The 144,179-nt window shown below is 36.6% G+C and overlaps 2 protein-coding genes across 7 annotated transcripts; both read right to left on the minus strand.

The window, feature by feature from the left end:
• Nucleotides 1–8,614: 8,614 nt before the first annotated feature.
• On the minus strand, nucleotides 8,615–55,669 carry LOC149771338 (uncharacterized). 4 transcript variants are annotated; one of them, XM_089948601.1, is made up of 16 exons: nucleotides 55,592–55,669; nucleotides 49,720–49,883; nucleotides 32,127–32,207; nucleotides 29,159–29,254; nucleotides 28,805–28,900; nucleotides 27,661–27,753; nucleotides 26,541–26,836; nucleotides 24,905–25,126; nucleotides 23,415–23,574; nucleotides 22,375–22,631; nucleotides 21,679–22,072; nucleotides 20,823–21,106; nucleotides 19,879–20,100; nucleotides 14,434–14,575; nucleotides 13,787–14,043; nucleotides 8,615–13,404 (listed from the first exon to the last, which is right to left on the minus strand). In XM_089948601.1, exons 2-16 carry the CDS (start codon nucleotides 49,808–49,810, stop codon nucleotides 13,012–13,014), a joined length of 3,084 nt encoding a protein of 1,027 aa, XP_089804727.1. In that variant the 5' UTR covers nucleotides 49,811–49,883; nucleotides 55,592–55,669; the 3' UTR covers nucleotides 8,615–13,011. The 4 variants fall into 4 exon arrangements, with proteins under 4 accessions (XP_089804727.1, XP_089804728.1, XP_089804729.1 ...); XM_089948602.1 differs by lacking the exon at nucleotides 32,127–32,207; XM_089948603.1 differs by lacking the exon at nucleotides 28,805–28,900.
• Nucleotides 55,670–81,291: 25,622 nt separating this feature from the next.
• LOC149771339 (uncharacterized) lies at nucleotides 81,292–119,851 on the minus strand. Of its 3 annotated transcripts, none has more exons than XM_089948619.1 (7): nucleotides 119,742–119,851; nucleotides 106,819–106,988; nucleotides 100,439–100,535; nucleotides 96,941–97,663; nucleotides 91,540–91,626; nucleotides 90,468–90,509; nucleotides 81,292–88,841 (listed from the first exon to the last, which is right to left on the minus strand). In XM_089948619.1, the coding sequence occupies exons 4-7, from the start codon at nucleotides 97,632–97,634 to the stop codon at nucleotides 85,948–85,950; spliced, it is 3,717 nt and encodes a 1,238-aa protein (XP_089804745.1). In that variant the 5' UTR covers nucleotides 97,635–97,663; nucleotides 100,439–100,535; nucleotides 106,819–106,988; nucleotides 119,742–119,851; the 3' UTR covers nucleotides 81,292–85,947. The 3 variants fall into 3 exon arrangements, with proteins under 3 accessions (XP_089804745.1, XP_089804746.1, XP_089804744.1); XM_089948620.1 differs by lacking the exon at nucleotides 119,742–119,851 and adding an exon at nucleotides 113,768–113,904 and having other exon boundaries at nucleotides 100,439–100,531; XM_089948618.1 differs by lacking the exon at nucleotides 119,742–119,851 and adding an exon at nucleotides 113,768–113,904.
• Between the last annotated feature and the right edge of the window lie 24,328 nt (nucleotides 119,852–144,179).

Consider the following 144,179-nt stretch of genomic DNA (forward strand, 5'->3'; position numbering starts at 1 on the left):
AAATGTTGTTGTTGTTTAGTGTTAAGTGATTTTTGAATAAAAAATGTTGTGTTTAGAAAAAAATGCCTTTGTCTTTTGTTTAGCTATAAGAATGTTGGATTGATGCTCTTTCATTTCTTACTATCCCTCTCATGAACGTTGCGGCTCGAAAACCGTGTGGGGGATGTTTTCCTTCACGTCCGCGCTTTAACTTTAAGAACCGGGTTGTTCCCAGTCTAGCCATCCATTGTCGACTCATCCTCCTTAGAAGATGTGCTCCAAACTAGCTAAGCTCAACGAAGCCTACGTGAATTTGCATAGGGTCAGACACAGTCTGATACCGAAGCCAGAAGAAATAGAGAATGTGAGAATGTTAAAAATCACTGAAGACCTGATAGAAGAGCTCTTCAGAGAAGAAATGAACAGGGAGAAAGAAGAATGGACAGAGAAGTACAGACTTCAGAGACAGCAGCAACAGCAGCAACAACAGCAGCAACAGCAGCAACCTGAAGCTGACAGAGGCTTTGTCGATTGTCGTATCGACACCAAAGAATTCTTCTTCTCTTTCCGAAGAAGCAGACCTATCGCCAGAAAGTCTATCCTCAGAGGACATCGCATTCTTAGAAACTAAAAAAGAATGCCATAGCAAAAAAAAAACAAAAAACAGCCCTTTTCAGGGCTACCCAATACTCTAGAAAAGAAATAACAATCGATTTGCCAGTGTGTGTAGGTAGAGTAGTGTGAAAATAAACACTAACTCTTTCTTAAAAAATGTGAGGGTATGTGTTTGTGTGATTGTGTTTGTAAGTGATAAAGTAGGTTGGTGAGGATAGTAGATTAAAATGATGTTTGTTTTTTTGGCTGTTAGAGGTATATATTTTAGGTTAGATTGGATTGCTTTGCGTATGAGGATAGTCAATTGAAGTGATTAATAAAAATTTTACAATAGTGATGGGTAGCATAAAAAGTGAGTGAGTGTTTCTTTTAGGTCCGCGCGTTGTTGTTTTTGGTCATGATGTAGGTAACATCAATTTTATGTTTTTAGGGGATGTTTTCGTTCACGTCCGCGCATTCACTATAAATTGAAACTCGTTCGGCAGTCTAGCTACCCTTGTTGATTGATCAACACAGCCAGAAGAATGACTAGCAGAATAGTGAAACTGTTAGAACTCCAGATGCACCTGGAATATGCCAGGCGGATAGTAAACGAACTATCAGCAGAGGCTATAGTAGAAGAAGCAAGAGTAAAGAAGGAAGAGGAGGAGAAGAGAAGAGAGAGGGAAGAAGAGGAAAAGAAAAGAAAAGAGAGGATGTCGTTCAATATTCCCGAGACAGAGGATTGGGGTGTTGAAGCGAATCATCCTCCCTCTGCGCTCCCCAAAAGAAAGGTGAAAGAAGACTGGGGAAGAAGATGCGTGTGCGGCGCCAGGCCAGGAAGGTGCAACCATTAGATAGGTGCATCAGGAGTTCAAAAAACAGCCCTTTTCAGGGCTACCCAATACTCTAGAAAAGAAATAACTATTAATTTGCTAATGTGTGAAAATAAACACTAACTCTTTATTAATAGTGGAAGTGTATGTGTTTGTGTGTTTGTAAGAGCTCAGGTATGTTTGTGTGAATAGTAGATTATGGGTTTCTTAGCAAATGTGGAGAGTATAGTTAGGGTTATATTATATGAAATGAGAAAGTAGGGGGATGTTTTCCTTCACGTCCGCGCGATGTTCGGTCATCATCTAGGTAAGATCCATTTTATGTTTTAGGGGGATGTTTTCCTTCACGTACGCGCTTTTCGTATAAGAACCCACAGTATTCGTCGTTCAAACCATTCTGCAAAGAATAAAAAGAAGATGGCGTCAAACCAAATGGACAAATTACAAACCTTGCAAGACGTTTTAGACAACTTAGGAATAATGGAACATATGCTAATAAGACTCGTTGAAGACCATTATTCCTATAGTCCCCATCGTGTAAAGATGGAAATTAACAATTTAAGGAAAGCAAAGGACAAGATTAGTGGTGTCATGAAAGAGATCAAGGAGGAGAAGGAGGATGAAGAGGAAAAGATAAGAATAAGAACATGGAACGAAAAAATTGAAAAAGAAGAGGAAAATGAGAAGAGGAAGAAAGAAGAAGAGGAGGAAGAGAAGAAAGAAGAGAAGGAGAAAAAAAAGAAGAGAAAGAGTGTTGGAGATAAAATAAGAAGTTGGTGGAGGAAAAGAAGAAATTAGAAGAAGAAAACCCAAAGGCCCTTTTCAGGGCCAGCCATATTTCTCGAAAAGAGATAGCCTTTCCATTGCCTACCCCTTTTTTAAAAATTTAAAGAAAAAAATCCCATGTTCCATTCCCCTTGTCCCTAAACAAGCCCAAACTCTATTCCCATGTTAAATTCCCCTTGTCGGTAAAGTGCCCCACGATTTTTCGCCATGTTAATTCCCCTTGTCCGTAAAGTGCCCCACGATTTTTCTCCATGTTAATTTTCCATTGTCCGTAAAGTGCCCCAAGGGGTCTTGTAATGCTAATTCCCATTGTCCGTAAAGTGCCCCCCTTCACTACTCATATATTACTATTTTTATTGTCACATGCCCGTCTTAGCGTAGTCAAGATTTAATTTTTAGACGAGAAAAGGCACACGCACGTAGAAGATTTTCAGTCCTATTAATTGGACCACAAGCTTAATTGCAAAATTAGATGCTTCAAAACTCAAACAGAGAAAATGAAAACAAAAACAAATGTTTTGAAATATATGTCGTAGAGCCCTTTAACATACGACTTATTAAATCCATTTAGATATTAAAGATTGTAGGTATATATATATATACATTAGTACAACAAAAATAAAATCTATTTAGATTATAGTGATAGTAGGAATAAAGCTTAATTAGAGTGCGAATAGAAAAATTATTTGGAAATCGAACTTGATATGCATAATGTGTGACATAGTTCATAGTTCATTTACTATCACACGTTTGAGCGATCTGTTCTAAAGAGAGAACACAGACCAGAGTGAATATGGCGCGTTGGACGCACTGTATGCAAATTGGGCGCTTAAACCAGTCCCGCCCGAGCGCTTGACGAGTGGCAAGTCCCATCAATAAATATGCTAAACGCGGGTGCCCCAACCTGAGCCAGCAATGGACACGCGGTTATAATAGCAGCAGATGAGGTTAACCGATGATGTCTTAAACAGGACATGGGAAGAGTGTTCATTTTCAAAAAGTCGCAGAGGCCTTTTACAGCACTTCTCCAAATTGTTAGGCGATAGCAGAGGCCGGACATTTGTAATAAGGAATGGTAGCTTCAACGCGCTCATGCAAGACTATCACGCCATCGTGTCTGTAAAGCATGATCTGGAAGCCATCGCCATAACATTTCTTAATAAAAAGGGCACTTATGGTGCACGTTTACGATAAAGATGCTGAAATGGTTACCACACTGGTGATGACCTGTTTTAGTACCGACGCGGTTGTGATAATGCTAAGCGATGATATCGAGCAGGTGTTTGCCCAAGCTAATGATCATATACCTAGGAACATCGAAAATTACATACGCGAGGTTCGGACATTACCCCTGCAAAGCGCTTGCTTTAGATTGTCGCGGTCAAAGTTCCATTGACACCACCATGGGCTGTTATACACGTGAATAACACTGACAGTCGCTATTTCGAATGGCTTATTCTGTCTGCTCTGTACACATCAGCCAATATAAATTTTGACCGGCAAGGTAAGTATCACCAACACATGAGTGAGCTTGACTTAACAAACGTTGACTTTATTGTTAGTGGAAATTGCTATTTTTGAACGCATGAACAAAACTAACGTGGCCAATGTTTCTTGTTAGAAGAAAGGTCTCTACCCTTTGCGTATTGGCGATCACCTATTGTTCATGTGACTTGTCGACCCTGCAGACGCCGGCGAAGCCTAGACAGCAGTAAAGATCCACTACGTCTGGATAAAAGACCTAACCAGCATAGTGTACAAACAAATCAAATCAAGCAATAAAAAGCACATGTGTTGCCGGTACCTCCACATCTTCAGCATGTATCATTAAAGGAGAAAGACAACAACATCCTAGCCTTCCAGACCCAATATCGTCAGATGTGTGTTCCATAAATCATCTAACTGGACTCTTAAGCTCTTAATGGTCCGGTTGAAGGTCCTGCCAACAATTCCGATGACACCATCATGTGAACAATTGCTGATCAGGTCCCATTTAGTTTTCGCTATGTAATTGTCCCCTGTCATAGAGTATCCAAAGAGGCAGTGTTACATAGAGGCAACATCCATCTTTTATCTGTGTTTGGTAAACATTTATACTTTGTCAATAAAGCTTTCTTAGTACCACGTTATTTAATTACACGGTTATGTTCACTAAGAGGACTGTCGTTAACGTCTGGCATAAACCCTTATTTACAGCTTGAAAAATATACATTGTCGTTTGTAAATGTTTAATTGTTGTTTTTGTATGCTTTTTGCTGCTTTTGTTTTCGTATTTTAGTTACTATTGTAAATATATATTCATCGCGCTTTGTTAAATTATATATAAGGAGTAAAATAGTTTAGGCAAACTGCTTCAATTTCAAACCTAAAGCCATGCCATTCAGAACACATGGAACGAATACTAAAAAGTTATCTATAACATAGTACGAATATTCTGTTTCTATTTATGACATGAAATTTATTTACATTTAGCCATTTGGCCAGCTAGTATATACATGCAGATTTAAGTTTTTACAAACATTGATACGACACGTTTAATACATATAGTAAACAAAAGCATCGCATGCACAAACGTTGAAGAACTACTAAAGATATAAAGTTGCGTATAAATACACACATTTCCATGCACACTCACACATGCAAACATATATTTACTATACCTCACATTCACTCCACACGCACGAAAGCACACACACAGACACACACACACACACACACACACACAATACGCATATAGAGATACACACACGCACATAAACATAACTGCATTTATGTGTACATAGTGTATGTTAGGAATTAAGTTGACAGCACATTAATCTGTGGTCTGTAAAATACACCGTAATATGTGTTTTCAACCAAATGCGTGCACTTAAATACAAGCTCTTTCGGGAGAACACAAGAAACGTGTCATCAGTATATTAGCAGTATTGAAAATGCTTTTCTTAGTAGTATCATTAGAACAATATGCATGAAATATGCTATTAACAAACATATTAAACAATGAAATAGAGATGAGATGAAAGTAATTGTGGACTTGAAAAATAATAATAATAATAATAACAAGAATAATAAATGGATAAATAATGATATAATCAAAAAATGCACAAGCAAGGTACACGCATCAAGTTACGCAGTCAATGCATTTTGCTCAACAGCTATGGAAGTAGAGATAATAAGAGATGGGTCTCTGTCTGACCCCTACGTATCCCGTTAAATGTAAGACCCGTCAAAATTAAAAATTCGTGGTCCACTTAATATAACATTTGTCACATTGAAGTGCTGCATACTACTGTATAAAACAGGCCAGCTTGTAGGACAGCTGACTTGTTTCGAACTTGCATACAGCATCGTGACTTTTATGTAATCAACCCAGGTTTTGGGACATTATTTTGCGCTGAGAACTCAAGACAGACATTGAATTGATTTTTTTTTTTTAAAGACACACACACACACACAATTTATAAACAAGAGTTGCCCTTAAATATGACCATTTGCAAATTTCATGAAGGGACACATTTTCAATTTAGCTTTCATGTACCCGTTAAATGGAATCAATTAATCCTACATGATGTGACGATAACCTCGACACTCGCAAAAATTTTGATAAGCGTTCGTTTTATTGAAATCAATTTTATTGGAATGAATGTTACCTATATACTCATTCTGCATTCCAACATAATAAAAGAAAACTTAAAACTTCTGGTTTATTATCGGCTGACATGTAAGATAAACAAATTCGCAAGGCCGGAAAGTGGCGTTAAATCTCACCAGCTGGCAACGCAATACAGCTATGGTTATCTCCCTGAGTGCAATTTTACGCTCAGGTACAAACAAAAATTTGTGCAAAACTGTAAGGTAGACACAATATCTTTGAGTATCTCCAAATCAACATAAAATTTGTCATGATTCAGACAATATTTTTAAGCTCACTTAAAAACGAAGCAATAATTGTAAGGTATATTATACATTTTGCTTCTTTACTTATGTGGAACAGAGACGGACAAGGCTCATCGGTTAGGTCAGGCAAAGCCTCTTTTCCTAAAATATTTTCTTCATCGGTTTTGAAAGGTCAGAGTCACAGTATTTTCATCAAGATAATAATTATGTAAAGTCCTGATAGATTTAGTGTTTAATGCAGAACTGAAGTATACTTAAAGAAAATTGATTCCTGCAAAATGACGTACGTACGTTCGTCGTGTCATGTATCATCGTTCTTTCTATCCTTCCACGTGATCATATGGGCCCAGAGTGGCTTTGTGGTCTAAGGCGCTCGCCTTTACATTTTATTGACCTCTCACTTCTGACCGCGTGGAATCGAGTCTCGCCTCGACCAACGTATGTATGTGTGACAGCTTACAAGTAGTATAAAAGGAGGGAGTGAGATGACTGCATGGATGACTTCATCTGTGTTAAAAGGTTTGAGTCACATTATTTTCATCCAGATAATAATTATGTAAAGTCCTGATATATTTTCTTTTTAATGCAGAACTGAAGTATACTTAAAGGAAATTGATTCCTGCTTTATTTTCATTCTTAGGTACCTCGTCATGACTAAATGAAGAATTTGCGAATACCAAATTTTCTTCGACATGACGTTGGACGTGTCTTGTATCATCGTTCTTTCTATCCTTCTACATGCTCATATGGGGCCCAGGGTGGCTTTGTGGTCTAAGGCGCTCGCCTTTACAGTTTATTGACCTCTCACTTCTCGCCTCGACCAACGTATGTATGTGTGACAGCTTGCAAGTAATTTCCCGTGGTATGTGGTTCTTTACCGGTTCTTTCCCTACCAAACCAACCACATGATCATAAAATGAGGGAGAAGGATGACTGCATGGATGATGGATATATAGTTGAATACATAGATGTGGTATATGTATCTGAATTGATGATGAACGTAGGAATCGATATATGGATGGATGATGGAGTTGTGAATGATGTCTGGATGGATGATGGATGAGTTAATAGATAGATGTCTGGATGGAAGTTACATTCGTTTAAGATGTTTTGTAGATATATTGGTTCAAAACATATGTAAGTGACCTCGTTACGGTAGAGCATCAATCACCTAACAATTGTTGTATATTCGATAACCACTGTACCAATTGTCCCCTCCTACGAAAAGATTCATTCTTTCCGGAATAGTAAAACTGGATTAATTTTAATAAACATCAGTTCATTAAAAACCATTTCACTGTTTTGAAAATATATTTTTAATTCGTAAGAATTAAATAAAAATTCATTTCACGAATTCAAATCAAACAAAACTAATCGAAGAATTGGATATAAAGTGGTAAGAAAATGATTATGCAAAACAAGCACCTACACCTATACTTTTGTATTTGAGAGTAATTACTGCATTTGACAAAATGAAAAACATATTACTGTCCCTGGCAAGCAAAGCTAATAAATGTAAAACCATCATCAGCTTGTTTTGGAATTATGCCTGAACAATGTTAATGGAACTTGTCTTCACACACATCACAAAGAATTCATGTAAGGTTAGTCTTTGCATCCTCACTCGTGCTTGGATCGTTTGATTGTGGTTCTGCACATCGACAAGCAGCATAAAATATTTTGCCTGTGACCTATATGTGTTGCTTTGGTTCTATTTTCCTATCATGTGTCTTTCTCGTATCTCAGATTCATCTGTATTCCTTTCTTCCATTCGGCCTGTCTTTCTCTTCTTAGTCTTATCTTTTTCAGCGTCTCTTTTTCTCGTTCCTTTCTTCTTTTCTCGTCTCCATATGTCTTTTTCCTCTGAAGTTACAGTTTTATTTCATCTTCTGTTATACCCATAATTAAGTAGCAGTGTTTCTTTTTGCAGATAGTGTCTTCACTGGAGCAGGACAGAGGGCAGCTGCCAGTTGCTGTGATATTAACAATTTTAGCATCAGCGGATTTATTCCACAAGCTGTACAAAATTTATATGTTTATGTAATGGCTGTAGACAGAGGTTGTGTTCCCGTTTTGCGAATATTCCGCTGATTCTGCCAGTTGATGGCTCTTCACTTACTGACCTTTGTCAAAAGAATTAGTGTTGAAGCGAATAATGTCAATCATTCTGAATGCTTCTTTTGCAGGTGACCATAACTGGTCTATGACAACATTTAAGGATTTGAGCTTAATATTTTCATGAACTATAACTTCATATAAACCATTTCTGACAAGTCAAACCTAAATATACTCTCTTTTATCTTCACTCATTTCTTTTCAATTATTAGTAATAGTGTGTGCAGGGATTACTGCCACTGGGTAATTTGAAAACAATGACTACTCGCCATATCAAGGCCTTGACATTGCTTCATATTTGTTATAGACACTGCATAAAAACAATATTAAAACAATACAATACAGTGGTGCACTTAAAGGATCTATTTGGAAGCAAATGTATGGTACACATATCAGAAATACTCAAATCCATTTGAAGCAATTTATTCATATTAATATAATGTGATGAGGATAATAAGGTCTGTCGAAGGTTTACATTAAGTGACGTATCTAATCTTCACTGACATATGTAAATGATTGGCATCCCCCCCAAGTAAGCAGCTGGAAAATATACTCATACGGGCAACATTGTTTGAAACTTTGCTTATATGACTTACTTTTATCATGTTTTTGCACAAGACTGTCAAACTTTGCGTTCCTGTTCATGCTGCAAAATCAGAAACTGAAATTCCCTTGCGTTCAGGAAATAAACTATAACCATGGCGACAACTGGTTCGTGGCAACAATTGGTCTGCAACCAGTAGTTATGGTCAAACCAAACTATACAGAGGATCTCAAAAGTGTAATGATATATTATTGAATTTATGAAATGATTTGAACAATGTTCAGCTTTTGTGAGCCCTGCCGAGCAAACTCTGAACGTTGTTCAACGAATTTCATAACATTTAATATTACATCATTACCCATTTGAGATTCTTTTTATCACATAGTTTTTATTTTAATGGAAATTATTTACAGCGAAAGAAGAAGCAATAATTTCGTTCATTCTGACTGAGATAGGGCACCTTTTCATTTGTTGTGCGTAAAAATAGTCATAAACGAAGTTGAGCAAATATTAACATAGATTGTTTTTTTTTATACAAATTATAAATCAAAGATCAAGTGTCATCTGAATAAACAGAACATTTTCACAGACAATTTACAACAATGTATGTCCAATGTGATGTCAAATTATTTGATGCAGTATCATGTAGGGTACAGTAGACGATCCATGTTTGTACAAAAACACATAGCTGCGATATTCACGTGAAAGGAGGATTACTGAATAGAGAGGTTTCAATATTTACTTTAATGTTGTTTTTGTGGACATTTTTTGATTTGGAACAATAGACTACAGAAGATATACATAAATTTTATTTTGATTCGGAAGCGCATCACGTATTTACCGCGTAAATATGCTGCGGTTCGATAAAGTTCTGTCAGTTGGGAGACCGGCTTATGCCCACATTCTTCTGTGAACTGTGTTGAGTTTATTTACAGTTAACAGTTAAACTACGCTTGTTCATATGGTGGATTCCATGTTACAGGGATAAAGCTGACCTCCACCCCCTCACCCGCTATCAGTTGCGCAATATCCTTAGTTTTACTTGTTGTTCTTTTGTTGTGGTTTTACGCCATTTTTCATAGCATGATATGCTAAACATTATGAAAGGAGCGTTGGGCTATGTTGGCCGTATACCGATAGCCGTGATCATTTTTCCCAATTCCCTTTCAGGATTCAAGTTTTAAAAAAGCCGCCAAAATGTATATGGTAATAGTGAAAACAAAAAGCTCCAGTAGGCGGTGTAATGAAACATTTCCCACGGTCTCTGCCAATCAGTAAAAATGAATACTGTGGGCTTTTTGAGCCAATCAGAATAATATAAAATGATATTTTAATATGTTGTAATATAAAAAGTATGAAACTGCCCATGCTATAGTAAAAGTGTGATAAATATAGTAATGGACCAAGACATATTAATTATCAAAACAAGACCGGAATTACTATTCATATAAAACAGTACTGGGCAAACAAAACAAAAAGTAATGAGCAAAGAGGACATAGCGTAAAAAGCAAACAAGACAAGTAATAATAATCAAACAAAACATGTAATAATATTCAAACAAGAAATATTCATGAGCAAACAATACATAGAGACATTCAGGATCAGTGTAACGTCAAGACTGTTGACACATTATTAGATTCAAAGCTACTGGCATATTAACAAATTCAAGATTAGAACTCATTTAAAATACTCTATATTTTAGGACTTGTGATAGAATATTTAAAACTACTTGGCATTTACTTCATAATACTGTAAGTAGCTTTTCAATTTTCACCTTGTATTGTGCGGAAATAAATTATTTATTGAATCTTACAAAACTTGCTGTTTTTCATTTCTTCTTTATTACTTAGTTTAAGACCTAGCAGTAACAGAGGGAAATCACGCGAAGTTTTCCCAGAGTTAACAATGACATAACAATAGTGCGATGGGAAAAATATATAAATCAATTATTTACTGATTGCTGATTGATTCATTTATTATTATTTAATGGCACGACAAATCATGAAAGGATGTATCGTGCCTCGGAACTTGAAGTAAAGTTTTTTCTTAGCGGTAAACCACAGTGGCTAACCTGACCTGCTATGTGCAGGATTCAAGCCTGCATTTTTAAGGTTGCGAGTCTGACCGACAACTACCTGCTGTAGGAATCAACATTTAATGTGCGATTATTATATAATCATAAAGATGTTATGAGAAATCACTGCGGCTTTTAATTGAAAGACAACTCGGTAGTAGTCTTTACTAATCCGTCTTAAATTAAATTATTTTATAAAAAAAGTGGCCCGATGCCGCTCACCTAGCTTACGTTAATGAAAGGTATGTCATTTTGTTTTCTATTTTTGGTTTTCTAAGTGTTCATATATATGGAAACTAACCAGGTATTTTGAAATATCACCTGATCTGTTGATTCGGAATCAAATATGTCCAATAATGCTATAATACACAATGACTAAATTCATAATATAACTATTTTGCGAGAACCTTTTGTGGTACGTTTAGAAACTGTTTGTGATCAAATTACGTGTTCTGATATACACTGCAAGGGTTGCAGGAAGATCGATTACTCCGATGCCTATCTCCTCATTAAAATGCTACTAAACCGATCGAAATAGTTAATGCCTTAAATTATTGAACCCAATTGTTATCCAAATGTAGCACCAACAAGGGTTTAAGGACTTCCACTTTGAAAAGGTATGAGTTTGATTTTCCAGCATTCCGGTAGTTGCGAAAAATGTTGTGACAATACATTCGTCTCTTTAATGGTCTGAGCCAGTGAAATTTGATTGCGTGTATGTATGCAATAGCGCTTGTGTAAAAGACGTCAGCTCCAACGCTAGCTGAATCACAATCTCTTGGGGATCTTACATTCTTCATAAAAACAGTCTTTCTTTGGAAGCACAAATAAACAAAACATTGGTCAATATCGAGTGAATAATATATTTCCCTAAGCTGGTGAAAACGAGTGGGAAAATGCGCCTTAAAATACTAGAGTTTTTCACCCACGACAGGAAATATATCCGTTATTCACCCAGAACAAGCACATTTTATAAATTTTGTTTTATGTACTAATATGCTGGCTTCATAAACCGTTTAACAAAATGACGTACCCGGTTTCTATGGTAATATCAGCTGTTTATTGTTTATGTTCTGCTGTACATATTCACAATGAAAATGAGCTGTAACATACCTTTCTTTTCTAACTCAAGGTGAAAAGCATATAAAAAATTAAATATACTGTTAGATTCGAACCTGGTAATTATGCCTGAAAGTTTGCTATGTTTACCATTAAGCCAATCAGTTGACACCATCGCGGATGAAAATCTATAATCATAATGAATCATAAATATAAAAATAAAATCTCTTGGAAAATAGAGTTATTAACTTACTAGTGTACAATAACATGAGCTATTTTCTCTTTTTGTATTGGAAATTCTGACAAGTATTGAATCATTAGTATATATTTAGAGACAGTTGCCATCATATCTTTTGTTTTGAGAAAGAAAAAAAATAATGACAATTATCTCTAGAAAACTGAAACCTTTCACGTTACAAAATAAGGTTTAAAAACATAAAAGCCAGTTAATTGTATATTAGGGTGCCATTCACGTTTTTGCTATAGATCAATATGTATCTCAGTACTATATAAAAAGTGACAAATGCATACTCATTCACATTTATATGAGTTTCAATGCCTACACTCTACACATTATGAATCAAAACTACTAAATGTGAAACAATAAATGAAAGAAGTCTTTACATTCTCTTGGTTACTATGGTTGAAAATATAAAAACAGGATTCATGGAATACATGGGTATAAAGCAGAATATAAAGTACATGGATCCATGCACCTTCCCCGCAGGAAAAGAATCCTGATACAAATTCTTCTGTCAACATCCTCAAGTGCATTTTGGTAATTACAATCCAGGTCTTTACAAGTAAAGCAAACATTAAGATTGAGATATTTACGGATATGCTTTCATATGATGATGACATTGTTATTCATACGAGTCTCGGTGGAAAAATAAAATTGAAAAGGTTAACGTTTGATCTTTGTCTTACGATAGTGACCAATAACACGACTACTTTCTTCCATGTAATAAGTTTACTTATGGTTTACACATCTTAGAATTGTATTTTATATTAATAATAAGACGATAATCCTAAGACGGCAACTAAACAATACAATATTCTATGATAAGCATGGAGAACGGGCGCTTTCTAAGCTGCCAAAGATTACGAACGACGCTCCATATATCGATTAAGCGCCAGTTTCATATTGTTCACAAGTAAACCCATATGCTATGGCACCTTTCAAGACTGGACATTCATCAGAGTTTATCAAAGCTATCTTCACACCAAGACTTTCAAGTTTGGGCAAAATAAGGATTTTTAGCATATCATAATCAGAGAAGTCTCCAGTCAAAACAAGAAACGAATTCCTTTGTATTCCCCCAGACATCTGATGTTCCTTCACGTGACCGACAATGGCATTTGTTACACGGGAAAAAATTCCTTTGAACAGGCTTTCGTCTATATCAAGCTTAATACTTGCCACTTTTATCTTTGTATAATACTCAGAATCTTCCACACACTCTCTGAAGGATTTGAAAAAGCTCTTTCTGCAGAGTTCATCAAAGATCTTGACTGGAAACTTAAAAAAAACATATATGTTATCAGTGTATATTTATAAAATCAAAGAAAAAAGGTTAAAAAGAAACATTATTGCAAGACCAATGTATAAAGAAATATGAACGTTTTGCCTGGGATACTATTGCAACATTTCTACAATGGATAAAAGAACGAAGTCCAACAGCCATATAAAACAATGGCGGTTCATAGATGATGTATCGAATAAAATTCCCATCAGTAACATTCCAAACAATAAAATTTATATCATTTATTGCAATAAATAAGGTCAATGTCAAGAAAATTATTGATTGATTGAACTGATTTATAATGCAACAAGTGTGCTTGTAACCTTGGATATAATATAATTATCAGAAACCTTTTTTTACTAGAAAGAAACAAATTACTCTTAAATTCACGTTGTTCCCTTGGTCAGGTCTGATACTTTTTCCCCTCACTTCGATCGTTGTGCACAAGTCATTGTAGAAAGTTGGATATTCCCGCTTAAACTGCTCGACTAGGTCCATCCCGAGAATGATTGTAAGAGTCTGCATGAATCCATCGCTCAGAGACTTAGTACCCCAAGGACCACTGACTGTTTTATAGGCTCCAGTGACTGTACCTATGGACTTTTTCTCGTGAAATGTAAGTTCACCCTTTGCCTCTTGTGACGGAAAATAACATGAACGGGTAATACTACATGTTTTAATCAAATATGTGATCGCCATGCCAGGAAATGAATGGATCAGCATGACAACGAACACAATTTAAAAAAGAAATACAATGAATTATAAGGCAGATTATCATCCATCATTAATAGCTCTATCAAGCTTCCAATACATTTATCTTTTGTACAGTATTCAGAGCCTTTCACGCTTTCCCTGTAGGATATAAAAACTATTAATGTGTCAGACTATTAATTCTCTAAATACGTTCCGTCAAAAATCTATGTTCAATGAATTATTTTCCATAAAGATGGACTGAATCAAAAGTTATTTCAAATGATAGTAACTGACGTACATAATTACTGAAACAAAGAAAATCTATTCAGTACCTGTTAAATTTGCGATCACAACGATGCTTCCAACAGGTGCATCAGCAACGTTTAAATCTTTCCACAGTTTGTTGATTTTACAGTACTGGTTGATGGCCTCGGATTCAAGGACAATGGTTATCCGTTCTTCTTTAAGACCAGCCTGAAATATGCAGTATGTATGTATGTATGTATGTATGTATGATTGTCTGTCTGTCTGTATGTATGTATGTATGTATCCATTTATGTATGTATGTATATATGTACGTATATGTATATGTATATTTATGTGCTTTTAACGGCATCTCGGCACGAGAACGTCTATAAAGCGATAATCAGAAGTAAAGTTCTAGAAATGCAAAACCAGAAATGACGTAAATAACTTTATCAAGAAAAATCCTACAAGATAAATGTGAATATAAAGTGCTACTAGATTACAAACGGTAAAGATGTTAAAATAATGTTCTTTCTAGGTGTAACTAATGCTTTGGGTAAATATTCCAACAAGCGACATCAACTATCATTTGGTCTTGCAAAAGTTTCAAGGACTCGACGAAGAGAGTCTTGTTGTTCTTTGAGAGTGAAATGTTTATTGCAATCTTCAGGTTTAACAGATTAGACATTTATTGTAATCTTTTAAATTCAGGATTTTGTTTGCACGTCCAAAGTTTTAAGGATAATTATATTGGCAGTTTTTTCGAAAGTGTTCCTTTTGATGTATTTATCTCTGGTAGGGACATCATTATTGTATCAGAGTTGTAAGTGTATTTTATACACTTTTTATTTTTATTTGTTTCTATTTTGTGCAAATTATGTTTCCAATCATATACAATTTAACAGAGGACCCACATTTTCTTATGTCTCTCTCTTTCCCTGTACGAAGATCTTCACCTCGGTATAGGGAGTATACTTTCAGACCATTTCCGGATGACATCTTTGAGTGCATCAATCAACCAGATTGTCAAACTATCCAATCTAATTAGAAAAGGATCTGAAACATTTTTCAACCTGCATTGATAAATTCCCATCTCTGAGCCATTGAAGAGTCGAAATGTTACCTTAGATAGGTATTGTAAAGTCGTCATTGCCACATTGGTTGTCGCCAACGTTCCGAGGGAGGCTAAGTAAAATAGACGGATCGCAGATAGTCAGACTTAACGATGTGTTCAACATGTAGCAGGATGCAGGTTGGTATACGAGACGTATCATATAAAATGAATATATTTTGATTTGAAAGAAAGGTTTCTTTTTCTATTCATCGTTTATATCTTTGCAGAAGCAAAATGCACTGTGACCATTAAGGCTGCCAAGAAGAGAAAAAGGTACTAGGCTCTGTTCAATAAATTGACCAATATGAGAGTGACTGGAATATATTAATACACAAACTATAGCCTGAATGAGGCATTGAGATAAATTTGGCGAGAGTAGTTTTGTCATATATGAAGATACATATTCATCAAGCGTCCTTGTCAGCATTTATCGAAGGCTGTAGCTGGTTATGAATTTGCATGGATTAACTCGATCTCATTATTTTTAAGAAGGTCTCTTCCTGAAGGCAGACAGATGTTGTGTCACGTTCTTTAAGTAGAATTACTGCATCAGCATTTTGCTTTAAATCGCTTTACTATGGTGCTAAAATGTTTATAGAAATAGAATCACAGGGCGATTTGGAGTCTGCCTAGTTGTGCTGTTATAGGAGTCGTCCGTGTCCATACTCGCAAACATTACATCCTTGTTAAAGAGCTTGTGATGAACTTCGAATCCTTTCTGATGTTTTAAGCTCGTTTGGTCCCTCTTTATTTAGGTTTGCAACGAACATTTTCACTGGAGCCAGCAGCCTCGTGTTCGTTTGCTGTCCCAATCTAACTTATTTCCCGCCTATATATATGGGGTCCTTATGTATCACACTGGGTATATGACTACTGGAGATTCTTTGGTGAGCGGGACATAACTGACATAAATAAATATCATCACATTCTAGGAATTGGAGAAGAAAATAAATGAGATAGAGTGAAATATAGAGAGCAAGATATGTGAAAACAAATTGTAAAATTTATATACATTTTTGGGGTGAAAGATGTATGTACATTTTACAGACTGAATATACTTTTCTTCCACAGAAAGTTTTGAGAAAGGTCATTCTGTACATTGTGACAGAGTAGTTCATCCCTGACCGAAATATATCTGTGCAAGGCATCCCAATGAAAATAAATATTTTAGCTTTTGCCGTGTGCTTCCGTCATTTTTTGATTGTCAAATTAACTAATGTTAAATGACTTACGAAAACACTTATACATACAAAATAATGAAGTAGTATGTATTTGGTTTGTTTGTTAATTGTTAAAATATAGTAGTAGATTATACGAGGGAGTATTGTCACGACTCTAGGTCGTAAAATAACAGAATGGAAGTGAAAATAACAATTTAAGTAAAATTCAACAAACAATTCATGTCTCTTGAATACATAGTGAAATTTCAATAGACACAGGTTTGACAATTAAATTCCAAATTAATCTCAAATGTCCTATCACAAATCCAAAGCTACAGGATGTTCCGAAGGAATTCCAAAAGTCTTGAAAATCCTGATGTACCATTGATGTAATCCATAATGTTTTAGAATGAATTACCAAAAGTCCCAGAATAGTATGTTAATCCAGCATATGAAGGCGTAGTGATAATGAATGACATACGTAAAGAATTCATATAAATAATATTTAAACACAACTCGAAATGATTAAACAAACAAATAGTAGAATAGAAATGAATAATCTGTTTACCATACCTCTATGTATGCATCGTGCTCTTGACATACAATGCAATATTATGTGCTGGAAAACTCATGAAGAATTCACTACTTCATAAACATAGTTAGGCTTTGGACTCAAATTGTTGTAAACATGTAAACAATGATGACATAATCAGGTTGCAAAAACTCAATCCAAAACTCTTAGTCAAGCACACAATATAAAATAAATAAACCATCAACAAGAATCAAAATGTGAAGGCAGAACATACACTGGGGATAAATAGATATTAATAGATTTTTCAAATACGCAACAGTAGCATAGCCATTTGATGACAAATTTAAAATTTAATACTGATGCCATGAAATATTTGCTGTTGTTTACCAAGCCTCGTTCTATGAGAAACTGTACTTCTATGACACGAGAAAATCACTTCTCTGAGAGATGTGCATTCCGGATAGAGATGTACAACGATACGCATAACAGAATGAAGTGGAACAATCATCAAAATCGCTTTCAAGGAAGCCATGGAGAAAACTTAGGCTTTTTTAATGGTTTTAAATCAAGGCTGTTACCCCGTTCGGGGCACAGCAGGATTGAGGCTTAGCATGCAAGGATATCGCGAATGAACTAGGTCAGATTTTTTGTTCTATCCAGCAAGAAGTTAGTTAAGTATATTTCGCAATTATTCAGCAATATGTAAAATAAAAGCCATTAGATTAAATTAATTTCATTAATATGTACCGATGTAACTCACATCTAAAAAACCGAAATTCTCAAGAAAGCGGTAACAATTTAACTACAAACTTTTTCTTAACAGTTAGAAGAATTCTAATCACCTGTCACGTCGCATTAAGTTATGTTCCTTTGATTGTTATCTTTCACTAGTTGAAATAATATCACCAAAAATAAAGAGAAAAATATTTCAAAAAAGCAGATAATTATAGTAAGCTCAGTGCAAGCCCATACGTATCCATATTTATGACAAGGTTTCATGTCCTAATTTAATTAAGTACAACCTTCTAACCTTGCCGGATACCGCGGCGTTGTTCAAACACAAACTGCCTGCATAAAAGCTACGCTGTTTTGTACGTTGTAGGATCGATATCGAGGTTTCTTTTGTTCTTTCTATTTAGTATAAATATACAAAGTATCTCAATACATTAAAGTATCTTGTAATATAGAGAGTCTCTACATGCTGCTAACATTTAATTTAAGTTATCCGGATGCATATGCATTCAGTGTTGATATCACTGCTCCTTACCGCATGCCGTTAGTATTTCATTGTCTCTAGATGGGAGCGAGGTGACACACATTTGAGGGGGTAAGGCCCCGGAAAGTAATTGTTGGTTGTAAAATATAATGTTTGATATCTTAACAACAATCAATGCTGGTTTTGTATTTTTGTATAAATGACCTTATTCTTCATGCGCAGAGACTATGCTTCTTCTGAATCCTTCAACATTAACCGTGGATCACCTACTCAAGATACGTTTTGAGTACTTAAGTGGGGATTCGGACACAGGTAAAATAGTAATAGTCTTGTTTTAATGAAAGTCTTCCAGTTGCAAAAGTAGACAAACTCGTTTGTTATTGGAATTTGAGGTTGTTCAAAAAACGTGATTTTTTTAGACATTTAAAAAAATTTAAAACAAAGTATACAGTATAAAGATGCAGACTAAAAGACTGTAAGATTTATATTTGGTGTTATTGATGCTAGAGTTAATGCATATGAATTTGATCCAGTCACAGCAGCGATCTTGCATGAAACGATGAAATTACCCTGCGCGTTGTATGGTTGCGAAACCTGCATAATAATTAGGCTACAAAATATACTTATATTAAAGGGAGGCCTTTTCTTTGTGCAATACGCACATACACATATAAATATCAAGATATTCTGGAACTGACGTTTATAGGTGATTTACCTTTAAAGTTCAGCATATTTACAAAACAAGTAAATTTGATTTAAGTGAGTTTATAGAATCATTCACCCTTTAATATAAATAAACCTGACTGGTAACGTGTTGATACATACAAAGTGTGTACATCGTATGAAACTGATTTGAAATGTAGACCATTTAAAGACACTAGATTGACAATAGATTCCAAAAGCTATTGCATGATATTAGTTTAATTCCATCCGTAATATGGGAAGTAGCTAGAAAATTTCCACTCTCCATTAGGAATTATTGCCTCTATTTTGACATAACTTTAGCGGTGGACAAGGCTGTTTCTACTCATTGTCAAACCATTTGTATTTTTGTGTTTGATCCTTTAATAATGGTTTGAAGCTTTCTAACACGAAACCGTTATAGTTTTTGGTGCCATGTTGTTTACATACATTTAGTTGTGCCGTGAATATTCATTTAGAAATGATGACCCATGATTTCCTAGTTCTTTCTAGAATGTATCACATTATATATTTAATCTTTCATGTATTACCACGGCTGACTCCATGTGGAAAGGGTATCTCAGAAATGCTATGTTATTTATTTCAAATTCATACTCTGAGCGTACCGACTTTAACTTGCGTACTTTCATCTTCCAGCTCATCTTAGTCTTTAAGGTATATAACAATGAAGCGATTATTTATATTTACCTAACCGTATAAATGTACTCGATGTGACTCTTTCATTCAGCTTTGCTAATATGGGTACTTGGTGTTTGATATCTGATATTTTCTTTTCTCAGATTGATGCTAATTTTACTGAGTACCTACCATTACAGCCGCGTCTGACAGTAATCGGATACTGGCCCTCTCACCCCAATTTGCAGGTGCCGTGAAAACAAAGTGAGTCTCTCGCATCAGGTCATACACACCTCGTTGACGGTAGAGATTCTCTAAATGATTCAATTCGTGGGATATGTAAATCTTCAGGATATATATGGCTGTTATCGGAAGGTTATCTTGATCCCGTAGGATGAGCTCAATATTATCGTCCTGCAATTAATACATAATGGATATTGTCGATTAGAATACTGAAAAGAAAAAGGTCAAATGAAAAGAAGTTCTTCTCAAATGTGGAATTTGCGGACAGAGTAATTGGTACTCCACATATTAGAATCGCATAAATTTCTTTGCGATTGTATGCATTATTAGGATACAGAATTTTTTCTAAATGATGTGGCACAATAACATTTTTCTGCCTATAATATTTATGATATATATACCTAAATACCCTTCCTATGTCTCTCTCTCTCTCTCTCTCTCTCTCTCTCTCTCTCTATATATATATATATATATATATATATATATATATACCCTTCCTATGTCTCTCTCTCTCTCTCTCTCTCTCTCTCTCTCTCTCTCTCTATATATATATATATATATATATAATACTCACATGAAGTAGCATTCATTTTAGAGATTCTCGTTAGCTTGGCTTGTTGTTGGTAAAATATGTAGCCAAGTGTGTACGTGTGTGGTGGAGGGACGGGTAGGTAAATAGGGGAAGGGTTTTTAAGACGACGTCCCCATTTGTAACTTAAATTTAGTACACCACAGATCATTTATAATGTGCGATGGTGCTACAAGAATCTAAACAAATTTATAGTTGCTGCTCTCTCTCTCTCTCTATCACACACAGACACACACACACTATATATATATATATATATATATATATATATATATATATATATATATATATATATATATATTACCTGCTGTTCTAGTTGTAAATAAAAATCTCTAAAAAAATGCCATTCCTTTTCCATGGAATTATCGCAAAGTTGTTTATATTCTTCTTCTGCTTCGTTGCCAACATAGTTTAAGTTCATAGACTGATCAATCAATACACAAGCCGAGTCATGCATAGTCCGAACCCCATTTGGACCCTCAAACGTCACACCTAATACCTTATTAGGATCTTCTTCAAATTGGTTTCTGAACTGGATTGCCATGGATGTTTTGTTTCGCCCTATATGCAACGCAGCCACACAGGTAACTGCAATGTGATGGCTGAATGTTAGTTTCAAAGCGACGTTTTGGAAGTTTATTTTATTATTTTCAATATACTTCTGAAAATAGCCATTGCAAAAGTTTTAAATTTCGGATCCCCATAAGAATGAACACAAGAAGGTTTTATATAGATGATGCGCTTGCTATAGCTCTTAAACTGTATATTACGAAATATGAATTATATGTGAGAAGGCAATGGAGCACATCTCACACTCAAACTATTCTATTATTAAATGAGACTGGTTAGTTATAAATAACATCATAATTGAGGCCAATTAATTTCTGCGCTGAAGTTGCATAAATGTCGACAGGGCTAGACACTTCCTTTTTCTATTATGCATCATATACTTACTTTCCCTATTATATAAGGAAATACATTTTGCCAAAGACCTTTATCCACTAAATGTATCAAATTATTTTACTCTGTGAGCCAAAGTAGCGTAGTTTATAATGTCAGAAAAATGGATTGGAAAAGAAAGGCCTATACTTCATTAGTTTCATAAGTAAGTATACGTTAACTATTAATTGCTACTGACAAAATGCTTGAGATATGATTACCATCTCGGACTCTAAATGCTAACAGTTTTTCTTCTCTCGCAAAGACAATGGCTCCTTTGATGATTGAAACTCCAGGATCCTCTGGAATGAGTACGTCCATTTCGTGGCTCTGAAATTCGTCTTTCATTATCTTCTGCATAAATTTTGATTCAGAAAATCCACCGACCATTAGTAACAAAGCAACCTGCGATCCATGTCGGGTGTGAAGAATATTTTTCACATGCTTGACAATTTTCTCTGCTACTGGCTCAAAGAAGCCGTAGAATATTTCCGGATCAATCAAAGCCTTGTCCCCGACGAAGTGAATCTTGTCGCTATATTCAGTTTCTTTAACTGTTTCCAGGAGATCCTTTCCCGTTTCTTTCCGGCAAATATTTGACAGTGCTGCTGGCAACTGATAATAAATAATCGGCAAGCTAAGATCGGTAAAATGTATACTAGTTAGTTGGCATACTTGTTTTTAGAATCTGATATAATCATGTTTTATCTCTTTAATAAATGATGCCCGTTTTTCACTTTAGACATACCAGCCATATTTTATGCATCATAAGAGAGCTGTAGAGTTTGCATTACATATCTATATGACAAGCATATTTTGCGGTGCAGTAAAATTCTTAAAAATATTGTATACATTTTATTGAGAGGAAACTATTTATATAAATAATTGCAACTAGACATTGACTAATACATTCTCACCTTGAAGTGTATTTTCTTCCTCATATTTTGTTCCACGTTTCGTTTTTTCACTTCAAATTCTTGCATAAGCTCAGGATAATTCAGTGGACATCTCTGCTTGAATATCATAAACACTTTTGCTCCGACGATTTTGATTATAAACTTAACGAAATTCGAATCAACTTCTGTTCCACCCCATGGTCCGCCACTCGGTCTCGAAATTTCCTTTACTCTCCTCTGATCAATTTTCTTGTGGATTACTATATCGGCTGTTCCTCCTTTAAATTAAAAAATAGGATTTGAATGTATGCTCGAGTTTAGATGACGAAATAACTGAGGCTACATATTGTTTAAGCAAATAATAACATGGATTATACTACATGGCATATTAGAATAAACATACTCCACATACAGACATGACTAAAAATATTTGTCAATATATAAGTTCTCTCTTTAGAACACTACAAAAAAGCTGAATGCATGCGTTTGAAAAGGACACTTTTTTAAGAGGTATGTGATCTTTTTCGAGTAAGGTTTGGATCTCTATATATCTCTCGTACTACGGAATAAAACGTTGATTCTCAACTGAGAACAGCATTCGCATTTGGTGGCTTACATCTCTAGATGTACGATGTATTCAGAGCTTTGCAAAATAGTCTCAGGTACGCGATATGAGGTGAAAAAAGGGTAACTCGCGCCTTAATTACAAATGAAGCTATAAACCATTTGTAGTGATATCTCTAGCAATAACTACCTACCTACCTACATACATGCATACATAAATACACTGTGATGTTTTAGCAATTTGTTTTTATAATTACTTTTATAATTTTCAATTTGTTGGAAACAGAGTCTTGCAGTTTTAAAATACATCCGAAAAGTATGTGGTTGCAAATATGATTTCTCAAATATTGAATTAAGTGAATAATATTTATTCACCCAACTTTCGAATGGTTTGGCTAGATTAGAACCTACATATATGCTTATCCATAAATGAATTTGTTTCTTTTTTATGTGTCCTTATGAAAACTGTCTATCGATATACAACCCTTTGACATTACCTCCAAGATCGACAATCATGTACAAAGTCCCTATTGGTACATCACAGAAACAGGCCTCGTAGGTTATTTCGTTCAACGTATTGACAGGGAGGTATCTGCAAGCAAAGGATGCTGCCTCCGGCTCGAACACAATTTTAAGGTTCTCTCTTTTTATACCGGCCTAAAATGAACGGCAAAGGGTATAGTTAACTACGCATAACTAATTATGTATGAAAATTAACATTGGTGCTCATATCGTTGTAGTCACGCGTTATTCCTCATCCACCCCATGCAATCGTACTTGTCAATTATTCTTGCTTTATGGTGAGATTTGTGCATTTAGTTCACTATATGTACTATGTTCTAACCAAGGAGAAAGGGTAAAATACAAATACACACTTAAAGATCGATGATTTTAATCAGATAATCACACATTGATTGAGTAGTAAATGGATTCTAAATATATTTGATTTTATTATCGCATATATTGAACTACTCTACGGTCATAAACTAAGTAACATTAATATCTGCAATTTAGATTTATAGGTAATAACTATTTATATGTAAGCCATTGACAATGTATAAGCCGTACCTGGCTCAAATCGCAATTATTCCATTTATATTTAACTTTTCTTTATTGACAAAATTCAGTTAAAGGTCATCTCTTTATTGGTTATTTTAAATTTAGGCAAAGCGTTCCTATGAACGTTATGACTCTGTTTCGTACACATATGTACATGGTAAAAAATTGATAATGCATCTTGATGTCAAACCTGTAAATGCGTATACGAGACTGTTTTGGGATTTACATTGACTAAAACACTTCTGTGCCTAACAAACACTGAAATATGTTTTTTTATAAAGAAAAGAAACGGAAACAACGTGTTACTCATGAAATGCTATGTTATAAAACAAATTTTGCAAAGGTAAATACTGCTGTCGTACCCATCAGCTGAGACAACATCAGTTATATTCTAAGATTGTATAATGCACAGCATATCCATTTCTCACCGACATCTGCTTTTTATTAGCGACCCCATGTTTGGATTGAAAATCATCCATACTATATATATACTAAACAGAGATGTACAAATATATAATTTATTTGTAATGGATAGTTAATGCATCCTTGGCAAGCACGAGGATGTAACCGTTTACGGGCCTTAGACTACGTTAGCCATTTACACGCGTTCACATTGTAGCCCTAGTATCAGGTTAGGGGATTCAAATGATGTATATTCTCTTCTTCAGTAACATAAGATACAAACACCGTAATACATTTGGGCCATGACCAAACTTGTCCGGCTAAGACGACAGGCATTTGTGGAACTTTGTTTGAAATTTTAGATGGTTAAGAAATCCGTTGCAAAGTTTAGTATTTTGCATTTTAGTGGTTCGAGACATTTGCGATTTTGCTTTGCTAATTTGTTATTCAGTCTGCATACACTTACGATTTATGTTTCCAACAAGAAACATATATGTTGAAACAACAGGGAAACGGAAACACTTACCTTCACTGCTGCATCTTTCATAAATTGCGTCGCTGCTTCATTCCAGATTGCTGGAATTGTCAAGGCCCACAGTATACTAGATTCATCAATGTTTCGTCGTTTGCCTTTAATGGACTTCAACGCATGTTCCATAAGACACTTGATAGCTAGAGAAAACACAATAATAGCTGGTAATTCCTTGGCCCCGGTTTCATCAGCTAGGAGGAAATTGGCTTCAGTTCCCTTTGAAAAGATCAGACGGGTAAAAATCATTCAGAATCTGAATCATAGATAATAAAGCTGAATTGTTATAACATGATAAATGCAATATTAAAAATTGCAATTGTTACGAATAGAATTATTATGCAATGTTATTCGATATAAATATTAAGTGATATTGTCCTGGAATGTTGTTAAACATCGGTAAAATCTGGAGATTAATTTTGGTTCTTAATCAGTTTCCAGGCCTAAACGAACGCCTTACACCATAACAATAACAATAGCGAGCCCCACACCCACCCCAGTTATTTATAAATTAACATTTGCAACCCCCGGATTGAAATCGCTGATTAGAAGTTCAAACTATGTAATTGAAAAGTACGTCTTGTATTGCAGCACTCACCCCTTTAACATCAAAACGCATATGTGAGACTTTACAAACCGTTCTAAATTAATAAATTATTGTAAGTTTCTTCGACGCAATGTTCTCCCACCAGCTGTTAAAGATCAAAGCCATATGACGAGTAGGTATCTCATTTAAAATGGACATGAGTTTTCTGTATCTCATTTAAAATGGACATGAGTTTTCTTTAGAAAGATCGAAATGAGTAGACAGCAGGAACAACCAATGCTGAACAACACATGCCATACGGAAGCTTAACGTCGGAAAGAAAGCAATAATGGGGTTTAAAGGTCAAACATCCTACCAAGTGACAAAAATCATCAGATCAATGCCACGATCCTCCCTGACACCCTACCCATATTACCATGATCCTCTCTGACACTCTACCCATATTACCATGATCCTCCCTGACACCCTACCCATATAATAATATATAACAGTCGACGACTCTTAGCCAGAGAAGTATTCTGCCGCAGTGACAAAGCTTATAAAAGAAAACACGTGTTGCCTGACATCGGATGCTTTGTTCAAGAATCCTACTAATATGATGATAGAAATGAAACAAATTGGATATATAAGGATACAATGATCTGTTGTGGTATTTATCGAAATTCAAATCGTTATTTAATGGCTCACAAAGTTAACATAAATCCTGCGGGCTTAATGACGTTGTGAGTGATTAGGTAAACTTTACACACCAATAATACAAAACCACGATGATTACATTCTCTGTTGTAAACGTCACTGATAACTATGTCAGACCAAAGTTATTGCTGGAAATAAAAGGTTATCTTTATATTCTATAGTAACTTTCAATTTTACACAAATTGTTAACAAAAATAGAACATAAGCACGTACTCAGCAATATCCGAAAATTTGGTCCACAAACTAGTGTAGAGAACTTCAATCTGAAACGTACTTGAGAGAATTTTGCAATTATTCTACGTGGTGTACAAATATGGTATCCTTAATGTTATTATGTAAAGAGTACAAGTTTTAAATAGATTGCGTCTCGTTCAATTTCTCTTCACTTACCTTCAGTTCCTGCAACTTCATTTTGAAATGTTTGAAGAAGTAGAACTGTTCATGCTGCTTTAACAAACAAATTTCTTCGTATCGTTCCTCGGCCTCGTATCCAAAATCTTCAAATTCAAGGTTCTTATTTATGAGAATACATGTAGACGTCTTGAGTGATAATAGATTATTATTGCCACCGTTGAATGCCTGCGGAAACGATATCTTCATGGGATTTGTATGATATTCATCTAAGAATTGGTAACCATATCCCGAGTAGGTAGTCCCAAAGTCTATGGCAATAACCAAGGGAAAATCTAAATAATAATAATAATAATAATAATAATAATAATAATAATAATAGCGATGATAATTTTTTTCACATTAAATGTGTCTTCACTTTGTACACACACATACGATCTCAACTGAGCGATGTCTAACAATGGAAGGCCGAGACGGTTGGAAATAATTGACTGTAGAATTAGTTAATCAATTAAGGATTTTGTTTGAAAGGTCTGAAGCTAATCTCTGTGTTTAATGTATGGGAAGAATTATATTTTCTATGTACATAGTTACAAATTCTCTTGGCAATAATTACGCATTTGGTAGGCTAAGCCAAACGTGTTCTTAGAAGGCAGGGTACATAATTAGCTTTTTATCTAGAAACGTCCAAAAAGCATCGGTTTATTTAATGATTGTCGGTTAATATCGGACCAAATTTAATTCAGATTTTCAATATTTTGGAAATCCTAGTGTATGATGATGCCTAAACTGCAAAACGGCGATGTTCATGCAGCAATTTCACGAAGTGATACTTTATCAAATATTCTGGAATAGTTCGCTTTTGCTTGGATTTACATATATTATTTTCACAAACGTCTAACCAGTACTGTACAAACAACAAAATGGTATGCTTAATGAATACTAATTATTCAGTTTTGTATATCTCTTTTTGTTTAAGAAACAGTTGCCAATTTTATGATTTTGCTAATGGAAAATTTCACATTATCTGGAACGAGCGTTCGCTTTTCTCATTTCATGATCTAATGATTTTTGTCATGTTTCCTGAGTAAAGCAAATTCATGCCAATTTTATGTCATTGTTCCTTTCAATACATGTTGAATGATATATTCATAAATGCCTTCATTCGTAGTTTCTTCATTCCTCGTAGCTGACATGTCCACTTCAAACCGTGAAGAAACATCATCAGACAGCTGCAAACGATCTGCGTGTTCTACGATAAAAATGAATGTAATATTCATTCTTACTAAACGAAATAAAAGAAAGGAAGATAGAAACACCACATTAACAAATTTGTTCAAAACGTTGATACATATATACAGAAAATACAAAGTACAAAATGGTCTATCAACATCTGAATCATATTTGTATCATGCAAGCCTGCCCACAATTCCATTTTATATTCCCCCTGTTTTAAGTTTATATTAATCTTTTCTGTTACAATACATTTGTTTTTCGCTATTATTCCAATGCATGTTATTAAGCAAGTAATTACTTTGTACAGAATAATGTTTTGGCCTTAAATATAACTTAACTATTGCTTTTCAATATAATCAATTAAATTTTGCAAAATAGTTTTTAAATCGTAATAATTTATGCAATTTTTACCGTAATTCCAGGACTGAACTATTAACATATGTAAGAGATACCGAATGCATCTTATGATAACCTATAAACCGATGTAATCCAAGACAGTCTGAATGTTCGATTACTACCATTAATATTACCGAGTGTATATATATATATATATATATATATATATATATATATATATATATATATATATATATATATATATATATATGTGTGTGTGTGTGTGTGTGTGTGTGTGTGTGTGTGTGTGTGAATGTGTGTGTCTATTATGTCTGTGTATGTGGATGTGTGTTAAGCAAGATAAAAGTCGTGTAACTTGAAGGAAAACCTGAAACGGTGCAAAACTGGAGTTGAACCATTTCAAGCAAATTTGATTCAACCTATTTCTTTCTCAAGATCACAAAAATGCTTATGGCGATTACACCGACGAGACAAGAATAAAACGAAAATCTTCGGTCCGACTGTCCATGCCTGAGCCTACACATTGTCTTCATTGAAGAAGAAACAAAGCAAGGTTATACCATTACTTTCAACATACATCGAAAGTAATTCTTGAGGATAGGAACAGATACATACACTCTAGAAATATTCTTATTTGACAATGGGTTTCGTACCTGCGTAATTTAAAAATTGAGTATATAGAATATGAGAACATATATTTATATATTTACCAGCTATCGTAGCCGTTCTGCGTTGGATATTCATTTCGACCGTTCCATGTAATTCTTTTACTTTCACTGACTTGGGTTCTGAGAGGTTTTCGAAATCTAGTGAGAATCATTAATATTAGTATAAATAAATGATTCTACCCGAATGAACGAATTACCAAAAACAGCAATAAGCGTGTATATATATATATATATATATATATATATATATATATATATATATATATATATATATATATATATATATATATATATATATATATATATATATATATATATATATATATATTTTTTTTTTTTTTTACTAGTGTTTTAATTTAATAAACTAGCAATAGGAGGTTGAGAACATATTAATACCTGACTTCTTAGTCGTCGTACTCTGGATATTTTCATTCGCTCTTCTACTGTATTCTCGAACTCTCGATGTTTTGGGTTTCGAGAGCGTTTCAGAGCCTGACCAAGAAACATATATGTATTAGGGCAACTATAGTTAATGGAGCTGATATGCGTACAAGGGGAAATTAACATTAAAGATGTGTCTATATGGTTAAACGAAATGAATTGTAGTGCTAACATTTAACACTCGAATTACCTTTCCTATAAATTTATTTTGAATTTTTATATCACAGATCTATATGGATGAAAAGGGAAATGTAATGTTAAAATGTCCACACGGTTAAATAATATTAGTCAATATGAGTGGGAAAATGGAATGTTTAAAATGAATATGACAATTTCCTTTGTATCTATAAATTTTACCGTGTTAGGTACAACTGGCTATGTTTGGGTGAGAGGGCGAATGTAATAGTAAAAACATTCATAGGTTAAACATAAACTTTCACTGTCAAACACCCATATATACTAAGGTGAAAAAAGTAATCAGTATCCACCTAAGTTCTGATGAATACTCACACTTAATAACCAACGAAAAGGTGTAAGTATATATCCATATATACACACATTATATGATTAATTTGTTATTACCAGTACCCCAACAAACTAACCAGCGTAATGGGAATGGTATAAAACAAGGATGGGTGGGCAATGGGTAGGAGGCCTAGCTCATAGACGTGCTATACACACAGCGCCAGGAGTGTTCATGGATACAAAAACACTATCACACAAAATGCTGGAGTATTTACGCACAATATACATATAACTATATTTATATACTATCTTACAATATGCTCATTTTTTTCTCCATGAACTTTACATTATCAGAATCGTTCAATCTTTTACGATATTGCACACCTTCATATTGCACCCGCGTGCAGGACACTTGCGCCCAATAGTGTATTGGGAACTACTTTGCAAACAAATCATGTACATTCGCATAGTAGGCGCAATACGTTTTGGTTCATTAAATTTGTACTGAATGAACTGAAGCAGATGTTTCGTGGGCTGCAACATACCAACTGCTTTGCTACATTCCACGTTAACTTTTTGATACATTGTTTCAGATTTTGCAATAGACACCAGAATTCATAAAATTGCTCGGTACCTGCAAATAACATGCAAACTATAAAAAAGGCATAAACTGTCTCCTTTAGCTGGTAATAAGAATGGCAAAACAATATACTTACAGTTTTACATCCAGAATTTCCTCAAAATGTACTTTCTTAGTTCTGCAAATCTGAATTACATGATACATGTCATGGGTTCTCAAGCTTGATTACACATTTCGAAATTGTACTGTACTTTTGATTATATTCCAAGTGCAATTACATCTTCCTTACTGCACTCAAAATGAACTAAACATCAAATTCAATAGCGTCTTTTTGATAAATGCAATTGAACACTTCATATTTTTCCCACATTATGATTTCAAATAGTCAACTACAGAACAAACACACTTGCAGACGTAAACAGGCTTCTCCCACTCTGCTTCAATCCGACGTATTTCATGTACAATTGGCACAGATGAATACAGTCCAAAATCACGAACTTTCGTAGAATCGAAACAAAATACCAAAATCTATTTATTCCAGAAAAAATGGAAAAGTTGTTGCAACGCGCATTCATTCACAATATGACTGCAAATTTCAATTTTAACTAGACACGCCATTTTCGTTCGAAGGTTATGTCGAGCACGCAATTAAGTTCAAATTTATCTGGGCGGAGTTATGTGCGCCTTAATAATGTTGTTGTTTTGCAGTGATGAATCTGTGCTTGTGTATTTAATTTGGAATACGGCATACATTCATTTACGTTGTTACTTGCAGTGTATTTTGTTTATTTAATTAAGACTTAGGTAGAAAAAGAAAATGAGCATATAGTGAAAAGATTACAGCATTTGTATGGGAAAATATGAACTCGTTTTGCCCGATGGATTAACTGCACTCCCAAGGCCGTGCAGTTTTCTATCCCAAAAACTCGTTCTAATTTTCCCATACAAATGCAGTAACCTATACATATTATAGTGGGATTTACGTTTTAGTTGTACAATGCGTGGACAAAGAATACACATCCATACAACAAGGAAATTGGCAATGGTTGCTTAGAATAGCTCTTCATTGTTGCGCACAGCTGGTCCATAAACCTCTTTTGCGGCACCAATGACTTTCACTGCACGCATTTGTTCTTCCATATAGAGGTGCCTCTAATTCTGGTAATGGCCACGATGACTTCTTATATACCGAGAAGGCTCATTCAAAGAGCACCAATGAAATGATTGTCGGGTATTCTATTTTAGTCACCATCTTGACTTGTCTTGGGTATAGGTTACACTACAGGCGAACAAACGTCGAAAAATACATAGTATAGGAACGGATGGAAAATGATTGGCGGATTTCTTCCAGTCAATATACAGTGGAAAAAGATCACTGTGACCAGAGACTTCAATCGAGAATGATGAATTTCACACCTAAAGAGTGAGGTGGACCCATAACTGACTCCACGTTCAATGTTGTAGATTGCGTTACAGTGCCTTGCAACAGCAGAGATGCTGTTCCTTGTAACACGTGTGAGTTAGCCCGTTTTAACCGCCGTGCTGTCCAAAAGGGATGGTGTTTGTGTACCGATATATGCAAAGGAAAATTTGACATTGCAACCATGACCTATCCCAGGTCAAATATGCAGATTCGATTTATCGCTTATTGCAGCATGCAAGAGGTGCACGTGACGTAATTCACATACCAGAGCCTTCTCCGGGATGTCCTTAAATAGGAACGAAACCAAATTTTTTCCAATATTTAAAATATTATCCAAGGCAATTGTCAATGAAATGGAGAGAAACGTACACGCTACATATGCTATTATCTTATGAATTTTTTATTTTCATGTAATTAAAAGAGTTAGCAAGTGGAAGATGGTAACAAATACTTACTATATTGTTTAGTCATTTTTTTCATCACTGTATTGGACGCTTGCACCTTGATTGACTTGGCTTCAGGAAGGTTTGGGGAATCTAATCAAGACAAATGTTATTGCAGTAAACGATTCTGCCAGATTCCATTAGATGGCATAATAAAGGAGAAGGATCAGCGCTAGCACAAGCTGCACCACATTCATGGCACCACGATCACAACTAATTGTGGTACTAATTATAATAATAATATTATTGAAAATATAATATCGTCGATTAATCTGGTATCTTGCTTCACAAACTTCCGTTTGCTAACTGAGCGTTTGAAGTAAACCCATTAATCAGCTGATTCCAGCAATATCTATTGATAAGCATACAAAACAATTAAAAGGCTTTATAACCCAATCTACAGATATGACATTTACGATGAGGTAAAAGTTAGGAATATTTTATTTTACACGAAACGGTTTTCTTCTGTATATGAAATACAAAAGGCCTTTTGATACTTAATTATATGAATTTTATCAAAGGCATTATATCGAATAGTTGATTGTTTTTCTTCATCATTAACATGACTGCCAGAATCTTAAAGTTCCTTTCCAACAGCCATTGTACAATATTAAAAAGCGTAACAAAACTGAACAAGAACTTTGCTTTATAAAACATATTATTAACTGAGATAAATAAAAAGCTATTAATAATAGTATATACCATACAATATTGTGAAGGAGAGGGATACAAGCATAAAAAAATGAAAGAAACAAATGGAGCATAAAATGAAATAAATGGAAATGATGTACCTGAGAAGGCATTGGAAGAATGGAAAAAGAACAAATACAGAGTACATAACTGCAAGATCAGCTAAATTACCAAAGACATTTTCAGTTGTGATAATACTAAGAGTGACAGCTCGAATGAGAATACCTACCGATTGATAATTTGATAACAAAGTACAGATATAATTAGATAAAAATGACAAGATAGTTGAGTGAGTTTATGTAATTTAGTATAGAATTATCTCCATCTTCAGTGAGGTACGTTTTATATCTTTAAAACACACACACATACATACACACACACACACACACACACACACACACACACACACACACACACACACACACACACATATATATATATATATATATATATATATATATATATATATATATATATATATATATATATATATATATATATATATATATATATATATATATATATATATATATATATATATATATATATATATATATATGGAGGTGGAAGTGATGGTAACGCACAAGTTCGTAAAAAAATAAATGAACATAAAAGCAAAATAAAACAACAAAACAAAGCAATAAGTCAGACGAAAGGTTGAAAGGAAAAGACAGACTACAATGCAGATTAAATATCTACGGATGATATTAATTGATGCTCTGGTTACTGTAACAACTATCGCTGTAACTATCTGCATGCCTTTTCTACAGTGAAAGAGAATATAAACATACTAATTAATTAAGAAATTTTAAAAGCTTATACTTCATATTGTGTAATTATTTGTCCATTTCTAATGGCATTTTAATAATTTTATACCTGTATTCACTAGCAATCACGTATGTGATGATTGGCAAGTGAAAACTGTTTTTGTTGTTTGGTGAATAAAATATACAAGCAATAACATGATCTATGTCTAGTTCTTTAATATTAGCAAATCCAGTCTTTGTAAAACATAGTCAATAGTTGATAGTACAATTTTAATATTGTATTAGATTAATGTTTTATAGCATCCATATTAAAAGCATAAATCGTGCTAAGTGAACAAGTTTGTGTTTTTCATCCTTCTTATTCCTCTGATTCTTGCATTATTTGTTTTACATTTTTCTATTCTTTTGTCTCCAGTGCATAACATGATCTTCATTACTTTGTCTTAACTTTGTTGCATGTTGCAAATGTAGCACAAAGAGCATCATTGTAGAGTGCAACAAAACAATTATTGTTAACCTTGATGTAGATTATATCTAAGCACTGTAGATTCTACTAATTTCCACTTGATTTATTAGTTGTTTCAATTAAAATAAAAATACATGTTTCTGTGACTTGAGTAGGAAGTCTGGGACACGTTTTGACTCAGCTGCATGTGTGTTTCCGTTCCGTCATTGAATGTGCATAATCATAATGTGGGAAAATATAAACCTTTTCAATTGTCATTATCAAAAAGACGCTCATTTCGTTTTGAGTACACTAAGCAGAATGCACTTGCAACGTGGTGGAAAGTACAATACAAAATCGTTAAGTGTAAGTAAGCTTTAGAACCATTGAGATAGCTTAATTCATTCGGATGCACAGAGCGAAGTAAGTACTTTTTGAGAAAATTCAAGATGTAAAAATGTAAGTATATTTTTGCTATTCTTATTACCAGCTAAATATATGTTAAAATGGTCACTTGCTGGCTTTCCAAGTTATGTTATGCCCTGTACTCAGTATCATGGCCTCTATCGCTAGCCTAAATTCGAAACATGGTATCAACGAAGTTAACGCGGAAAATTGCAAAGCGTCTGTTGTATCACAATACATTCACCCAGCGGAGATACAAATTCTTCGTCTTGGCTTATTGGATTTGATGCTCTTATATTTCTAACAAGACATTTCCTTTTTTTCTCTACGAATTTAGTATTTTCACGTGGAAAATGGTACGTATCTGACAGACATGCAATATCCTTTGTCATCGGTATGCTTTTCTGTGCTATTTTTATGTATCCCAGAGCTCATTGGTCATAGCCTGAACAATTCCAGTAACGACATTTCTCCTACATAGCTATTTAAATAATCATAATGGTATTTTCAATACTGCATCTCTCAAGATTGTTGTGGACATTGTGAATATCACATTCATTCGTTTGCTTGTTTTAACATTTAATTTTGACTCAGTAAACTCGTCCACGTCAAATTAACATCCTTACTTTAAAATACACGAAGCACTCGCTTTAGTTCATCCACAAACAAATCTAATAAACTAAAACCTAAAGTCCACTACATGAGTTTACATGGTTTGTTTACAAATTAGTTCCTTTAGGCACACGTGTTGTACGCGTGCATGCAATAGGTTCAGTATCTTAAAATACTGCACAATTCTGACTATTTAAAGGAGACCAGAAACCAATGGAAATATAGAATAATAATAAAAGTGCTATATCAGAAAACCTTATTCTGAAGTATCATCTGCGACCGTAGTGCCAATATTTAAATAGTGGCCTATCTTCTAGGAGCTGAATTTCCGTGACCTCGGATGCAAAATTTCCGAGCCTATTCGGTTACTTTCGGGATGTGACGTCATAGTAGCGACTCCTGCAGCCCAAGTGGGAGTTGCCAGAGTAAAATACAATACCTTTCTGCGTTGCTTACGGGTGTAATAGAATATTAAGAAAAGCCCGTGGACAACATTTTTTTTCTTTTCCGAAAGATAAAGGCATAATGAAAGTATAGATACATTAGTACAAACGAGTCGATTTCAAAGCAGCACCATACAGCACTCTGTGCTCGTTACATTTCTCAAAGGAATGTTATGAGAGGGATCATGAAAAAATGGCAGCTCTAGGTTACGCAAATGCTAGGCCTAGACTAAAAGTTGGCGCTGTTCCAGACATACCTTTAAACATTTTAAATCCTGAGAAAAGTGTTAAACGTGTGAGTTACGAAAATAGGCAGAAGGCCGAGTAAGTGACCACAAAATGCAACAATCAATTCACAGATCTTTTATCTACACCAGCAGTGCTAAAAAGAAATCTGAAAGCCCGACACTCTGGGCCCCTCTGGTTTTAGTTCCGTCCATCCTGTATTCAATGTGAGGTGCCCGTCAGGCTTGTCGAAACAAAAATTGTTTGCCTGAGGAAACTCTGATCGCGCTGGTGAAATGAGTAAATATATTTTCAAGATGTTGACATACATGCCTTACCACGGCACAATCTAAATCAAATCACCACTGTCCAAGGTGAAATTTAGATCTGATTTTAATCAAAAATGTAAGCTTTGCTAAAAATAAGATTATAAACCTGTCATGTTTCGAGAAAACACAATTTTCAGTCATCTTAAAAAAAAAAATTATTTAATTTTTTTTTGAGTGTATGCCTGTTACTAAATAGCTAAAGTTTTGATTTAAGTACGCAAATAATAAAGCCAGTGTGACTAATAAACAGTTAATCCTTATCTTTGAATTGATCTTGTAAAAAGAACTGCCCTTCGGACATGCTTCAAAGAAACCATGTTCGACAGTGTGTGTATGTAAGCACCAGCAATTGATTGCCAAATAAACGATGCCTATTTTGTTGTTACTTATGATTCCATGAACTTCATTTTAAGTTCAAATCTGCAGTCACAAGTTACCGTACATGTGTCAACTATTTTCCCATGTTTTATGCCCCACCTTATTTCCTTAGGTTTAACTCTTAATGCATGTAACACTGATTGCTGAATAAAATATTAAGTCTGAATTAGTTCTTTAGGGGCACATATACTGCATGGTATATTTTGTTTTATTCCTTATTTTAATTCAATCATGGTAATTAAACTTTACATATATGGTAGAGGAATATCAGGTGTTAACTAGCCGAGTTTCTTTGGCGGAAATGGAGATGCGATTTTGTTTGCAGAGAAAATTTAACAGCTTTCTCAGTGATCATTCATTTAAGCTAATTGGTGACAATATTATTCTTTTATTATTTTTTTTTACTATAGTACTGTCGTAGTTGTTTAACAACATCTGAAATTTACTTGAATAATGTTTAATCTTCACGTTCTATTTACTGAAGAAGAAAAAAAGTGTGTGATATTAATTATTTCGTCCAGTGCCGGATTTAGACGTGTGTGCGTGTGATTTGAATTTTTAACGTAGCTTTGACAATTTTTCAGTCATATCACTACGATGTCTGCAGTGCGGCAGTTTAGACTGTGGATTGCATACGTTATATCTGTTTATAAATAGTTTGGGTTGTTTGTTATTTTTCTTCTGACAAATGAAAATTGACAGACATAATGTAATAATCGGGACTTCGCTGCGAAAAATTGAGCGATATTACGAGATCGGGATGTAGACGAGGAAATATCCCAAAAATCGGGAGGTTTTTCTCCCGGCTTGAGGCTTGACAGGTATGAACTGTCTGGGCTTGAGGAATTTCAGTCAGGGCTTGAGTATTTATTCAAGTCATCAGCCCGTGGCATGTGCCTAAAATAATTTCTTTTAGCACTGACCAGTACAGTACATAAGCTATTATATCAGACAGCAGATTCAACTTTTGAATGTTTAACCCAAATGTGGTCTACTCCTCCTGTCTGCCTGGCTCCCCATGTTTATGTTTGTATTCGAGGACTGGCGAGTATTGCGTCACGGGACCACGTGATCTATCGTCTCATCAAAACTCTGTAAAACTCGGCGTTTTACAGAATCGTGGTATCTTCCACGCAATATAATCACTACCCGCTTATGAAATTTAATTTATAAACATTACAGTCGAATTAAAATCTGTAGAAAATTACATACGTATAAGGAAAAATTTGATTTCTGGTCTCCTTTCAAGTAAAGGAGGTAAAACGGAGTATATAATAATACCCACTATAGACAGTGATATTAATTTTAGGTTACAATGGATCAACGAATAAAAAAGAAATGATTCGATAACTGAAGTGGAACAATGCAGATGTATTAGAAAAAGGTACAAAAATGGCTACAAATGTTTTAACAGGGCCAGTTTAGCATGCATTAGCTTCAGGTGGGATGAGAATAGCAGCTGCTAGTTTAGGAATCGAAGGGATAGTAATAACATTTTACAGCACGATGGGTTTGGAAGCTCTGCAATAAGTAGGTTATACAGCATTGCTGATATGGTGAGTTAAGCGATGAGTGATCGATAATTAATCACGGAAATTTAATTTGATTGTTATCAGGTGTAACAGAGACAAGCCGAAAATATTGATGAGGAAAATAAGTTGTTAACACAGGAAGACAAAACACTGCTAAACTAAACGACAGTGCTTAGAAGAGGGAAACGAAATAATTTAAAAACTGATTTTGCTGAAGCTTATAGCGAGCAAGAAATCTATTATAACTAAGGATGGTAAAGGGTACGACGTAGATAACAAATCTTAAGTTGTTGGTTGTTTGAATGTAAGGTTATAATGAGTGTCCAATTGATAACGGAGATATTGTACCACACGTTTTAGTAACAGGAGTAGACCTCATGGTCAGTTATTATATTTAAAATGATATGAAGATACTATATTCTGCTGTATCAGCTATATTAATGAAACTATTTTAACTCCTAATTCGAGTGTTTAAAACAATTCAAATGTTTTATTAGCCACACCTAATAAATACAGTTTGTGAAATTGTGAGAGTCATTTCTTGTTGAAGCAATTTTCGCGGTGACTTTATTTCATATGTTGTAAATTGTCCACACACGATTGCAAAATAGGAACTATAAATATTTTATTTGGCAGCTTTTGAGATGATGAGGAAGTAGCATTCCACAATATGACTGTAACATCTGTATATATTATAGCTTGTAGTAAATACCATAATCGATGAGTGGAGAATTAAGTTTAAGAGATCCAAGTGATCAAATACAAAAAATTTTGATTTTTGGCATAAATCTATGCAGAAAGCATACGAGAATAAAAGATGCACTAAACCACTTATTAACAATGACTCAAACAGTTTAAATAACTAGTGTATGCAGGAGATCCAGTGCAAACATCTGATGAAATTATAAAATATTTCTTACAGGGAAGAATTGATGCGCAATACGTAAGTGTTTGGAGTACAATACTTTGAATGATATGAAACTATGGAGAGAACAAATAGATTAAAAATAGTTGTGGGACAGAGTGATACTGAAGGAGTTAAAATGTAATCAAAGAGTACAAATGTTTGATTGACGATAACATGTAAACATATATAGAAAATACTATTAAAAGCTCTCTGTAAACAATAACAGAAAAGGCCGATGAATGCCAAACATTAAACACTACTAATAACCTATTAAAAAGCGATACACACAGAGTATGATGTATTAGAAAGTGACATGGAAAAAAGAGAAAAATTTCTAGCAGCCTTTACTACTCTGTAGTCACAGTTAGATCAGTTAAAAAACACATTAATAATGAAAAATAACGAGAGAACTTTAACAGTTTATTAAATGATCTTAACGTTGATAAATCATAATACTAGAAAATACGATAACTGCTAACACTAATAATTTATCACAGTTGCGAAAGAATCTTGTTAATATAAATAAACAAAAGGTATATGCAGCATAAACAAAATATATATCAGGAACAATAAAATAACGTCAATGAGAACGACATATGATTTATCTTAGTGACTTTATTGACAAATAAAAACTAGCCATAACTATGTTAAGAATTCTGAGAAGAACATCAACGATGCAACAGATTTTATACTTTGTAGACAGGTCTAGTGCGTGTTCAAACAATTTTACATACTATAACTGAAGATACAAAAGGGTCTGAGAGACAAATGACTACGTAAATCTAAGAGATACAATTAAACTCATCAATGGTGTAGATAATCAAGTTAGTTTACAACATGCTCGATAGGAGTGTGTCCTATTGTTAAAGTCTTTATATTATATCAGTTTCTATGTTTCCTCTGGTTTTTCTGTCTTATTCATTTCGACGTGTACGATTGTACTGCACTGAACTTTTAATAGGTTTTCGCATGTGTCCGAGTTTTTCTACCATTGTTTCTAATATGGTTTGAATATCATGTTCACTTCATGCATTTCTTCTAAGTGAACATCATTCTTCGATCGATTCCACTGACATTAATCTGTGGCATAGTTAGCCATTTCTCGTGTCCAAGCATCGAAGCCAAAACGTTTCCAATGACGTACATACTTCCACTTGTGAATCAACTGGTGTACGTCGAAAGCTACACATACGTTTTGGCAAGATGAAAAGTCGATAAAGCGTAACGAATTCTTTTCTTTAAACAGAGGCAGACAAAAATGTATTTATAATGTATCGATCAGACATCGCAACACGTTTAATGGAATAAGTCGCTTGTACCCATTTAAAGTTGGAGCAGCGACCATAACGATATATTTGTATGTACTGTTCACAAGTAGTCCAAAATGAATGTTCTGGTAAAAGAAATTCAAGTAAAGCAGTTACTAACACGCACACGGCATATTGTCCCAATTTCAATAGAAACAAATGTTGTTAACCCCTCTTATAGCATTCATATAATTCAAAGCCCACATTCATTCGGATGCAATTGTCCTTGACGTTTCAGTCATATCTTGCCAAACTCTGTAAACTTGTTATTCTAACTAAAAGAGAAAATTCTTAAAATTCTCGTCTAACGTAACCACGAAGATGGATTATTATTCTAGACCGAGCGAAGAAAGGTAGTGACAGAGCTGAGAACATCTGGCATGTTCCAGGTAAGCCAATCTTTACATTCCAATTCATGAAGTGACGCACCACAACTGAAACACATGAATTTATCTCCTTTCTCCCAAGTACGATTGATATCAGTAAAGCAGTATTTCGAAACGGGTCTATTCGGCACACGTGGGTAGCTAATTCTTTATTTGGAAGAGTAAAACGCACCAGAGTGTGTGTTTTTCAATGAATCCTTTAGCACCACTCTGGTGCCCTTGTGGTTCGAGCGTCCGCCTCGGATGATGGAGGTCGTGAGTTCGAACACCGGCCGAGTCATACCAAAGACTTACATAAATGGTACTAACAGCTGCCTCGCTTGGCACTCAGCATTTAGAGGTTAGTGTTAGGACTGGTCGGCCTGGTGTCATGATAATTTGACTGGTTAGGACATCATGTTACATGTCTGTGTATTGATGCCCCAGTGCTAGACATCAATATAAACTGTCACATTACAGGTATCGTAGCGATATGAGTGAAAAAATTGTTAAAGCTACGTTAAAAACCCAAATCACACACACATTCTCCACAATAGACAAATCCAGCTGCTCTGACCATTTGCTTGGGAGTAGGTCAGTCTAACTATTTAGTAGAGTTCTCTTGAAAAGTCTGGTATTGACTGTCAAAGTCACGATAACTAGGCAAAGCCACAAGAAATGTGTATTATACTTCGACAGGGCATTTCGATGAGGTGGTGGGGATATCTGGAGTGGCTTGCGAGTACATGGATGAGATCCTTAGGGTGGCATACACAAGGCAACACTTATCAGTGGAACAGAAAGATCGTGCTGCATCGCTTGCTTGTGCTATAGTAGAACGGTAAGGTAGACGAACGTCATCACTTTCAATGGTCACATGAACTGCATCATTTTACATGGTACAAGTAATGCAGCGGCCAGGCCGTGCTGCATCAATGATGAAACAGAATGTGATCGCAAGGAACAGCATCGCACTCGTGTTTATCATTGGACTTAAAGTCAGCAGTGATCCCCTCACTAAATTCGTGCTGTGTTGAGTTCGCCGGTAACAGTAAAAGTGAGTTGGACTCAGAATTGCACATGGAGGAGTCCATGAAGGGCCCCTTACTCGCTCGTTGCTGTGTTGAACGATTCATTGTCTTTCTTTCCCTGCGTTTGCATTTGTAATGAAGTGTCGCTCTTGTAGGTACAGTAGAATATTGTTGTTTGGTAGTCAAACTTGTTTATGGTACACAATTTGAGAGATTTTTTCTGATAACGACTGACGATTTGGTGGTTTACTAAAATACAATAATGGGTGGATTCAACTTGGTCATGTGAAAATCTTAATAGTCTCCAGATTGTAAGGTTTCTTGCGGCACGCCATAGTTTACCATTTAACTGAATCATTAATTAGTTCACTGTCAGTCATATGACCTTTCTCTTCGTCGGTCTCGGTATCGATATCAGTAATTATTAGGGCCACTGAGGATCAGGTTTTCTCAGTTCTCTTCTGTCCGTCCAAATGGTACCCTTTGAGGTCTGGGTAAGGGCTGTGATGGCGATGAATTCAGATGCAACTGTCTGTGTTAAAGTACATGACTCGATCACCTAAACGTTTTAAAACGTTTATAAATTTTAAACGTGTTTTGGCTGCATTGATCACATTTATAAAGGCGTTTGGAAGTGCAATCTTTTTCACATTTTCGTAATTGACTTCAATAAAGTCTTCTCTGAATATACAACATTTGCACACCTAAGGATTCTACGAACACACAACGAAGCACTTTCCTGAGATTAGTTCATGTTGCACACTAAGCGTGTGACATCAGTTCGTCCTCCGAATAAACTATCACGTAGGTTCAAATGTTTATATCCTTCATATCATAGCTTTCAGCAATGCGTCTAAAGTCGGGATCGGTTTTGAAACGTCGATTGTACATATGCCCTCACATTTCTACCGCTCAGTTTTCTTGTTTGTATAACCTCATGAGTCGTTGGTATGTGTGCTCGTCCAATTCTTCCATGGCGAACTATGAGAATGGACGTTTCAGGTGTCGTTGAGGGTAATATGTGTGGCATCCGTGAAATAAGATTCTATGAAATTAGTAGAGTGTCTTCTAATCCCAACCATCTACCGAAAGACTTTCAATTTTTCTTTTCTCTCTGTTTATAGCATGTCGGATCCATATGTTTTCTCTTTCGCAGAATTAATGTAACCAACGCAGAGCTTTGGCGAAGTATCAACGAATGTCGGAGAGACGTTTGAGGGGATATGATGGCTAGTTTGTTCTCGTGTATGAATTTCTAATCAAAAGATCGATACCTCATTGATTTAGAATTTATTGTTGTTTTATTTGTCCAGAGCAACAGCTAAAATTGCTCAAATGGGATCTTCAATCCTTTAGTTTTACTTTTTGAAAGTCAAAGATGCTGGAGGCGTGAGATTGGTACCAAGCGTTGAAAGTTTCTCGTTGTTCTGTGTGCATGCCGTTGGGAGTTGTAACAATTAATGTCAGGCAAATACTGCATCACCACGTCTTGATTCGGTATTTTTTTAAAAAAAGTGTGAAAAATAACCTTTTGTCATTTCTGTCATTCCAAACGTTTTATCATTCGAAGGCGTGGTCAAATAATTCATAGAATCCTTAAATTGTACTTGTCCTACATTCTTGTAAATGAGTTTAATTCCGTGCATGGTTGATGTGTGGCATTCGGTGAAATGCGAGAAATCAAGACCACTAGAAGAAAGAGTAAAAGAGGAAAAACCCATGCCAGTGAAGACATTCAAAAAGAGAGACAGACAATGAAAGAAAGAAATGTGCTTTTTGATGTGTTGTGATATATTCGTTATGATTCAAACGAAGAACACAAAAGAAAACGTGTATATATGTTATATGTCTTTTCTTTTATACTTTTAATAGGTGGGTTACACACACATGGATATATTCAATCATGTCGAAATGGATTTTGGATAATGTGTTGAATGGAATGGGTGATGTGTTGGATTCTTAGTTTTGAGTTATTCCATTTCCTTCTTTTAAACCTTACGACTATTCATCCCGTCAAAGGTGTGGAGATCTCAGAGACTAAACAAGGCGTTTCGGAATGTGTGTGTGTGTGTGTGTTGGGGTGGGGTGGGGTTGGAAGATATAGGTGAAGTGGTGGATATTATGTTTGTAGTATTTCGTCTCCTTTTACACAACATCCCTTTTCATCGGATAGTTGGTGTAGAGATTTTAGGTACTAAAAATGGTGTTTGAATATTATATTAGTGGTGTTGAATAATAGAGGTGATGTGATGGATTGCATGTTTGTGCGATTTGATCTCCTTTCTTTACGAGGCTACACAAGGCCATTTGTATGGTGTTGGATGGTAGAGGTGATGTGATGGATAGTAGGTTTGTGTTGTCATTCTCGTTTCGTTTGATGGTAGGTGTATATTGTTAGACATTACACAATAACATTTGAATTGTGTGTATGGGTGTTGGATTGTGTAGACGATGTCCGCAATTTCTTCTTATTTTGCATTATTTTACATTATTCCGGTTTCGTCTGATAATAGGTGTGGGGATTTAAGAAACTATACCAAGCGTGTTGGATAGTATGTATGGGGTATTTGATGGTACAATGTGATGTGATAGATAGTATTTATGTACAGTTTAATCTTTTACGTTAACTCCATATCCTTTCCTTCTGATAGTTGGCGCGTTAATTTTAGGCACTACACACATGCGTTTTTTTTAAATGTATGTATGGGTTATTGGAGGGTAGATATCAATTCCCATGTTGAATTAAGTTTACCCTTATAAATGTTGGGTAGTAATTGAAAATGGGTGCTGGACTGTATATGTGGTGTGCTTAGATAGTAATCAAGAAGTGAGTGTTGGATTGTAAGGCGTGTGTTTGGAGTGTAATAAAAAAAGTGGATGCTGAATAGTACTCCAAAAAGCGTGTGTTGGATAACTAAAATGTTAATATTAGATTTTCCGTATGTGCCCATTAAGTTTACAATATGGAAAGGACCTGTATCAATCACAAAGTTATCAATAACGTTTACCATTGTCCATATAGACACTTGGTCTCCATACATATTTTTGTCCCTATACACACTTTTGTCCCATAAACAGTTTCGTTCCCATAAACACTTTTGCGTATAATGCAATTTCTATGTTAAACTAATTGACACATTTAACATAGGATTTCCCATACGTATATATAGTATCATTTAATGAGATCAACGCTAATAATGTTACTATGTCACTCACATTGAAGATGGCCACTTGTAACACTGTTAACGATTGTCCCTGTAAACACTTTTGTCCCTCTAAACCCTTTCCCGTGTTAAACCCATGGGCCAAAATATAGGATTTCCCGTTTGTCTCCCAAGAGGCATTTCTAATAAAACCTATAGCAAATGTTAACTCCCGGTTGACCCCCAATACGCGTATACAACTACTGGTACATTTTCATACGTTAAGAAACGACAAAACCATTATCATTTCTTATCCTTTGTTTGCTGACTCAGAATATTTTCATTCACATTGATTGCAAAGTGTACACAAAAAACATACTGAATATGTATCTTTCATAAACAGTTTCATTGATTCACTCATTATGGCTTATTTTGTTCTGATGCTAAAGGACAGTCTTAAGAATAGTATAGCAAAATGTGTTGGCAACTTCTAAATTTGCTTTGGTTGTCCATTTAAATTTCCACTCAAACATAATTTCAATGAAATATCTGCAGCATTACATTCATTGTTTTATTTTTGGTTTGAATACTAAATCTGTTTATTTGTCTTCTTGTAAACGAATTAAACAAGGTTTTAATCATTTGCTTTCAGAATTTGGTAATTTTTAATGAAGTAATTTTATTCTCCATTTTTACAGTGCTAGGTTTAAACATATTTTCATTGTAAAAGTAACTTTTTACGATTGAATAATTAGTCTCTTTAGCTTTTCCGTTATGTATCATTTGCGTAAGCTTTGCACCTTGTTTTAGATTTTATTTCCATTTGGTTAATAGTCATACCGTCGCCACAAATGTGACATGTAATACTCTTAATATATTTAATTATTTTCGTACTTTTACAACAATGATTGATGTAAGAAAATAACGTTTTCCTTGCTATTAAGCGTCTCGAATTCCGTAGCATTGCCACGAACGGTTCTGTCTTACTCATTTTACATTGGTTTGCTAAATCGTCTATCAGATGTATCAGATAATATCATTTCTATTCCTGTATGATTTCTGACTAATTCCCGGTTTATGTTCCACCCAATCGCGATAACGTAGACATAATTTTACTTATGTAGTCTCTATTTTCAAAATTACATAAATGCTATAACACCCGTTCCCCTTCTTCAATCGATTTTTCCCTTGATCAATATTTTCACATCATCCAATATCACCAAAGAATTTCAATCAACGGATTCCCTTTCTCTCTAACATTGAAGTTTATTACTTTCATCAATTTGTCCTTTCGATAACTAATTTCTTTATGAAGTTGTTTCTCCAGTTGATCTTGTTGTATTTATTTAAAGGATGAATACATGATAAATTCCGCCATATTTCTAACAGTATCATTCTTAAAAAATAAAAGATAATCAACAGTCGACAATGAACATATTACAACCCACAGAAAGAAAATAAAACGTGACATAACCATATACGAAGTCTAAACTACAAAATAGATTGCACCAATTAGCGCAACACAGGTACAGTATTCATAACTACTTAATATATAACTCGTTTAATAGAACATATACATATAAATAAGGGCTTCTGTGTAAATATTCGAGTCGAGCCTATACAATCAAAGCCCGTAATTATGTCAATGGATTGACCTCCTTCTCAACGCTTTGTCAAAAAGATACTGAACCTTTATCTCCTCATTATTTTCTAGCTGTTCATCACTCATTGAAAGTAATAGCAATCGGCTAAACTTATGACGCAGAAAGGTATTGTAACAATTGTTGAAACGGACAATTTATAACTTGTCAAGTATTTGAAACGCTGAAGTAAATATACTCTCAAATCTGGGAATTCCGGGTAATATAATTTGTTGTGAAGTTACCGCAACTACGCCTGATCACCTCCATGTACATTTGTTGCAGAGAGAAATTTTGACTATTCCCATTTCCTGCGCTTGTTTCGTGTGTGTATATCATCGGAGTGGGGAGACAAAAGAAAGACAGGTTAGTCGAGGAAGAGTAATGAAAGGTGGATTCTGCTAATTTGAATTAACCCAAATTGTGTACCTATTTTGCGTGCTATGCTTCCTATGCATTTTCCTTTCTCTTACGTCATGTACATCTATTTCGTGACACTGGTATCATGATGGGTACAGTAGGCAATTTAGAAATCAATGACTGTTGAAGATTTTTCGTTGAACTTTATCAGTTTCTGTTCTATTTTTACTAGTTGTCTAAGCATTATGCAATCGAGAACTCATCCACTTTGGGCTCTAACTTTCTCCAGGAATTCGGAGGTTTGTCTGGGGGCGACTGCCTTGATTGCTATGCCAGATCCCATCCATTTTTGTATGATCACAGCGACCTTTATTCGTTAAGATACAAACTGACAAATGGGTCTAATGACATCATCTGTAGATCATTCCGAGAGATAGGCGATAATAATATATTTCTGTTATCTGCATCTTTACTTTTTTCAGTATGTTGACGACCTTCTTCACACAGGTTTCAGAAGACTTTTTTGCTCTCTGTCATCTTTGCCATGTATTATTATGTTGTTTATCATTGTGGTTTGTTCTAGAACCTATCGAAACATACTTATAGACTTATTCCAAGTCTGGATGACACTAATATTGCCCATTTAGCATGTGTTGTAATTCTAATACGCAAACCTTCACTTTAGTCTTTTCAGTTTCTGTCCGTCATTCAAAGAGTTCGTTTCTCAGTCTTTCAACGACATCTTTAACTCCCTGCACCATCTACACGACTTGATGGGGGATACACCAATATCTACTGAACGTAAAGACACATCGCAAAAGATTCTGACTATGGTTTAAATTTTCCTTTATTTGATTAAATTTATTATTATAAATTCATTAATTAAGATAATTATAAAACATTTTACTAATAATTTAAAAATTGCTATTTGTTTATTTGGTCAAGAAAACTTTATCGTTTACTAATAAATGCATTTAAAAGTAGAACCTTTACTATTGGTAGATCTTGACTAAAACCAATTAGACAAAGCGCAGAAGATGCGACTTTAAACGCCATAGAAGACAACCTTTTCAGTAAATGATAACGCATGCCAATAAGTGACACGTTTGTACTTAGTTCTGTGTCAGGTTTGCTCAACTCCAGTTCGTGAATCGTGTATAAGTTAAGGTATTAGTAAAAGCCATGGTTGCTGTCTAAACATGCCGCAGGTTAGAGTTAATCTCTTACGTAAGGTTAACGTGAACAGAGAGAAGACCTGGCATCTTGAACGGGCACAGGCCTTAGATCGATCGACTTCCCACCTATGTGTTACAAAGATCAGAGGAACCCGCGAGGAATGGGGCGTGTTCTAAATCCATTCCCACTGGACTAACAGCGAGAAGGACATTGTCCGCTATGTTTGATTTTATCAAATCAAAGCGACATCCATTCAGAATTGAGACGGAGGGTGTGATAACAATTTCGATACGAATTATAATTTCTAACCAGCAAGCGAAAACTTAGTTCTCCTGGGAAGATTGCTGAGCAAATACGATTACTCCGAGAAAGCCACACGTAATTTGGCGGTAGAACTTAGAGAGGGGATTCCAAGGAAAGACAAAGCTTCATAAACGTCCGTAACTTATTTGCTGGATTTTTGCAGAATATTACGACATTGTAATTGTAATTTTGTGTTGCATGTATATTTAATTACTAGGCTCGTTTAATACGTATAATTACCTTTGTAGTGTTGAACTGACATGCGTATTTGAGCAGTGAGTTTGAGCATTGTGTAGAGAATCATGTAGATTGTTAGCTTGTGGTCAGAATTAATTGTGTAATTCGCTATTGGATTACCTCTAGTAAACTAGTGCATTAATTCATGTATTCATATGATATATCATATTTTACACATGCTTGAATTGTGAATTTGGGAAATGGTTGTAGTGTTTAAGTTTAGTTAATATGGATGTATGGCTATATCAGGGCATGGGTATTTGGATCTTTGTGTACTTTCTATGAGTTATAATGTAAAGAAATACGTCTGATCGTTGTGATATTGTTTACTATAATGGGATTAGAAATATGTACTGACGTAACGCAATTTATTACGACGTTGTTTTACCATACAAGAACGTATGAGTATTTCGATGTGAATGAATGCGTGACCAAAGAAATTTAATAACTGTTGTCTGATAATAGGCTGGGTGGAGTGTGAGATGATAGGGCTTAGGAAAATATTGTACAGTTGTTGTGTTTTCACAGGAAGCTTTCTGGGGACCAGAACGTTTGGTTTAGTTAAGTCCCGAGTCTCTAAGAGGAGAGACGGAAGTGTGACTAGCAGAACACTCATTGTCAATAAGTCTAGTCGGTATAGAGTCGATGAGGAGGAGAGAATGGAGTCGAGGGGGAGAAAGTGGAAAAGGATGGAGAAGTATAGAGAAGTCGACGAGGAGAATGAATTTGGAGAAAGTCGGGAGGAAGAGGATGAGGAATTGGAGGAATAGGAGAGAAGTATACACTTATGAGTAGAAGGACAGATGGAAAGCTATCTCATACTACAAATCAAATAAGCAATAGGTTATCACAGGGCCGAGCGGACGGAGAGTTCTTGGGACATTTTAATCATTTGATTATTGAATTGTCTTTAAATTGTTATTAGTTGAATTTCACTTTACGTATATCCAGTCATTTAACCGTCGGAATTGCTGTCTGGAGGCTCGGAGCTTTACATTTATCTTTCACTAATTTAACTTCCAACCAAAATCGAGATTGGGTGGGACTTCTATAATAATTTAAATAGTATATTGGGAGCACCCCACCCCAACCATAACACACCTACCACAGTGTTGGCATAACAAACCCGACACCCCACATTCTGTTATATAAATATTTTTTAGACAACATTAGATAAATGCGTTTTCATAAGAATCAAACGGACTACAACAATGCAGATATTTCTTTGAATACAGGATGGCGTACAAATTAATTATTTTTATCTACGTTAATTTGACCGCTTAGAAGAAAAGGAGAAAATTAACACTTACGTGACAAATCAGACGCTATTGGTGTTTTTCTCTGTGCTGTCCCAGTTCTTCCTGTGTGTACATCTTTAGGCTTTGATTTTAAAATCCCCATTTTCAAAATAGTTGCAGCGTTTTATGTCTCAACTAATCAAGCTTGCAAGATATCGTGGAAACTCTTTCCTGAGCTGTAAATATAAACACAACACTCCGGCTTCACTATCATGTTTCGATACTCCTCACATGAGTTATCGTATCTACCTGTTAAAGCGTAGTTATATATTGATATAGTCAACAAGAGATCAGTAAAGAAAAAAGGAATAAGTGGCATTAAACATATTGTTAAATAATTCATCGAGGTAGACAGAAAAGCAATCATAGTAATACCTGGTACTATAGGCAGGGTAATAAACTGTCTATAAAAAGCCTCTGGACACCGTAGCCGTTCATGTCATTGTGTTTCTTCCAGCATTAGCTGATTTGTTGCTCGCATTTAATCCAAAGTGTAGTCGAAACAAACAATAGAGTAAAGAATGTATCACTTTCTTTACAAACTAAGCTAATATTGCTTCTGCAACAGCTATCGTTAATATTGTAAACGATTATTTATCTGTTGCGCGATTAATACTGCTGCTATATCATAGAATGTCAATTCAGTTTCAAACTTGTGGTCCCATTCCTCTCTTGCTGCCTCTATTAATGTTATGTTTCCGTGTTTTGTTTTCCAGTAATAGAAAAATTGGGCTCTTGGTCCTCTCCAGTACTTTGAACACATTGGCCATTTTCACGAACGTATATTAGGAAAGAAGTCATTCGTAAGGCAATGTCCTACGGAAGAAACCTTTCATGGGAGGGTTTTAAAATCAGATGTTTTATAGTAATGAATCTAAACATATTTCCTAACTTAAAATTGCTAATGGTTTGAAATAAAATGATTATAAAATTACCACATAGTGAACAATATTCAGATTGTGATGATTAAATGTGTCATAATAATAAAATGGTTGCGGTGGTTCTGGTGATTATGATCCCGCCGATCTTGAATATAAAGATGATGACGACACAAATTATATTGTGGATGGGTTGAGTGTATTTGAATCAAAGTCGGCCCGTCCACAAACGCAATTACCAATAACACAGACATGCTTAGTGTGTTCTTGCTGTAATCAGTGCCCAATGTATTTTTGCTTTGCTTCATCATTCCATATTAATTTGCTCCAGGCGTGTCATACCCATTCTGACGTAAATATTCTTGTACCAGTGGCGTGTACTTTCGTGGATGTCGATTATTTTATGCACTGCGCTAGTACTCCATTGAAGCATCAAAACACCCCCCCCCCCAAAAAAAAAAAAAAAAAAAAAAGGCCAAAAATACCTAAATGCTACTGTTACGACTTAGGCAGAAATGACAACCCTGCCTTCATGTGGTATTAAGTTTCCTTTATACTGACTGAGTAACGCTTACGTTTCGTCATTGCGAATACCGTAGAGATTAATGAAATAGAACCTGGTGCTTGGGACGGTGATAGTGTGGTTATTGTTGCTTAGTGTAAAATCAGTAAAATCACCAACGTTCAAAAGTCTTGTCATAAACTCAGCGGTAAAAATCAAACACATGTAGTGCCGGAGGTAACCATAGCAACTAATATGATTTCTTTGGTCGTAAAGTACAGAGCACTAAAAGTGGAACTTACTGTACTTAAAACAACCTTGCGGCCTGAGTCCAGCCTTTGGTACAAACAGGGTCGGTGACGGGTACTAAATACGCCAGGACCACATTTGCCCCTGTAAGACTCACGAGTCACAGACATATATTGTAGTAGTGTCAACACTTTTTTCCATTTGTGTTTGTCTGCTTGAGGTGAACGTAAAACTGCGGAATGGTGATATACGCCAGTTGATTAGGCGCTATATGCGTGCCGTTGTTGAAGATATCGTTTAGAATAGGAACAGTTGGTGGCGGTACGATAAGGATCAGGTCATATTTAGGGCACACGTTATGAAGTCGATCCACACTATTGCACACTGTAGTATACAAACAATCCTTTCAGGAATCGCTACCTGTATTACCCTTCTGAGCGTATCTGCGACGAAATACCCATCAGGGTTGATTGCCATTTATCGTAACGAGAGCTGTCCATTTGAGTTTTGTTGTTACCATTCTCAATCTAAATGTTATATCCTCCTGGTCTGTACTTGAGTCGGCGTGTATCGCATGTTCTCTAGCCACAGTCCCAACTAGAGAATTGCTCAGTATACTATTCACTGTCAATACTAGTGTGGAGCGATGGTATTGCACAAGAACTCGTTTCAGTAATAACGCTTAATATAGCGTCCTCTGCGTCTTTACCTATAGCAATGCAGAGAGGAAGTAGTTCTGTCAGCTGTTGCTCAACCTCGACGTGTGTGAGCGGAATAGCGTTTCATTCAGGAATAACATATTTCTCGAAACGTAAGCGCTGTTGAGATTTATAACTAGTGGAGTATCAGCATCAGAGTTATCGACCAGTTCTTGCATGACTGAGTACGAGGATATTTGCAAAACATTTTCCGTGAATAGAGTTCACGACCGGTGATTGCGGTACAACACGAGCAACGGATTAAGCTACATCCTCAAGCAAGACCACACTATATTTGAAACCAACCATTATATGCCTGGGAAACTGTTAGGCGTAAAAGAGCAACCCACATATATCGTGCAGGACGAGTACGGAGAGACTAAAAAAAAGCTGGGCTTGTGTACTTCATGCTGGACAGGTCCTATGATCTCATGTGGGATGGCGTTTTGTGTCTCAACAGTAGGGTTCAGGCGTCAGCGGAGATCATCCTGGCGTTAAGAGCAGGGAGTTCCAGCTGAAAGATCAGAAAAAGAATGCAAGACGTAAAGGACATTATAAAACAGATGCAAGGGCAGCATTAGCTCCTGAACGAAATGGTATTCCTATCAAGGATTACAAATAATGTCCAAGACAAACCAGAAGACTATGGAAGCTAATGAAGGTCATATTGAAAAAAGGCATGTTGACAGACTGGTGGCTACTTGTAGTGGGTTACTTTATACCTAATAAAAAGCAAATGAGTCAAAGAAGTTCGCCAATCTCCTACACGGGCCTTCGTGGATATTATCACAATTGCACCCAAGTCAATATCGGAAGGTAGGTGGATGCTAGAAGATTTTATAACCTGATTAACTTGGTTAGAATGAAGTTCAGTTCATCTAAGTCATAAAGCCTGGTCCTGAAGAAAGTGAAGATGCAATATAGATACAGGTTCAAAAAAGGAGAGAAAGTAATACCACCACTGAGTGAGCAACTAAGTTAAGAACATCGACAAGTGGTTTAAGAGCTCCCTGAATGAATGTTAGAGTGTGGCAGATATGACACTCCGAGCTAAAGACTCGATATAATCCACAAACACAAGCGGGCTACATGGGAGGTTCCATGCCTGTTGGTACCAGCATGGTATTCTACCAAGAATCTGTTGGTTACTTATAGGTTACCAAATCGCAGACAAAGCGTATAAGCAATTCAGGCAATTTTCAATAAACATTCGTGACAATCGTTGGAAGTGCCAGGGAGCTTAAATAGTATTGGCTTGCACAGTACCAGGAACAAGCTTCAGTTATCACTCTCATCAGCGACAGAGTTGTTCATGGTGATCATATCCAAGCGGGTGATGATATTGAAGACAGTGGAGATGCGAAGTTAAGAGAAGCAACAACGGAGGTACGGATAAGAAGAAAGTGAGCGGCATCAATTGCAGCTTAAGAGACAGAATCAAGATTGAGAAACTGTGACGTAGTAGACACGGTATCAACAGTAAGATTTTGGCTGGGAAGCACGAAAGAACCACGTGGCAAGAAAAAAAAAGCATTAACGAGAAGCGCTCCATCGTCTAGAAAGAAATAAGTCTTGCGGAAGAGGAACACCGCCGAATTAAACATGTAAGTGTTGTGAAGAAGGGAGATTAGCTGTTTGGAAGCGGCGAAGTCCAGGAAACTGTCTTCGAGAGACATCTGGAGGCTGATGCGAAGAAACTTTCGTCTTATGATCAGTATATGCTGGTGTCCCTCTACCAACAAATTTCAAGACATGTGAACTAATCGATGACCCAAACTGTAACCTTTGTTCGAGACTTGCAAACATTATTGTCCTACAATGCAGCTCTGACCAATGGTGGTTATCGTTGGCGCCTTGACCAACTGCTTGCTAAGATTGCTGCCAGTATGGATATAGCAAGGAGAAGAAATGTCAAAAGAAAAACTGTTTTAACTGAATCAGCTTAATAACATATATCATAACATTTGTAATATCTTCAAAAACGATACTTTAAGTATTATATTTAATATTATCTTCACTAACATTTTCATAATATTGAATAATTTGAGCAAAAACATTTTTTACTTTCATTTTGGAAAATGGTAAATGTAAACATTTTGGAAATCTAAACAAACTTTATATTTAACACATGTGCAAAATTAGAATGATAACTTGTGTCGGAACTCTAGTTTTGATATATACCTTTGGCTTAGCAATTCATGCGAACATACTTATAAAAGTACATACATTTTAAACTGATATAAATACTTCACACCAAGTTGTCCAAAAAAGACCCAAACACCTAATACAAGAATCTCAATATACCAAACATGTATACTAAAATATCCCGAGAATCCTATTTTAAGGAACTAGGAAGGGTCTCTTTAACAAAACTAATTTATGTCGTCATAAATCTCGTGAATACTACACCTTACGCCGTCTGCTCTCAGAAACTGGTTAATACTCGGGTTCATAAATATCTTCCCGACACTGACTGCCCGTAATCAGCAGATAATCAATAAATCTAACCTAGTTATGAGCGGAGACGTAAATACAAGTAACACATACCCTAGATTTAATACAATGCGTACTTAAGTACATGCACGAATTGAATTTCATCTAGCTACTTTGATCACATATATTGCCGTATCTGACAACCTACAGATAATAGCTAACCGTTCATGTACCAATTCAATGCAGCGATATCTTTACATTTGTAATGCAAACTTAATTTCATCCTCCACTGAATGTTCCGTGTGATATGTACATAATGTACCCAGATCAACCATTATCTTAGGATTGTCCTCCAATCAGTTGTTGTAGAGTTGAACGCCATTTTTTCGTACAAGATAGGCTAAACATGGCGGCCAGTATAAATGGTGGAGGAAGAACCCGGGAAAACCCCGGAAAGTACCACCCTGCAATCAGTAATAAAGTACTAATTCTGCAGTCAGTAATACACATATTGTCTGAAAATTATCAACTTATGGATGTATTTTGCATTCAAAAGTTTTTAAGTCAATATAATTATGTGGGGGCAATGAAACTGAAAACACACACACACACAGAGGCACAGACATAAACACTCACATATAATGATGTAGATACTGACTCAACAGCTGAAAAGTAATGTTTATATAGAGACCGGGTTGATGTTCATTTTACTTTACGTAATATAACTGTGTATTTTGCTAATGCGACCTCAATTCATCCATATCAATATTGTGTTATTCAGTAGCCCGGTGAAACAATTAATTTACATCCTGGTTTAGATGTGCTTTTATTCTGTTGAATAAATACTTCAGTAAAATACCAGTCATTACTTCCATATATAGATCAATTTCGACATTTACTTAAAGCAATAACTAATTTTACTCACTACATCGATTTTATTGGAATCGTCAATGTCTTTGTCGCAAAATATTTGAATCAATGTTGACTACTGAAACTCACCCAGTTATTTCATCTCCGATAGACGAAGAATCACAATTTTAATCTAAAACATAACTAGCCATTATATCATCCGCATTTTTTTTAAAAGAAGCAACATTTAAATATCAGTGTTATACAATACTTACATTTACTCACTATACAGACAGCCGTGTTGTCGTTTCTGAACAAATGGCTCCTTTCTTCACACTTATACTACCCATAATAACCTTATACAAATACTGTATACACTGACGTTTGTTATCCACAGATATGTCTAAACATGATTTGCTTGAAACACATGTGTTGCAATATAGTTGTGCAATTGCTTTTTCTTGAAAAGGACATACCAGAGGTGGATGGGGGAGAGGAAGGTAGATTAACGGAGGATGTTTAATCTCAGATATGTGATATATGTAGAGCTGAATTGGTTTATGTTCTCACATGTCATCAGTTCCTTTCTAATATTATTTATTTTAGCACTGTTCATATGTAATTGTGGTTTCTCTGGTGGTATAAAATGGATGAGAACATGTTCGAACAAATCAAACGGAAGAGGTTTAAATGCTTACAATCAGATTCTCATGCTTTTGTTCCATCTAAAAATTAACTCTCCCAGTATGCTCTATTTGCGACAGATAGACTGGGTGGGTGCTAATTTCTTCTAAGAACATTCCATTTCGGCTGCAGAGGCGTGCCTCTGAGCATTGCACTTTAGTTCTAAAGGATCTGCACAACAAAGTCTCATAAGTGTTGATGTGCCATTAATACCAGTTAAACACCTCATCTCAATGCAGTAATTAGGGGGTAATACTCACAGCTTGGTTAAAGATATGACGTGTTTTTAATTATCACTGCAAGCGTTGAATTGAAATTTTCACTATGGGTTTTATTTATAAAAAGTTTACCTTTATTTCCACCCATTTGCGGGACATCCGTGTAAGAAGTAAAACTAATACACCTGTTACAGACTCTACCACACTTGCAAGATAGTCATCACGTTGCATGACGTTCCATTTGGTAGTTTAGGACTTCTTGTAACGCACACATAAACATATGGGCGTATAGACAGACGGAGAGACTTGGCACATAAGGATTTGGAACACACGCATACACAGACGGACGTATAAACAGACGGAGAGACATGCAACGACACGCTCCACAGTATATGTAGGGCTTATGAACAACCATAAGACCTTGCAACCCATTGTCCCCACAATAAACTGTTCTAAGAAGAATTTAGCTAAACAGTAATGCCTAAAAGTTGATCAAACTAGCAAAGCTAATTGTCCACATTAATTGTATGTTACACACTGATGGAAACTTTAAATTCAAACTTTTCGAGTGGCTGGTGAATCGAAATTTACAAATACTGGTTGCATGATTTGTACATCAGAGTTGGGAGAGAGGGGGGGGGGAGGGAGAGAGATATTATTTCTTTGATTTCTGAATTTTTGGTTCTATAGATAGGTGTACAATATATGCTAGCGCCAGGGCCGCAACTGTGCTTAATACCAGTGCCAATAGCATATCAATACGAAAGTGATTATATTTCAAAGGTTGTTATGCACGTGCAAAGTATGAGAGAACTTGGACACATATATTTATTAATTTTGATAAAGTCAGATAATTACATTATTGTGTATCACCATCTAGTATAGATGTTCGAGGACGTTAAAAAGAAGAATTAAAAGTTCTAAAATAAAAAGAGGATAATAATTAGCAAATATTTAAGGAAAACAAAGAAATACCGGACCTGTAAGATTATGAAAACAACAAGTGACCACAAATCTGAAACATTCACGAAATAAAACTAGTATCACAACTTCAATAGTTGTCAGAAAGTGAAATAAATGTTATTCGAATTTAACATGAAAGTACCAAGGTCAGCACCAGGAGTGCCTATTTTCTTCCAAGTATAAAAGAAATAAAAGTTACTTCAAAGTGAGTTATGTTAAAGAATCAGATAATATATGTGTTAATCGATAATTTGAAGCAAGAAACGAAGATATGACCCAATGATTTAGGAAAGATGTGTTTAAGCATGCTGACATGGAAATAAGAAGGGCCAGCACTTGTAACAAAAAGTAACAACCGTGCAGTATGAAGAACGAGACATTACGCATTGGATTATGTGAATGTGCATTGGCTGGCCACTGCAGTTGCTGTATAATACCGGGTACTGTAACTTAATAAGTCTAGGCCGATTCAGGCTATTGTTATGGTCACCTTGTTGAAACCATATTGCATATAACTGAAGGCTGATGCATGTGTACAGGATTTCGGAATTTAGCCCTAAAACGAACAGTTTGAAAGTAAATACATATTATATAAACGGATATGTGCTATTATTCCTTGGTTTCATATGTTACAGCAATGAAGCTGCTCCAAATTATTACATGCACGCCACGTTTTTGAATATTGGACTAAGAATAATATTTTGTGGACAGGAAACGTTGTTGTTGTTGCGGGTTTAACGACTCTTTGCTTTAAACGATAGGATATCCATATAGATCAGTATACGTGGTGTTGGAAGAACATGGGAAAAACTGGTAGAAAGCAGTAAACAAAGTTGCTGGCAAGCTTACACACATACCCATCACATACCCATCATTCGCTGAGCCCAAGACTCAATCCCACGCGAACAGAGGTAACATGACAATGATCGTGTTCGTGCTTTGAACCACTCGATCTCTCGAGAACGGGATAGGAACTGTCTTGTACGACTGTTACTATAGTCCCGTGGAAACATATTTCATTATCAAGGCTTTTCAAATTATTGCATGATTCTTACATTCCGTGTTTACGTGTTTCATAGTTTGGAAGCCAAACAGAATACGGTGAAGGTAGGAAAATATAATTGGAATGTTACTATAAACTCAAGGAGCCATACTCGACAGTAACGCTGATTATTCCAAGCTGATGAATGATGCATGAATGCTTTGAAAACAGAGAGGTCTTAAATGGACTATTACTATAGTCCCTAGAACCATACTACTTGAATGAATGCTATTCCAAGTTGTTGCATGATACATGCATGCAGTGTTTGGGAGACAACATAAGCAGTTTAGTGGTGCTGTTTTTCGCGCTCGTTGGAGCATTATTTCAGAATTATTAATGCCTGCTTAAGTATTGCATACAAATACATAGATGCCGCGTTAAAAATTGACGCCCAAGCGAATATTGTGAAGGTACGATATATTTAAAGGAACTGTTTGCATAGTTCACTGGAGCCATTTTTCACGGTTGTTAAGGTTATATAGCAGCTATTGCATGGTGCCCGTATGCGATGGTTTGCATTTTCGCCAAAGAAATATATTTTGAAGGTACCAAGGGTCTAATGAGAATGTTCCTAACACTCGTTGGAACCATATTTCATAGTGAAGGAGGCCATTTCCAGTTATTGCAATATGCATGAATGTCACATTTCCGAATTTGGGCCTTGAAAGAATATTTTGAAAGTAGGATAGATCTGAAAATAATTATTAAAGTGACCTCATGGATATATATTTCATTTGTGAAGACTATTCCAAGTTGTTGCATAATGCTTGCATGCTATTTTGTACGAACATAGGCCTGGAAATTATATTTTGAAAATCGTAGACGCCTGAAGGATAACTATCGTCCAGCGGGACATTTTAAAAGTTATTCAGGGTTCTTGCACGATGTATGTGTATCACCTGTAGAAATTATAATAACCAAAACAATATTTAGAAGTGGTGAAATGTCTAAAGGGAGTGTTACTAACGTTGTTCCAAACATTATTCCAAATTTTTTTAATGGACCTTATTTGCAATTTTTCAGAATATAAGCCACACGTATGTTGAAGGTAAGAACAGTCCAATGACACCGCTATTACCTCCTCTTGGAGTCTTATTTCACATTTAGGAAGGCTTCTACAAGTTTCTCGTTCTATGACTTTTGTTGGTATTCAGGCTTCCAAATAATGTTATGATGAAATTAGATGTCAAACATGGTTATGTTTTTATGCACAGCGATGCAAGTTTCAATCACGGGAGTTATCGTAAAAGTTGCTATAAAGTTTACGTGCCACGTTTCTGTAATTTAGACCTAAGTCCATATTTATTCCTTTATGTAGGATTAAATAAACTGACTGTTTCTATTTTCAAAGAACAATATTTCACAACCTTGAAGACTATTCTAGACTCATAATGCATAAATGTCAAGATCACAAAGTGCTGGCCAATTGTTCTACGGAGGAAATTGCTAACAGGCTTAGTTTTGTTTCGTCTGTCAAAAAAATAAAGAAATAAAGTTATGATACTCACAACTTCTTAGGAAACAAAAACATTTTTGTATCGATTTCAATTGAGCATCTTTTGAGTTTTCTAGGCTCGTTGTAAGTTGCAATCTTATACCGACATCGTACGGTGACGGATAATTTCAACTGTTCGACAGACGTCTGAGTCTGACCCTATACCCCAAAATGATTGTACACATTTAGAAAAGGATGAGCTTAAAATTGTGCTCGGAGATGCTGTTGTTGATATGCGCCATGGACATGTCGGTCGCAAACGTGTTGTGGTTCGCTTTAGCCAGGACTCAGATATCGTCAAGTGTTTGGATCTTCAGTGAGAATAAAATCATATCATTGCACCCAGCGCTGCACCCTTCAGTGGAATTATGAGCAACTGTTGACAATATGAGATTAACCGCAGAACTGGTGTTCACAGACAAAGGTGTAAGTGTTATGTCAACGCTATCCAACACATTGGCGGCACGACAGTTCTTATTGTAGAATTCGTGTTGCTGTTCGGCCTCAACGCATAAGTATGTTTCAGGCTTACATATTTATAGTAGTTGGAAATAGTGTGAGTCTAGGAGGTTTGGGTATGGCTTCATTATATTACACTGTAACGAGTGTGTTATTAAAGCTTAATTTAATGGGACGTGTCTAGCTAACACGCACCTCTAACATGTCGCAGTGCCGTACTGTATAGGCGGCGATGATGTGAAAGAAAATGTCAGTTTGTTTAATATTTTCTCACAATAACGGCAGTTTCTTCAACTCGCCCGCAAATACGCTCGGTACTAGTTACAACCAACCTGCCTGCTGTTCACAGGTTTCTTGCTTCTATGGTTTTCAAAACGGCAAGACAATTGCGAAAGAACATAACATTTTCGAATAAAAGTGTTTCTTTTAATCTGTCGAGACCAGTGATACATGGCGTTAGATACCTAGAATGCAACGTAATCTCGCCGAAGCTGCTTCGTACATATCACATTGGAATTGTAATATTAGTCGCACTGGAGACCCCCGAGGGCATTTCTTTTCGCTTTTCTTCCAACAGGAAACGCACTGACCGTGGAATAGCTTAGGGTGTTCTCGGTGGTTCATGTGCTCAGTGTGTATCTGCTTTGTATCCAGTCTGAACCGGGGCATGCCAACCCCAAAGTTGGCGCAAACACTCTTGCGTCATAGGTTTATATTCCTTGTCGATGTCAACATATTTTGCAAGCTGTGCGAATACTTCGTCGATGATATCGCGTCACTTGCCTGGTTGATCCCCGTGTCTTGACAACACTTGGCAATGTTATTGTTGTAACAAAGTGTATTATAATTACGGAAGCCTACGATTGTCAGAGTGTCAGACAACTTAGACCGTTACGCGTCAACGCTGAGGACCGCACACTTGATGAACCTCCCAATGGCAACACACACAAAAAGCTAGTTGTGAAGCTTTCGTATGAGACGCCATTAGTTGTCTAACTACCGCTATCAATTTGTGCCAGTACAGAGGTTTATGAAGTAAACCCCGGTACCAAAGACTGTTGTTGTTGCTGACGGTAAAACAACCAACGGCCTGAAAGTCTAACATTGAACTCCAGCGATAGTAACCAGACGCATATGGCACAGTAGTCCTGCTGACCTCCTGTCTAAATGGGACCGATGACCTCGAGATGACCTCAGTATGGGTCTTAAATATGCTAATGATACGTGAATCTAAAGCGTGTTTGTGGTTGTGCCAGCACCAATACTTTATTTCAAGAGAGATAGTGCCCCACGAATATAAGCTGTCGTTTGTTGTTCATCTAAATTATATGAGAGCTTATGGACGTCGTCTTCACATAAGCTGTGCCAGTTTAAATTCTAAAGGACACAGTAAGCGTGTCCATGCCCACATAAAACTTAAAACAGTGTTATTTTTCTATATATATTACATATCATCGACTGAAGATCACGACATTTGGTTTTCCAGAACCTCCGACAACCAAAATCACCTGTTGCCCATCGTGTCGACAAAAAAAAAAACGGCATGACTACCAACGAGATTAAAGCTGTCTGCCACCATTGATGGGTATATTAAGGAGTTTCTTTTAACGAAATACAACATAGAGATTGTCAATGTTAACAGTGTCAATGCTAATTCGGTAAGGATGCGAATACATCTTCCCAAACAAGTGTACAGTTTGTCTCAACATTCGCATCCAGCGAAGCATGAAGAGGTTGGATTTGACCCGCCTGCGAAAGACCTGTCTGTATCAGCAAGAGCAACAATGGCACAAACCAGCACTAGTTGACCTTGATATCTGTCCGACAGTGTAGGCTTCACGACAAGAGGAAGACAACGAAGCCAATACAACACCACTAATCATGGGCGGCATCGCGGTGGGGCCTTCAGAAATCTAGCTTCTCCCATGAACGCATGCGCCTTGCTTTCTCGCTTTTCTACATAGCGATATCAGATAGCGGCAAAGAACGTGACTTCTATCGTGATGACAAGCACCACAAAATTTCCCGCCATCCAGCCGATGGCATTGCCATCGATCTTTAGCAAGAACAGTACGACTGATTCGATAATTACTGGTAGAGACTCATACGCCTTTTTCTGCAAGCATTTTGAGTATTCCGATCAGCCGTTCCTTCTGCAGTTTTACCCATTCATTACGACGTCGGAGTATGGATTAGGTGACATGGTTGGAGGTGGTTTTGTGCCTCCTCTCATGACGAACAGAATCGGCTTGTGATTAAAAATTGAAGACCTTGAGAATCGGGGCTATTGTAATGCCCTGCTCAGGAGGAGTGTTCACGAAGGTTTCAGGGAAGGGTGTATTCTTACCTATAATCCGATTGATAGTCTTCCCGATAGCGGTAAGTTGACTGTTAAGTTTCCTTGCAAATCGTCGTCTAACTGGAATTGCCCATTGAATTTTCTCCCTCCAGCCGCAATTTGAGCTTATAGTTGTCGCGCTGTTTAATATCGAGATCGTTCTGTGACTTTTTAAATGAGTCTGTGGTATTTTTTATTTCTACGATTTTGGCCGTCATATTTTAAAGCACAACCCTGTACGTTTGATCTGACGTGTTTCGGCCAGTAATTTCTCGCTTGTTGATGGCACTAAATTCTGCTAGTTCTGAGGTAGTGGACACTGTGTTGAGATCTGTATCTTCCGATTCCGCCGCTGCGATGATCTTGGAATCAATGAATTCTCGCACATCGGGATTTCATTTGAAACCAGGGCGAATACTTTTTTTGTTTTAGCCAACAAACATTAGATCTTGAGGTGCAACGCTCGGACAAGCTCAATACCCACATGTTATTGTAGTGTGGATAGGGACAAGAATAAATATGGTATGGTATTTTCACGTTAAGTGAATGCTTTTTTTTTCATGTATAAATACCGCTTTTAAACCTTGCCATGCCAATGTTGCCTTGTCTAAGAAACCACCAGACGTTATAACAAGTCCACGATATGTAAACTTAGTTACAATAGTAGTAAATGGGGATAGATTAGCGTCAATGGGAATTAGCATTACAGAGACCCCTGGGACAGATTAGCGTCAAGGGAAATTTAACATGGAGAAAAATCGTGGGTCAGATTAGCGTCAAGGGAAATTTAACATGGAGAAAAATCGTGGGACTGTTGAGCGTCAAGGGGAATTGAACATGGGAATAGAGTGTGGGTCTATCTAGGGACTAGGGCAATTTAACATATGGAAATTGAACATGGTGGGTCTGTATAGCGTCAAGGGGAATTGAACATGGTGGGATTGTCTGGGGACAATGATGGTAGAGGGTCAAACACAACAGAGACAGAAACATACATACACTAGTACAAGCGTGAGATTTATATATAAAGCATTACCAAGACCTGAAATCTTGCCGGGGTGTTCAAAAATTTGCATAATTGTAATGATGCTATAAATAGCTATAATCAAGGAAATGCTCAACGACAAAATGGATGTGACTAAAAGTAACGTTAAAATGACGAAATTGTCCCAGAATTTAAAGGAAAATAAACATATCCCCGAAAATTAAGTTACAATGGTTTAGACTAAAATGGATAAAATTAGTAACTACTTACAATATCAACTTCCGTGACGATCGTGGATAAATACCTATGTATCTATAATCAGCTGAAATTCCTATGAAATCCCACTATCTATTTATAGCTCCAACTTGTGGGTTTTTCCTTTGGAAAATCCCACTATCTTTTTATAGCCGTAGCTTGAGTGACGTTCCTGTTTATGAATTCTAGTATATATGTATAGCTACAAAATGTGGAAATCCCCAAGTCGATATTTATAGTCTCAAAATTTCCATCGTCAGTGACGTCACTGTACTGAACACTAGGGGATAAATGGCAACAGTGTTGCAAGTGGCTGACCTGAATACGCGCTATTGTAGGTAGGTAGGTAGAGTGTATCTGATAGGGATAAAGTGAGTTTTATAGGGACAAACAGAGACCAATACACACACACACACACACACACACACACACACACACATAACATACGCGTGCAGACACACTCACACACACACACACAGAGGGAAGAGGAAAAAACAAACCCCGAATATACTATCCACACTCGGGAGGAAGAAACAAAAACAACCAAATATACGATCTACACAACGTACGCGAACACACACACATACACACACACACACACACACACACACACACACACACACACACACACACACACACATAGAGGGAAGAGGAAAAAACAAACCCCAAATATACTATCAACACAGAAGGGAGATAATACAAACCCCAAATAAACTATCCACACAAACGTACGCGAACGCATACAAACCCCAAATATACTATCAACACAGAGGGAGATAATACAAACCCCAAATAAACTATCCACACAAACGTACGCGAACGCATACAAACCCGAAATATACTATCAACACAGAAGGGAGATAATAAAAACCCCAAATAAACTATCCACACAAACGTACGCGAACGCATACAAACCCAAATATACTATCACACAGAAGGAGATAATACAAACCCCAAATAAACTATCCACACAAACGTACGCGAACGCATACAAACCCAAAATATACTATCCACACAACGTCGCTAACGCATACAAACTCCAAATATGCTATCCACACTCAGGAGGAAGAAGAAAAAACAACCAAATATACGATCTACACAACGTACGCGAACACACACACACACACACACACACACACACACACACACACACACACAGAGGGAAGAGGAAAAAACAAACCCCAAATATACTATCAACACAGAAGGGAGATAATACAAACCCCAAATAAACTATCCACACAAACGTACGCGAACGCATACAAACCCCAAATACACTATCAACACAGAAGGGAGATAATACAAACCCCAAATAAACTATCCACACAAACGTACGCGAACGCATACAAACCCAAAATATACTATCCACACAACGTCGCTAACGCATACAAACCGCAAATATACTATCCACACTCGGGAGGAAGAAGAAGAAAAACAACCAAATATGCGATCTACACAACGTACGCGAACACACACACACACACACACACACACACACACACACACACCACAGAGGGAAGAAGAAGAAAACCATTATACACTATCCACACGCAGTGAAGAAATAACCCTTTATATATATACTATCAACAGAGAGTGAAGAAAATAACCCATTATATTCCATCAACACAGAGTGAAGAAGAAAAAGTTTTTTGAAAGCACCTAAGCCCTCACCTGCAATGACCAACTCTGCCAAACACCTACACCCCACCCACCCCCACTCCCAACACTACAAAACCCATTTAACCCGTTATTTTATGGCATCAGTGTGTGATTTAGGAAACATCAAGACACAAAATGATGGACGAATAGACTGACTATTGTTTAGGGACTTGCATGCCTAAAGAGCGTGCGTGAAGGAAAACATCCTTCCATTTCAATTCTAACTAAAACATGATCCAGAGGGATAGAGAGAGGTGAAAGAGCACAATTTCATAAAGTGTGAGTAAAAACAAAACACGCCATCCTTATTATACAATGTCAAGACCAAGAGACACTTACGTTTTCTTTCTGGTCTATTCTCTTTTAGAAGGTAGTATGAAATTTCACATCAGGGCCAACGCATCGGCTCACATTGTCAATTTTTCCATTTCCATGTTTTTTACTGGCACAAGTTCTTCATCATCTTCAATTTCTTCTTCTTCTGAATCCCTCTTCTCTGTTTCGTCTTGTTTTTGTTTCTTCTCTTTTCTCGTAGGGCACTCTGAATTCCAGTGTCCTTTCTCCTGACAACGATATTAGGTATCTTGACTTTTGTCTCTCTTTCTTAGACGAAGCAGGTATTCTGGAGACAAATACCCACTTACCTTTGCAGATATAGCAAACTTCATTAGCACTTACACACTTTCGTATGACTCTCATCAAATCAACGACCAAAAGAGTAAGTTTTGTTGCCACTTTCGCATGTGAATTATGCTTTCGTATGACTTTTAGCAAATATTTGACCAGCAGGTCGATCTGTGCTGACTCTTCCATCTTCTTGATCGTTTGAGAGCGGAATGAATACTCTGACGCTAAGACACTCTCCTTATATACATGGACCTGCTGCGTATGAAACCTAGTCAAATGTAATTTTGCAATAAGATGAAACGATTTCATTGAGGAAGTAAAAAGCAATGATGTACCGTATCGCCTCACACAAAACCTGAAGTTTTAGTTCAAATCCGTGTCAGCGATTTCGAAGACGACATAACTGAGCTTTAATCAATGCTCTCCAATTATGCCACAAAACCAAAATTTTAAAAATAGTAATGTTCTGTAAAAAGTGAATTAGTGTTTCTTTTAGGTCTGTGCGTTTTGTTTTCTTTTGTTGGTGATAATATGGATAATGTAAGTTCGGGTACAACGAAATTTAAAGAATTAGGTCCAGAACTCGGTGTGGAGGGAAGAAATATACGCAACAGCAGCGGGAGCAAGAAATGCAGACCTAGCCAGTTAGCACTCCACCCACCTCGAGAACACAAATAACAGCTAGTCAACAGCCGACTATGCCTAACAAACAACCCGTCCCGGAAAGAGTAGTGGCAAAACAAAGGTCCAATTATGTTACACAAACGGTATGGCAAACTCAAATGTAATTATCGGAGGCACTACGTTCTTTTCTCACTCCGATACTACAGGCAATCTCAGCTGAAAGAACAACTACAACAACAATAACAGCGACAGACACCATAGCAGCGGATTTGAAACTATCTACCTCAACTGAAGAATTAGTATCAGAACCAGAAGAGGAAACTATGGCGGTTGAGGAGGAGGGGGACGCTGACCCTCGTTGAGAAGTACACCGAAATGGGGCTAGATCAAGCATTGTATGACGTCAACATAGCAGGGCAGTTTATTACAGCCATACAATACGTTCCCTACAAATCTCTAGACACCTTTAAACCAAGACCTTCTCAATGGGGATTAGGGGTCAGAGTTCTTCCCCAATTCTACAGACAAGCCTACCTAATATCGTTGTCAGGAGAAAGGACACTGGAATTCAGAGTGCCCTACGAGAAAAGAGAAGAAACAAAAACAAGACGAAACAGAGATGAAGGATTCAGAAGAAGAAGAAATTGAAGATGATGAAGAACTTGTGCCAGTAAAAACATGGAAATGGAAAAATTGACAATGTGAGCCGATCCGTTGGTCCTAATGTGAAATTTCATACTACCTTCTAAAAGAGAATAGACCAGAAAGAAAACGTAAGTGTCTCTTGGTCTTGACATTGTATAATAAGGATGGCGTGTTTTGTTTTTACTCACACTTTATGAAATTGTGCTCTTTCACCTCTCTCTATCCCTCTGGATCATGTTTTAGTTAGAATTGAAATGGAAGGATGTTTTCCTTCACGCACGCTCTTTAGGCATGCAAGTCCCTAAACAATAGTCAGTCTATTCGTCCATCATTTTGTGTCTTGATGTTTCCTAAATCACACACTGATGCCATAAAATAACGGGTTAAATGGGTTTTGTAGTGTTGGGAGTGGGGGTGGGTGGGGTGTAGGTGTTTGGCAGAGTTGGTCATTGCAGGTGAGGGCTTAGGTGCTTTCAAAAAACTTTTTCTTCTTCACTCTGTGTTGATGGAATATAATGGGTTATTTTCTTCACTCTCTGTTGATAGTATATATATAAAGGGTTATTTCTTCACTGCGTGTGGATAGTGTATAATGGTTTTCTTCTTCTTCCCTCTGTGGTGTGCGTGTGTGTGTGTGTGTGTGTGTGTGTGTGTGTGTGTTCGCGTACGTTGTGTAGATCGCATATTTGGTTATTTTTCTTCTTCTTCCTCCCGAGTGTGGATAGTATATTTGCGGTTTGTATGCGTTAGCGACGTTGTGTGGATAGTATATTTGGGGTTTGTATGCGTTTGCGTACGTTTGTGTGGATAGTTTATTTGGGGTTTGTATTATCTCCCTTCTGTGTATTTGGGGTTTGTATGCGTTCGCGTACGTTTGTGTGGATAGTTTATTTGGGGTTTGTATTATCTCCCTTCTGTGTTGATAGTATATTTGGGGTTTGTTTTTTCCTCTTCCCTCTGTGTGTGTGTGTGTGTGTGTGTTCGCGTACGTTGTGCAGATGGTATATTTGGTTGTTTTTTCTTCTTCCTCCCGAGTGTGGATAGCATATTTGGAGTTTGTATGCGTTAGCGACGTTGTGTGGATAGTATATTTTGGGTTTGTATGCGTTCGCGTACGTTTGTGTGGATAGTTTATTTGGGGTTTGTATTATCTCCTTCTGTGTTGATAGTATATTTGGGGTTTGTATGCGTTCGCGTACGTTTGTGTGGATAGTTTATTTGGGGTTTGTTTTATCTCCCTTCTGTGTTGATAGTATATTTGGGGTTTGTTTTTTCCTCTTCCCTCTGTGTGTGTGTTTGTGTGTGTGTGTGTGTGTGTGTGTGTGTGTGTGTGTGTGTGTGTGTGTGTGTGTGTGTTCGCGTGCGTTGTGTAGATCGTATATTTGGTTGTTTTTTCTTCTTCCTCCCGAGTGTGGATAGCATATTTGGAGTTTGTATGCGTTAGCGACGTTGTGTGGATAGTATATTTTGGGTTTGTATGCGTTCGCGTACGTTTGTGTGGATAGTTTATTTGGGGTTTGTATTATCTCCTTCTGTGTTGATAGTATATTTGGGGTTTGTATGCGTTCGCGTACGTTTGTGTGGATAGTTTATTTGGGGTTTGTATTATCTCCCTTCTGTGTTGATAGTATATTTGGGGTTTGTTTTCTCCTCTTCCCTCTGTGTGTGTGTGTGTGTGTGTGTGTGTGTGTGTGTGTTCGCGTACGTTGTGTAGATCGTATATTTGGTTGTTTTTTCTTCTTCCTCCCGAGTGTGGATAGCATATTTGGAGTTTGTATGCGTTAGCGACGTTGTGTGGATAGTATATTTTGGGTTTGTATGCGTTCGCGTACGTTTGTGTGGATAGTTTATTTGGGGTTTGTATTATCTCCCTTCTGTGTTGATAGTATATTTCGGGTTTGTATGCGTTCGCGTACGTTTGTGTGGATAGTTTATTTGGGGTTTGTATTATCTCCCTTCTGTGTTGATAGTATATTTGGGGTTTGTATGCGTTCGCGTACGTTTGTGTGGATAGTTTATTTGGGGTTTGTATTATCTCCCTTCTGTGTTGATAGTATATTTGGGGTTTGTTTTGTCCTCTTCCCTCTGTGTGTGTGTGTGTGTGTGTGTGTGTGTGTGTGTGTGTGTGTGTGTGTGTGTGTGTATTGGTCTCTGTTTGTCCCTATAAAACTCACTTTATCCCTATCAGATATACTCTTCCTACCTACCTTCAGTAGCGCGTATTCAGGTCAGCCACTTGCAACACTGTTGTCATTTATCCCCTAGTGTTCAGTACAGTGACGTCACTGACGATGGAAATTTTGAGACTATAAATATCGACTTGGGGATTTCCACATTTTGTAGCTATACATATATACTAGAATTCATAAACAGGAACGTCACTCAAGCTACGGCTATAAAAAGATAGTGGGATTTTCCAAAGGAAAAACCCACAAGTTGGAGCTATAAATAGATAGTGGGATTTCATAGGAATTTCAGCTGATTATAGATACATAGGTATTTATCCACGATCGTCACGGAAGTTGATATTGTAAGTAGTTACTAATTTTATCCATTTTAGTCTAAACCATTGTAACTTAATTTTCGGGGATATGTTTATTTTCCTTTAAATTCTGGGACAATTTCGTCATTTTAACGTTACTTTTAGTCACATCCATTTTGTCGTTGAGCATTTCCTTGATTATAGCTATTTATAGCATCATTACAATTATGCAAATTTTTGAACACCCCGGCAAGATTTCAGGTCTTGGTAATGCTTTATATATAAATCTCACGCTTGTACTAGTGTATGTATGTTTCTGTCTCTGTTGTGTTTGACCCTCTACCATCATTGTCCCCAGACAATCCCACCATGTTCAATTCCCCTTGACGCTATACAGACCCACCATGTTCAATTTCCATATGTTAAATTGCCCTAGTCCCTAGATAGACCCACACTCTATTCCCATGTTCAATTCCCCTTGACGCTCAACAGTCCCACGATTTTTCTCCATGTTAATTTCAACTTGACGCTAATCTGTCCCACGATTTTTCTCCATGTTAAATTTCCTTTGACGCTAATCTGACCCACGATTTTTCTCCATGTTAAATTTCCCTTGACGCTAATCTGTCCCAGGGGTCTCTGTAATGTTAATTCCCATTGACGCTAATCTATCCCGATTTACTACTTACAATCTCTAGCTTCTCATTGCAGTAAGTAGATCCCCTATCTTCCTGGATACTGGGAATTTGTACAATGGAATAGAACACATCATATTACCACAAATTTACTGACATTTTAATAAAATGGTTTCGTACAGAGATACCAAACGGAGTCATTTACACCTACCTTCAAACTAACCAATCAAACAGCCAGCTACTTAACCAATCCACACATCCGTTCTAATTCATTAGATCATACACGTGTACACCAAGCTTTGCGTAGACATGCCATTCTTGAAACTAGTTCCCTTCCTGTTCCTAAAATATAAATATCTTCCTAGGTAACGGAACTTAGGAGTACAACCGAATTCACACTAATATATGAAAAGAAAAGTGTAGGTGCTACTTTAAAGTACATGAATTATTCTAAAATACATTAGGCAGGCATAAATCTACTTTCCTTTTCAACAATCTCAGCTTTATTCCCGCCTTCATTCATTGAAATAACTGCACACATATAAAACAATCTTCATAATTTACTACATACGTACCTACATATGTTACACCATACGCATGTCGGTTTCTTTTCTTCATTGTAACAAAATTGGGTATGTTGTAGAATGGAATGAAACCATAAGAATGTTTAAAAATTGCATATATTTACAAAGAACACAACGAATTAATTCAGACAGGAATACGTACCTCTTTGGCAATCAGCCTACCTAACTACTGACGTATCTCTATGTATACCTACCCAGTTGACCACTAATATACCACAGTGCCCCTTTATATTCGTTTATCGATGCGCCAACAATGCAAGAAGGGTCAGATAATAAGTCATAGATAATTAGCTTAATAATAGTAACAACATAATTAGCTTACTTACTCTTAGTCAAAATTGAAAGGCATTCTGATTAGCAAATACATTATCGTTCTGAGTTTATGCATACAAAGAATATAGTGTTGCGAGTACTAAAAGGAGCACGGGTTCAGCTCCGTTCCATACAAGACCAATACATCTCTTGAATTGAAACGCTAGTAAGTATTTATTTTATGAAATCCCTAAACATATCCAGTCAAATTATGCGACTTGTTGAAACCTACATACATAGTAATAGCCAGTTCTCCTTCATATTGCCACAATATATTTCTCGTACTCGAATAAATAAGTAATACTTGGAGAAAACCTTGATGTTAGTTCCATCCTGCTCCGAAAATACAAATAACTTCTGAACGAAGTTAGTCTTGGCTCTAGTTTTAGTATTATCCAGTTTCCTAAGTTATCTAGACAACGTTTACAAACTGCAAAGAATTTTCATGTTTGTAATTCACCGTGCAAGCAGCCCCGACATCAGCTAATTGAAGATACCCTGCAGATATACTATTGTTTCGAAATATATTTTGTCTCCTACGTTACAGACAAAACAAAATGGAGACCCAAATCACTTTATATATATATATATATATATATATATATATATATATATATATATATATATATATATATATATATATATATATATATATATATATATATATATATATCTATATATCTATATATATGCTTCTTTAAAAGGTCAAACCAGTCCCATTTCTTCGAGGTTAAGTGAAAATATATTCAGCCAACACTTCAATTCTCAGAAAACAAATTTACAAAAAATTTTATTTTGGACGTAATATAAAAGCAGCTGTTTATCAGAGAACCGCAGTAGCTCACAGCTGGTGTAGCGTCTGACTACTGACACAGGTAAAGAGTTTATTAAAAATATTTAGTGTCAACCAACAAGCATTCACAATGTATTCTGATGTCCAGAACTTTCTTTTAAATCCTACCCATTAGAATATAGATTTTTTGAAAATGGATGAGTTGCCCGAAATAATGAATATGTTTTTCAATGTTTGGCAGAAAAGGATATTTTGGATAATAGTACTTTTGGTTTTATTGGTAAGTCTATATCTAGTTTAATAGGAAATTAAAGGTATTACAGCTACTAAAACAAACCCAGATGGAATTAGCATTAAGACGGTTTTAGCTTATGTGTCAGCAGGAATTGATAGAAATTCAAATTTAAAAAGGAAAGATAGAGGCAGATGAGACGAAATGGATAAGGAATGACAAATGCTGACAAACAAAAGGGAAACGCATTATAGAGTGAATGATTTAGAACTGGCTGCCAGATAACTCCCGACCCCTTTACACACAAGATACTGGTTTATATTACCAGAAATATTAGGTTAGCAGCCTATTTTCAGGAAAAGGTTGTAGGCAAATGCTTTCTTCACTTTGAGAAAATTGTTGAAAATTTAAAATGACCAAGTGTGCATTGGAGTTTATTTTTTGCAAGCATATGTATTGGCAAACCTTGTGAAATATACAGTTCACTGTCGGTACAACAAAGTCATGATTATGATGTGGTCATGGAATGTATCTTGAAGAGTTATGAATTGTTATCTGGGGCATTTCGACAAATGTTTGGGATTGGTAGACAAGAGACTGCATAAACCCATCTCGAATTTGCAAGGTAAAAAGAACAACTATGTACTGAACAACTATGTACTGTGACACCGATGTGACAGTGTTTGAAATCCCGAAATAAACAGTTCAAATTTGGGAAATGCACAAGCAGTGGTTTGGAATTCCATATTCTCGCAAAAGCGTGATTCAAATTTTACAAATTGCAACCAATTCTTGCGTTATATGACAGCAGAACGTATCAAAGAGACTGATTTCAAAATAATGACATAACATAACTATTGGAGTTTAACAAAGAGATTACACACCAGTGTCAGAGCAAACGGAATTAAAAGCAAACCTTATGCAATTGTTTCTGAACGATAAACCTATGACCTATACTTCCAATAGTTTGTAATAACATTCAGGGTTAATGCATCCATCTAGATGTATGACGTTGCATGCAACAGCTCCAGAAAAAAGAAACCAGATATAAGAATTGGATGATTTCTCTGGAGCGTGAAATATTAGTCAGTGTGACCAGTCAGTAGCACCACATAACGATGAATAGATCCAACAGTAGTACCTTTAAGGACCCATCCATTTTCATCGTTGTGGATCAAACAATGTCAGAACAATTGAGTTCGATGCTAAACCTTATCGTTTACATGTATGCCGGCAAGAAAGCCAATACATATAAAGCCGTCAGAAAAATAATATTTATGTCTGGTCAATGATACCCAGGTAATACCAAAATTGTCACATTTCCAAAGCAGGTGAATTTCCAAGCAGTGAAGTTAAAACTTTTGTTAAGGTATGTAATTGTCTGAATGTTTTTATTAAGTTCATTTGGCCATCCTGTAATTAGATGATTGTTCGTTTAAGGGAGTACTCGACTGAGAAGAAAAAAGTGTACTCCACTATCATTATCTTTGTCAAACTTCGATTGTTTACTAAGAAAGATCGAGTAATTAAACGACTGAAACGAAAACTTAATATTTTTGATGCTGTTTTCAAATCCAGTATAGGATTACAGTAACATTAAATATTTAAATAAAATAAATCACTAGATCACCCACATTTTTGTGCATTTCCGTTTCCTGCAGGGATATGAGATTCCTTAAGAATTAATCTCCTTTAGATACAACATTTCTGGGACGAAGAACACTTTAATTTATTACCATCGTGCGAACGGGATACGATATACCTTTGAAACACGTCTTTGGTTCTGTAATTAGTGTTGAAAATCATTAAGATCGCTACACTAAACTACAAGTAAATACCGTGTCGTCTGTTATAAATTTAAAAGTAGCATGTATGCTCAAAGGTCTGAGCTGTCCGAGCTGACGCTGATAAAGGTGCGACGTGCGAGTTATCTGTAACAGTAACGTAGAGGGGCGTAGACCACTCAGCCACCCAGGGACCCGAGACTGAGTACAAAAGGGTCACTGACTAGTAGTATTGTATATGTAATCCACCTGCATGATAACGTTGTATCACAAAGAGCAAAACATTGCACTGGAAACCGAAATAAGTCTTTGTTCGAATATTTACAACATGACTGCTTGCAACATATTTAATACGCGATTTTAAAAAGACATTGTCCGTTAACTTGTGTGTCATACTTCGGGTTCTTCACGTTTACTTGTTAAATGTGTCAAAACTTTGAAACCATTTACTGTTGGATTATGTTTAATTAAAGGATCTAATTCCAGCTCAGCTTACTGACACAAATAGACATGATCACGTGATTAGTTATCGGTAAATGATTAATGCTGGGTTGCTGTTCTCCGATTGATTTTTGTTGCTTAACTGTATGATAGTAACAAATAAGAACAAACTATACTTTAATTCATTGTAAAATAGGTGTTCGCTATCTTAAAGAACGCTATCGTTTTCGCTATTTACCGCAGTAAATTTACAGGTTTAAGATTGATGAAATGTATTATTGCATTCGTCAGGAGATGAATCCATTTGATTCAAGAACCAAACCCAGCATGGATCACACAAGTGAAATTCACCTTGTTGTCCCATCCCATTCAGTTGCTGTATTTACTCTGTCTCGAGGCATTCGGGTGAATTCGATACATATCCCCGATTGTGTCAAGCAAACTAACACTGATATCACAGAGTTCTACTTAAATGGCAGATAGAGTGGACTGCAATGCACAATGGGAGAGTAAGCGTATCATGAAAAGTTCGTATTAAATTGCTTTTACAATAAACGGGTTTCCAACCACAAGATACTAATTCGATGTAACTGGATGATACTGCAGTATTGGTACAAATTACTCCACACTACATGGGCAAATAGAGACAAGTATGTAACTCTCATCTCTAAAATTACTCTGAGTATTATCAAATCGAAAGCTGATCTTACGGCTTTTCTTCGTCTTGGGTAAGGTGAGATTTCTCTACATAGTTATTAAAGCCAAGATTGCATTTTGAAATCTTAGTGATCCTTAGCGCCGATCATCTCGTTCCGAGTCTGCTATGCTGAATTGATATCTTGTATCTCTCACATCTGTTTCATATTATGAATTGCTATCTTGTATATTTCATATTCTGCATTGATATCTCGTATATTTCATGTATATGTCATTTTCAGCTTTCGTTGATTATATTTCATCCATTAGTCTGTGATTAGATTTTTCATCCTGAAATGTTTAGTTTTGTCATTTTCAGAAATTAACAAAGTTATGTTAAATTTACATCTATGATGGTAGTAAAACTGTTCCCAGCCAATTATCATCATGTGATCTCTCTCTCCCTCTTTCTCTCTCTCTCTCTCTCTCACACACACACACACACACACACACACAGATATATATATATATATATATATATATATATATATATATATATATATATATATATATATATATATATATATATATATATATAGAGAGAGAGAGAGAGAGAGAGAGAGAGAGAGAGAGAGAGAGAAATCCCAGTCAAGGGGTGACATTATTTTTCGCCCCACGAAGCATAATGTAACCCCGCAACTGGGATTTCCTTGTTACATAGTATTGATGTATTATCACATTTAATATATGGATGTTATATGAAATTAGCAACAAATAGTTAATATTTATTACAAAAAAATGTTTCAGTTTCATCAGTTCCAATTTAGAAAATGACATTGTAAATAATGAAACGATACTGGGACCACAACTGTCTTGTAGTGTATAAGGCTATCATTATAACGAAAAGTTACATGTGGCATGAGTGTCCGTGCTTGGGCTGTTCACGGGTAATTATTGATCTGTGTCACTGTCCTATATAATTCCTTCTCTTTGGAGGAGGTGAAACTATTTGTGACATAAATGTGTTGTCCTTAATACTGATTGCAAAATTACCCACGTGTATAAAAGACCCTCCTAATACGGACCATGGCGGATAACCATGTGCTCAACTTTCACGTTCACGGATATGTTTGAAAATGTATTTTTCTGTCTTGGAAATATGGCAAGTGTTGTCGTGAAATTTGCTTATGGATTAAAGAGTTGACGGATAAATGATTACTTGTAGCTGGTAAATTAATTATTTTTCATGAAATAGTATAGGTATATTTTTAATTCAACTGAGGCACAATGGAGATGATTCGAATAAAGCATGTTTGACATAACACATTTTCTGTCTGTTACTAAGTTTCTGTAGTTGTTAAGAGGGTTGGGAGGCTATGAAGTGTATAGGCCTATAGTCTATATGCATGGATCAGTGTTTTCTGTCATAGTTCATTTCACACAGCATTGATAATTTTATCCTATCTGTATCAGTCATTTTTCAGGTTAGCGTTATTAAATGTAGCTAACAGTATATAATTTGTTTCACACGAAGTATTTAATGACGCTAACCTGAAAATGTAAAGAATTAGGCCTGAATATAGTATAAAACTGACCATGCTCTGTGGAACGAACTAGCATAATACCAAAAGCTCGACATCGTATGCGTGTGTCTTTGTCTCTCTCAAAATGTTTTTGTATGGTGAGTTCTCAAAGATGGATTTAGCTTAAGTTATTATGTTTTTGTTATATATTTGTTGTTTTTGTTGTTATTTGATTTTAGAACAACTACGTCAGGCACAGCACAAGACAACAAGGATTTCTTTTTTAAAAGGTAGTTCTGAGCTCGTGGACACCTTGACTGAGACGACTGGTCTGAGATGACTAGACTGAGATAAAAGTAAGGTAAGCAAAACAGCTATACTTCACTGTCGCATAGGTGAGAAAAGACAAAGTAAGGTTAGCAAAACAACTATATTTCTCTGTCGCATGGGTGATATATATATATATATATATATATATATATATATATATATATATATATATATATATATATATATATATATATATATATATATATATATATATATATAATGTGTAGCAGGGTGCTTTTGTTTGGCTTGGTTCTAAGGACGCTTTCAACATTTTACTGGCTATATTTGACTGAGAAATTGGAAACTAGCGCCATTATCAAGGATACACCGAGGCAACCGACTCTGGCTGTCCTTGCCGAGTATCTAACCCGAACCCTATAACAACTGGAGCTATGGAAAATATCAACCCTATAACATCTGGTGCGAGGGAAAATATCACTGTAAGAATGAGTGGCGAAAGAGTCAGGAGGAGAGGTCGGAGGAATTCAAGAGAAATGATTAGTAATGGTTAGAGACAGGCGTATTTGACCACCTCTGAATGTTTTAACGTAGCTTGGGATCGGTACAGAATGGACTCTACGAGCAGGGTCTCTCTCTCTTACACACACACACACACACACACACACAACTCTCTTCCACACACACTCAAGCATACCCAAGAACTTCGGTCTCTCTCTGTATATATATATATATATATATATATATATATATATATATATATATATATATATATATATATATATATACACAACGATACAATTTTGTACAGGAAGGCTTTAATAGTTTATATATTATTCTAGCTGGTCAAGAAATAATTTATCCAATGAATTTTAAACACGAAGCAAAGGATTTTGAATTAAGTATCTACAGAGGTAAGGAACTGGTATTGACACTGTAAAAGAGGTTCCGAAATGGTTAGTTTTCAACCACGGAATCTGGAGTTCGTTGCATACCAGAATATATAGAAGTGTTCGTTCATCTAATTGACATCAGTCGGAAAGTAAAATGCAGGGGGAAGAACAAATATACTCCAGAAGACTGGGGACTTTTTGTAAAATATATCTAGTTTTAGGATTGCTCAGACAAAATTGGCGACCCATTCAAGAGAGATCGCTTACTGCCGACATCTATCTAAAAGTCAAATACAACGGAAGTGGGCCAAGAAAATATTTAAAACATTGTGTCGTGGTGCTTTTTGTTGAATTTGGTTAAATCTTATTAACTGTGTTTTGAGAAAAAGAACTTTTAAGCCACCTTTAGTAACAATGTCCGAATCAAAAACGATCAGCATGCACAACAGAAAGGACTTCACGCCAGGCTGCTTTACGTCAGTATTATTTATGTACAACATAAAGGACTTCACGCCAGGCTGCTTTACGTCAGTATTATTTATGCACAACAGAAAGGTCTTCACCCGATGATTCTTTATGTCAGAAGTATTAGGTTTGATTTGCTAAGGTGAATGTTTTGTCACAATTGGTCACGATATCTTCAGCAGTGTTTTGAAGTTACTGATAAGTTTTTATTCCCTAATTTTAGGAACAGCATCCATATTTTATAGATCAGCATCATCATTTATACAAATTAAAATGCTCTGCATACACGAGCTCTTTATGTCAAATTGCTCAAAGTCGTTTTAGAGGTTAGAGAGAAATAGTTGTTTGAAAATTTGTCGAATTTAATTAACTGACAGTGAATTAGCATAATGTGTATACATTACAAGTCATTAGGTCTTTAAACTTTTACATATTATTGTCAACCGCCTATGGAGAAAAAGTGTTTTCAATATTTTCTTAATATAATTTGAGTAAAAGTGGTCATAGTTAAAGCCATCTTAGAAAATTTGGTCATGTTCTATGCAGCAACTTTTAACAAGCCCTTTAATATGTTTGTTTCTTTGTAGTGAAAGCGTTGATATTTGATGACATATTGCCATGATTTTGTACAAAATTGGAAAGACTTTATGCAAGAATATTTCATTTAAATTTGAAAAAATCTGAACTTAGGTGCTACCTGATGCACATGCACTCTGATGTTCATATATCTGCACTGTTTCTATGCTGTTAGGCATCGACTGCTAGTGAAGCCATCAAAGAAGTGTGTGTGTGTGTGTGTGTGTGTGATTAGGATTTTTAACCTAGCTTTAACAATTTTTCAGTCATGTCGCTAAGATGTCTGAATTGTGGCAGTTTATAGCGATGTCTAGCACTGGGGCATCATACCGCAGATATGTAGCATGATGTCCCACCCAGTCACATTATCCTGACAACAGGCCGACCAGTCCTAACACAAACCTCTTAATGCTGTGCGTTTAGCGAGGCAGCTGTTAGTACGATTTTTGTAAGTCATTGGTATGACTCAACCGGGGATCGAACCCACAACCTCCCGCTTTCGAGGCGGACGCTCTAACCACTAGGACACCGGAGCGGTTTTCAAAGAGAGAACACACTTCTTTTATACAGATGTCATCTTAAGAAATAATGAAAGGGTGGAATCATTCATTGTAGTCGAACGCTGTCAGTCTGCACGTCATGCCTTTCTGTGATTTACCATTTTATCCTAAACAAAAGCGTCCTTTACATATATCCTATATTAGGTTTGATTTGCTTGTGCAAATGCGACTGAAATGGCAAACATAATGTCAGGTAGCAGAGATTTTTCCGTACGCGATTGTGTTTCGATGTCTTGTTTGATTCAATATAAAAAACAATATATTGCTCTTGTTCGCGGGAAATTCGTCCCTGTAGAACACTGCATGCTTTTGATGAACAAATATTCAAAACGCTCTACAACAGTCAATGTAAAATGTGCTTCTGCATTTATTAACTAATTTTCTTGTTATTGTCCATGTGCATTAATCAATGTTAATAATGTTTGTTAATTGAACGGAGTAAAGATTTTCTACACACAACTGTGTATTGACCGAGTGAATGATCTCCTCACATCCCCGAGTGTGTCCGCTACAAAGGGTAGTTCTGTGCCTTTTGTGGCTATTCACAATCACCTTTACATATTATTAAATTTATTGTTTTCTCTTGCGAGTATCTAATTTTAATCACATTGATTAAATCAATATAATTCATGCATATGATTAAAGGATGAAATATGTTTTTAATAAAGAAAGTAGAGTACTACAAAGTCATGGTAAGCGACTTGAACAATAAACGCTCAGGCATTCACCTACCGGCACATGGAAATTAGTGTGGAATAGACACTAAGCATAATGGCGAACCAATAAAAGAAAATTAAAATATAATATATTTACCGTCGATCGAGGTCCGTATCCTGCTTTAATTAACATAACTACCGAAAATATCATTCTCTCTCTCTCTCTCTTTCTCTCTCTTCTTTCCTGCTATCGGTTTGAAATAACGTTTACCATCATTTATAGGTCCAAAGGCATCGTCATATGACACCAGCGATATCTACGCTCGTCCTATCATGGAGTTTACGCCCAGATCTTGGTTGGATGATCTAAAAAGTGAATGAGAGAGAGAGAGAGAGAGAGAGAGAGAGAGAGAGAGAGAGAGAGAGAAAGAGGTAGGCGGCCTTTGGACATTTTCATATTTAAATTAACAATCAATTTTTATAACTTTTCTTTAGGTTTAAGAAACAAAAACAACAGCAAGAACAACACAAAATTAAAACATTACACTATGTATTCCTCGTAACCAAGATATTTACAGTATAGTGTCGACAGGATATTGCAACTTTGTATCAATGAATATATAAACACTAGATATAAATCACGCGGAAAGTGTACACATACCGTTACGACAAGCCATGTTCTTGTAGGTTAATTGGGGTAAGTTGAGTTTCAAGGTTTTCATCCAGCTAACATTCTTTCTCTCTCACTACAGGTTTCTGTGTATTTTGTCTCATGCATGAGAGGAGAGGGGGTAACGGAAAGGATAAACGATTGTGTACCATATTAAATTCATTTAGCAAACGGGGATTATTAATAATTTTTAATCTATATTCATACGTCACTAATGATTAATGAGTGGGAATTCCCCATTGATATATAGGCCTAGAATCGACAGCACACATTTGCAAGAATATTTATATATGCGTATTATCGCGCCATCAGCGGATCACAATTTGATATACTAATATTATTGGTATATAAAATTGCTTTACTCCAACACTTTAAAAGCCATGTAAACAAATAGAGAGATAATACTGAATCTAATTTCTTTGGTGCATGCCAACAATTTAAAAGGACAACTATCTTCGTACCAAAAACACTTTATTCTACTATATAAGCATCATTACATATATCTGCAAGCATATATTATCTACAATTATGTATTAGAAGTGTCTGCAATTATGTATCACAATCAACTGCAATAATGTAACACAAATGTATTACAAACATCCCAAAGTATACATCAGAAACATCTGCAATTATGTATCAGAAGAACCATGGAAAACGAAGCTTATCGTTAACTGAGATGGTGTACACGTATATTCCCTGTTCAAGCTTACGTGTACGTATACGCCATAGAATTCGTCTTTACGATAGCTTGAAAAATTGTTTTATGGAAGAAAAGGTAAAAGGACTTTATAAAATGTTTCCATCATTGTATATACAGCTCTATATATAAACGACCAAAATACATATTTCTATACGTCAGAGGATTTTAATTTTCGTTCGTGAAAGAGATCCTATGCTTTTACATTTCTCCCGTACAACGAGCAGTTAGTCGCAGGGAATTACAGACATATATAAAACGAAGAATTGCTCTACTTAACCACAATGAAAATTCGGGTATAGAGATAGCGCTTTGAATAGGGCAACCCATCTCTACCAAAACAAAAAGTGTCAAATCTACATGACGACCAATACACAGGAGCTAAAGCGACACAAATCCATTCAAAAGCATCTAAAATCATAACGTAAAATGTCACATTTCACTCGTATAGCTAACTCCAAAGACAAAGTCTTACGCCAAATAACTCAGTGGGAATGACCTTTTAAACATACATGGCGTAATTTAATATAACTTCTCTAAAAGCACGCAAAACAATTATAATATACACAAATCTTGTTCAGAGCAGCAAGCAAACGGGTTCTGACCCATTCTTGTGGAAATTAATACTGCAAATGATTAACCTTAAATAATATACACAAACGTCATCTGTTATCACGTAAGAATCGCATAATTGGATGTCATAATTACACATGCATAACCACTGCAATACATTAGGTTATATGCATCATCCGTGTAATTTTGTAGATTAAGTCCGTGTGACAGAAATCAGCCGTTCTTAGCCCAACCATTAAAGAGCAAAGGATACCTAGCAATTACACAACTTCACACGAATTGTCTTGAGAAAAAATACTATTATTAATTTTCCTGCTAATGCGTACATGTCAGAAGCATGCGAGCAACTGTACGGATTGTGTCAAAGCTTCAAAGTTTGTTAGTAATGCAAGACGACAATCAAGCTGCCGCTTAGAAGAAGAAAACAAACTGGGTTGAGGAAGGGACGTGGGATGGGGGTATGTCGAATGGCTCTTCTTTTTGTCAATCAAACACGCTATCACAAATTACTGTATTCTGAATGTGAAAGAACTTATTATAAATTCAGTTTAGTAATTTTAATTAACCATGAGAGATTAAGAGGTTTCAACAAAAAAAAAATCCAACTGAAAATGCAGTATAAATAAGTTTCTCACCGACCAAGATTCAATCGATATGTATTAAAACATAATCGAATCCATCCCAAAAAATATCCTATTGTGAAATTACAATTGTATTAATTCACTAAAGACTATATGTGTTCAGCTTTAAACGGACACTGAAATAAGAAAATTATGTTATTTTACAACATAACGATATCACTATAATCATAATGTTGATTGCAATCGTACAAAAATGAAGTTTGCAACTAAAAAAAAAAAACCCCGACAAATTAGCATCCACATTAGAAAACAATATCATAAGAAGATAAGATAAAAGAAACATTCAATATTGTCTATTCAATTTATTTCAAAATATGCGTTAATTGAATTTATATGTAGTTTTGTTTGTTAGTTTATATTTTTAATTTATTTTAGGGGGTAATATCATTTGTAACAGTTTCTTGTATTTATTATTCCAAGGAATTTGGAGCAAAGTGCCCTTTCCTTTCCTAAGGACACTCTAAAGCGACGCTCTGATTACACGCCTGACGCTCGACCGACTGATTTACCGCGGCTCCTAATTATTATTAACAAATCAGTTTACACCAAAATATTATGTAGGCATATTGATTTACTAAGTTGAATATAATCCCATAGAATACAAAAAATAATTCAACTCTTAATTATTATGTAGTGATATGGCTTTTACTAAGTTGGATATAACCCAATACCCCAAGAACACATTTTCGATTTATTGTTTTGAAATACATCTCTGTAGCAAAGTATATCATTCGTTTGCAATGTGCAAATATTTGAATAATAAAGGTACCATGGATACAGGCAGGTAACAACCTTTGAAACTTAAAACATCAATTAAAATATATGTACAAGTCAAAACCTCATAATCTAGAATTAATCCGATTCAGCGAAATCATAGCATGTAAAATGTTTGTATTCAGATTAATATTATTATAGGATTGACATAAATGCATGACCAGACGCGTTGTAAACTTTCGGAAATGTTAACGGTGAAACAAAATCCTCTGGATCTATGATGGCAAATATGATTTGTAAAACATAGTGGTATATTCAAAATAGTATATACTAGGTATCACACCTACAATTGTAGTTCTAACAAACTTTCGTCAACAAAATTGTTACGTTTATAAACAAACTATAAACAAACAAAAGGTTTAATTTAGCCTTTACGTAATAATTGGAAAACTTAGTTTTAAAATGGAACCATGTATGCATGGTATGTAATCGTATCAAAATGCAATAGCATGGTAAATAAATACACCATAATGCAATGGCATTAAAAATAAACACCACAGTGCAATGGCATGGCAAAATACACATTATAATGCAAATGGCATGACAAATAAGTACTTCGAAAGACCCATAAGCACATTACAAAGCAATGGCATGACAAATAAACACATCACAATGCAATGACATGGCACATAAACAAACCACAATGCAATGACATGGCAAATAAATGCATCACTGTGCAACGCCAAAACAAAAGAACACATCACAATACAATTTTGTAGACTCATAAACTAACCGTTAAAGCATTTTTAGTGCAGACATAAGCAAACATTTTGCATTAATTGTGAGCTGTTTCTTGCTCCTCTTTATGTTTTTAGATCATGCCTTGAGTAGGAGTAGATACACTGATGCTGACCACATCAAAATTTCAAATCCTTTGTATTTAGGTCATCCTATGTAATGTTAAGTTTTACATTGTTTTCAAATATTCTTTAGTATGTAACAGGAAACAGGAAACAGCTCCATATTTGAGGCAAGGAGATAAACAACAATTGTAGCTGGGTAGACTTGATGCCCAATTCAAACTGGTTCAGGAGTAATTGGGTAGACTTGATGCCCAGTTCAAACGGTTCAGGAGTCAGTGTCATTTGTTATGAACATGAAGTTGAGGATAACTGACAGTACTGGCAATATCGAAAACACTGGCACAGATGCAGAGTTTTTACTTAATGAATTCAGCTATGTTGAAACTATTTGCTCTCGAGGAATGGGTTGTTTAAATGATCTTGGTGGTTGTGGTGGTGATAGTATTGGTGGGGAACGTAATACACTGGATTTAGGCTTATAATGTTCTGAACAAGGAATATATTAAAGCTAAATGTAACATGTTGTTTTAATCTGGTCAGATTTCAATTATCACCTGAGGCATTCCGGTTTTCGTATCGAGATTTTCTACGCACACACTTAAGGAAACAAACTAATTTTCCTTTTAAACAAACAACATATAACTGAAGGTTTGTCATTACATAGTTCGTATACATTTTCAGTCAAGCAACTACTATACAATAGTCAAAAACAAATTCGCAAGTTCAAGAATGTGACACAATCATTAATGACAACTGAGCTAGCTACAAGTGATACTTTTGTAACATATAAACATTTATTTATTTCAGAGATAATTAAATCACGTACTGGTGCAAAATATATTTCTTGAGTGTTGTCTAAAATATTTTTCAACATTAAAATTTCGTTTTATGTTCAAACTCATGTAATTATATATTAGGGGCTACAGTACTGCTTTTTGTCAGTAGTGCTTATCCAGCTTCACCTTTACGTGGCAGAGTTATGCATTTTGTCGAATACTTTGTAACTATTATCAATTATTCTGTAAGGAAATAAGTCGGAACTATGTATCCATTATGGTTCGCTTGCTTTGTACCATTTCTTTGCTGATGTGGTCACTTACCCAAGGAAGCTCAAACGTCATTCGGTTATCTTCAACTTGTAATAGAATATTGCATGCATGACATGTAATTATAAATTTTCCTGTCTATTGATCCCAACGTAAATTTCATCTTTTAATGTCTGAAGGTCTCGTCGGAAATAATGACGTTAATAACTGATAATGTGAAAATGCATATTGTTGTGGACATCACAATAGTTTTTTCGACAGGAAATGGAAACAAAAATCTTCTAAAATATTGATTTCAGTCATTAGTGCAAAGTTACTGTTTCTTCTTGTATTTGTAAGCAAATTAAGTTTAAAATGGTATGCATCATGAGTGTCCTTGATATCTAGTCTAATCTCTAAAAGTATCATCAAAATTATACAAACAGCTTTTTCATAATTTAACTCTAAAAAGGAGCACATACAAAGGCATAACTGATAGGGTACTGAAGGAACGGCAACAATATCACTATCAAAGGGGACATGTATAAACGACATCCAATCGCACCATGTGTCATATGTCTATATTGTTGGAAAAATCTATGACTGATCTACTTTTGTCTCTTTTGTGTATTCTTTAAATACATTCAAGATATTCCCACCAATCTGACTGGCCATTTCAAGCGGCGTTTTCCCCCCTTTATTCTTAAAATGTATGACTGAGCTGTCCTTAGCTAGGAGCATAGCAGCGACACCTGCATTCTTGACCAGGTGTAGTGGTGTATCTAGATTCTCAGTTACACATCTTGGATCAGATTCGAATGTGAGCAAAATTTTCATAATAAGTTTGTCACCATTTGTTGAGGCAATGTGCAGTGGTGTTCTTCCGATCTTGTCCGATAAATTTACGTGTATATCTCTATGTTGGCAGAGCTTCTCCACTACGGAAGCATGTCGTCTATCTGTAGCGATGTGTAGGGGTGTGAAGCCATATTTCTTTTCTTTGTAGTTAACGTCAGTGTTTTCAACCTTGAGAAGTTCTGTGACAACATTCTGATGTCCATATCGTGCAGCAAGGTAGAGTGGAGATCTGCCATACATGTCTGGGAGATCAGTATCGACGCCTGACTCTATCAAGGACCTCACTACATCTACACGGCCTCCTCTGGCAGCGTAATGAATAGGAGCTAAGCCGTTCATATCCATTTTGCGTCGAGGATTCAGCGATCTGGATTCCGCTTGATCTGCATTTTCTTCAATCAACATGTCAACTATACCTTTGTGACCATTCATGGAGGCATAATGCATTGGTGAGTGACCTTTCCTATCTTTTGCCATGGGATCTGCACCTTTTTTAAGAAGGATACATGTTATCTCTGATAATCCCATCTCGGAAGATATGTGCAGTGGTGTTTTGTCAAATCGTCCGCTTCTCAAGTTAATATCACAACCCTTATCTATTAGAAGCTTTGCAACTTCTTCGCTTTTAAAAGTCAGTGCAAACTGTAGAGGTGTTACGCCATTCTTGTTCCTGATGTCAATCCGGATACCACCCCTGTTAAGTAAAGCATCAACTACATGAGTTTGACCTAACTGGCAGGCTACGTGAAGGCAGGTATTTTGTATCTTTGTCTTCGGGATCTTTTCCACGTCAGCGCCTTTGGTAATCAAATACAGGGCAATATCTTCGTGTTTCTTAGAGATTGCCTGATACAAAGGAGTTTCATTTTTTTGAGGAGACTCTGTATCCAGGTTCGCACCTTTTTCAACGAAAAACTCTACAAGTCCCTTGAACCCCCCTTGAGATGCTAAAGCAAGGCATTTGTCGTATATAATGCGCTCTTGCCCAAAGCTCGTTCTTTGGAAGAGGTCCTCAACAATGTCCATATTTCCAGCACTTGTTGCTCTGATGAATGCGTCGCTAGTGATTGCTACTCTCTCTTGAACCAGCAATTTATACAAATGGTACGAACCAAGTCTACAAGCTGCAGAGAACATAGATTGTTTTTGTTCTTGCACCCATCGTTGATCATCTATTTGGTCCAAAAGCTTTGCTTTCAAAATTCGGCTGACTAATTCAACTTTTGGAACATTTTGCTCCAGCGCTTCTGTTAGGAATGATGTCCTTGTAAAGCCCCAAGCAAAACCACGCTTTTTAACTATGAGGTCTTTAAGCTCGTTTGTTCCTGACAAATTCTCAAGGAAAAAGTCGAGAAAATTAGAATCTTCAAAAGCTGCATGATGTACAGCCACAAATTCATCATCTAAATTTTTCAATGATTTCATCAATCGCTGGAACAGGTTGTCAAAGTCACTTTTGGCAATTGAAATTTTCAAGTTTTCTCGATCATTCATTGAAGACATTTCATCATCTTTTCCAGTGGTTGTGGCAGTGGAAGTATTGTTCACCAGAAATTCTATACTTCCATATTGTACTGCGATACTTGGTCTTGTCCAGGCTAGAACTCGGCCAAAGGCTTCCTCTATGACTTCGTGGGAAAAGGCATAACCTTCAGGTTGCCATGTAGATTGTTTGTGGTGTATTAAATAAACCCCATTTAACTTCTCGAACAATTCATCAATCGAAAAGTTCTTGGCCAGATATACATTTAAGTTCATAGCAACCGTATCAAGCTTTTTTATATCAAAGTTAGACAAGGACAACCTCCTTTGTACCTGAATCCTTCGATGGAGCGAATCCAATTCAGAATTTTCCTGTTTTTCATTTGACATCCAAACGGCTGCTAATGCTATAAACATGGGCTTGTTTTCATTATTCTCCCACAATTCGTTTAGTCCTGCTTCCAAGGCCTTTAGGGGCCTGGAGAAGAATTTAGATTTTTGTTTCAAATAGACTCCACTGGATGAAAACACTTTGCAGCACAGAGGAAAACCAAATGGACTAGTGAACTCTTTATAGCATTTAGCCAGATCATCATTCTTTAGGGGAAAAGCCTCTCTGAAGCCCTTGTTTCTGTTTAGTTGCTTCACTAGTATTTTTGCCTTCTCTTCTTCGTTTAGTTCTTTTGAGGACAGCAAAATAAATCCATCTCTGTCGAAGAAATCTTCTCTGTCCAACTTCGATCTACATTCTCTTAAGATCAGCTCTCTGCTAGTAAAAATAAAGCTAACCTTCTTACTCTTTTTCCACCTTTTTAGTTCCTCATAATGTCGCTTCCATAAGCCGTTAAGATGGTCATCATAATAGACGTTGCCAAATATGTCGTCCACAAAAATAATGTCAACATGCTCTGGGGATACACAATTTAAATCTGATGGCTCATTTAAAATTAAGCATCTTGTTGTACTGTTCTGCATTTCTAAAAGCAGCATGTGACCTGCTGTTGTCTTTCCTTCGCCTGGATTACCGGACAAAAAGACCGTGTACCCTCTTGTCTTATTCAAAAGCAAGTCTTTTGCTTGATTAAAAACTTTTGTTTGATGGAAGAATGCTTTTTCTGATTTTAGATCTTCAAGTTTCTCTCTTGTCTTATCTGAAAATAGATATCGTAATCATATAAAACGAAGACGTTATGCTTATTAAGGTGTTTAACACATTTAATGTCACGAGACGAATCAGTAATAGTTTACAACATGTAACGAGAAAGCCAGAGCCTGCAAATAAAATCCAGTTTCAAGCACTGCTGTAAGCCTGGACCAATGAATAGTATAATTAATGTTTTTGCTTCATAATAAGGCATTTCAAGTATAGTCAGCATCCACTGAATTGTTGCAGTTTCATAATGATTATTCCTAAAGTTCATTAGGAGGTTAGAGAAAATATGTTAATGGAAAACGTTAACATAATATGAACTCCCATTTTGTATTACAGTAACATGCACACTAAATTCAATGCGCCTGCATGTGTATGAATTAATTATGTTGGTGACATATTGATCTATGTCAGGAAAAATCAAACCATCCAAAAGGTTAAGAAAAGTTTAAGTAAATGAAACCTTTTAACGCAACCATTAACATAAATGTATCTTAATTACTAACGTAATACATCTGGAGCTTTGATAAACTATGGAAATGAGAAACTTTAATCAAAATGTTAGCAAACCAATAGACTTCTCTGTCATTGCCGCAATAAAAGAGACGTACGCCGAACTTTTCTACTAGCGTGGACTTGACAAACAAATGATATTAAAATTTCTGTGAAGTGATCAAATTCAGCATTGCCTATTTTGTTCATTATGTAAGCCTCTTATCATGATCCACAATGTGATCATAAACTACAAGAATTATCTCTAAGCGTAGCCACAATTATGTTATAAAGGGAATGTCTGCAATATCAAGGTACATAAGGTCGTTTAAAAGTGACCATTATCTCAGCATAACTACCTATCCTTACCTTGGAAAAACAACTCTTTTATTTAGAGAGATGTAACAATGTTGCACCTTTTTCTTTAGAGTAAATTATCGGATATGCAGAAAGGTACAATCAGCTGAAACAAACTCTACATTTTATTGTTTTCTACAGTTCCTTTTTTCAATAAACTGGCCTTTCCATCACAGATTAATAATGAATTATTAATGACCCTTTCTTTGATCGTTCAAAGGCTGGAAAGAATCATATTTTTCATGCAGTAAATATTTCTGTTTGTTGTATTTTATAAGCGGAGTTATTGTTTGGCGAAGAGAGAGAGAGAGAGAGAGAGAGAGAGAGAGAGAGAGATATGGCACCAGAGGCGTAGCTATGATATTTTGCGCCCGGGGACGAACTATAAAATTGGCGCCCCAGCCCCCTCCCCGTTTAATCACATTTTTGAATATTACCCTTGTTTACTTATTATAATGTAACGTTGTAAGCCTCATTTTGGCGCCCCTGTACCTTGGCGCCCAGGGACATATGTACCCCCCTGCCACCCCCCTCAGCTACGCCTCTGTATGGCACAAATAAAAATACTCTCTTCAAGATATATAAAAAAGAACAACTTTCACATTTAATTTGTTTGTCCTGGACTCCATTTAGGATGTCCTCGAGATCTATGTTGTCGCTTGGTTCCATTCTATGGAAATCAATGATTTCGAATACGAAAAAAAATATTTACTCTATTTCTTTTAACTATAACGAAACACGATAACATCAACATCTTAGAAGACTTGACTGTACTTACCTAACATATTCTGCAAAATCGCATTTGGCTTTTGCTCAGCATCTAAAACAAAAAATAAAGACTAGTAGAAACCATACTATCATATAATTTAATAACTGCATACAAATACATGTCACCGTCTGCCATCCAGAACTCTTATTTAGCTGGTTTATTCAGAAGTCAGTGAAGCGATTCGGTGTCAAGCATGGCTGGCGATCTTTCCTAAGTAAATCGCTGTAAATCATATATAATCACTGCCGTTCACGCTGTAAAATGAACAATCAACAAGGCCTGTAAAATCGAACTCCATAACTACTTTAACTATCCTTAAAAAAGTTACGGTATTTCAGCTGAGTTCGTTGGATCTGATGTTTGTAGCAAACGTCGCTGGTAACAACGAATGTTACTGATAAAATAAAAAGCCATATTCAATAATAATAATAATAATAATAATAATAATAATAATAATATTATTATTGTTATTATTTCCTGAGTAGTTTACGTTGAGTATGTACCACATTGTAATTCTAAGTTAAGAACAAAAATTGCCTTATTTTTCATACCTAACAGCAAAAAAGATGATTTGAATCTTCAGTCCGAAAGGCATTGCTGTTCGCCAACTAATTATTATTTCGATGCTTATTCTTGTGTAAATCTATATTGCTACAGAAAAAGATAAACGCTGATAACTAATGCAGTTAATGTTTTTAAATTTAAGCATATTTTTAGGGAACCACTGAAGCCAATTATGAAGGGGCCATCAAATGATTTATATATATATATATATATATATATATATATATATATATATATATATATATATATATATATATATATATATATATATATATATATATATATATAAAGTGAGTTGATGTGCAACAATATAGAGATCATTATTCCACAGAAACCGTATTCCAAAACAAAAAGTATTATTCTTATCGTTTGTTTTTGTCTTTCAGGTCCTTGTAAAGGTCTTCAAAGTTACAATCTCAATAAAACCGATATCCACGGCAAAGACTTAAAGAAACAGAAGGATTTTTTTTCCGTTTCCAGTGCTGACTAAATGCTATAAGTATTAGCCTCAAGTTACCCTTCTTTTTCTCTGTCACATCCTTTTGAAGATCGTCGACCTTTTTACTTGCTTCGTCAACTCTTCTATCAGTTTCATCAATTTGTTCTGTTAGTGAAAAAAAATTAAATAAATTAAACTTGTCACTACAAAAAGCTCATTACTAAAATATAAAGTTAAATCATAATATTTAATAAACGGTTTTGCTCGGTTCATGATGATGAATCAAGGTACATATATTGTATATCCTAAAGCACAGAGTTACATTATATCATATTCTTATAACGTTACAAAATTAAGTACATGCGGCTTTGTTGCTATGAACTACAATGTTATTGTTTCTGGATGTATATGACGAAAGGAATGGTGAAAACATGTTTCTGCAAGAATATGCAAAAAAGGACGAAATGAGTATAACAGAGAGAGCGTTGCACACAAAAGTAAGTGAACACTTGTCATTCTAGTTTTATTATTTTTGAAATATGGGCCTTGTATAGATAGAGATGAATATAACACGTGACAACGGTAATGATAAAAATAGGGATGCTCGGTTATGAGTTCTTGGAAAGAACCCGTTTACAACTCTGAATGCAGATGTGTCGTTTTATTACAATTTTGTGTTTTGGGGGACACACACACACACACACACACACACACACACACACACACACACATATACATACAGACATATATACATACATTCATACATACTTTACTATTATCATTTTATCATCAAGTATGCTCTCTTCACATAAATACCATACTCGTCCAGATATGTTATTGTTTCCAAGTCATTTATTCGGACAACTGGCTGCAGAAGACAAATTGTTGAACCTTGCAATGAACGAGTTTTGGAAACAAGTTCAGATTTAGTCGTGAATGCATTAATCTTTGATCAACGAATGAAACAAAATCATGTTGCGAGGTAAGTATTGAGTTTTTAAATTATAATAAGCACCACCATGACATCCACGTGACTGTACCATTGTGTGGTATTCACAATGGAAGTTTCATGTAGATTCAGTCATTGACCAGGCATTGTTTCTCTGACCAGGATCGGAGATATTGCGGTAAACAGAAATTGCTACATGCAGATGAATTACACCGTAGGAGAATGGTACCCAGTTTAAAATGTAGCACTTACACGATCGCACTGGTTCTGTTTTCAAATATGGTAGGTTGTTTTTGTCATTATTAAAACCTGACATGCCTGTTGGTAATACATTAGTGTGGAAACGTAGTAATGACCATCTCATCGGACTTTAGGAGTGTCACGTTTGCCTGCAGGTAAATATTTGGTAGAAACGGGTAACATCTGTCAATTGTTAGCGAGTCGAGACAAGGTTTCACTTACTGTTAGTATCATCATAAAATGGCTACAGAAAGACAGATGATTAAGGAGTACCGTGCCATGGGCTCGGAAGATCTCGGATACAAGGGAGATCGCCTGGCAGCGTTTATAGAGGAAAGAATTAAGGAATGGAAGGCAGAAAAAGCAGCGGACAGAGAGCTGGCCAAGATATCAGCGGCCAGAGAGCTGGAGCTGACCAAGATAGCAGCGGACAGAGAAACACAGAAAGAGTTTGAGCTGGCCAGACTGGCTCACACTCTCGAAATGGAGAAGGTAAGGTTAGCGGCTAGGGACACCGATAGGGACGACCCCAGTACGACTCCTGGAGGGAGCGTACGACCATTTATCGATCACCGAATGGTACAGATAAGTATGCCGCAGTTCAATGACAAAGAAGAGTCCATTGACGATTTCTTTGTGCAATTTGAGAAACTCGCGGACGCTCATAAAATTCCCTCGCAGCACTGGGCGATTAACGTCTTAGCCTTTTTGCAAGGTGCAGCTCGGGAAGTTTACCACAGCTTGGCTGCAGATGATGCTCATGACTAAGACGCGCTCAAGAAGGCCCTTCTTTGCCATTATCGGCTGACCGCCGAAACGTACCGTAAACTTTTTCAGGATTCGACGAAAAAGACAAAGGAAACCCACTCTCAATTCCACACCCGTGTTCGAGGGTTATTTGAGAAGTGAATGAAGACGGCCGACGTCGAATGATCGTACGACGGACTACGCGAGGTCATACTCAAGGAGCATGTCCTGAGTACTTACCGTCGCGAGTTGACAGTCTTTCTAGCAGAGAGAGAACACCGGACGCTCGAAGAGATCTTCAGCATGAGAGATATCAGCAGGCTCACTCGAAGAGTGGAGGTTTCGGGGGTGCGGACCGACCCCGACCCACTGAGTGGCGCCGGGTGGGTGAGGGAGAGCCGGCTGTCCGTAACCATCAGGGCGACGGGAAGGTCGGAGGGGGATCCCCAGGCAAGGATGCCACCCATAGACCAGGACAGGCCTCACCCACGAGTACGGGCCTATCGTTACGTCGCGGATTTGCGGAACAAATTGGAGAAAGTTTGTTCACTCGCACAGGAGAACCTCAAGCGAGCGAAGGCGCATCAAGCAAAGTATTACAACAAGCTCGCGAAACCACGCCAGTATGACGTAGGCGACAAGGTGTTGTTGCTGTTACCCCAAGAACACAACAAGTTGCAAGTTTCTTGGAGAGGGCCGTACGTCATAACCGGGAAAGTCGGAGGTCAAACATATCGGATACGACTACCGACTAAGGAGAAGCTATACCATGCCAATCTCCTTAAGCGATCCGGGCAAGGGAGGCCGTTAGCGATTTTGTGGTCGTCACGATTGTCGCAGAGGACACCGAAGGCGACCCGGAAGGGGCGAATACTGTTCCGAGCTGTCCGTTAACGAGGACTGAGTTCCCCTCGGACGTGGAGTGCGACCCCATGTTGACTACGGTACAGCGGGAAGAGATAGAGACGTTGCTGCCAGGGTATTCCGATGTGCTTACGGAAATACCCGGGAGAACGTCACTTGTCGAGTTCGGGTTAAAGCTCGTGGACGACCGGCCAGTCCAGCGGAAACCCTACCCCTTGACCCACGCGAAACGACAGGTCGTAAGGGAAGAGCTCTCCGGTACTCCTAGTGCAGAAGAAGGATGGCACACATCGGTTTTGTGTCGACTACCGGAAGCTGAATCAGGTGACGCAATTTCAAGTCGAAATGCTACCTGACCCAGAACATATTTTCGCTTCTGTATCGAAAGCGAAATATTTCTCGAAGTTGGATTTGTCCAAAGGCTATTGGCAAATTCCGGTAAGGAAGGAGGATAGGGCAAAGCTTGCTTTTGCTACTCTCGATGGGACCTACCAATGGTTGGTCATGCCATTCGGAGTCCAGAATGAGCCCAGCATCTTCACTAGAATGATGATTAAGTTGTTGGGGCCCTTACGCGATAGAGGTGTCCACAACTTCATAAATAATCTCTTGCTAGCCACAGAGACGTGAGGTGAAAACCTCACTCTGCTAGCTGATGTTTTGGAGCGGCTATGTCAGGCGGGATTGACAGCTCGCCCTTCCAAATGTCACCTTGGGTTCCGAACCTTCGACTATTTGGGACACACCCTTAGTCAAGGCACGCTGTCCCCCGAAAAGTCAAAGGTGGATCAGCTGCGAAACGCCGCACAGCCCACCACAAAAACTGAGGTAAGATCATTCCTGGGATTGGCCGGGTATTACCGGAGGTATGTCGCCAATTTCAGTGCGATTGCGGGGCCGTTGTCTGACCTAGCCAAGAAACCGGCCCCGAGTAAAGTTATTTGGACTGATTCGTGTGAGCACGATTTCCGAACGCTAAAGGATAGGCTTACATCCGACGCGGCTGTCCGTCTTCCAGACCTGTCCAAAGACTCCGTGCTTCGCACTGACGCATGTGACACGGGACTAGGAGCAGTACTACTGCAAGAGCACGAGGGTACGCTTTTTCCTGTCTCGTACAGCAGTCGGAAATTGTCTGTTGCCGTGAAGAACTACTCCGTATCGGAGAGGGAATGCCTTGGAATCGTGTTCGGAATATCACGGTTCGAGCGGTACTTGTACGGGCGCAAGGTCATATTGGAAACTGACCACCAACCTCTCGCCTATCTCACGCAGGCGAAATTGTCGAATGGACGCTTGATGCGATGGTCGCTGTTCTTACAGCAGTACCAGATGCAGATTAGATACGTGAAAGGAACCGAGAATGTAGGCGATGATTTCATTAGTAGGAGCGCTGAAATGTCATAGATCGCTCTGTAGATAACCGTATGTTGTGGTATATTTGTGTCCGTAGTCAGCGTGTAGTGTCGTTATAATTTTGTTATTTTATTATGCGTAGTAACGCGCATTTGCATTTGAAGTAATTTGTTGAATAAAATCCCGATTTTATTCTCAAGCGGGGGGGGGGGGGAGGGGGAGGTTGTCACGTTTGCCTGCCCGCGATTACTTAAGTCAGGAACAAAGGAATTGGTTAGCGCCATGAGTATGTCGACCCTGCACTGTCGTGGCGATTCGCGTTTGTACATGAGCCGCTCCGTTAGGTGTCAAAACTAACATGTAGATGTTAGAAGCTTTGTGCTCGAACATAGGACCCTCGATGCTGTTGTAAATCTCCCCGCTTTGACAGATGGCCTGGGGCTCGTCTGTTAAGTCGCACCGACTGGGGTAGAAATGATATCCAATCAGAGCTGAGGAAGGGTGGGGCCATCAATTCGAACCAGAATTTAACATTCATTTTGGGCTGGGAACGAATTAGTCATTGTGAAGCATCGTCCTGAAAAGTTGTAGCAATAACTCCGGGAGTCACTCGTGATTTGGCGGGAAAAACCTTGGTACATTCAAGGACAGATAGCTTCGTAAAGGAAGCTTTTGGGGACAGAACTACCGGGTAGTCAAGTCCCGAGTTTCAGAGACACAGGATAGAACAAGGCAGTAGGCCGAGAACAAGCCTAGTTGCTGGACAAAGAGAGAGAGAAGGAGGAGGAGAAAAGGAGACAAAAGGGGAAGAGGACAGGAAGAATCGGAGTACGGAGAACGCCGGAAGGAGGAAAGGAATTGGCGGAGTAACACAGATGAGTAGAAACAAAGTACAGGGGAAAGTCATCTCACACTATAATAACGTGATGAAATAGGTTGTCACATGGTCGAGAGGAAAGAGATTGGTTGAGAAATTAATATCGTTTAATTTGTATTAAATTGTTATTTTTTTTAATTTCACCTTGGTGTTCTTAATAATTTAATTGTCGGTATTGCTGACTGGGGGCTCGGAGCTTTACCTCTTTCTATCACAAATTTCACTTCCTACAAAACCAGCCAGGGCGGGAATTCCACAGTAATTCAAATAAATATTTGGAGCATCCCACCCCAACGCATAACAGTGGGTCACATAGAACTTCACAAGGAGCTATTTATAAATCCTTTGCAATAATAATCAGAAGAGATTTGAATTCGTATGCGAGACTACTCGAAAACTATATTAAACATAAGCGGTTACAATAAAAATGCAAGGATTCAGCTTACTTTTGATCTTTTCTAAACCCTTGGATGCAGCTTTCTTTGCTTCGGCTGCCTCCTTTTTCGCTTCCATTGCTAACTGTCTTGTTTCCAGGTCATATTCCTTTTGCTTTTTGAAGTCTTCAATATATTCCTCCTCAAATTTATCATCCTTTAGTATGACTTCCATTTCACTTTTCAAATCGGTTTTCAAACGATGGTCGAATCGTTCAACAACAGCCTCCATATCAGTCCAAAACTTTTCAAACTCATTCTTAGATAGAGATGCCTTGACAGCATGAGCGAAAAGCTGATTCCTCTTTATTCGAATTCTCTCGATATCATCCGTCTCTCGTATGTGTTTTTCATCCGGATAATCATCAGATCCCCAATCTCTGAAAGATCCCTGTATTTTTGGTTTCATTGGCAAATATCTGAGCAAGATGTACAGTAAAGAAATGTCAAAATCCTCAAATGAGACATCCATTCCACCGGGTTTGCATATCCTTCTATACTGGTCATCTGTCATCCTTCCCGCCAGCTCAAGCGTCGACTTGTTCTTGCGCACGATTTCAGGGAGATCATCGGGAAGGATTCTTTTGGTTAAAGCTTCCCAAAGCACATCTCTCAGCAAATCCACAAAGAGACGACATACTTTTGCAAAGTTCCGAGTCTCTGGTGTTGATACATATTTACTAGTCTTAAGATCTTCCATGTTCATTTAATGAACTTCGGTTCCTACAGATTGTTCTATGTTTAAAAGAGAAAATTATGTTTATCATAGGTGTATGTATATGGATATACCACAATAATACAAACGTATGCCCACGAACATTTGCAACTAATCAGCTACTGTCTGCATATCAACCGTATGATACCACCTGCATACAAATCGTATGACAGTGTCACCTTCCTTCCAATATTTTATATTTTGTTCTTTCACACATACCACATAACTCACAAAACTTAAATATAAATTGCATTGTAATATATCATGTAATCTACTTACTGACATATATTTGTGAAACACATTTTACAATGAAAATAATTTATACGGACATGCCAATTAAATGATACTGTCACCTTCCTTCCAATATTTTATATTTTGTTATGTCACACACACAGGCACACACACACACACACACACACACACACACACATATATATATATATATATATATATATATATATATATATATATATATATATATATATATATATATATATATATATATTGTATTGTTATGTAATGTAATTAATGATATATATTGGTGAAACACATTTGTCAATGAAAATAATTCATACAAACGTCCCTGCACTAGCTTGCGCACTTATTGTCATAACGGACCATCTCTCCCTCCATATTTTGCAGAAGACAAATGGGCATAATGTTATTGATTTGTATAATAGGTGATGTTAAATAATCTCCGTCTTCACTATACCATTTATGACATCTATAAAGTAAGGGTTACGTGTTAATGAGGCTTTTGCCGATTTGGTACACTTAGTAAGGGTGACAAGTGTATGTTTGTTTAGAATAAATTCACTTGTTCTGTATACAGGCTGGAGTTATTGTGTTTAATCCGAAAAATTTGAATCATTAATTGCAAGATGTTAGATATACGAATCGATACTTTTCTTTCTTCAGGCGAAACGTGGCGGTATTATTAAAATTGCAATTTCACAATAATTAAGTTACTTGCATCTGAGGTTCATAGCTACCCATAGTTTATACAGTAAGGCGAGACAGGTTGCCGTTTATCGCATTTAGCTTTGGTTTGGGCTTGTTGGTTGTTGAAATAGATTGAAAAACAATTGAACGCAGCAAGTAAAATAGTTCCAGCTATCAGTTTAAATCTGATCTACAGGATGTCTATAGCTACCGCAATGTACTTGTTTTTAACTTTAGGAGATACGGTTCTCTATTAAAATCGCCAGTAGAGACAACTGCATAGAATACGTTTTATTGAATCCAACAAAGCTGCTGATAAAGTATGCTTTCATTCTGACAAAGGCGTATTTTTGGGTTAATTGAACTTACTATAAAGTACAAAAACTGTAAAAGTGAGACGAATGGGAGGGTAAGATTTATTTTACAATTTCACTTATAGCTTTATAGTTATCGAATCGTAATTTATTATAACCATGAAAATACCAAGCTTGAAAAAAAAATCATTGGATAGAAATGACGACATAAAGTTCCTTTATCAATAAATCATGTCCAAGCAATTTATAAGTTTATATCGCTTAATTGCAGAGATGGATGTTACGTTACAGAAACCTACATTGTAATATGTTAATTTCCTGACGACTGACATTGAAGAATCCATATTATATGGATTATATATATATATATATATATATATATATATATATATATATATATATATATATATATATATATATATATATATATATATATATATAACCCGTCCACTATGGCGAAGGCAGGGTATTAATGTCTGTGTGTGTGTGTGTGTGTGTGTGTGTGTGTGTTGGGGATGCGGAATTGGTGGTACGGCAGTAATAACATTCAAAGTATATGTATGTGATTGAATTTAATGTCATTTATTAAGATCATCAATAAGTACGACACAAGGTAGAAAGAATGTAGATGTAGAGTATGCGTTTCAAAAACAAGTATTCTCGTAATAATAATAATAATAATGGAAACAACAAAATTACAATACGCGCTCGGTAGGACGCCCGAGTTGCCTTAATTAAAAATCATTACTACCGTTGTTTTGCAAATATTCCTTTGATTGGGAAGCCTGGGCAAGCGGATGGAGATTATTGTCATTAATCTGTCGGCAAGTATTCCGAATGTTTAATTTGACAAGACTACGAATGAATAACAACGTAAAGACTTCATCAAGAACAGAATCGATGATAAACTCCATGAATCGTACATGGGTTGCAACTAGAACATCTCATATAATACACGTCACGTGTGTCTATGACTTGACTTGATACGCGGCACTTTATCAAGAAGACTCATAGTCGAATGTCCAGCTATTTGGTAACAAACGTAGACAGCAGATAAAAAATAAACTAGAATAAAACATACTTGAAGAATTATTCCAGAATTAACATTAGTTTATTTTGATTATAAACCGTCGCGTACTCCATCCCTTTTTACCTTGCATTTCGTGTACAGTCTAGGATGGATCATTCTGCCTGGTTACTTATTGAATAATCTGGCAGGAGACAAGTAAATCATACAACGGAATCTAGGTTTTCATACGGAATCTCGGAATCGGTTTTCGTTAAATTCCGAGACCAATAAATATATTAAGATTTAAAATTAAAAATAAACTTACAATGAGATATCATCAAAAGAATATCAAGATAAACTAAAAGCATGATCAAGAAACATAAAGAAACTAAATTGGAAATAATGTGTGTGTGTGTGTATGTGTGTGTGTGTGAAATTAAATAGGAAATACTGTGTGTGTGTGAAACTAAATAGGAAATAATGTGTGTGTGTGTGCGAGAGAGAGAGAGAGAGAGAGAGAGAGAGATTACCTTGAACAAAACCTTTCGAGGTCAGGGGTCAGGAAGCTGTGGTGAGAAACCCCATACAGGTATGTGCTCTAGTCAGTTACGGAATTTGACAGTCTGGCTGAGTAAGAAACAAACGACTCGTATATTTGTGCTTGGTGAATAGAATTTGTGATGCTTTAATTTCGTAAATACTCATCTACGTATGACGTACTTATGTATACAGGATGATGATGAAGAGTTCAGGTTTTACGGCGCATCAACACAATGAGGCAACATAACGCATTCATAGCACATACGTAGTAATGAAAAGGACATGACCTAGAAGCACAAATTAAACTATGTAAGCGGGCCATGTACATGGATGAAATGGGGGTCATGTACATAGATGAAAGGCGGGTCATGTACATAGATGAAATGGGGGCCATGTACATGGATGAAATACGGGTCATGTACATGGATGAAATGGGGGTCATGTACATAGATGAAAGGCGGGTCATGTACATAGATGAAATGGGGGCCATGTACATGGATGAAATACGGGCCATGTACATGGATGAAATGGGGGCCATGTACATGGATGAAATGCGGGTCATGTACATGGATGAAATGCGGGTCATGTACATGGATGAAATGCGGGTCATGTACATAGATGAAAGGCGGGCCACGTACATAGACTCAGACGATTTTGCAAGTTATAATTTGTTATAGGTAATAAGTTGCTACAAGTAACTGCTTCTTTCGAGAAATCTAATATATGCGATACAATTATTGTGCCTAAAATCTCTCTCATTTTTGTTTTTAGTGGTTGGAGGTCGATATAGTCAATTAAAAAGAGTTTGAAGAAGTGTGTGTGTGTGTGTGTGTGTTTGATTTGGAATTTTAAGTTAGCTTTAACAAGTGTTCAGTCATATCACTACGATGTCTGCAGTGTGGCAGTGTATAGTGAAACCTAGCACTGGGGTATCATGTCGCAGACACGCAGCATGATGTCCCACCTAGTCACATTATCATGATACCAGGCCGACTAGTCCTAACACTAACTTCTAAATGCTGAGCGCCAATCGAGGCAGCTGTTAGTACCATTTTTGTAAGTCTTTGGTATGACTCGACCTGGCATCGAACCCACGACCTCCCGCATCCAAGGCGGACCGTCTAACCACAAAGCCAGCAGAGCGGTACTAAATGATTCATTGCAAAAGACATTCTCTGATGCGTTCTTACTTTTCAAAATGAAGAAATTAGCTACCCGTGTGTGTCCAATAGACCCGTTTCGAAACAATGCTTTACTGATATCAATCGCTACAAATCAAACGAGGATAGCAGTGCAGTTGTAGGCTGTTTATGTCAACCAGAAACTGGAGACCGGCGTTGGATACAGTTGCGCAAATTTGAAAGAAATAGTTATGCTTCCCTTTTAACTGAAATTCTTTTTCCATCATTACGTTTAAACAAGCAAAACATTTCTGGAGTAATAAAATTTGTTACAGTCCCACATTATTTGCGTGACATCTCAGAAACTCGAACAATACATTCAATACGAACTATCTGCGAGAATTTACAAGAAGATATTCATTTATACTAACCTTCAAAACAGAAATTACTCTTCAATATACATTTCTGCTCTTAAGATTGGACACAATTTCTAAGAACCAGAAAATATAGTCATTAATATAAACGTCTGACTCTACAGCTGCACCAAAGCCTGGCTTGATTTCGCAAATTGATATGCCCGTTCTCTCGACTTCAACTGGTATATGCCATTCTATTTTCTTCTTTGCCTAGTATGCCGAAATTTCGTTTCACAAAACAAAGTTACACTAATAACAATTAGGAAGATTTTGAAATAACGAATGTGTGACTTAAATTTCGAAAATCAGAAAATATCAATCGTTAATGCTTCATCTCTCATACCACTTTTCCAGTTTGGTACATAGATTATTATAAATATGACTGAACTGTATGCTTTCTACATTAACAATTAACTACATTAAAGTTGGCTTCAGTTTGTATGTAAAAAAGGAGTAAAATGTACGAATAGAGTTCGAACAAAATGTATAATTTATATCCCATTTCGCCTGCATAGTCCCAATGTTGCTATAAAAAAGACATGAAAAGAGGTTTGAGTTGTTAACATCTTGCAGTTTTTTTTATTTTTAAATTAGTCAAGTAATAATCTTTTTTTATTTAATAAAGAAAGCAGTTATGATTTAAATTGGCATACGAGTCCTGTATATTTCGGAATAAAAGTCTTTACAATCTTATATATTTGATAACAGGTCACAATATTTTAAATATTTCTCCGCAAAATAATAATTTTATGAAATTCAAGCAAATTATGCTAAAAATGTTGAATTAAAGGGATGTTTTGAAGGTTTGTTATAAAAGGGAAATAATGCCATTCCATTTCGGAAAACAACCTGTTCAATTTCGATCATTTTCGTGAAATAACTCCACTGTACTTTGAGGACCTGACCAAGTAGATGCTCTTACTGCGGTTAGTCCGTTGTCCTGACCACATTTTTAAATGCTTCGAAATAAAGGTTGAGTACACAATGTTTTTCACAGCCCTCTGGGCTTTTGCGCTTTATTGCGTTATCCGAATATTAAGCTTTAACTTTTGGGTGATTTAACTGGATATTTGAAATAAAGATTAACACATTTTATACATACATAGAGCATATAATTATTACGCCTACAAATAAGGTCAGAATTTAATATCAATATCCCAGCAGTGAGAGCATCGTTTTGGAACTTCGAGAGTTTGCGATACAGTGCGAGATCATTATTATCAAGTATTGTGAAATTGGCCTATTCTATGACGCGCAACAACCATGATATCCTTGCGGACTGGTAGATAGGATGGGGACCGTTCGCTTAAAGTAAAGCAGGCGTAACAAAGTGAGGCTTACTAAGGACATCGCCATTTATTAATATCTGCCACTTAATAAATACAAACTTGACAAGAAAAGGTTTAAAAATGGTATAGCATATTTTAAAATCGGAAAGGGAGAGAGATAGGGCCGCTTTGGCACCGCGGTCCGCTTTTTCATTAGCTTTGATACCCATATGACTGGGAAGCCAGCATACAATTATAGGGTGAAATGGTGAGAGGTAGATAGTTCAGTGTATTTTTATAAGAATATTTCTTAAAATGGGGTTTTACAACAACCTGTTATGAAATGGCTCAAGTACCAACAGAGACTCAAAAAGATAACTGAATTTCGAAATGTTTTGATTTTTATATTGTTTAAGGCAAGATAGACTGCCTTGGTCTCAGCCGAAAATAATTTTAATGCGCCATCTGGTAAACGACGTGTTGCTGTGTATCCTTATTTTCAACATCATTTTAACCATCAGTAAAATCTTTGTGCAGATTTCAAATTATAAAAGAAGGTCTTGATAGGAAACATTAAAACAGAAAAGACTTAGTTCCGACCGTTCTCTTGATGCAGAGGAAAAATGACCCTGGATTTTATTCCGAAGCCATTGTGTTATTTCAGAGACATAAGCCATTTCAATATTTAAAAGATTAATGTTTGCATTGTCAAGGTATGTTGATATTCTCTCCAACAATGGTGTTCCTTTTCCATCAGGTGTAATTTAGGTTCGTCGTGTTTTTTACGTTGTTGACAGAAGTGCATATGAGCTCTTTTTGGATTTTCTAAATTTAAACCCGTTGACAATTACCTTATTACCGGTGTTGCTTATACACTGTTGCACATGTTCATTTATAAACATTTGTTTGGGTTGATCACATATAGGGAAAAATCCACATCTGAATTTATGTCCTTCACAATGATATTAAAATCTGTTACTGACAAGTTACTGTCCAGATCAACTTGCATTGATCATTCGCTCATAAGTTTAAAAACCCAGCTCATCAAAGCAACGGGGCGGTAATTGATAGAATGTTATTATCCTTTTTGGCATGGGGACTGGAATTGATGTCGCCTTTTTCTAGGCCATTAGGACATAATAGTTTTCTAAGTGTCATTAAAAATTTGCAAACCAGCAATTAGATATAAATTTCAGTGTTTTAGAAGCTGCTACAATATGTAATCGGGCCCTACAGATATATCATGTGCATTGTTTAAAGCGTCAATAAGCTCCGAAAGTGAAAACGGTTGGCTGTAGTTTTTAGATTTATTTGAGAGGAGTGTTAAAGGTCTCATATCTTTTTCACTTTTGAGTTTCGAAATTCTAATAAACTGTTATCAGATGTAAAATGTCAGAAAATATCAGCAAGTACGTATGCAATGTGTTCCATATAGGTTGTATTTGTATTATTTACTTTTTTAAATGTCGGAAAGAGTTCTGGTTTCCACTACCGTTAATTTTGCGCATTATATCACAAACGAGAAATGATAATTTAGCGTGGAGACATAATTTCTCACGTTTCGCGCTTGCAGTCTTGAATTGTGAGTCAAACTTTAGTTCGAAATAAATGCGATAAGTTTCCAAATCTTCCAGGGTTGAAAGTTTTAAATTCCGTGCTGCTCTATGCTGTTTAATGGCTGCTCTACAGGTGTTTTGGGGGGGGGGGTACTTTTGGAACTAATTAAGGACTTTGAAGTGACGTCTTTTGCATCTTCACGTAATATTTCCAACCTTTACTACCTTTTTGGTACTGTTCAAACGTTAACGACGAGGATATCGTGTTGGTCTCCTGCAGTTTCCGTTGGTTTAATTTTAATTCTACGGACAGTGGTAACAACTTGACTCTTCATTTATTCAAGCATTTTGTCGTTGGAGACTCCTGCCAAGTCACGATAACGAATCACACATCTTGCTAAGTTCATAAAGTGTGGGAAGAACGTCTTTATTTTCCGAATGCTTTCCGACTGACTGTTTTTGCCACATTCGATCAACAAAGGTGTTGATCATAACGTCTTCATTGACTTTTGTAATCCGACCAATCCAATGATGGTCTTCTCAATGACGACGACTGGGAAAGGTTTAGTCAATGGGTTTATCTCGTCCAGGGACTCCCGAGACAAAAAACGGGGAAATTTCAAATCTGACGTTTTTTTCTGCAGGGTAGGAATGCAATCGTGGTCGATTTCCGGTAGGATTAACTAGGTTTCCTGTACCCATCGCCCGTGCTCAACATCGCCACAAGCATTCAACAAGAGGAAACTTCAGATGGTACGCTCAAGTGAAAAATATTCCGAGTGACACATTAAGCCACCGCCTTCTAAGAAGATTTCAAAGAAGAGTTTTAAGATCAAACGAAATGGGTAAATGTTGGTATGAAGGGAAATACAAGAGATATAATTAGAAGAGATGTATGAGAATTCATATTGCTTGGCATGACTAGCCGATTGATCAGACCAGGCCCTTCTGACCACACGTGTAGCTGAAGTTGAGGCTAGCGTATTTTGTTGTATCGGAGCGACAACCATGGGCCTCTCCTCTACTCAACTACCAGGATTCTCTTTTCAACAACACTGGACACAACCAACAGCAAACAGGTTGCTTCCACGCGGTCGTCTCTTTCCCTCATTTTGTGCTGACGCATCGAGTCTATTCTACAACCCTGAACAAGTAGGCACGAATGAATAGTTTAGTATTATCTAGTCATACATACAAATAATTAAGTGTCACTGATGGTTGAATTCATCGAAATATAGTAGACGTATATACGTACTAATATCGGATTTCACGCAGCACTGCTGCCCCTCATTGTTTTGTATTTATCCTTTTCCCAAGCCATACCTAAACAAATGACTTAATCTCACATATCATGTATGCTTTAGATGAAAACATACAATGCTACAAAGTTCTCAAGTCGCAATAAGGCGAGACATTTTCCGAGGAGAGAAATAAAACTTGCTAAATTGCCATAATGCATCGTATTCACTCAGAGCGAAAAAAACAGCGATGCACTCAACGGGATTTTTAACTTTGTACGTAATGTGCGTGTTTATCAAAATACGAACTAGAATCTATGTAATATCCTGTAATTACCCGGGTTGAGCCTTTAACATAAACATATATTATGCGGAACGATTCTCTAAAGTGGTTATTTGTTAATAAAGCTACGAAGTGGGCTCTCTTATGAGTCGCGCATATATACTGACCGTACAGCATCAGCTGAAGAAGAACAAGTTACGACAACGTACCGGGTAGACGCCTTCACACTGGAAAATTGCATTTGAAACTTTTAGGGGTTTTCTTTTATTTTTCATATTTATGAAACAGTAGCGATCATTCATGTCTCCTTTCCAATATTTACGTTAGCGAATTTCACGAGTATGATGCAACCAACGACCCTTAACCTCCTTGGGATTACAGCTACAAACTTAGATGTTTAAAAAACAATTACTGTCCGTTCTATTATTCTTTGTAATATTATAATATGCGAATATTAAAAGTAACCGTATCAAGATATATGTACTTACCTCTAACAAAGGAAATAGTTCCAACTTTGGGAAATGCGGGATATTCCAATCATCGGCTCAGCTTGGATCGGCTACCCTGGTGTGTCTTTGGTCACGGCACTTGACTCCAATTACCTCGGCACGATATAACTTTCAATATCTCGGCGGCCGTTAAAACTCCAACGGTGTACCTGCAAGATACATTTTAATTGCTCAGCTTGTATTACTTTGATTTTATTTCGTTTGATGTGCAAAATATTCGGTTCGTTTGCGTATAAAAGGCAAAAAAGAAAAAAATAAGCGATTTTGCAAATCTGCTGCTGAACGTCAAGGATTACCATCTTGATGTATATTCATCGCTTTGAGAGACGTCATACAGACACAGCTTACGTTTAAATTATTAGGATTCAAAATACATTGCAAGAATCTCATGATAATGAGTCGAATTTATTCTCAAACTTGTCACTTAAACTTACACTGTGAAAACTCATATATAATTCTTGTTCACTAGTTGCTGATCAGCTGCTTGAAATGCAACAAAATATATGTCCTGGAGGTTGCTTGGAGGTGTTTGTTCTGACTCCTCATGCTGGGGACATCCCATTTGGATTATGCTGTTGTCTGCACACACATTTGCTACAAGCATACTCTTGTAAAATGAGATACTAATCGTGAATCTATATCAGCTTATATTTGTTTACTGGGTTGAGCCTTTAGCATCCACAATGACAAGTCCTATTATAAATTTCCATCAGCAACAGGACCATTATCTTAAAAAATTACATCATCGTTTTGCGAATGATGGAATATTCTTGTATATTTAACCTTTCTTGTTGTGGTGTCTATAGTTCTACAACTAAAAAAAAACAGTCGATAGTGATACAAATTTTTTTTTGTTTATCAAATGTTGTTCGAGATTGTCAATTTGCAAAACAAGTAATCTAATTTGGATCACGCAAGATGTGTAGAAACGAATGTGTATAATTGTTACATTGGCATCAAGCGGAACATTTGCCGCAGTTAACAAATTTGCAGAAGCAATGTTTTACGCACAGCTCTCTTTCGAACCAAAATATATTGTTTGCAGCTGAAGAGTAATAATTGTCTAAAATGATATTAATTATCATTATCGTACTTGATTGTGGTAAATACAACTATATATATATATATATATATATATATATATATATATATATATATATATATATAAACACCTTTTATCTACTATGTATTCATGTAATATTCTACAGAATATCTTTAGTCAAATTTTGCATACGTGACCTGAATATCTTAAAAGTCTAGTATTACACATGATCTATAAATAGATGCTTACGTATGTGTAGGCAATTATTAATAATAATCTTAATAATAAAACTTAACGGCGCATTTGGCTTAATTTCTCGTTGGCTGATTAGGCTTCAACGTTTCTAGACGGATTCAGTAATTTCCCATTGGGAATGACGCAAAATAAGTAGCGTATTCTGTCACATAGGGTCTATTGCGAAATATAGTCGCAGTAGACACTTTACAAAAAGAGAGAACTGAGCAATCAGTTTCATTCTGACCTTGGAATCAGTCACATTTCTTGTGTTCTTGTTGTAAGCTTGTAGACGTGTTGTCTATTGTACTTAGACATTACTCGATATGAAAACCATTTGTTTCGACTGTTCAGTGGAAATATAAAGTTCTCATTATTTGGATTAAAATATTACCCTGGAAGTGTTATAAATTGTTCGAAGGAATTCTAGACAAGGCCATCTTGACAACATTACGGTTCTTGGAGGACTAGTAAATTTCCGGTTTGGAAATTTATAAGGAATTTTTCATTCATTTAGGAATTTCGCATACCTTTATAATGATTAGATTTACTAAATAATACTGCAAGTTCATCTCACATTTTTCAGTTATGACTAATTAAATTGTTTGTAAAGTTTTACAAAACGTGTTGGTTTCGCTTCTTTCTGTACATAGTTTCTGGCCAAAATTTTGAAAATTCATTTCATTTCTGAACTTTCTTAGTCCCTAATATTTTTGATTTTATATAGTGAAACCAACAAGCTCTTACAATGTCAACCAAAGTGGAGAACTTTATTTTAAATCCTAGCCAGGAACTGTTAGAGTCTTTGAAAAAGGACGCATTTCTCCAACTTGCAGACATTATTCTCATTCGGAGGTAAAACCATCATTGTTAAAACAAAAAATAAAATATATTTTGGTTCAATTTTGGTATGAAAAAATATTTTTGATAAAAGAGCTTAGGGTTTGAATACTAAGTCTGAATCTGGATCTAACTTGTGGGTTATGCAATTAAAATTAAAATATAAGAATGAAATGAAGTTAAGAAAGCTTGAGCTTAAATAGAGGAAAGAGAGAGAGAAGGGGGGGGAGAAATTCAGAAAGAGGAAAGAGAAATGGAAGTGAAAATGCAAATGCAGGACAAGGAAATATATATGCAAATGCAGGAAAAGGAAAGAGAGAAAATTCAGAAAAATAGATGCGGATGAAATTACAACTGCAAAAAGAAGAAAGAACGATGCAAATGAAATTGCAGATGCAAAAGGAAGAAAAAGAAAGACAAAAGGAAGAGCGGATAATGCAGATGCAAATGCACAAAGAACAGATGATAATGTAATTAAAATTAAAAGAACCAGAACTGGCAAATATAAACCGCCCAGCTCACGAAACTTGTTTTTGATGTTACAAAAATGTCAGATTAGTACCTCCTTTTTACGGTAAAAGATCGAGATCAACATTTATCACATTTTGAAAATAAAATTCAGAGAATTTAAAAGGCAGAGATTTTGTTAATACAGAGTATACGTCTTGGCAAAGCTCGTGAAGTTTATACTACACTGTCAGTTGAAGGAAGTACCGATTATTGTTTGGTCAAGGAATGTCTCTTGATAGGTTATGAGTTGGTACCTGAGGCAAATCGACAGAGGTTTCGGAATTGCAACAAATGAAATAACCAAACCCATGTCGAGTTTGCTCGGGAAAAAGAACAACTATTGGACAGATTGTGCACATCTAAAACGATTAATAATGATTATGACAAACTTTGACCACTCGTATTAGTCGAAGAGCTCAAGAACTTCGCTTATAGTGACGTCAATATTTACTCTGATGAACACAATATAGATACTTTAGAAAACGTTGCTCGAAAGGCTGACGAACATCTTTGCCTCACAAAGTTTCATTTGTCAATACATTTTCCTCTCAGCAAAAGGCTAGTAAGAAACCAAATCAATCTCAGTCGAGTACTTACAAATTTCAATCTGGTACAACTAAAAAGAATCCAACGTCTGATAAGACTGATCAGTAATCCTTATATTTTCCTGCGTGTACTTACTGCAACAAATTTGGGCACGTAATTTCTGATTGTTTTAAGTGTGAAACAAAGACATAACAATTCGAAATGTTCTAGTTTCTTATTCGTTAAGGTCATGGTCATGAATTGGAAACAATACATTTGTGGGGTCAAACAAAACCCAGTCTGATTCTATCATGGAGAATTATGAACCGTTTATGTCGAAGTGATTCATATCACTTATTGGTTATTCGATGTATCCTATCCCTATTAGAATATTCAGGGACACGGGAGATTTTCAGAATATTTTATTTATGAGCTACTTTGCCTTTGTCAGAGAAAATCTTGTTCTTGTTCCGGGAGTAGATTTTGGTTGTATTGAATTCCTCTCCATAATGTTAATTTGTCATCAGATTTAGTTTCTGAACCAGTGACTGTTGGCTCTTCGAATTCTTTACCAATTGAGGGTTTTCAGTTTTTGCTAGGCAATGACTTAGCTGCAGATAAGATTGTGGTTACTCCACTTGTAACTGGCAATCGTTGTTTGGATCAACCGGCTGATCCTATTTAAAATATGAAACTATTCCTTTAGCTGACAAATGTATTGGTCAGACATTTGATGAGGTCACATGTATTCCTGTTACTGATCAATCAAAATATATTGATCATTGTGATCCTCTTTTAACAGCTCATTATCTTACGTCTAATCAGGGTAACACACAACAATCAATTGTCAACAGGACATAAGATCTGCGAACATTTGTTTGTTTCTGAGCGCAATTAGCGAAGCTGATTCTGCACTGGTACCTAAGTCATATAGACAGGAATTTCCCCATATAGCCCACGAAACTCATTTGGCTGGTCATCTGGAATTCGTCAAGACTTACCACTATATTTTACATCACTTTTATTGAAAAGAAATAAAAAATGATGTTTCCAAGTAATGTAGATCATGTTTTACTCTGTCAATTGGCCAGTTTTAGTTCTTATGAGCTATCTTTTAGACATGTTGTCAATGGACCATTCGAACTGTTTCAAGAAAAACTTCTTTTAACAGAGAATTTCGACACTAATCATTTAGATCATGTCTTTGTGAAGTTTCAAGATAAAATCGGTCTACTCACAAAAACAATTAAGGCAGGTCAAAACTGCATCAGTAAGAACCTTTCAACCTCATGATTAATTTCTGACTTTCTTGCTAATACTTCACGTTAGATATTATAAACCATATAAATTAAAAAAGAAAGTGATTTAAATTATATCAACACTCCTGGGAGGCGGAAACAGAAATAACTCAGCCACCGGTCATGTAATTATGTTAAATGAGTATGTTGATCGTGATAGTTCTGAAAATCGTTCAGTAAATTTGGTCGTTCCTGTCCCACACAGTGACGATTTAAATGATGACGTACAACCGTAAGGTAATGACTTTAGTTCAACCAGTCTTCGAAATTCTGAAATACTACTTAACAATAAATATTGTCTAAAGCCACTGAAAAATACTGAGATAAAGCATTTTAATTTTGTAATCTAGGGAAATTAATTCTTTGCTGAAGTTTCTAAAACTTATTCGTTTTGCATTTTTCTGTTGCATACTTTAGCACCATAGAAACGTAACACTTATCAAAATAAAACTGAGTAAATTACTCAGTTAATTTGACCGTTTTTGAGTCAAAAGGAACCTATATCAATTTGTGGACAATACTTCAATGGAAAAATCCATTATTGGTAATTTGTAATATATATATATATATATATATATATATATATATATATATATATATATATATATATATATATATATATATATATATATATATATATATATCACAAAAATCTTTAAAATTATAATTGTTAACCATGCTAAAGATTAATATGCAATCAACTACATAAATATTGTTATAACCTGTTTGTTATTCTCTTTATAATTATTAAAAGATACGAAATGTATAAAGATATCGGAAGGCAATCTATGTTAATATGTATATACCTTGTATGCTTTAATCATTTTACAAGTAAATCACCACATCTTAAAACAAGTAGATTGGAGAAATAAAGTTATAATTTATAATTATATATAAGTTTTTGGGGAAAAGTATGTAACAATTCCTAATATGCATATCATGCATGTGGAAGCTGTGTGAGCCAAGTGCAAATCTGCACTACAAACGTGTCAAAACATACAAATGTGTAGATATGGTGCTTGTCAACAGCTGAATGCTTGCTCACATTAAAATTATATAAAAAAAAACTATTAAAAAGCTTTTGTCGTTTACCTGTATGTTTGACTCAAGTTATTCGATACCTGTTTGTTCAATGCCTAAGTGCCACCTTTCTTCTGTTACAAGTAAACGAGATCTAAAGGTATACGGGGAACCATCTGGGTTATAAGGTGCAAACGTTTTTGCAAACTCTATTAGATGAATTTGAGAGAGCCAATCACAAGATAATTTTCACGTCCCATGAGAGTTACTGAACCCTCCATTACCCGCAATAAAATGCTCTAAAACGCTTTAATCGAAACTTCATTTGCGTAACTGAACTATCGTCAAGCCAATCTGAAACCATCTGACGTTATCAACGCTCAAATGCTCGCTCAAGAAGTTAAAACATAATCTCCAGAGGCAATCACAACCATCGTTATAATCATTAAAGATGTATATATGTGTGTGTGTGTGTGTGTGTGTGAGAGAGAGAGAGAGAGAGAGAGAGAGAGAGAGAGAGAGAGAGAGAGAGAGAGAGAGAGAGAGAGAGAGATTTGGATTTTTAACGTAGCTTTAACAGTTTGTCAGTCTTATCGGTACGCCATATTCAGTGTGGCAGAATATTGTGATGTCTAGCACAGAGGCATCATGCCACATACATGTAGCATGATGACCCACCCAGTCACACTATTCAGACACCAGCCCCATCAGTTCTTGCACTAACCTCTTAATGCTGAGCGCCTAGCGAGGCAGCTGTTAGTACCATTTTTATAAGTCTTTGGTATGACTCGGCCGGTGTTTGAACCCGCAACCTCCCGATTCCGAGGTGGAAGCTCTAACCAATAGGCCATCGCAGTGGTATATCAAAGCTCAATAAAGATTGGAATCAAAGTATAAAAATGTTAAATGAATAAATACTGTTTCGATATCGATTAATGAACAATTACTGTGCGCTCAACATGAGCTCGATTACGCGTATTATATAGATCATTCGATTGCTAAGTATTTTGTCACTAGCTGTTTGTCAAGTTTGTTTAGTCCAACTTCCAGATCGCGAAGTTTTTCCGTGTCATAGCGTCGATGGTTTGCCATAGATTTACCGACCCCAATACGGAACAGTCTGAATGTGTCATGTGACTGTCTGGAAAGCGCAATGTGATTGAATCCAGGTCCTTTTGTAAAACATGTTCTGATCGAAGAAATTCTTCAAATACACGAGCTTGCTTTATTGCTAATCGCTAATTTTAAAAACAAGAAACTGACCAGTATAACTTTATAAAACCACATTCGTAGATCTCTCCTTCTCGGAAATTGTCTGCTTTCGTTTTAGACAAGCTAGAATGTATACGATCGATTTTGCCTGGAAGTAAACACAACGATGCAATTGACAGAACAGGGATTCTATATGGCGAAGAAACATAATGCAAGGACGGAAAATGGATATTTAAAAGCAAGTTACCTTGTTGTCTCTCGAGAGAGTAACGTCCGATTTGTGCACTGCGTGTGCTAATTAGATAATTCCTCTGCATTCGAGTCAAGCAAAAAACTGGTCTGGTTCCCTGCTTCGTATGCTCCCCGCGTTGAACTCCGCTATACGAGTGCAACGCAGGGAGCATATGTAGCAGGGAACCAGACTAGGACATAATTTCTTGTACGATCAGAGATAAAACCACAGATTATGAAGTAGTCACAACATGTGCGCGGATTTATGCATACCGAATTAAAAAATATCCCTTACACAATGATGAATTAGTGTAGAGAATTTATTGTGATGTATATTGGATTTAATTTATATTTGATTTAATTTAATTGTCTGTTTGCAAGTTGTATTTTTTTCTTCAAATTTCATTACATGTCAAAGAAATGCAATCTTGTTTACTTGATTTGGCATTTTTTCAGAAAATTCAGTTTGACCTCTTTTCATAAACACCTAATAATAGAAACACTGTTTCTATTTTTTGACTTAGTTCCCAACCATGAATCAGAAATCACTGAGACAAGTAAACAACTTTCTATTTTTATTTTATTCTCGGAGTAAAATGTTTGGCTTTTATTATACGTGATTTTAGATATGTAAACAGCCTCTATTTCGCAATTCTGGGTTTTCCGAAGCTTTGCAATAGTTAGATCTAATAGCGATGTTTAGAGACATATTTTTCAGTTTGGGCTATTACCTTGGACACAGAAAAGTGTTTGTTTGTGACCAGTTTGGAGTTACATTTTAATTTTTATTCAAATTATTTGGATTTTAAAAGATGAATTCGTTTTCTTGGAAATATATGAGTGCTCATACATAATTCTTGGACAAAGACATTTATTTAAATTAAGATCTTTCTTCATTTTAACATTGTTTTATTTTCTAGGGAAATAAATTATTTGTTAAATTTTACAAAGCTTGATGTTTTCACTTTTTCTTTGTTACTCTTTATTAGAGCCTAAACACGTAACATAAGTGAATACAAATGCATGTATGTATAAACTTTCTGATTTATTCTAATAAACTAGGAACCTGTAATAATCATTGCAATATGAGTTATAATATCATGCGATAACAATGGCTATTGTAAACAAATCTGCTTTATTAAAATAGGAGTCACGGCGTCATGTTATTTCAGCTTATACTGTAATAACTTTTTCGAAGGAAAGCTAAATCAGATCACCTAATGTCCTTGATTAGAGTAGGAGACACACCCATTACCTGCATCATGTCCCACCCAGTCACATTATTCTGACACCAGGCCAACCAGTCTTAACACTAACCTCCTAATGCGGTGCGCCTAGCGAGGCAGCTGCTAGTATCATTTTACAAATCCTTGGTATGACTCGGCCAGGATTCGAACCCGCGTCCGTGGTGAACGCTCTAACACTAGGCCACCGGAGCGGTCGGTCATTAACTGTATACATATACTGAAAGTGGTCGTGTAAATTACTTACCTATTGTGTCTTAAAGTGCGAGTCTCACGTTGTAAAGGTGACGACAGTGCACAATGTTTGTTGCACTTTGTCATGTGCGTGCGTGTGTGTGTGTGTGTGTGTGTGTGTGCGCGCGTTTGTGTTGATGGCTGACGATGAACAATCCTGAACTCTCTTATTTCGTACAACTCTTTTCGTGTACTTCTAACAAAATAGTACATATTACACATCCTCACATTACAGGCCACTTTAACTTTTCCTACGTGTTTCAGAGTCAGTTAATATACTGTAAGATGGCATTAATCAAGCATATTCACTTTGTCTTGGAGATTGGTTTCAAATTACTTTCGTTCACGAAAGAAACATAAAAGGAAAATATTGCACAACACGTATACATTTGGTACGTTTTGCCTTGATCCCGTTACAAGAAAATTTATTAGAGATTTGAACTCGGAACTCAGTAATTATCTACTGGAAAACTAAATTACCAGCTGTGGTCCAGAAGATTTAAGCTGATAGATAGATGTAAGGCATGAAAAGAAAGACTTATGAGCAGAGAATATAAAATAGTCCAGACCCTCAGTGTTGGGGATCATCATAATTTTGGAGACTGAAAATTGTTGCATTATTAAATTCACCAAACTACATGCACAATTGATTCATTGTATTCCTCATAAAATGCTGCACATAGCCAACACAGGCTGCCATACGCTTTATTAGGTGATATTGTCCATATCCATCCGCACTGACAAAATTGCATTCTGTTTGCAAAAAACATGTACACAAAAACAGCTCATATTCAATTTCTCAATGTTCTGTACAAAATCCACTTCTCATTGCCACTAAATGGAATTTTCATAAATGTCAATGAAATTTATTGTTCGCCACATAATACTCCATATTGTGTCAGTCTGTGGACAAAATTATTCGTGAATTACCAGTAGCTCTTAAGTGTATTGAAACACAATACAATACAAGATAAATTATACATGACTGCCAGTATAAATGGTGGAGGAAAACCCTTGGAAAACCCCGGAAGGAACCACCGACCCACGAGAAGCTACCGGCAAGCTTTCTCAGATACTCACAATGGCCGAGCCCGAGACTCGAACAAACGCAGACACAGGTAAGACGGCATTAATCCGTAACGGTGATCGCTTTAGACCACTCGGTCACTCGGGGCTCCAGTGGTAGTAGTAGTATAAGTAGAAGTAGTGGTAGTAGTAGCAAATTTATAAAACACACTGATCTTGTTGTTGATGTTCTGTGTGTATTATTTTTGTGGTTTTAACGTTGTTTTTTTTTTTTTTTTCAGCACAAAAAGACCGGCTATACATCGCGGCCAGTATAATTTGTGGAGAAAGAACCCTGGAAAATCCCGGTAAGAACCACCAACTCACGGGAAGTTACTGGCAAGCTTTTCTACATACCCACAGTGATCGAGCCCGAGACACCAACCCACTCAGGCAGAGGTGGGAGGCCTCCTGATATTTTGCCGAAACCCCATGCAAAACTCCTAATGTGCATATCATACCTGTGTTAGCAAAATGCAAAACTACAATACAAACGTGTTAAAGCATGCAATTGTGTAGGTATGGTGCTTGTCAACAAATGAATACTTGCTAGCTTGAAGAAAGAAAAAAAAAAACAAAAAAAAAAACGAACTTCTGACGTTTACCTGTATGGTTGACTCTAGCTATTCGATACCTGTTCATTCAATGGTGTAAGCGCCACCTGTTCTTCTGTTACAAGTAAATGAAATATAAAGGTATACGGGACACCACCTGGGTTATAAGGTGCAAACGTTTTGCAAACTCTATTAGATGAATTTGAGAGAGCCAATCACAAGATAATTTTCAATTTTATGAGCGTAACTTCATTTGTGTAATCGAGCCATCTGGCAAGCCAACGTGAAAACATTTCGCGTTCTCCACGCTCAATGCTCCTTCTTGAGATTAATATAAAATCTCCAGAGGCAATGACAAATGTCATTAAAATCACGTGTCTCCTCAGAGCGCATGTTCGACGTAGCGGCGATTTGTATTTTGAAAGCTCTAATTCAAGAGAGAGAGAGAGAGAGAGAGAGAGAGAGAGAGAGATTCGTTTTTATTATGCGATGTGGAGAGAGCATTGTTTGATTGGGTACTTTTTTGTTATAACATTTTCCCCTCAAGTTTCCTGGTATGAATAAAACAAAAAATACTATGTTTACAATAATGTATGTGCGTTTAAGGGTGTGTAAAAACAAGAAAAAGAAATATCAAATGAACTTTGTTAGTATTAACAAGTGCTTGCTTTCTTGAGTATATCTGTTGGTGATTACTTTACATAGAAGGTGTGTGCGTGTGTGTGTGTGTGTGTGTGTCTGTAATTTGGATTTTTTAAAAATAGCTTTAACAAAATTTCAGTCTTATCGCTACGATGTCTGCCGTGTGGCAGTTTATAGCGATTTAAAACTAAAATCGAGAGGCGGTTGGGTAGGAGAGATCACGTGGTTTAATATACTTTTCTGACACTTTGTGGAGATCACATACACGAATTTCGACATGATGTTCCATCCAGTCACATTATCCTGACACCAGGCCGACCAGTCCTAACACTAACCTCTTAATGCTGAACGGCTAGATAGGCCGTTGTAAGTACAATTTTTATAAGTCGTTGGTATTCCTCGACCGGGGTTTGAACCCGCGACCTCCAGATTTCGAGGCGAGCGCACTAGCCATTAGGCCACATGTTATGTATATTTGATTTAATTTATATTTGATTTAATTTAATTGTCGGTTTGCAAGTTTTAATTTTTTTACATATTTAATTTCGTATCATGTCAATGTAATGTAACTTTGTTTACTAGGAATTTGATATTTTCAAGAAAATTCATGAATGACTTGAATCTTTTCATAAATACCTAATAACAGAAACTTTGTTTCCATTTTGATTTAGTACCCGACCTTGATTCAGAAATCACTGAGACAAATAAACAACTTTTCATTTGTATTTTATTCTCGGAGTAAAATGATTGGTCTTTGTCAAGGTCATACTGGGAGTACGTGATTTTAAATGTAAACAGCCTCTATTTCGCAATTCATGGTTTTCCGAAATTCGCAGTATTCAGGTTTTATACCGATGTCTATAGAGATATTAATTTGTTGGGCTTTTACACTGGGAAGTGTGTTTGCGACCAGTTTGGAGTTGTATTTTAATTTTTATTCACATTATTTGGATTCTAAAAAGACTAAACAAAATTCCTGGGAATATTTGAGTGCTCATACATAATTCTTGGACAAAGACATTTATTTAAATTTTATTCGGAAATTCAAACACCGGAATATTGTTTGTGGATCAAGGAAAAAAAAAAGAACTGTAGACACATCTGTACAATAAAGGCTACAGCCATATACGTCATCGTCTTCCATTTTAGATTTTTTGTCAGGACTCGAACTTGAATTCATTAGAACATTTCATTACTAGGACTTCTTAAATTTAATTTGTGGATTATTCTTAGATTATTTTTGGATATGATTCTCAAAACCGTATCTTCTTATTTTTTCATTTTTACAGTGTTTTTCCAGGGAAATAAACTATTTGTTAAATTTTTTCCAAGCGAGTTGTTTTAACTCTTTCTTTTGTTGATGTTTATTCGAGTCTAAACACGTAACATAAGATACCGCAGTGGTACATCGAAGCTCAATAAAAAGTGCAATCAAAGAAGGACAAATGCTGGGATTTGTAGTGCTCAAATTGGTCTATTTGATGCCATATGAGTACGAGGAACTTTTCCAATTCGTATTCTCAAGAGAGCGCACAGAATACTCGAAAACGTGGATTGCGATTCCTCATTTTTTTAAAAAAACAAAAATCGAGAGGCGGTTGGGTAGGAGAGATCACGTGGTTTAATATACTTTTCTGACACACATTGTGGAGATCACATACACGAATTTCGAGAACACAATCATTTTATGTTACGAGTATAATGCCCTGCTGTTTAGCTGGTTTACGAATAATGGCTGTTTCGATATCGAATAATGAACAATTTGTTTGCGGTGAATGAGAGCTCGATTACGCGTATTGCACAGATCATGCGATTGAAAAGTATTTTGTGACTAGCTCTTTGTCGAGTCCGTTTAGTTCAATTTCAAGATCGCGAAGTTGTTCCATGTCATAGCTCCAATGGCTTACCATATATTTGCTGACCCCAAAACGGAACAGTCGAACTGAGCCATGTGACTGTCTGGAAAAAGCGCTATTTCATCGATTCATTGTACCTTTTATCAAACATGTTCTTCAAATAAATGAGCTTGCTTTAGTCGCTATTGAAAGAAAAGAAACAGATAACTGTATAAAAGGGCATTCATATATCACTCTTTCTCGGAAATAGTCTGCTTTCGTTTTAGACAAGCTAGACCGAGTATGATCGATTTTGCCTGGAAATAAACACAACGCTACAGTTTACATAACAGGGATTATATTTGGCTAAGTAAGATAATGCAAGGACGGATAACAAATATTTAAAAGCAAGTTACCTTGTTGTCTCCCGAGATAGTAACATCAGATCGTATGCACTGCATATGCTAATTAGGTAACTCATCTGAATTCGAGTCGAGCAGAAAACTGGTACAGTACTTAATTTAATGTATGATCGGAGATAAAACCGCGGATTATGAAGTAGTCCACCATGAGCGCGGATTTATGCATACCGCATTAAAAATATCCGTTACACAATAATGAATTAGGGTAGAGAAGGTATAAAAATACACGTATATAAAAACTTTTTGATTGCGTTGAATGCAGTCTTTATTTCATAACAAACAACTCCGATGTAACACACAGTGTATGCGTGTGTGCGTATGTGTGTGCGTGCGTGTGTGTGTGCGCGCGTGAATGTCTCAATTCATACGTATAGACGGCTAGGGGAGAAATGTTTTTTCGTGGAATTCTTTCTTCAAAATGTTTAATGGCCTATTCTAATAAATTAGGAATTTGTACTAATTTTACAATATGGATTACAATAACATGCGATACAATGGTTATTGTAATCAGATCGTTTTATTACAATAGAGGTTGCGGCGTCATGTTATTTCAGCTTATATTGTAATAACTTTTTCGAAGGAAAGTTAAATCAGATCACCTACTGTCCTTGATTAGAGTAGAAGACACACCCATTACCTGCACATAACTTTAACAGCTATTGCAGTAACAACTCTTATTCAAGGAATATTCAGTTAGGTCCCTTATCATAATATATGTCAGTTGTTGTTGTTGTTGTTGTGGGGTTTAACGCCATTTTTCAGCACACGATAGGCTATACATGGCGGCCAATATTAATGGTGGAGGAAGAACCCGGGAAAACACTGGAAAGAACCACCGACCCACGAGAAGCTACTGGCAAGCTTTCTCACATACCCACATTGGCTGAATCTTAGACTCGAACCGCCGCAGACAGAGGTGAAATATATGTTAGAGTCTACAGCTATTTCAGTCTAATTAAATAATAGTACACCGTGATTATGAGAGTTGTAGCAAGAGAAGTTTCACAGTAGGCCTACAAAAGAAGATAGTTTACAAATGGGTCGCAGTTGCGTGCAGTCACCATGCATTGTGTTGTAAAGCTCATTGTATTATAACAGGGGCTTTAGCGGGATTTCTATTGTAATAACATCTTTTTTCGACGGAAAAGTGAATAAAATCACTGAGACTGCTTTATTAGAACTCAGGTTACGACTGCATGCACTTCAATCCCTTATCGTAATAAAAAAACCTTCATCGGTCAACAATTATTTAGATCCAACTAAAATGATTATCTTGGCGTGCACATCTGAGTCATTTGATTATACTACATTTTGTTCTTGTGTGTATTTCCAACTGAGTCGAATTTACATGCAATCAATGTGCATCTTTTGTAATACAAACCACTTTATTACAATTGGGGTCACAACTGCATGCGTTCACAACCCATATTGTAATAATAGTTTTCATCTGAGAAATATTCATTCACTTATCGGCATCAGTCAGGCTCAACGGATATTAAGATCTAACTAAAGGAATATTATGTCATTAAGGTCAGCATAACCTGACTGAACATCGGAAGACCTTTTACAAAATGGTTTTAAATTGCATGCAAAGACAGCACATTCTGTATTCATATCATCTTTATTACATTAAGGGTTGAATATCCATGTAGTTTCAGTCCCTATTGTTATAACAAATTGTATCGAAGAAACATAAAAGCACACAACTTAGACCGTTTTATAAAAGGGCGGCTTACACAGCATGCTATTCAAACACTATTGTAATAACACCATTTCTTCGAGTAAAATTTGCTCACTGGGATCACAAATCATAATAAATGGAAGGGTCAAGAGATCTTTCTATTTATTTGAAACGATATACACGTTTCAAAGCAATGTAGTCTGAGTTAACTTTATAAAAAGCTTAATAGAAAATGTCCAGCCATTGTATGCCATCACAAAGTATTTTGTACCAGATCCGTTTCAATACAATATTGGTTGTGACTGCTTGCAATTTCAAGCACGATTGTATGTGTTGCTTTCTTCGATAATTACCCAATTGGATTACTTTTAAAGAGGACAATCAGGGTTAGGATGGATATAAGTATAATCAAAATAACTATGATAGCGGAAATGCTGTGCCAATCGGATTAGTCCATGTGCTTTTATTTTTTATTTTCACAATAGCATGCACTCAAAACACATTATATACTATATCATATTAATTACATTAAGGTATGAGATGAGACTACATGCCATCGAAACCCCTAATGTAATAAGTTTCTTTAGGGAAATTCCATCGGATCATTTTTCAATTAAAATGGAAGATTTTCCAAAGATGGGGAAGTTTGACGTGGTAAGATGAGTGGAAGACACTTATGACCGTTTGTACGATTCAAACGTAACAATTTTGACCTTGCTTGCTTGACAGATTTACGCATGACTGTACCCATGTACAATTCGTGCAACCAACAACAATAATACGCACTTTAGGTGAACATTTAAAAGCTATTAAATCTTCGTTTACTGGACGTAAAAATTGAAGGAATTCATTGTCGCCCATGGATGTGTTTCATTCTTCATGTGCTTATGTGCGTGTTCAGAAATCATATTTGGTGACTTAACTTTTCATATATTTAGTCGGTGATTCTGATAACTCTTTAGATATTTACTCATATAAAAATTTAAAGAGTTATACAAAATAGTTGATTATAAATAAATTATATATATATATATATATATATATATATATATATATATATATATATATATATATATATATATATATATATATATATATATATATATATATATGTATAATGTGTGTGTGTTTTTGGTGTCTATATTGAATTCATTGCATGTTTTAATAGTTCTCTTGTGTACAAACGTCTGATTGGTGGAGGTGTTTAATTAATGGCCAAACCAGTAAGAAATCATTTAAGGGTTATTGGCAATGCGAATAGGATTATCAAGGTAAGTGGTGGGGGAGTACAGGGGTTAGTTTCAAATGCAATTAAGAGAATAGGTCATTGGAAAGGAGGCTGTGAGTCTAGATGTATAACAACATAACACAAGGGAATACTTGACTACTCACACCTCGACATTTCAAACCCCGCCAGCATAACCTAATGTACATTGAAATTAATTGTAATGTATTGTAACCAACAATAATTTAATTGGGTCGGGGCTAGTGATGCTTGGCAATTATAGTCCATACATATATAAAGTGTCTTAGCAGCAAAGATATTGGTCGTGTAAATTACTTTTCTTTTATTCCTTAAGGTGCGAGTCCCATATTGTAAAAGTGACGACAGTGCACAATGTTTATTGCACTTTGTCATGCGTGTGTGTGTGTGTGTGTGTGTGTGTGTGTGTTTTGATGGCTTACGATCAACAATCCTGAATCCTCTTGTTTCGATTAACCCTTTGCGTGTATTTCTACCACAATAGCACATGTTACACATCCTCACATTACAGGTCACTTTTATTTTCCCTACGTGTTTTAGAGTCAGTTAATGTACTGTAAGATGGCATTAATCAAGCATATTCAATTTGTCTTGGGGATGGGTTTTCAGGTATTATCATTCACGAGAGAAACATAAAAGGGAAATGTTGCATAACACTTACATTTGGTACATTTTGCCTTGATCCCGTTACAAGACATTTGAGATTAGAACTCATTAAGCTCATTAAGTAGTAAAGTATAGAAAACTAAATTACCAGTTGAGGTCCACAATATTTAAGCTGATAGATAAGATGTAAGGCATGATAGACGTACGAGAAGAAAAGGTGCCCCGAATGGCCAAGTGGTCTAAAGCGCTCACCGTTATGTATCACTGCCATCGCACCTCTCTCTTCATGGGTTCGCATCTCAGGTTCCACCAAAGTGTATATGTCAGAAAGCTTGCCAGGAGCTTATCATGGGTCTGTGGTTCTTTCCGGAGTTTTCCCGGGTTCTTCCTCCACTATTTATACTGGCCACCATGTATAGCATATATTGTGCTGAAACATCGCGTTAAACCCTACAATAACAACGAGCAGAAAATATTGGAGACTGTAAATGTTAAGGATCATCATAATTTTTGGACTGAAAATTGTGCCGTTATTACTATTACTAAAATACGTGCACAATTGCGTCTTTGTATTCCTCATAAAATGCTGCATATGGCTAGTAAATTCCGCCATACCTTTTAGTAGGCAATACTGGGCAGGTTCTTTCAGGACTTGCAAAAATGCATTCTGTTTGCATAATGTGTACAATTTCCATTTCTAATTGCCTCTAAATGGATTATTCTTAAATGTCTCTGACATCTTTTGTTCACTGCATACTACATTGTTTGACACTACTAAATGTTACAGTATATTCGATTGAGAGACATGGAACTTCAGTATTGCCATAATATTTAAACATTTCTTAAAAGCACCATCCCGCCCCCCCCCCATCCACCTGTACAAAATCGTGTATTACCAGTAGCAAGTTGACTGAAAAACAATAAGCATTAATTAGAGAAGGTTTTGCCAGTCGCACATCTTTTTTGTGCTGTAATAGTCTTCTTCTTTCCCATTTGAGCATTCTGGAATTATTGATGTTGTCTTCCCTTCTACATGAGGGTGTGCTGGCACCAGTTTTGTGCTAAATGACTGTTGGAAAGCTTCTCTAGGAACTGAAGAGACATTTACTGATTCCCTTTACTGGATATTCATTACGAGCATTTACCGAACATGTTAAATATTCGTTTGAAATTGTGTGTGATTTGGATTTTTAACGTAGCTTTAAACAATTTCCAGTCATATCGCTACGTTGTCTGCAGTGTGGCAGTTTATAGTAATGTCTAGCACTGGGGCAGATATGTAGCGTGATGTCCCACCCAGTCACATTATTCTGATATCAGGCCGACCAGTCCTAACACTGTGCGCCAAGCGAGGCAACTGCTGGTACCTTTATTTTAAGTCTTTGGAATGACTCGGCCGGACCAATTAGGCCACCGCAGCGGTTGAGAAAAAACTGTGTACTATCATTCATTTAATCTGATTTTCCATCGCCTGAATTTTGTTATAAAAAATCACACAATAACGTTCCTTGTTTATCTTTCCTGATTCTTGCAGTTACACACATCAATATATCATAGTAGCTTTGCGTTTATTCAATTCGTATCGTCACAACTGGCTACAGGGACCGGACATTTAAAGTTCGTGAAGAGTTGGCTTCAGCGTTTTTAAACGTACTCTTGCCCTCACAAATAACAAAATTCTACTTATATTGATCATATTGTTACACAATTTGTCTTGAGATATTTTTATATATATCTAAGTTGGAAATAAAATCACGTCTGCTTCCATACAGAGAATTAAATACAATGAAATTACAAAGAAATATTTATAAGCCACCAGATATAGTCTGCTTCCCCCCCCCCCCCACGTTCTTAGTTTTCTTTTTAATTCTACTTCAAATTGTGATATTAGAAGAAGGTATGTTATAGTCAATGTTTTCGTGTACCAATAGACGGAGACGATATACTAAGTACTAAGGTTCAGCTAATGCAGGGGTGAAAATAGCCTTACGTAAGGCAGTGGTATATTAATCTGCAAGTATATGATCTTTGAGTGTGATGAGCGTTTTCGTACAAACTTTGAAAAATAAATTCTTCCTGCGCAACTCAGAACTACGTGATCATTGTTATGTTATCGATATGGCATCAATGGTAAGGTACGTGTATCGTAACACTATGAATTCTTGGAGACAGTGGACTTAAACTTTGGTTGTGATTTCTGTCTATTGTACGATAAAACTGATGTTACACTTTTAACATTGGCGATAGCAGTCATGCCAAAGTGTTTCGATTATATTGCCTTAAAGTATGTAATGGAAAACAAGTGAAATCATAGATTTGAGTGAAATTCAACAAATATTATATTTTCCCAGAATGCTATGTGAAAATTAAAACAGGTAGTGAATTAAATTCCAATTAATATTAAATGTCCTATCACATGTACAAAGGCATAGAAAGCTCCGAATGAATTCAAATAGTCTTGAATGCCCTGATGTACCAATAGTCTTGACTGTCCTGATGCACCAAAATGATACAATTCAGAATCTCTTTGAACGAATTCTCAATAATCCTAAAGTAGTGTTATAGTCCGAAAAGTCAAGGCACCTGTAATTCCAACGAATAATTTAAGTACATAATTCCTCTGAATTTATAACTGAACACAACATTAAATGATTCCAAAAAGTGCGATGAACCGAAATGAATAATTGTTACCAGATCTCTTTATATACAAATATTACTTAACCTGCGACATAAGTTTTTCTACGGGCGAACCAACTAATTCGTAATCAAGATATTTAACTCAAATTTAAGTAAATATCTTGCTTACTTTTTAATGGCTGAGAAAATTCAGGTAAGTACAACTCACAATCACAGACACAAATTGGGACCCCAAGTGCCCGAGTGGTCTAAAGCGCTCACCATTACGGATCACTGCCATCTCACCTCTGTCTGCGTGGGTTCGAGTATCGGTTTCGGCCAATCTGAGTACGTGAGAAAGCTTGCCAGTAGCTTCTCGTGTGTCGGTGTTTCTTTCCTGGGTTCTTCCTCCATAATTTATACTGGCCGTCATGTATCGCCTATATTGTGCTGAAAATGGCGTTAAACCCAACAACAACAACAACAACAATAACAACAGTCACAGATTAAGCACACACTATAGACACACATAAGAAAATAAAATAAAAAAGCATTTAAAGCTGACAAAGATGCTGGGCAATCGTTAGCTATCTCTTACCAGCGGTATCGATTGCGCAGACTTTTATTCGCGATGTGTGAATGTTTTGTTTTATTAGGAAAGGGTTATGGTTCAAGGGAGCTAACTCAATTTAATTGTCGTTATTCATCCTTACTGAGTGGGTTCCCTTACAATCGTAAATGAATAGTTGATTTCGGGCATTTAAACAACCGTTTGCAGCCACATACTCCACGTAGACCTTCAGTGTTAGTCGTCAATGTTGTTCGGGTGCTATTATTTGCTTCCAGTACAAACGGTGTTGTGTTGCATGTATAGGTCAAATTTTAATAATATTTCACAATCTTGGCAGCCATATTGGCACTGTACCGCAGATGAAAGTCTAACCGCTTTAGTCGGACTATATTTACTGTCATTTTCTGATGAAATGACAGCTTGACACAAACGAGTGGACGCTTTTCAAGATCATTGACACGCAATTTGGTTGGTTGAAATACAGTGGTAGCAGATGAATGCCAAAGTCGGTTGGCGTAAGAAAAATTTCTTTAACGAAACGAGGAAGATAGTATTGTTGACCACAACGAATGGACAGGTTTCGTTAAAACACCTATTTGCATATGAACCTGAGTTTATATTTGACTAGAAAACGCTGAATTCCTGTCTAAGAAAACTGTTGCTGCTTTCCTTCTGAACATATATAATGTCTTATATGGTTTTACTTACTGTCTGCTACGTCCAAGCTGTTTCAGACTTTTCTCCGACACTTATTTCTTGGAAAATACGGAATGTGAAGTCAACATTTAATACAGCAGTAATCTACTTTTGATAACTTAAGAATCTAGGTCTCCGATTGCGAAGAGTCGTCGCTCAAGGTCACTTGACGATAGAAAATCAGCATGATGGGTCAAGGTCTTATCAAATGTCATGGTGTTACGAGTATATGCTATTAAAATATGTACCGCTCCGGTGGCCTAGTGGTTAGAGCGTCCCCATCGGATGCGGGAGGTCGTGGGTTCGATATCCGGCCGAGTCATACTAAAGACTTACAAAAATGGTACTAACAACTGCCTCGCATGGAGCTCAGCATTAAGAGGTTAGTGTTAGTACTGGTCGGCCTGGAGTCAGAATAATGTAATTGGGTGGGACATCATGCTACATGTCTGCGGATTGATGCCTCAGTGCTAGACGTCACTATAAACTGCCACACTGCAGATATCGTAGCGATATGACTGAACAATTGTTAAAAGTTGCGTTAAAAATCCAAATCACACAAAGACTCTCTAAAATAAGTAACAAAAAAGAGTGAAAACATCAAGCTTTCTAAAATTTAACACAAAGTTTATTTCCCTCTAAGACAGTGAAAAAATGAGGAACAAGAACATACGGTATTGCGAATTAAATAAAAAAATAATCCAATAATTAAAGATACAAGTCCTAGTAATAAAAGGTCTTGAATAAAACTCAGTTCCAGTCCCGAAGAGATTTAAAATTGAAGGTGATGCCGTGTCTGTTATAGCCTACGAAGTACTGATATGTCAACAATCCCTTTTGAATTATATAAATATTACTCCAGGTTTGAAGTCAGTATACATTCCAGTGAAAGTCTTTATCCAAGAAATTTAAGGAATCGTTTTGTATTTCCAGAGAAATTAATCACTTGAATTCCATAATTTGAAGAAAATGAAAATCAGCCCAAAAATAGCCTACAAAATTCACTTTGGAATCTCCAAATTCCTGACCCAAATCAGCATGTTTACCTTAATGATAATTCTAATAAAAAGCTCATACACACAGAGAATAATGAAGTTATTATTAGATGTTTACATAAATGAAAGATGCAAAAGGTCAATCAGGTCAAGCAGAAATGAGCTCGATTTTGGACAAGGTCAAGTCCAGCAAACACTGTTAAATCACAACAACATGTAATGAAAACAAAAATTAGAACTAACAGACAATTAAATTAAATATACATAACAATGATCAATATCATCTAATTTCGATTCTAGAAGTCCTGAACCTGAAAAGTTTCCCATCAATGGAGATGGAGATAATTGTCTGAAGAAGTTAAGTTCTAGATTTTGTTTTTTAATTTACACATTTGCAACTTCATATTACGATGTTATGTTTGTTATCATTGATCACTATCAGAAACTTCAAAGTTCGCTCATGTGCATTAAAAGTCCAATGCTGCCGTTGTTCATAAATTGTACTATTCTTCCAATCTAACCAAAGTGTAAAATAAAGGAAATAATGTGCTTTTTATACCCTCCATTATTATCTGACATTAACCGTTCTTTAAAATAGCCAGCTTAAAATTAAGAGGTGCATAGTCTTAATACAGTCGCCGAAGTTGCTCGTAATTCCGTTCTTTTCCGGGAGTGATCCAACATTAGTGACGTTATACCATCGAACAATTGATTTGAGACGGAAGGAAGAGAGGTAGGCCCGACTGTTTGATTGTTTACTTGGATATACGTCGCGTGCGCCCAAAAGGGCATGTGCGACGGGTTTATTCCCGCACAGTGGGATGCTAAATGTTCCTGGGGGAAGGAATTAGTGATTAGTGTCACATCCCCCAGGCGTTTATGTGCTCAATGAGCACTGCTAATTTAGCCGTCAGGTCGTAATTTCTTTTTTTTTTTTGGGGGGGGGGGGCACCAGACAGATGCCTCCCCCCTATCCTAGCCAAAAATGGGAAAGTGTTTTTATGTATACTTGAAACCCCCTGATATGTTGCTCTGTTTGTATTTTTTTAAAAAGGATTTGGATCAAAAATTTATGTTATGAATTTTTTGACAGGGTATTTAACTCCTAGTTTTTTCTATAGGTTTGTTCTTCCGGTTTGGTTTCTATCACCTAAAACCGGGGTCACTCCCCTAATAAAATTTTGGTGACCTTGGCTAGATGTCTCCTATGTCCCGTGTTTGCTATATGTGAAGTATGTTATTTCTTTGTTTGTGCTATAGTGTTTCTATGTTGGGACAGCCTTCTGAATCAAATTTGTTCCCAGTTTTCTTACCACAGTTTATAAAGAATACCTGTTAATTTTACTTGTTTTATTTGAAATTTTGAATTTGAAGTTACGTTGTACTGCTTTTTAAGAAAAAAAAATCGCTTATTGTTTTAATGCGTGCTATATGAGTTGTACTTCGCTTTTTTATTTTTAGGTCAGCGTTATTTTGGGCTTTCTTTATTTCCATATACATCGCCCTTATAAGGGTTGCTGCCTTTTATAATTCCATTTTATTAAATCGAATGGTGCCAAAGGGTTGTTAATTTTCTTTTAACTTACAGAAGTAAATAAACTAACCTCTGTTAAGAGAATAATGTAGACATAACCCGATATTCAAACTGACAAAGTTTATCCAATCAATGAATATTTACGCGGTAAATATGTGATGTCATTCCAGCTCAAAATGATTCTTTTGTGCATATTCTGTAGTCTACTGTCCCAAACCGAACACTGCAAATATCCGGTCACAAATACATTAGAGTAAATATCGGAATGTCTGCATCAAATAAACCTTATTTCACATGAATATCGCAATATCAATGCAACGTTTAGTTGTGAAAGTTACACTTTAAGGTTACGTAAACTATGGATAGTCAACTGTACGGGTAGTGCATTAAACGTTGCCACATCACAGACATTGGACATTGTGTTGAAAAATTATTTTTTCTGTGTAAAATATTATGTTGATTCGGAAGGACGCTTGTTCTTTCATTTATAGTTTGTAAGAAGGTATAATCTTCTTTTAAATGTTAGTAGTAGTTCAGCGTTAGTTGAGACTATTTTTACGCATAAGAAATGAAAGGGGCAACGTCTATCATAATGAAGGAAGTTATTTGTTCTTTCCATTCAAATAAGCTTCACTGAAATAAAATTTGTGATGAAAAGGATCTCAAAATGCGTAATGATCTAATATTGAATTTATGTAACTCTTTGAATAATGTCCAGCTTTTGCTTGTCAAGGTTCGCAAAGGCTGGACAATCCGTTTCACAAACCGAATATTAAGTCATTACCCAATAGCGATCCTCTATATATCACATACCCTAGGATGGATACAATATTATCTAACTCAGTATTAATTCCTGCTTACTAAGTCCAAGCCTAATTTGAAATTAAATACTAGTAATTCGTATGTGACACAGGTGCGTGTTTGTCATGAGTGAGCGCGCGAGTGATCGATCAGTGCACGAAGTGCAGTAAGGGAACGACATTATCGAGCGCTTGGCACCTGGTGTCAGGATAGTGTGATTGGGTGGGTCATCATGCTACATATCTGCGGCACGATGCCCCAGTGCTAGACATCCCTATAAACTGTCACACTGCAGACATCGTAGCGATTCGACTGACAATAAGCTACGATAACAATCCAAATCGCGCGAACACACACACACACACACACACACACACACACACACACACATTCCTTGCGTCCATATTCATTGGACGTTCTATGAGTGATGTGCTTCTATCGCTCCTTTGTCACCACCTTATGATCACCTTTTGCTATGGACATTTGATGCGGTGATTATCCCTCTTTGTTATTCAAATCCATGGCTGGGCTATCTTTAGCCAGGAGCATAGCAGCGACACCTGCATTCTTGATCAGGTGTAGTGGTGTATATAGATTCTCAGTTATACACCTTGGATCAGACTGGAACATTAGAAAATGTGTAGTGGTGTTCTTCCGATCATGTCCGATAAATTAACGCGTACATCTCTATGTTGGCAGAGTTTCTCCTCTACAGTTACATGTCACCTGTCTGTAGCGATGCGTAAGGGCGTGAAGCCATATTTATTTTCGTTGTAATTAACATCAATGTTTTCAACTTTGAGTCGAACCAAGTCTACATGCTGCAGAGAACATATATTAGTTTTGTTCTTGCACTCATCGTTGATCCCCTATTTGGTCCAAAAGATTTGCTTCTAAAATTCTACGGACTAGTTCAACTTTTGGATAATCTTCTAGCGTTTCTTTCAGAAATTATGACCTTGCAAAGCCCCATGCATAACCACCTTTGTAATGGCGAGAAGAGGTCTTCAAGCTCTTTTGTTCCCGACAGTTTTTCAGACAAAAGTTGAGAAAATTAGAATCATCAAAACCTTCATGATGTGCAGGCACAAATTCATAATCTAAATTCTTCGATGATTTCATCAACCGCTGGAATTGGCCATCATAGTGACCTTTTGTAATTGAAATTTTCAAACTTCCTTGGTGATCCATTGAAGATTATTCATCGGCTTCCGTGGTTGTCTTAGTGGAGGTATTTTTCACTACAAATTATATACGTCAATACTGTATTGCAGGACCTGGTATTGTTCTGGCTAGAACTCTATCAAAAGCTTCCGCAATAATTTCATGTGTAAAGGCATAACTTTCACGCTGACATGAAGATAGCTTGTGATGCAATAAGTAAACCCCATTTAACTTCTCGAACAGTTCGTCAATCGAAAAGTTCCTGGTTAGAAATATCTTTAAACTCCCAGCATCTTTGTAAAGCTTCTTTACGTCGAAATCGGATAACGACAACCTCTTTCGGTACTGAATCTTTCGATGGTGCAAGTCCAAAGTTGATTCTTCCTCCTTTTCCTTTGACATCCATACGGCTGTTAATGCTACAAACATAGGCTTGTTTGCATCTGTTTCCCACAATTCGTCGATTCCCGTTTCTAATGCCTTTAGAGGTCTGGAGAAAAATTTTGATTTTTGTTTTAAGTAGACTCTGCTGGATGAAACATCTTTGCAGCACAGAGGAAAACAAAACGGACTAGTGAATGATTTATGACATTTAGCAAGTTATTCTTTCTTTAGGAGAAAATCCTCTTTTAAGTCCTTGTTTCTATTCAGTCGCTTCACTAGTAATTTTGCCTTCTCCTCTTATTCTAGTTCAATTGCGGACAGCAAAATAAATCCATCTCTGTAGAATAAATCTTCTTTATCTAGTTTTGACCTACATTATCTTAAGATCAATTCTCTACTTGTAAAGATGAATCAAACCTTCTTACTTTTTCCACCTTGTTAGTTATTTGTAGCGTCGTTTCCATAAGCATTAAAGATGGTCGTCATAAGTGACAGTACTAAATATTTCATCCACAAAACGGATGTCGACATGCTCTGCGGATATATAGTTCACCTCTGATGGTTTATTTAAAATGAAGCACCCTTTCTTACGATTCTGCATTTCAAACAGCAATATTTGATCAGCTGTTTTCCATGCATATAATGCTGCTAAAAATGATTCCACCGGATTCTCGCCAAATCTTCTTATGTTTGTGCTGCACGCCCGGCTTTCTGTGGACGCTTATATGGGCACTACACCAGATAGTGGCGAGGCTGCTGTAGAGCCTTACACGTACGCGGAAAAACTGAAAGACCTTCTCCAATTTGCGAACACGGCCGCGGCTAAGGAGTCGAGTAATAGCCATACTAAAAGCAAGGCCCTAGATCCTATTCCAAACTTGAAAAAGGGGACAGAGCCTTCATGCGCAGGGTCGGCTTGAAAGGGAAACAAAAATTAGTCGACAAGTGGTCCTAGGATGTATATCAGGTGATATCAATCCCCAATTTAGATAAATCGTGTACAAGGCTAGGAGGGTCGAGGGTTCGAAATCCCGGCGCACATTGCATCGTAATATCCTTTTGCCCTTTGACTACCTTTCTTGTGTTCCAGTCTCCATGAAACAAGTTCAGAAGAAACTGGGTAAACCAAATGCTACTCCTTTGGAGTCGATTTCTGAATCTTTTAGTTCTGACTCGGACTCCGACTGGTGAGTTATACCACAAATATGACTCGGTTGGACCTAGAAAGATAATGTTCAATTTCCTGAACATTCTATACAAACTGCCTCTGATAGTAGATCACCATCTATTATCGATTCCTATATTATCCAGCCTCTTGAAAGCGTACCCTTTCAAAACCAGTAGGTATAGGAAATATGACAGTAGCATAACTGAACCCATGAATCATTTTTCTCCTCCCTCTCAGGTCTCACATGAGACTACTCAGTTCGTTCTCCCATAGACATCTGCCGAAAGGTCAGTTAGAAGCTCAATCATACTAAAGTGAGACCAGGACCGCCAGTCTCTGAGGTTGATCCTAAGCCCACCGGCGCCACATGTGTCACAGAAAAACCCAGGCCAGCAACCGCTGACGCGTTCAATCAGAGACAGAGAACCACCCGACCGGCTAGGCAAATAGGTGTATTCAAAAACGCTTTACTACGTGTGAGTTACTGAGACATATCTATCGTTTAAGCGTCTGGCATTCCTACTCTAGTTATTGAGACGGACAACACCTCGAGCAGTACGAGTAGTGAAGATGAAGAGCACTTGTCTTTCACGCAAGAGAAAGACCAGGGATTGACTATAGTTTGGAGTAATTATACCCTTTGAGTCTGGTAGGGTATCATTTATATTTATCTGTGATAAAATTAAAAATACCAGTGACTGGGCTGTATATTGTGTATACTTCTTCGAAGTATGTCTGAAGGGCAGTCGTTTTCACAAGATCAATGCAAGGATAAGGATTATGTTCATTAGTCACACCGGCTTTATTGTTTGCTTACTTTAAATCAAAACTTTAGCTATTTCGCAATTTAGCCAGAGCTGACCAGAATATGCAGACCGGGCTTGTCCTGTAGGAATAATAAGGCGTATCACAGGGAGAAAAGGCAAGTTCCATGGGCGCTCGCACATTGGGGCAAGGGGTTGGGTCAATAGTCCCCCCCACAGCTTATTTTGTCAGCCCGTTAATGTGAAACTTTTACCTCTTTTCTTTTAATCGCTGCTATTTAAACTGCCAAAGGGATAGTTTTATATCAGTTCCAATCATTACAGGTTACCATTTATGCATACTACATGTAACAGACATACACTGAAATTTTTTTGTTTTTAATTTTAAATTTTTTTTAAGATTACTGAAAATTTTGTTTTATCGAAGCACGACAGGTTTAGAACCTTCATTTTTAGCAAAGCTTCCATATGATTAAAATCAGATATACATTTCACATAGGATAGTGGTGATTTGAGTTAGATTGTGCCGTGTTAAGGATTGTATGTCAACCTCTTGAAAAGACACTTACTCATTTCACCAGCGCGATCAATGTTTCCTCAGGCAAACAATTTTTGTTTCGACAAGCCCGACGGGCACCTCACGTTGAATACAGGATGGGCCGAAACTAAAACCAGAGGGGCCCAGGGTGTCGGGCTATCAGATTTGATTTTAGCACTGCTGGTGTAGATAAAATATATGTGAATTGATTGTTGCATTTTGTGGTCACTTACTCGGCCTTCTGCCTACTTTCGTAACTCACACGTTCAACACCTTTACCAGGATTTATAATATCCAAAGGTATGTCTGGAACAGCGTCAACTTTTAGTCTAGGCCTGGCACTTGTGTATCCTTGAGCTTCCATTTTTTTCATGATCCTTTCGTAACATTCCTTTTAGAAATGTGACGAGCACAGAGTGCTGTATGGTGTTGCTTTGAAATCGAGTCGTTTGTAATAATGTATCCATTTTTTCATTATGCCTTTATCTTTCGGAAAAGAAAAGAAAAATGTTGTCCATAGGCTTTTCTTAATGTTCTATTACACCCGTAAGCAGCGCAAAACGGCATTGTCTTTTACTCTAGCAACTCGGGCTGCTGGAGTCGCTACTATGACGTCACATCCGGAAAGTAACCGAATAGGCGCGGAAATTTGGCATACGAGGTCATGGAAATTCAGCTCCTAGAAGATAGGCCAATATTTAAATATTGGCATTACGGTCGCAGATGATACTTCAGAATAAGGTTCTCTGCTATAGTATTTTTATTATTATTCTATATTTCTTTTGGTTTCTGGTCTCCTTTAAATCTATAATGTTGTGGAAACAATGATTACACAATGATAACTCGTGGAGTATCTTAAATGGGACTCCAAATTAATGGAACTTGTACTATTACAACTTTTAAATAATCAATGTAAAGACTAACACGATGTGTGAAGCTATATATATAATTAGTATTGTATAGATAATTACTATTATTATATAGATAATTACTATAATCATATAGATAATTATTATTAAATAGATTATTGAAATTGTTTCATTTTGCATCCTAGGCTGACGAATAAATCTTGTATTTCGCTTAACTTACCTTGCTTTTTCTCTTAAACATCCTTTTAAAGATCGTCTGCCTTTTTCATTCTTTCGTGAACTTTTCTATCAGTTTAATCAATTTATTCTGTAATGCACAATTTAAAATATAAATTATGTGTTTCTGTTGACATCTGATGCTACATAAAGCTTATCAATACAAATCTGAAGTCAAATCGTACAGTTTCTAAATTCCTACATTATTCATTTTGTAAAGATCTTCTTCTAGATGGTAATAGTTTTTGTGGGCTCATCATGATTAATCGCGGTACCGTTATGGTATATCCTAAAGCACAGAGTTAAAGTATATCATGCAATCATAACTTCATAACATGAAATACAGCCAGCTTCCCTGATATCGACGGAACTGTTAATAATTTGCGACGATATGAATAGTGAAAACATGTTTAATTAAAATATTCAAAATTAAAGATAAAACCCACCCAGTCAATTTATCCTGACACCAGGTCGACCAGTACTAACACTAGTCCTTTAATACTGAGCTCCTAGCGATGCAGCTGTTAGTACCATTTTTATAAGTTTGTGGTATGACTCGGCCGGGTTCGAACCCACCATCTCCTGCACACGATACTGACTCGAACCATTAGGCCACATAAGCGGTTCGTTTAAGTACATGTAAATACATAAACTGGAATCGCTTTCATTGAATAGACTAAAGAAGAAGAGTTACACAAGGAAGCCTTCTTCATGATATATTTGATTTAGATCAACGGCATGACATGTATTGTACGGAGCCTGTGAAGGGACACACTTTTTTGTAATCCGAGATTTCGAGTTAGTCATCAAATATCTCGGATTACTAATCCAAGATCTCGGTTTATTAATCCGAGATCTCGATAGCAATAGAGTTGAGCGCTTTACGGACAATTGGAAAATACATTACAGCCTCCCAATTGGGCACGACGATGGACAAGGTTTTTCAGATCACCCACACACGTTTACGGACACGGGAAAGATGGGTTGACTAGGAATATAACACGTAAGGTGACGTCACGGTCCTGAAGATTGGGAACAATGTAGCAATGGGTTGACCTCATTCGGACCAAACAGCTGGAAAAAACCTAAAACGCTTGGCGGAACATAGACATGTATAACACATACAAATAAACATGTATTGCATTCACGTGCATAAAGGAACAACTATCTATTGGTGCCACATCCCCAGGCATATATGTGTTCACTATTGACTCTACAGGTCGTGGGACTAAATGTCCCTAAAGACCTGAATGAAGGGCGTTCATAAGTGGGAATGGACCCAACACACTCATGTTAAAGTCAGATGTTTTATCAGTCTGCTATCAACTGAGCCAGGAGTCGACCAAAGCAGTGTGACGCCCGTAGCGATTGGTCGCCATTATATCACATCGGGACACCTCGGATTGGACGGGTGGAAATGGTTCCACATCTGTCACGGTAGAGGGAGTACGGGAGATAAGGGAGGAAGGTACCCGGTAGAAGGGGCAAACGCACAGAGCCCTAAAACGCCCGCCCGTACTTAACCAAATCTAGTCCCTTTATTTAAATGGACAGAAAGATACCAATTGTGTGTAAGCCACTTGTGCAATTTATCAAATCAACAAAGTCAAATTATTTTGAAACTGATTCATTAAGAAGTTGGAATTTAGTGTACAATATGTACATACTAGAAGCTAATGAAAATCCAATCAATAAAGTCATAATGATTTGTACATTTTTTGTATCATGCATATTAAAATTTTTGATAAAAATACTGATACTGATTTCGAAATGTTGAAGTAAATAAAGGTTTTATCAAAATCAGTTTCCAGCCAGATGGAAACTGCATGATTTACTTAGGCAATGTTGGAAGGTTACTCGACCTTTTCAATATCGAGTAAGCCCGAGGTCTTTAAAAATGTGGCAACACTTGATTCACGGTGTGCTATCGTCCAGTCCCACATTCGTTGGCTGGTCCCGCTCTTCAAAGGCCTCTCCTGACTCTACAAATCGACGACCGGTGCTGCTTCCCAGCTGGTAAGTATTTACTCGAGTACTGCAGAGTAAGGTTCATTTTGCTAACAGCAGCATACTCAACTATTATTCAGTGGTGGAGACCAGTTGTCACGTAGGTATTTGCGGACAAATGTCTTTGTTCTTTCCGCAATTCTGCGGGACCACGTATATGTTCACGCAGCATGTTTTTCATGCTCCCGTTATGCAACATCGTCAAAGTATCAGCTGGAGCTCTTAAATAGCCCCTCAATGGCGCCGTAGTAAACCATTATTCTTCCTTCACCAAAGGCCTCTTTAGAGTGAAATAATTTTGCGAAGTCCTCGCTATCCACTGCATACAAATAGTCCCTGTATAGCTGGTGCCATTCTCCCCAGCTCCATGATAAGGCACTCTCTGCACGTGGTAGCTCGTCCCTGCTCTGGTTCACCGGTTGACGTCCTCTTGAATGACTGATTGCTTAATTATAGACGCTTGCACCCATAATGGCATGTGCGTATGGTTAATATCCAAAAGCGGACTACTTAGTTGCTTCTGGGGGAAGGAATTAGAACCTCATCCCCCAGGCATTGCTGTGATCTTATATCACTAATCAATTGAGCCGTCAGAACGAGGTAAGTAGACAGGTTTCCACGAGCGGCTTGCACGTGTTCATTGTCACGCTCCCTATTTTTAAAAATGGCTCGTCATGGTCCATGTGCACCGCGCTTTACCACTACTATCTCTGCCCCTTTCCAATGATTATCGGCGTTCCGGTTAATTTCTTTAGACATCTCCTATGGTGACTCAGCACTATTCCTGACCGTACCGGGTAAGCAAATGGTCCATGTTTGGCTGATGGCTCATCATTATCCCCAATCTTCGTGTTAATCTCGTAGCCGCCACACGGACGACGGGACGTGGTGTTCATCGATGTTGCCTGGTCGACGTCCTTCTGATAGAATGAATATCTGAAATAAATATCAGTCGGTCATTTTAATTAAAGTCGTTTGCGCCCATGTGGGCATTTACGACTAGTTAGTGACCCGTTTGGGACTAATTTATTTATTCGAGGTGGAAGGAATGGTGCCACATCCCCCAACGCATTAATGCACTTAAAAAGTGCTTTTTGATTAGTCCGATTTCGAGACATTTATGTCTCACGGGACTCGTGGTGAATTGGAATGGCCTACACGCACTCACTGAAATAGTAAATGTCTGGCATTTTAAATGGCGTCGTATTGCCGTATTGGTAATAGTAAAATAATTATATGTGCTATTTATAGGATAAGATAGTGATTACATGATGAATTTTCTTGTCTATTTTAGGGAAATTTATTTAGTTGGATAATATTTTGGGGTTCATACTCTAATAATTTTCCGCCTTGTGTTGGGTCCTGATGACCGGGGTCCAGCCACCTTATATTTCTAAAGTTTTGGGCCATATTTCCTGATTATGTATATGTGTTGCCACATTGTGTAGCTGGTCCTGCTGGCTTGGAGTTTTAGCCACTTTATAGATCTAATTTTTAGGTTCTTACGTTAAATTTTAACACGTTTATTAGTCACATCGTTGCCGCATTGTACAGCGGGTCCTGATATCTGGCATTTAAGCCACCTTATAATATATAGGTTTATTGGCCAGTTTTCATTCGTATATTTTTAATGATTCATCATGCGTTGGAGGTGAGAGGAAATATGTTGTTAGTATGAGTATTGATGCTTAATTGGTTACAAATCACCCATTGCATTGTTTAACAGGTTATACATTCGGAAAACCCGGTGTGATACAGTGGGTGATAGGTACAGATTCAGCATCAGCCCTCGTTTGGCGGTACACACCTCTACTTGGGCCGTAAAACGTATGACATTCCCGTCCCCAAGTCCCCACCCAGTCACTCCAAGAGAGGTGTCTGGTGATGGAATATTCAGATGGTTGTATAAGTGGGGATTGGGCTATGACCTACTTTGCTATCTGTTGCTATACTGCTTTGCCTGTATAACCAACCATGATGCCCTAGTGGGTGACCGGTGAAAGTGCAGCATCAGCCCACGTTTCGCAGTACACACCACTACGTGGGCGGTAAACCGCATACTATATCCGCACCCACCAACCAACCTGTTTCAATGCATGAAACTAGAGGTTGGGTGTTTGTGTTGAATGAGTAGTTATTATGTGGGTATATAGGATTTATGAAATGTCAGGCCGGCCTCAATATAATGGGTAGGGTTATGTCTTGTCAATTGTATCAATCTCCCTTAGGAATATCAACATGGCCTCATTTGTTTGATTGGGGTTATGATTATTTTGATATAGTAGTTCGGGGATAAGACGTAAGTAGTTAAGGGGGTCGGATTAGCCTCAATAGGAATTAGCATTAAAAACACCCTTGGGTAGGATTAGCCTCAATGGAAATTTAACATGGAGAAAAATCGTGGGTAGGATTAGCCTCAAGGGAAATTAACATGGAGAAAATTGTGGGTCAGATTAGCCTGAAGGGAAATTTAACATGGAGAAAATCGTGGGTCAGATTAGCCTCAAGGGAAATTTAACATGAAGAAAAATCGTGGGTCAGATTAGCCTCAAGGGAAATTTAACATGGGAATAAATTGTGGGTTAATGTACGTACAAGGGGAATTGAACATGGGATTTTTTTTTTTAAAAAAAAGGGGTAGGCAATTGAAAGGCTATCTCTTTTCGAGATATATGGCTGGCCCTGAAAAGGGCCTTTGGGTTTTCTTCTTCTTCTTCTAATTTCTTCTTTTCCTCCACCAAGTTCTTATTTTATCTCCTACACTCTTCTTCTCTTTCTTTTTTTCTTCTCCTCCTCTTCTTTCTTCTTCTCCTCCTCCTCTTCTTTCTTCCTCTTTTCATTTTCTTCTTCTTTTTCAATTTTTTCATTCCATTCTCTCATCCTTATCCTTTCCTCTTCATCCTCCTTCTCCTCCTTTATTTCTTTCAACAGATCACTGATGATTACCTTCATTTTTCGTAAATTGTTTATCTCCATCTTCACTCTATGGGGACTATATGAGTAGTGATCCTCGTTTAGGTTAACCAACATTTGCTCAAACATCCCTAAATTGTCCATGACGTTTTGCAATTTTTCCATTTTGTTAAGGTGGTTTGAAGCCATCTTCTTTTTTTATTCTTTGCAGAATGGTTTGAACCACGAATACTGTGGGTTCTTATACAAAAAGCGCGGACGTGATGGAAAACATCCCCCTAAAACATAAAATTGATCTTACCTAGATCACGACCCAAAAACGCGCGGACGTGAAGGAAAACATCCCCCTACTTTCTCATTTCATATAATAAAACCATAACTATACTCTCCACATACGTTAAGAAACTACTATTCACACAAACTTACGTTAACAGTTACAAACCCAAACACACTAACTCATACACTTGCACTATCAATAAAGAGTTAGTGTTTATATTCACACTACTCTACCTACACACATTGGCAAATTGATTGTTATTTCTTTTCTAGAGTATTGGGTAGCCCTGAAAAGGACTGTTTTTGGAACTTCAGAGGCACCTGGCTAATGGTGGCACCTTCCGGGTCTGGCACCACAGACACAACGCCTACTCCAGTCATTGGTCCAATTGACTGAAGTTGTTGGAAGAGCTGACGGGGGGTGAGTGGCTTCACTATCCCACTCCTCCGTTTGCGGAATAGTGAACACTTCTTCTTCTTCCCTTTGTCTTCTTTCTCTTCTATTCCTCATTCGAGGATGAACAATTACCTCTTGTTGTGGTTGTAACTGTGGTGCAGTCATTGCCTGTGGAGGTTCCATCACCCAGGGCTTCACCTCACATTTCTTTATCATCAACACGTGAGACCTTATCCCTCTATTTTTTTCTTCCTCTTCTTTCAGTTTTCTTTCTTCTTCCTCTTGTTCTATCCTGGCTTCTTCCACAAGGGCCTCTGCAGCCAGCTCATTCAGGAGGCATCTGGCATACTCCAGATGCATCTGAAGTTCCATCAATTTACTCAGTCTGCTGCTCATTTTTCTAGTGTTGAACAATCAACAAGGGTAGCTAGACTGCCGAGCGAGTTTCAATTTATACTGAAAGCGCGGACGTGATGGAAAACATCCCCCTAAAAAACATAAAATTGATCTTACCTAGATCATGACCAAAAAAACAACAACAGCGCGGACCTAAAAGAAACACTCACTCACTTTTTATGCTACTCATTCCTATTCTAAAAATTTTTTATATAAATCACTTCAATTGACTATTTACATACTCAAAGCAATCCAATCTAACCCCAAATATACACCTCAAACACCAAAAAATACATTATTTTAATCTACTATTGACCTTAACTTACTTGAACTGTTACTAACACTAACACACAAACACATACACTCTCACTATCAATAAAGAGTTAGTGTTTATTTTCACACTACTCTACCTACACACACATTGGCAAATCGATCGTTATTTCTTTTCTAGAGTATTGGGTAGCCCTGAAAAGGGCTGTTTTTTTGTTTGCTATGGCATTCTTTTTTTAGTTTCTAAGAATGCGATGTCCTCTGAGGATAGACTTTCTGGCAATAGGTCTGCTTCTTCGGAAAGAGAAGAAGAACTCTTTGCTGTCGATACGGCAATCGACAAAGCCTCTGTCAGGTTCAGGTTGCTGCTGCTGATGTTGTTGTTGTTGTTGCTGCTGTTGCTGCTGTCTCTGAAGTCTATATTTCTCTGTCCATTCTTCTTTTTCCCTGTTCATTTCTTCTCTGAAGAGCTCTTCTATCAGGTCTTCAGTGATTTTTAGCATTCTCACGTTCTCTATTTCTTCTGGCTTCGGTATCAGACTGTGTCTGACCCTATGCAAATTCACATAGGCTTCGTTGAGTTTAGCTAGTTTGGAGCACATCTTCGTAGGAGGATGAGTCGACAATGGATGGTTAGACTGGAAACAAACCCGGTTCTTAAAGTCAAAGCGCGGACGTGAAGGAAAACATCCCCCCACACGGTTTTCGAGTCGCAACGTTCAATGAGTGTTAAGGGAGGGATAGTAAGAAATGAAAGAGCATCAATCCAACATTTTTATAGCTAAACAAAAGACAAAGGCATTTTTTTTCAAAACACAACATTTTTTATTCAAAAATCACTTAACACTAAACAACAACTCTAACATTTTTAACAATAATAACATCAAACAATTTTCTTCAAAACATCAAACATTTTTTCTTCAAATACAAACTACTTTAAACAGGGCTGACAACGTTGTGAATGAAATTGTGATTTCCACTGTTGGAAATCATTAGGCCATTGATGGACACTACGTTTCCTAGCTTGAGACAAAAGATAAGCATAATGGTCACAAAACCATTGATCTACTTTCACATCGTTTCTAGCAGAAGAACGAGGATCGAAATGAGTCACTAAATGTTCTAAGGAATAGCCCAGGCTGCGATGATGCAGAAAATACACACAGTACTTTCCACACACCAAGAAATCTGTGCCTTGTAATTTCACATTATTGAATCGGGTGATCTGAGCATTTCTTCTCATAAAGTCAATGATATCGTCTTCCAAAGGGGGTAATCCATACGAATCGAAATATTCCACACATCCTTCTTGAGGAAAGTAGACGGCTACCCAGTGGGTTCCTGGGAGATGACTGTCGTCCGTGTTGATCACGTAAGCTTGATGGTCTTTAGGTTTGCGATGAGGGAGTTCATCTTTAGCACAGACGACAGGATTCCAAGAAGCCGTATACGAACTGTGGTTCAAAAGGTAATAAAGTTCCCAGGTATCCATGTTTTTTTCTTCTTCACAGGTAATAATAAGTCGTCAATTCGATCCTGACTTTTTGCTTGAAAATGTCTGACGAATAAACGGTTATTCGTTCTGTTTCCTCATTCAGGAGAGCTTCGATACGATGGATCTCTTGAGTGGTTAATGGTGGACAAGAATGTTCACGCAAGTCTTTATACCACTGGTGCAACACGTCTTTGTTCGAGATGAGACTCCAAGCTTCGTCCAGATACTCGTCCAATTTTTCTTCTTGACTCAACATCAGGCATTTATCGTGTTGAATTTGACTGGGATGATCGTTTTGACATCCATAACAATTTTTCTTGATCAGTTCCGTCATTTTGTCGACCAAGTGTTTGGCAAAACAGGAGACTAAATGGGCTTCTTGTTCTGGCCATCTCGACTTCATCATGATTACTTCTTCTTTTTCCAGGGTCTCCTCACATTCCATGCCCAAAGTTTCTCCACTAGGTAATGAGGGATAACAGTCTTCCATGGCTTCTAGTAATCTAGAATGACTTCTCTCAAACTGTTGATTTCTATGGTATTATCGAATTCGGCATACAGGATGACGTTCACTGTCGCTGGTAGTTCTTTTGCAAACTGAAGTTCCACACGAATCTGGCCGGATTTTATAGGGTGGAAATGTCCCTCGTCGCTGCCTTGGTCTGGAGTGAAATCGAAAGCCCACAAAGCATAGCCTCCTGCATAATCCTCATACTCAATGCCGTGACTGGTGTTGGTTCCTAACTGACCGGTGGCTTCGTACAGGGACAAGTACGATCTCAAGTAATTCATTTTTTTGGGATCAAAGTCA

This window comes from Sinohyriopsis cumingii, unplaced genomic scaffold (assembly GCF_028554795.1).
Source record: "Sinohyriopsis cumingii isolate HCF-2022 unplaced genomic scaffold, ASM2855479v2 utg001944l, whole genome shotgun sequence".
NCBI classification, from domain to species: Eukaryota; Metazoa; Mollusca; class Bivalvia; order Unionida; family Unionidae; genus Sinohyriopsis; species Sinohyriopsis cumingii.

Bases quoted from the DNA above. Each gene is read 5' to 3' on its own strand.
- LOC149771338 (XM_089948601.1), bottom strand. From the start codon at position 49,810: ATGGGGATTTTAAAATCAAAGCCTAAAGATGTACACACAGGAAGAACT. The intron at 26,837-27,660 runs GCATTTATGAAT...ATTATTATTTAG, and splicing joins TGAAGAAACTACGAATGAAG to ATTTTCCCTTGGTTATTGCC. The intron at 13,405-13,786 runs GTAATTTGTTTC...GTTTTTTTTAAG, and splicing joins GGAACAACGTGAATTTAAGA to TTTCCAGTCAAGATCTTTGA.
- LOC149771339 (XM_089948619.1), bottom strand. From the start codon at position 97,634: ATGAACATGGAAGATCTTAAGACTAGTAAATATGTATCAACACCAGAG. The intron at 90,510-91,539 runs GTAACTTGAGGC...TTTTTGTTTTAG, and splicing joins TGTGACAGAGAAAAAGAAGG to ATGCTGAGCAAAAGCCAAAT. The intron at 88,842-90,467 runs GTAAGTACAGTC...ATCTATTTTCAG, and splicing joins GATTTTGCAGAATATGTTAG to ATAAGACAAGAGAGAAACTT.